The following is a 144,179-nucleotide window of genomic DNA, read 5'->3' as shown; positions in this document are numbered from 1 at the left end:
TGTATAAATTGACCATTAGGTGGTCTAGCCTGTCTCTCAGTGTTTGTGCTCAAATGTTATTTATGTAACCACATGAACCATCCCATCCCTATTCTGGGCATGTCATAATATACAAACATTTGGTGATCTACTTGTAGATCAGCTATTTTCTGTAAAGATATTTGATGTAGGTGGAAGAAAGGAGGGGGAAAATAGACCCCGTCAACTAGGTATAAAGGGTTTAAGTGGTTCCTTGTGGATTTGTTTCAATACATTGATGATGCTTGGGAAACAACGTGTTTACAATAATCTCTCTCTCTCTCTCTTTGACTCTTCAGGGGAATGGACTGCATAGGAAGGCGCAATGGTGAATTTGCTGTGGCTCTCATCACCCTCCCCGAGGCATTTCAGCTCAAGCATTTTCATTTGCACCTGTTGACTGTAATTTCCTGGGTTCCCTAAGCTGGTCCTAAGAGGAACCGTCAGCCCCGACACATTACAGAGGCAAAATGGAGGGGGAGGGCGACAGTAAATACCTTCTATTGATGGGTTATCCTTGTTCCAATTGCGAGGCAGACAGTATAGTGCCTCATTTGGAAGTCAAACCATGGTGTGGAGCCACGGATTTGCTAGAGAACAATGGCTTTTTGCAATGGTCGCCATTTAGCCACAGCGGACTTTGAACTCATCCCCTGCTTGACAGACTGTCACAAATGAAAAGCGATGACGCTGACGGTGCAGATTGGTTGCATCGGGAGTGTTTTTCAGCCTGTATGCAGTGTGTACTATACGCATGCATGGGAGCATGCTACCGCACACGCACACGCACGCGCACACACACACACACACACACACACACACACACACACACACACACACACACACACAGTCACAGACATACATACACACACACACATACAGTATGTAGCCCTTTATTCCCAAGCTCAACACACTGTAAACAAATGTTTATTGTTGTTGCTAACGTCAACCTCGTATGAGGACAAGTGGACTGTGAGGAGCAGCAGGTGCCGAGCGTCAGGGGCGTCACAAGGGCGGGGAAAGTGGGACTGAGTTACTAGGGCCCAAGGTGGAGGGGCCTGGAATTATTTTATACTTTAGCTATTGAAAAATAGCAGATATACAAGCTCACAGCGTGAGTGCCACGCTGCGAGCTTGTAGATCTTGGGGCCAGATCCAAGCCCATATGGGGATGATCTTGTCATATGGACTTTTTTGTTTGACAGGATTTATGTTGGTTGAAATCAGGTGATATTCTAGGCCAGATAAATAAATATAACTAGTTTAGGTATGTCCCAGAATATAACCTTATATGCTCATATTTCAACTAACATTACAAACAATAACAATAATCCTGTCAAACAAAAAAGTCCATATGACGTCCTAAGATCATCCCCATATGGGCTGTGATCTGGCCCCAATCGAAACATCACTGATTGGTCCTTGCTGGGTAAAGTACCCAAGGCCCAGAATTTGGTGCGACACCCCTGCCAAGCAACAAGCTGTACCGATCCTAATCCTAGAGGTGACACGAGCGGTGGAACATTCCATACTTGGAACATCTTACCCCAAAGAGCATGCATGTCTACAGTATGTAGGGCTGGACAAGTACAACAATATTATGAACACAGGTATCTTGATATAATTTATGAGACGCTATATATTGTTTGAGATTTTTCGTTTTTCCTTGTTTGAATCACTTAAACCATTGAGGTTTAAGTGATACATTTTCTAAGAAAATCAGAAATGGACGATTTACAAGCTCATGTGTTGTGAGCGTGTAGATCTGATTTTTTAGAGTAATCTTTTCTTCCAGAAGAAAAAAAAAAGATAATTGTTACAATACCATATTGTCATCACAATATCGACATGGAGGTACCGGTATTTGTTGATATAATGATATTTGTCCATCGCCCAGCCCTACGTCTATGCCATCCACACTGCTGAATCCCAAGTATTAATTTTTCTTTGAAAGTGTGAGAAAGGGACACAGGAAGATTTGACTTTTTCTTTTCTTTTTTGAGGGGGGGAAGGGGGGGGGGGGCATCACAGGGATGTCACCAGTAATCTACCGGTATATACACACATGTATAGTGTGATAGATTCTGTAATGCATAAATGTACAGTAGGTGTCAAATTTTGTTTTGTGCCCAGACTGATTCATTTGTAGCACACATCAGAATACAACTTGGGTTTGTAATTTTGAGTAAATATGTTGTCAATGTTTCAGTGGTTGTATGGAAGAATTTGATGAATATGTATGTAATCACAGCTGTTTTATAGCACTTCTCCCCTATTTTATTTATTCCAATCAAGGCGGTGCAGTCATGATGCTTTCAATAATTGTTGAGCTACAAAAAATAAAAACTGTTTTATTGCACAGTACTGTGCCAGCAGCAGCCACTGAAGTTCCAAATATTTTGTTTTTGATCCAAATAAATATGTGCCTGTGTAATTATAAATGTGCTGTTGTGTCCCTGTCACAGGCTCCTAGAAAGCCCACGTTTGGTTACCTGGTCAAGAGCACAATACATACCTCACTGTTCATGTATCCATGACATGTGTTACATCCAGAGATTTAAAGGTGCTACTTTGGGTCAAACAAACAACAAAAATAATCACTGACTGACAGTCCAGGTACACTTTGATATGGACAGCAATAGCTTTGCTGGATAGGCTGATGAACAAATAGTTCTATTTCCATTCTTTGAATTTTCTGTTTTCACTGTCAACTTTCTTCTTCAGACCAGGGCTCTTCAACGTTTTCAGGCCAAGGACCCCTTAGTTGAGAGAGAGAGGGAGCAGGGACCCCCACAACCTGTAGATTCCATATAGTTGCATTGTTTGACAGCACAATCATCAGTGTATTTTGGATTTATGTCAATTTGTGTTTTCAGATATGTAACCACTTGAACCGTCAATACTTGTATTAGTCTGCTCTTTTTCCCCTCTACACCAAAGCTCTTTGCGGAAAATAGACAATCTACAAGCCCACAACGCCTCGCAGCGCGTGTAGATCTGCTATTTCTGGCTAAAGTTCCCTGAATATGGACACTATATAGGGATTCAAGTGGTTAATATAAAAAAGGAGGAAAAAAAATTTCTATCGCACAAAGATTTGGAGGACCCCCTGTAGTAACTCTGAGGGGGTCCCGGACCCCCTGTTGAAGACCCCTGCTTTAGACTTTTGGATGAAAAACCTCTCTCACTTTAAAAGAAACCAAAGCTGTGTTTCACATGTTTCAAATTATGCATTGTTTCTCTCCATTCTAAGAGACCTTAAACCATGAAAGAGCTCTAGTTCGAAAAGGAGTACGACTATCTGTCTCCAGATAAAAATGTTCTTTTTAAACTTTTTGATGAACTAAACAATAATCCTCTAAGTGCCACATTCAAGGACAGCTGCAAATGATTATATACTGTAAGCCTTTCTGTAACATCTGATTCCACACGCATTTCTATCAATTGTTATACCACAACACGTCTCTATTTATTAACTTTTATAACGATAGTTATTATTGTAAGGTGGATTTTGTTGCAAGTTCCAGGTCCTAAGTAAATTATCCATTGACTTTTGTGTTCTGGGCCTACCATCTAATGGCTTAGAAAACGACTGGCCCGAGGCCAAACTTACTAGCGACCCCTGCCATAGATTGTTTGTTCAGTACAACAGGGGTCTGAAGCTGAAGACACAGGGAGACACCTGTTGCGTGACTGAACAAACACTCTCTACAGTAAAGCTTTAGATTGGCACCGGCCGGGGATTTCACTGTTTGCAATGCTATAAAGTTCATGTGAGGTCACCATGGTCAAGAGGTCGGTGGAAATGTGTGTAAAACTTAAAGTGGGGTCCTGGGACCCCAGGTGGTCCTTGAAAGGGTGCCCAGCAAAATTAGTTAATATAGCATAAAGGTCTGTTTGACCACTGTCAACCGGCTATTTGAAAGTAACCAAGCTACTGCAAGCAATTGGAGAGGACAATTTGGAATCATTTTAAACAAATTTCTTCTCTTATCAGGTCTTTATAAACCATTTTCAGATTAGGATCTGCGGCCAACTACATGTCAATGTAGGGGTCCTCCCTTTGACAGGGACATGAACATTTGACATGAGAACAAACCACTGGTGTAAAAGACTGTACGATGACGAGGGCAAGGGTACCGGTGCGAGGTGGGAGATAGCATCACACAGGGCAATTACTTTGGTAGGTGGAAACTGGCTCCATTCTCTCTTCCCATTGCATGGGTCATTTTCATACTCGCCTTTGATAAGATCACGCCGTGCTCCCCGCAGGGTCTTGGAGCGTCACACAGCGCTGGGCTGAGGTTATATAAGGTCACTGTTGCATAAGCCAGACAAAATGAAAAGTACAGGATCAGGGGTGTCACACAAAATTCTGGGCCCTGGGTACAAGGATTCACTGCAGCCCCCCCCCCCCATGAATGTTCTTCATAGTGGGAGGGGGTTTGGTATCGGCCGGGCCAGTCGTTTTCTAAGCCATTAGATGGTAGGTTTAACTCATTTAGACTGGGAACATTACACATGCTTTAACTAAAAAAATAGCAGATATACAAGCTCACAGCGCGGCACCGAGTGCCACGCTGCGAGCTTGTAGAGCTGCTATTTTTGAGAAATCGTGAAATCATCTTGAATATTTCAATTAATCTTTGAAAAACCTATGTTTCTATGTCAGTGGTGCTCAAACGTTTTCATGTGAAGGACCCCCAAAAATATTTAGTTCCAGGGACCCCCCCAGAAGCAAAACTTTAGTTACAAATGTTTGTTTAAAAAATACATATATTCAGAGATTTGCACACATTTTCATGACTTTTCAAAAATAGCTAAGTATAAAATAATTAAGGCTCCTCCACCTTGGGCCCTGGTAACTCAGTCCCACTCCCCCCCTTGTGACGCCCCTGATGCTGGGCAGGCCGTGAGGTGAACCGGTGACCTTCTGATCACCAGACAGCCTGTCTACACACTAAGCAACAGCTGTCACACTCATCCCATCATCCTCTCACTGTTTAGAGTTAACTAGCCCTTACCCGTTCAAAGATATGGGCTCCGAAATGATGTGCAGTGTGTGGGTTATGGGGTGTGTGCACACAGTATATGAGGGATGGAAAGTAACTTTAACTGGTGCTTGCATGATAATATGTAGGAGCATCAATGTAAGAAATACCTGTTTTGTTTAATGGCTACAGAGACACTGTGTACACCCCCCCCCCCCCCCCCCCCCCCCCCCCCCGCCCACACACACACACACACACACACACACACACACACACACACACACACACACACACAGAGAGAGAGAGCTGGTTAAACATGTTGCCTCATGCTAGATGCAGAATAGATAGTAGATACACCATAAAAATGCTAATATACAGCATGATTTGTGAAAGTGACAAACGGGCTTCACAGTTATGTCAGTGTGTTCATATGCTAATGGTGATGCGATTTCAGATCAATTGCTCCAGCCACTGAGGAGAAACACTGTGACAGACACTCACTCAGAGAGACAGACATTCGGAAAATGATTATGTTTGATTGTGAAAATAGCCAATCCACAAGCTCAGAACGTGTTTCATTGCAACCCGACATTTCCTGTGTGACACCGTCCTACGACGAAGTATGAAACAGGACTCTGTGGTTGGAGAAAATGTATTCAGGTTATCTACTGTACTTGGGGAAACTGTGTTGACGTTTTCCCTGCCATCCAACTCCTCACAATGTGCCCAACTGTTTACTGGGTAGAGGTTTCACTCTCTGGCTGTCGGCCTGTGTGTCTCGTCTTAGCTTAGACAGTGTCGGTTGCCAGCTCTCCCTGCCCAGGACGTTAAAGATAGAAACTGACTGGTAGCAGAGAGTGCTCCCTATGTAAGTTGGTATTACACACTTGCATTGATTTAACGATGGAACATGTCATAATAGGCGAATATTTGGAGAAAATAGGCAAACATTCACCAGAAATAGCAGCTGTACAAGCTCACGAGGTGTCACTATTCAATGCATTGTTAGCTTGTAGATCAGGGGTCTTCATTGATCTACAAGGTCTTCGTTTTCAGGCCAGAGACCCCTTTGTTGAGAGAGAGATGAAGCAGGGACCCCCCCACAACTTTCTCATAGATTCCATATACACTGTAGTTTCATCGTTTGACAGCACAATCATCAGTGTATTTTGGATTCATGTCAATGTGTGTTTTCTGATATGTTACCACTTGAGCAGTCATTACCTAATAAACTTGACCTTTCACTCTGTACTTAGTCTGCTCTTTTTCCCCTCTACACCAAACCTCTTTGCCAAAAATAGCCGATCGAGGCGTTGTGAGCTTGTAGATCTGCTATTCTTGGCTACAGTCCTGAGAATATGGACACTAGGGTTCACTTCAAGTTGTTCATAAATTAAGCATTGGAAGATTTGGAGGACCCCCTGTAGTAACTCTGAGGACCCCCTAGGGGTCCCGGACCCCTTGTTGAAGACCCCTGTTGTAGATGAACTCTTTTCGGCTTTGGTGTGGACCAAATATACAATAGATCCATGGGGGGCCCCGGTCATTAGGGTTTATTTAAGTGGTACCCGCTTGATTTTCCCAATCTACTGGTTTAAAACAGTGGTTCTCAACCTTTTCAGGCCGCGACCCCTAAATAACCCTCTAATAACTTTTGCGTCTCCTCTCCTGCTCATGTTTCAGCATGCCTCCATAACGTCCTACCACCTGAGTCTAGGCTGTTTACTTCTGCATCCGGTGGGAATAAACACACTGGTCGACTCAGGCTGGCTGCATCTGTGGTCAAGAGGCTGGCCTGTGATTTATAACCAATCCAACTGCTGTGGCCTGATAACCTCTCTGCCATAGCAGACAGAGATACAGTCCGGGTCCCAGTCTAATTTAGGCGGTCCAGGCCATGCTATCTTTGTGTGGAGGATTACATTGTGGTTTATCGGTGCCTGTCATGCAGCTTCATGTGATAGACGGAACAGCAGAAGGTTACGTGATACTAGTGCTGCAGGCTAGATAAGGGAAACATGACATATGATCCTTTGTCATTTTCACCTTTTATGTCCAATGGAAGGGGAAACAATGCATGATTTGTTTGTTATAATTGTTGAAGAAGGCACATCAAGACAAAGTGTGCTTCTGAAAACTCTGACCCCATTTTAAAATACAGTAGCTAGCTGCCTAGAATAGAAATCCTTTTGTTATGTAACACCGAGGAGGTCAAAATGGCAGATGTGACTGTGATACAATTAGTGTGTGTGTGTGTGTGTGTGTGTGTGTGTGTGTGTGTGTGTGTGTGTGTGTGTGTGTGTGTGTGTGTGTGTGTGTGTGTGTGTGTGTGTGTGTGCGTGCGTGCGTGCGTGCGTGCGTGCGTGCGTGCGTGTGTCATAGTGACGTGACTTACAGGATGGCTTCTGTTCGAACATTACTTACACTAACAAGTAATACAGGGTTAGTGTTCATAAACAAAAACATTAATTATGCATTTCTCTGTTTTATAGAAAGCATAAAATGGAAAATGGTATAGAGAATGTGACTGGGGGAAGTATTCAGTGTTTTATTGGAATTTGGAAGTAATGTGTTCATAGGGATAAAGGGATCACAAACACTGACCCTTCCTGAAAGACAAGTATAATTGATTATAGAACTGTGTCTGTGTCCTGTTGATAGTGTAGGCTACTGCACAGCTGTTTGTCCAGTGAGGTAGCCATACACACACTCACACAAGTGCATATACACACGTACACACGCACGCACGCACGCACGCACGCACGCACGCACGCACGCACGCACGCACGCACGCACACACACACACACACACACACACACACACACACACACACACACACACACACACACACACACACACACACACACACACACGCACACCTCACATTCTAGTTATTTTGTTTTGTTTGTGTGTGCAAGTTATCAAGCTAAGACACAAACCATGCTACTCTCTTATCTAGCGAGGTGGTCAAGTAAGGTCAACTCCATTTTATATAGCACATTTAATGCAGGCGCAAACTCATTGTGCTTCACTTTAAAATACAAGAAATACTAGCAAAATGCACCAAAGTAGCAAAAGATATAGAGCCCAGTGTATAGAACACTCATCCACTCTCACATGGTACATACAGCAGTAATGACGCCCCTACACACAAACAAACAACGAACGCATGAGCCCTGCAACACAGACCAGTGGTGGAAAGTAACTAAGTACATTTACTTTTATAAGTCTTGTAGTGGAGGCTCTGTTACAATACAGTACAGTATGTTGTGTCTGATGATTGCTATTTTATTTATTTTTTTGCCAAAAACACATATCCAGCAATGGACAATAATGTTATCCTACTAACTCTCCTCCCCAGACAAAACAACTTTCACAGACCGGACTGTCACTGCAATCAACGCAAATGTTCCTTCCTCAGTATTATCATTATAGTGTGGTTCTCTTCTCTGTTTATTTGAACTAGCCCTTACCCGTTCAAAGATATGAGCTCCAAAATGATGTGCAGTGTGTGGGTTATGGGATGTGCACTGTGCACACAGTATATGAGGGATGGAAAGTAACTTTAACTGGTGCTTGCATGATGTAGGAGCATCAATGTAAGAAACCCGTTTCTTTTAATGGCTACAGAGATACTGTCCCCCCCCCCCCCCCCCCCAGCCCGCCCGCCCGCCCACCCGCCTGCACACACACCCGCCTGCCTGCACACACACACACACACACACACACACACACACACACACACACACACACACACACACACACACACACACACACACAGAGCTGGTTAAACATTTTGCCTCAAGCTAGATGCAGAATAGATGTGCCTCATGCTAGATGCAGAATAGATAGTAGATACACCATAAAAATGCTAATATACAGCATACGATGTGTGAAAGTGACAAACGGGCTTCACAGTTATGTCAGGTGTGTTCATATGCTTATGGTGATGCGATTTCAGATCAATTGCTCCAGCCACTGAGGAGAAACGCTGGGACAGACAGACAGACAGACAGACAGACAGACAGACAGACAGACAGACAGACAGACATTTGCAAAATTATAGTATAGATGTGGGCTTTAGTCCCGTCAGCCTGTTGTTTGTCCAGTTAAGCCATGGGCTGATAAGGTTAGCCCAGTGTGATCTGTGACCCGGCATATGAGCTCTGGCAGTGCACAGCGCTGGTCAAAGCACTACTGTCCCCACAAAACAACTGCCTCACTCCTGTACCCCTCTGAGACAGCCCCAATGCCCGACCCCGACCTCCTGGCCAAAGGCCCCTGCAGTCCAAGCAATGCCACATGGGCCCCTGAGCAAACTGAAAAACAGCACAGAGGCCAGATCTAGCCAATGAGATCCTCCGTGTCGATTTACTGTAACTCTGAGAGTGTGCAAATGGATATGATATGAAATTGTACTCAATGGACACAAACAGAGTTAACATGTTGTTTTAGTCTTTATGTGATAGGTACAGTGGAAAGAAGAGTACATGTCCATTTCAGGAATCAAACCAGGGACTTACGCATAAAAGCCCATGATGTGGGAATATGCTATAATCAGTCAGCTTGGGTCGCAAGCAATAATAATTTCTCATTAGAAACCAAATACGTAAGTCACACATATCTTTTTGTTTTTCTTTCAGGACTTATCGCAGATGTGAAATGGATCTATTCATACTGGTAGCCTATTTAACTACCTTTGCAAATTCAAATCGGACCAAATGCCCAATGTTCAATGCCTTCATGTGCTTCACGTTAGAAGTCGTTCAGATTCCAATAGCCCAAAAAACCCTCTTTGTTTTACAAACGGGTTCACATCATACTGTAGCTCCTTTCTCCTGTAAGGCGCCAAAGGCCTGAACTGTGGTGGAAGTGTTAGGTGACGGAGGTGTTAACAGCCAGTGCCACCGATCGGTCAAATCCACTTACATGGTAGAAATATGCTGTGCACATAACTTAAGCTCCTTCAGTTGAAGTTACTCAACCAGTGTGTACAGCTGCAGCATATACATTCTCTGACCTTGTGGCCAATTTAAATAATGATTTACCAGCAGCCGACCTGATGACAGCACCGTGCAGGGCAAATAGAAAAAGACTTCCTTTGAGTCATGGTTTGATGGGCTTTTGATACATAAGTGTAGATCCGAAGATTCAGTGGAGAAGTGTAACATGAAAGGTGGAACTGTATTTGTTACATTTGAAAGGTGGAACCCTATTTGTTACACTTGTGTATAATTCCACTGTGCATTCAACAGGTTGGTGTGAGGATGTCATAGACACACACTGGGGTACAGTAAAGTTGTTCCTACACAGGGAATACCTACGTTTTAATTCAACACTGACAGTGTACATAATATGGAAGCAAATGTACCTGTAAAGGTCCATTTGGTTCCATTTGTATATATCTATAAATCTAACCTCTAGTAAACTTTGTTTAAATCCACACTGAGGATTTTACTACTGCGCACTATGCATGTGGTGAAATGAAAACCAGCTGAGAATCACAGTATATGAACGTTTGTGTATGCAGGCCTATAAAGAAAATACATTGACTGTATCCAAGGAAAATATACTGTATATCGCCGACCTTCCAGAGGGAACTTCAGGAGTGAACCCTGGACATTATACCGGATGCTTCTCTGAGAAACGTGTCTGTCTTTGCCTGAGAGAACTTCACCTGAGAGAATTACTCATTTGAGCTTAATTGGAGTGTTCTTGGTGACTCTGTCCCTTGTTTCCTCGTTATCTGCATGTCCTCTGAGGGAACCGGCTGTTGTACCGTGAGGGTCATTAGCATCATCGTCAACAGCCTCACACTAAAGAGGAGGTTGTGGGTTTATGACTAACATGGTATGTAACTTAAATCTTTTCTGCTGTCTTTTTCTTTGATCTCACCATGGACTCCATTCTTTCAGCTTGTAGATTCGCCAAATATTCGGCCCCCAGAATAGGGTCGCTAGGGTTCATGTGGTTAATGATAACACTCAGTACCATTTTACAGTGTGAAATGTTAGGATCTGAGGCAGTGGCTCTCAAACTGGGGTCCGGGTAACCCCAGGGGTCCTTGAGAGGGTTACAGGTGGTCCCCAGCAAAATGTGTTATAGCATCACAATCTCCCATCTTATCTCATTCCTGCACCACAAAATCTTTTCAGATCTTGGTCCTTAGCACAAATTATTTTCAGATGGGGATCAAATACATTTATTGACATAACAAAACAAAAAAAAGTTTCAGAACCACTGATCTGAGGTGTGTCATTTTGGGGCAGAGGCACGGCCGCCATGCGGTGCGTGGAACTGAACACTGTGGTCTTTGTGCATTCAGGACAAAGCTGGTGCTGTGAGTCAGTCTTGAAGACCTTGAGGAAGGACACCTGAGTACCAAAACACCTCTGCTCTACCCCCACTGTCTCTCCATATGGACACAGTCAAAATGTTAGCAGTGAAATAGATCAGCAGATCTACAAGCTCCCAACGCGTCACGATGCGAAGCGTTGTGAGCTTGTAGGTCTCCTCATTTCACAATTAAATAATTTACAATTTAGGCATTTAGCAGATGCTCTTAGTCCAGAGTGACTTACAATAATCAAGGACAGCACAAATAATGATGTCTTGAATGTCCCGTCACTATTGGGGACACTATTGCAATTGACTGGTTTATTTTTTATTTTATTTTTCCCAACCGTGATGGGTAAGCTATTTGCTATGTTACACTGACTAAATATAGCTAAACTTCACTACAAGCTATCCCCAGAGAAATGTAACAAATTTCTGTTACGTTACTTAGAAATGTAGTTAAGCATCACTGTCTAGGATCCCCCGTACGGTGTGTGTGTGTGTGTGTGTGTGTGTGTGTGTGTGTGTGTGTGTGTGTGTGTGTGTGTGTGTGTGTGTGTGTGTGTGTGTGTGTGTGTGTGTGTGTGTGTCAGTGCGTGCGTGCGTGCGTGCGTGCATGCGTGCGTGCGTGCGTGCGTGTGTCTGTGTGTGTATACCGTACGTGTGTGTGTGTGGGGGGGGGGGGGGGTACACTATAGCAGTGTACTACAGTGTTTAACCAAATTGGTGTTACTGTGAAGACTGGCTTCACTGGTGGGGATATATATTTTATCCCTGCCTCTGTAGAACTACAGTATGTATTTACAGTATTTATTTCAAACAAATTGAACTCTGATAATAGTTATAGTTGTCAATCATGCTTGGTTTGGGCAGCCCTGGCCACTACTTCTTATTTTGAGGGTGCTTGGGAGGACTTGTTTGCCCAGTTTGTTGACACAGCTGTAGAGACACCTTTTTTCTTACAGTCAGGCAAGCAATACATAGTCAAACTACAGTATCGTACATGTGTCTTTGCCAGTCAAAGTAGGAAAGATACAAATGTGACTTTTGCCTTCAGTTTGAGGATATTCTGAAACCGAAGAACATATAAAGCAGGGCTATTTCAAAATGAGCAAATATATTGTTCACATATAACCATCCCATATAAATGTGTTTCTTGACAACTTTTGTCTACCCTTAACACAAAATCACTCAGGCACCAGAAATGTATTTATTAGGGCTGGGATGCGATTAAACATTTGAATCGAATTAATTACAGGCTCTGTGATTAATTAATCGCAATTAATCGCATTTTAATCGCACATTGATATTTTTTGACCTGAGAAGCATTTTTTTTTTCAAGTAAAACACATTTTGTTGTACGAGTGAATCAACGAGTGAGTTTTTTAAATCTAAATTTCGCATCCTCTGGGCCAAGCAAAGCGCTCTGATCGGCTTCTTCTCCCTTTGCGTTTGTTGTCTCTTCTTGGTTGGTGCATCGATATGATCGGTATGCCTGAAACTGAAGGTTCTGTGGAGCAAAAACTAAGTGCGATTAAAATGCGTTCATTTCTTTAATCGCGGTAATTTCCTGTAATTAATTAATCGCAATTAATCAGTTAAAGTCCCAGCCTTAGTATTTATTTATTTATTTGACTTATTTCCATACATAATGGAGCAGTCTTGTTTTGTTTTGAACAGAATTCTTGGAATCAGAGTTCTAACAGAGTAACCGGCAGAGGTGTCGTCAAAAAGCTTACTAAAATGAATGTTATGCAGTATGGCTAAAGACTTAAGCTTAATCATGCTTAGTTGTACAATGGTGTTGTGCAGCAAGAATACCATGATCTACAAGCTCACGATGCATCCCATTGCGGCACATTGTGAACGTAGATCTGATATTTGCCTATAATGACAGGCCCGAAATAAGGACGACAGGGTTATATGATTAAACATATTCTCATACTGTACGTATATGCATTACAAAGCTGTTGTACAGAAGCAGGTTTTCTGTGTGGAGTTTGCATTTTCTCCCCGTATCTCCTAGGGTAGATACCTTCACAAAAACATGCAGTAATCCTGGTCTCTATAATGCATCCCCCTGGCCAGCCGGGGCGCCTGATGGAGGAGAAAGGAACTGGTTGGAATAACGTGTTCCTTCCAAACCGGGGAAATCCCAACTGTCAGGTGAAAAGAAGCAACTTGGACTCCTCATGCATAGAAGGAAGCATGAGGTCAGTCCGTTGTCTCCCCAGGCACGGCAGAGGGAGAGCAGAGCCCAAGATTACATAGGCAATTGGCACTGGCTGAAAAATGGGTTACAAAATCGTAGGATTAAAAAAAGAAGCAGGTTTTTAAGAGAAGAATGTGGCGTTGAAAATAGTTAGCTATCTCCTTCAATCTGCAGTGCAACAATCCGAGGAAATACCTGTCGGAGGCAGACTGAGGTTCCATGGGGATTTCCCCTGGGAATAGGAGCAGAGAGAAACCAAGAAACCTTATCCAGCAGTGGAACTGAGATGAGCCTGTCTCTAAAGCAGGGAGGGGTCTTCAACACCGGGACCCCTAGGGGGTCCTCAGAGTTACTACAGGGGGTCCTCCAAATATTTGTGCGATAGAAACTTTTTTTTCTCCTTTTTTATATTAACCACTTGAACCCTAACATCCATATTCTGAGAACTTTAGCCAAAAATAGCAGATACAAGCTCGCGAGCGCAAGACGTTGTGAGCTTGTAGATCGGCTATTTTCGGCAAAGAGGTTTGGTGTGGAGGGGAAAAAGAACAGACTAAGTACAGAGTGAAAGGTCAAGTTTATTAAGTATTGATGGTTCAAGTGGTTACATATCTGAAAAGACAAAATGACATGAATCCAAAATACACTGATGATTGTGCTATCAAACAATGAAACTATATGAATTCTATGAAAAGGTTGTGGGGGTCCCTGCTTCATCTCTCTCTCTCTCAACTAAGGGGTCCTTGGCCTGAAAACGTAGGAGACGGAGTAGCCTACTACTGGACATGTGACTGATGTGAGAGAAGAGGACCTCTCCTGTCCCTTACTGGACACATACCTGGCATAGCTACACATTCCCTGTGCTGCCCCACACAAGCTAGCTTCATAAGAACTGTGAAGAGCTTCTTGGCCATGGGCTGAAGGAGATTGTGTGTATAAAAGTAATGGACTCAAGGTTGAACTGTTTCACTGTTACATTACAACATAAAACATATGGGGAATGCATCTTGGTGGGCCGGATTGAGATGGTCAAAGGGCAGGGTCCGGCCCCTGGCCTTATGTTGCCCATGTGTGTACTAGACCGTCTGTCATATATAAGTGTACATTTTCATGATTCATATTTATTTTTTATAACATTTTTGCTATACACATTTATAATCTATATTCTATAATGTCACTTTCATTGGCTTTTTAACCACATGGACCCTATAGCGTCCCTATTCTGGGTACCGGTAGGCTATGTCATAATAGATGTCTATTTTATACGGCTATTTTTGATGAAGAGATTCAGAAAAGGAGGGGATAAAGTAGACCCGTGGGGGTCTGCGGTGAACAAAGTATAGGGTTTAAGTATAGATTGTTGTGTCTGAATTCCCACGATTGTGACTCGGATACATTTCCTGTTTTCAGCTCAAGACCCAAAATATACATTTGGTGTCTTGCCTCTCTCTCTCTCAGGACCCCAGAAATACATTACTAACCGTATTTCAAAAATAGTGAAAACTGCCAATCTACAAACTCAACATGCCATGGATGGTGAGCACGTAGATCTGCTATTTTCAGTACTATTTTCAGTAAAACGTGTCCATGACCCAAAAGTGGGTCCCGGCCCATTGTTTGGTAACTAAACAGTGGTCCAAGGCATGTGGGCGAGAGCTTTACAGTTACACACCCCATCACACACACATATCTCTTGTCTAGTCAAGCACCTGCTGTGTTTCCACCTAACGTCTCCATGGATGCGGCTTGCAAACATTACAGTCTGTAGGGACCTCAAGGCTCAAGCTCACTTTCACACACACTCCTCTCTCTCCTTCAGGTATTAGGCAATAGGCATATATGTTCACAGTAGTCTCACACACACACACACACACACACACACACGCACACGTGACACACACACACACGTGCGCTCGCACACACACATGCGCACACTAGGGCATTAACAAAAAAGTCGACAAGTCGACTCAGTCGACTTCATTACACAAGTCGACTCCCACCAGAGAAAGTCGAAAGTCGAATTTAAAAAATAAAAAATAAAAATAAAATATATTGTGAAAATAGCAGATCTACATGTTCACAACGCCTCGCGATGCGAGGCGATGCAGGGCGTTGTGAGCATGTAGATAGGCTATTTTCACAATTTATGCCTCTAATATTTGACAATTTGGCCTATGTTTAATTTGTCATTTTAGAGATATTAAAAAGTCCTTAAATTGTCACTTTAGAAATATGAAGATACCCTCTACTTAAACTTTATGTTGGATTGTTTACAGTTGAGTGAGAAAACAATGTTTCACATCATCTGGGGACCCCCCAAAATAAGTGGGGGGTCGTGTGTGATATGACGTCATCAAACGATATAGTCGACTTCAACTCAACTTTACTTTTTATACTGAGTTGAGTCGACTTGCAAAAATCACAAGTCATTAATGCCCTAGCCCTAGCGCACACACGCGCACGCACGCACGCACGCACGCACGCACGCACGCACGCACGCACACACACACACACACACACACACACACACGACACGACACGACACACCTCATGGATCAGTGAGTGTGTCAAATGTTAACAGAGTTGTGGGCCGTGGTATGGCTATAAGTGGAGGTGTAACGAGAACACCTAGGCCTACATCAAAGAGGTTTCCACACTTGAGGACAATGGAGACATTTCAGTCACTAATTCTGCTTTAGAATGATTCTAATGCCGTTTCAGAGGCAACCTGAGTTGTGCTTAAAACCAATAGCATAACGCCTTTGGTTATTGTTCAATAAAGTTGTGAATTTAATGGAACTTAGGGTCGAAATTAGAAGTACTTATCATGGTATTAACTACTCTGACATAAAAGAAAACACACTGGAATTGGAATTGGTTCAACATGTGCTGCTGAATGTGGTCTATAAGATGTGGTGCAGTTGAAATAAGCATCAACTAATGAAAACAACAGCAAAGTAAATCCTATGTTGTCAACTCTCAGAGTGTACAAACATAGACCAAAATGGACCGGCAATGGATCCTCTGGTTTAATTTGTACACTCTGAGAGTCCATGGTTTTTGTCAGTTAAAGGAGTAGTTCACTGTATTTTATTGATTACTCAATCCATGGAGTCTTAAAGGGATATTCCACTTTCAAAAAGACTTTTTGTCATTGTATGGTCTAATCAGGCTTGTATGAACACCCTGAACAGTTTTTAATTTTCTTCATTCAGTATTTAGATATTTGATGTAAATGTTACCAGGCCCTCCAGGCTCAGGGCCTCTCCCCACACACACTCATTGTAACTTCAAACTCCATTTTAACCATGATAGATTCATTAAAAACACCCATTATTTTTTCTGGTGACTCCTCCTGATACGTGAGCAGGCCGTGTTTTTTCCATAACGTTTTTCATGTATTTTTTATAATTTCTTTTTTGTATTTAATTTTTTCCATTTTCCCAAAGAATTATTAAAAATGTATGAAAAACGTTATGGAAAAAATACGGCCTGCTCACGTATTAAGAGGGTAGTATGAGTCACCCAAAAAATAATGGGTGTTTTGAATGAATCTATCATGGTTAAAATGGAGTTTGAAGTTACAACTAGAAGCAGTGCTCTTCCGAGCACAGGTCTCCACCAGGCCGTGTGTCCCGGTGGTGCTACTGTATAATAGGCCAATGTAAAAAGGGTGGCATGTGTTCTTCACCATAGATCTTTCATGGAAATCGGACGCTGCATGCATGATTTGAAGCATTGTGTTCCAAAAATGTGTTTTGCTAAACTCTACCTGCTGGTGGCGCTATAACAGGCCAATGTGAAAAAGGTAGCATTTGTTCCTTGATGTAGTGGGAATATGTGTGGCAAATTTCACGGTAATCGCAAGCTGCGTTGATGATTTGAAGCATTTTGTTCAAAAACGGAGCAATCCTGCAAACTTTGGAAGCTAATATTAGCCAATCAGGATGGAATATGAAATATCAGATGGATCGGACTTGATCACATGACTATAGAGATACTGTGTACCGATTTGCGTGATTTTTGGATAAAATCTCAAGGAGTAATATCCAAAAATGTGTTTTACATAAGTCTGCCCAAAGGTGGCGCTATAAAAGGCTGATGTGAAAAATGCAGGGCAAAGGTTTATCCTTAGCCTCTAGGGAGTGCGCTTACAAAGTTTGAAACTGATCGATGGAGTTATAGGTAAAACCACAAATCGGCCTGTTATAGCGCCACCATGAGGCTGATTTAAAAAAAATTAAGTGGCATTTCTTCCTCGGCCTAGTGGGAACATGTTTGCGTGATTTCATGATAATTGCACTTTGCGTTTGGGATTTGAGGCATTTTGTTCAAAACGGCTCAATCCTACAAACTTTGGAAGCCAATTTTAGCCAATCAGGAAGGAATATGCAAAATCGGACAGATCTGTGTCGATCACATGACTGTCGAGATACTGCCTACCGATTTGTAGGATTTTTGGACAAAATCTGTAAGAGTAGTGCACAGAAATGTCTTTTGCGAACATCGGCCACTAGGTGGCGCTAGAAAAGGCCCATTTGAAAAATTTAGGGCAGAGGTTCTAGATTGGCATCCAGGGAATGTGTGTGCTCACTTTGGCAGCGACCGGGCCAACGGCGACTGAGATTAGCTGCACACAAACTGCGAGGACACACGGACGGACGGACGGACGGACGGACGGACGGACGGACGGACGGACGGACGGACGCACGGACGGACGGACGGACGGACGGACGGACGAAGGGGAAAACATACTCTCCCCCAAGCCTTCGGCTGGTGGAGACAATGAGTGTGTGTGGGGAGAGACCCTGAGCCTGGAGGGCCTGGTAACATTTACATCAAATATCTAAATACTGAATGAAGAAAATTAAAAACTGTTCAGGGTGTTCATACAAGCCTGATTAGACCATACAATGACAAAAAGTTTTTTGAAAGTGGAATATCCCTTTAAGTTCAATAATATTCTTTCGTATTTGTCGCATTCCTTTATGTATTTGAGTAAATGTACCCCCATTGATCGGAATTAATGGGGGTACATTTATTGTAATCAAATTATTGTCTAAGGAATGCGTCAAAAAACAAAAAATATTATTGAACTCAAGTCTCCATGGCAAGAGTAATCAATAGGAAAAACAAAGTCATTTTGGGGGTGAACTATTTCTTTAAGAATGTAAGTTTCCTTTTATATGGAGTAAGAGAGCCTTAAGATAGTTAAAATGCTGACACCTGCTGGGCTCAAATCGAAATTACAGCCCGTCTTTTGTGGACCCGCCCTAAAAGCATTCCTTGGATTCATTTGGCTCACAGTTTGACAGCTGTTGATTTCATTGGTCACACTTTTTTTGTCTGCATGAGAATCTGTCCTCCTTTGACAGTGAAAGAAGTGAAAGAAATAAAGATGTATGATGATGGTGTGAACACACTGACATTGTTCAGTTTACAGCGTCAATACCTTGCTATACCTTGCATTGGCCACAGAGTGGCACTGCAGTACAGCTATTTTGTATTTCTTTCCACCTAGACAGTTGCAGTTCCTTTAATATTACTCTGAAACCTACAGTTAAAATACCTGTCTGGCCCTGTTAAACAATGATATTGGAATCCAATGCTCGATTGCGATGTATTCAATGTCAGACTGTGTAATATGACAAAACACGAAAGCAGGTGATGTGTAGCAGGACCATTGCGATGTCAAAGTCAAAGTAGAGACAGTTGTACTCACTACTCAGACTACGTAAACTACGCAAATTACGTAGTTCAAGGGGAAAGATGGAGGAACCTACATAACCCCTCAATGATTCAACCGATTATTGGCTGGGAAAAAAAGCCTGGAGGAAATATATTTTACCAACACTATAGAAAATGAAGTTTCGTACAAGATAGCAGACATACCTAGTCTGTTGTCATGTTGCACTTGGGTGCAAAGACCGTGAGGGCGTCGTTGTCTTTACAAAAGGTTGGTACTGTAGCTAAGTAGCTAAGCTAACAATAACAATATGTAGGGGAAATGTATGATATACAGCAAGCCATGATGTTCAATCTGCAAGAGTCAAGACTGAGCTAACGTCATTTTCTGAAACGTCCTTTTCAAAAATCTATTGAAATCTAATAGTCAAGAGCAGAGCTATTTGACAGCAATATGGGCACATTTTTCTGTTTCTTGTGGTAAAAATACATTTCATGTGAAAAGGATAATTCATAAATCAAACATTTCACGACTCGAGTCAGCTCAGCTCTCATTCATTTAATATGTAGGTCTATTATTTATATCATTTCAGTGAATGTAATATGTCCTGTCCATGATGTGTATCATCAGTGATCACATACTGTACAATAACCTCCTGAACCAGAGTTACACAACAAGCTTTGCCTGCCTGGTTCTTTGCCGGGAGGAAATACATTTAATTAGACTGTAAGTATAGTAAAAGGCATTTTATATTTTTACATTCTCTATTATGAGAAGAGTTATCCTTTAATGAAAAACCTCAGTGATAGGTTAGTGCTGTAATTGTAATTGGTTGTTTTGGCCGCAAGCAAATGTTTAAAAAAGCAAATGATATTGTGTTGCTACAGTATATAACCGAATGGGGTGGGTGTGTGACTGTGTGTGTGTGTGTGTACTGTTGGGGGAAATTGCTGCGTGATCTGACAGTCGCTTCTCGTCCTTGTGGCGTGTTACTTGTATTTATTGTTGTTGTTTCTTACTTGGCATTGGGTTGCTCTGGGTTCGGACTAGCTTATTATAACAGAAGGATTGGTCCATAACCGAGGGACTACCCTCTCTAATTGCCTCCAGCCACCCTATCCCCAATCTCAAGGTAACGCATACTGTACATAGCCTACTGTAACTACTAACTAACTTTTCTTTTTTTCACTTGTGCACCATTACCACAGATGAGGCAACAGTTCTGTTGCTGCTCTCAACAACCATGGCGAAGAGGCTTCCACAGTGGGACTATCTGCACAGGACCAGATCCACCTGCTTCTGAAGAACAAAACGCCGCTGCCAAGAACTCCTTGGCCAACTGGACACCTGACCAGGGACCCCCACCTTCTCCCACGCACTGCTGCATGAGCGGCTGTCATAACTGTGTGTGGATCACGCATGCGGAGCAGCTCCTGGCGTATTACAAAGACGGGGGAGACAGGGCGCTGTCTGCCATTGAGGAGAACGTCCTGGATGAGAACCTTAAAGCCTACCTCAAGATGGAGATACGACTACTGAAGAAGCCGTGACATACACGTTTATTGTCTGTGGCTTTGTGAATAGGACTGGAATTGTGTTCGATGGAATTAGGACACAGTCACAAAAATATACCTATCTACCTGTATGAGAGTGGATTCCGCCAATGCATTTCTTTTTATTAAAGATTTGCTTTTGGGCTTTTATGCCTTTATCTGATAGGAAATTTGGGGAGTGACATGCGGCAAAGGTCGTCTGGATCGGGAATCGAACCGGCGACGCCGTCAGGCATGCCTAGGTGCCAGCGCCGCCCCCCCCCGCCAATGCATTTCAATGGGAATGGCATGGATTTATGGTCTTGGGCTGCTTTCAGGCGTGCCACGCAGACCTTGCGTTTATGCTTGAAGCAGATTATTCTTGAGGCAGATTCAGTTTTTCCCCCTCGGCCCAATCGGGTGAGTCGAGGGCGGACCGTCCCAAGACTCGGTAAGCGACAACTAACCTCTCCACCAACCTTTCCACCTCGGAGCGACAACGGGTTGTAGCAATGTGTGTTGCGTGCTTTGGGAATGCACAGCACAGACTAGAGCAGGGGTCTTCAACAGGTGGTCCGGGACCCCTAGGGGGTCCTTAGAGTTACTACAGGGGGGCCGCCAAATCCATGTGTGATAGGATAATTCTTTTAAATGAACAACTTGAACCCTCGCATCCTTATTCCGAGGAGAACTTTAGACAAAAATAGCAGATCTACAAGCTCTCAACGCCAAAAGAAAACACTCTTTTCCCATTGAAAAGCATTGGCAGAATCCGCTGCATAGGCAGAATTCAAGTTTGGTGTGACTGCACCCTTTTGGGTCAGCACTTTTATAATGCATGACCTTCTAACTTTGTGGATGCACTTTATTGCATTGGCTCCAATGTGGATGTCATTGCTTTTGACAAACTTGTCAAGGGCTTTAAAATGTCATGTTGTCATGGTTAGGTTTGATCTCACTGATATCCACAGCAGTAGATAGCCATTAATAGTAAATATTTACTACTGACAATATTGTCCGTGGTAAGTAGGTATGACTATTTGGCCAACCAACTTGGCATCTATTTTGTATCATTGCTACCATAGGTCGCAGTTTACTATCAGAACCGTCACAGCTTGACCATATCCGCCCGTCCGTCCAGATGGGTAACACCTGACACTGTGGTTCCCCTGACACATCACTGTGACATGACATCACAGGTGACATCATAGTGATGTCAGATACTCAGCAGGGATCTCCTTATGTGGGCATAAACAGGTGACATCACAGCGATGTCAGATACTCAGAGCATGGATCTCCATATATGGTTATAAAAGGGATTCTGTTAGGGATCTCTAGCCTGACACTCAGCCTGAATTGACATTTCGTTTCACTCTATCGCCGAAACACATTTTTAAAGGGCGTGCATAGCGAATCAAGGTCTGTAACCAGGCTAAGGGATCTCCATATATGGGCATAAAAGGGTTTGTATCCCAAATGATGCCCTGTTGGGAAAACCACACTAAGAGAATCCATATATGGCCAAGACAGATGGCGCGACCTCACCCTTACTGATATTAACCATATATTTGATTTGAAATAGCAGATTGCTTAATAAAGGTTTTTAAAGGTTGTTGTTGATATTTTTTTCAACGTTTGGAAAGAATTATACAAACTCTGGCCTTTTTTTTTTACAAAAACAAAGCTACTGAATTTCTGTTTGAAATCACTCTGCCAGTGCCAAAACTTGTGTATTTTCTTTTAGTTCCACTTGAAAAGTGCTGGAGTTCAGTCAATCTTATGTATTTATTAATTATATTATAATTCAGTTCAATTCAAACTTTATTCCAGACACACAGGGGGCCCATATTGTATATACAATCAACCACATTCAAAAACAATAAAAACAAAACAAAAACATAAAGTCAGAAGGCTACCTCCAGTGTTTGCAGCCTGGACGAGAACCGGAGACATCTCTTCCCAGGATTGACTATATCCTCAATGATACCGTTCCGGGACTCATCCAGGCGAGACATGAAACCATACTTACATACATATTTACTAAATTTCTACCTCTAAATGATCAGATGAGATCTGCTATCCTGCCGTCCATAATCCCAGTAGTAAGCCAATTCAAATATCTTGGCATAGATATTTTCCCTTCTCTTCAGGCTATTGTTAAGAACAACTATGGTGACACTCTAAATAAGATTTGTCTTGATTTAGATAGATGGTCATCTTTGCCCAACTCTCTCCAAGCTCGAGTTTCAATCATAAAGATGAATGTTCTTCCTAGGGTTAACTGTGTAAGCTCTATGCTCCCTTTGCCACCACCGCCGCAATACTGGAATAAGCTTCACTCTTCGATATCTAAGTTTGTGTGGAAAGGGAAACGCCCTCGTCTTAAACTTTCTCTATTACAACGTGCTAGAGATGATGGCGGCCTTTCATTGCCCAACTTTAAATTTTATTATTGGGCCTTCACGCTCCGCCCCCTTTTAAATTGGTTTAACCCAGCAAATAAGGTTTCTTGGAGAGAGCTTGAGGAGAGTTTAGTGCAGCCTGTTGAATTGAGAGATCTTATCTATTCAAACATAACTACACATCAATGCAAAGTTCGCTTTGGACCTATCATTTCTCATTTAGTGGCAGTATGGAGGGCAGCTGAAAAGATGTGTAAGATTGATTGTAAATGGAACTTATTTTCCCCAGTGTTCAATAATCAAAGACTTTTAATAGAGGATCGCCCCATTCGCTTTCCAAGGTGGAGGGCTAAGGGGATTCGTACATTAGGGGATTTATTTGATAGAAATGGTTTACGACCTTTTCGAGATTTGTGTGACATCTTCAATCTGCCTGGAAATACCCTTTTTTTCTACTTCCAACTGAGAACGTCCATGAGGACCTATGGGGTCCCATGGCAAGCTCCCCTTAGATTGCACCCCTTCCATGAGTTTATCTGTGATGGTAACAGAACAAGAGGTTTGGTTTCCACCCTATATGGTTTTTTATTAGACTGTAGTTATGGGCCCCTATCTGTTGATACTGTTTGGAGGAATGATGTACCAAATTTGGACCCTGACTTTTGTTGGGACACAGTATGGTCTAACATTAGGCTATCTTCTAGAAATCCAGACCATCAACAAATTCATTTAAATTTTGTTCATCGGACTTATTTAACTCCTCGCAGACTATGTGCTATGAGGATTTTGAATAATCCCAACTGCACTCTCTGCGCCTCAAATAGTATTGGTACCTTCCTTCACATGGTTTGGGAATGCCCAAATGTGTCGTCATTCTGGAATATGGTTGCCTCAAAACTTTCAACTATTTTTAGTATCAATATCATATCTTCTCCTTCTTTATTTTTATTAAATGACGTCTCACAGTTGCAACTAAACAATATACGCAAGCGCATCTTCTTTGCTGGATTAACGGCGGCGAAGAAGATGGTAGCTACGCGGTGGAAGCTCCGTGAAGTCAGCTGCATTAGCGTTTCCGGCCTGAGAGATGGCTGCATTAAGCGAAGCTCCAGCCTTCAAAATAAAAGTCCACTAAATAATGTTTATTTAAAAGACACAAATGTATTTTAGAAATACGTGTATGATGTATGTCTCTATACTAGTGTACTTCTAATTGTCCTAACACATTTTCCAGGTTCTTTCAGATTGAAATTCGTGGTATGCGAGCCATTAAAGGCCACTTAACAAGTTAATTCCATTCTTTCTATTGTAATCCATAGAAGAGCTTCAATTGGTTGTTGAGTAGGCTACATCTAATGAGGTCCAGTTACTTAATTATCAATTTTACTTTATCTGTTTATTTAGATTGGGCAGATGTAATGTATGGTAGGCTACTATGGGCTTAATGTAAGTAATGAAAATACACCGTGTGTGCATGTACACCAGGGGTCTTCAACAGGGGGTCCAGGACCCCTATCGGGTCCTCAGAATTACTACAGGGAAAGGCACCAAATCTATGTGTGATAGGACCATTCTTTTAGAATAAATGGACAACCCTCTCATCCCTTTTCTGAGGAGAACTTTAGCCAAAAATAGAAGATCTACAAGCTTGTAGATCTGCTATATTTGGCAATAGGTTTGGTGTTGAAGTGAAAAAGCCGGAGACCAAGTACAGAGTGAAAGGTAAAATGTACTAAGTAAAAGATGGAACAAGGATGTAAGGAGTTCAATGTAAAAAAAAGAAAACGCCCCCAAAAGCTCTAGTGGGCACTAGACAGGCGTTGGCACTTTGAACACACGCAAAAAAGTGACATTTTCAAACTGTAGTTGGTGCTGGAGAGCAGACGACTCTTTGCGTCGGCACTTTGGAGACACGCACGCGTTCGGGGAGACCTCCTCTATCACTCCACACTCTCCGCTAAGCAGCAGAGGTGTAAAATCAATTTCTGTTGGCTGTCCAGTGCAGCCACTCGCTCAAAATAGTGACATTTTCAGGCATTTTCAAACTCTAGTTGGCGCTGGAGAGCAGACGGCTCTTTGCGTCGGCACTTTGGAGACACGCACGCGTTCGGGGAGACCTCCTCTATCACTCCACACTCTCCGCTAAGCAGGAGAGGTGTAAAATCAATTTCTGTTGGCTGTCCAGTGCAGCCACTCGCTCAAAATAGTGACATTTTCAGGCATTTTCAAACTCTAGTTGGCGCTGGAGAGCAGACGGCTCTTTGCGTCGGCACTTTGGAGACACGCACGCGTTCGGGGAGACCTCCTCTATCACTCCACACTCTCCGCTAAGCAGGAGAGGTGTAAAATCAATTTCTGTTGGCTGTCCAGTGCAGCCACTCGCTCAAAATAGTGAAATTTTCAAACTCTAGTTGGCGCTGGAGAGCAGACGGCTCTTTGCGTCGGCACTTTGGAGACACGCACACGTTCGGGGAGACCTCCTCTATCTCCACACTCTCCGCTAAGCAGGAGAGGTGTAAAATCAATTTCTGTTGGCTGTCCAGTGCAGCCACTCACTCAAAATAGTGACATTTTCAGGCATTTTCAAACTCTAGTTGGCGCTGGAGAGCAGACGGCTCTTTGCGTCGGCACTTTGGAGACACGCACGCGTTCGGGGAGACCTCCTCTATCACTCCACACTCTCCGCTAAGCAGGAGAGGTGTAAAATCAATTTCTGTTGGCTGTCCAGTGCAGCCACTCGCTCAAAATTTTGACATTTTCAGGCATTTTCAAACTCTAGTTGGCGCTGGAGAGCAGGCGGCTCTTTGCGTCGGCACTTTGGAGACACGCACGCGTTCGGGGAGACCTCCTCTATCACTCCACACTCTCCGCTAAGCAGGAGAGGTGTAAAATCAATTTCTGTTGGCTGTCCAGTGCAGCCACTCACTCAAAATAGTGACATTTTCAGGCATTTTCAAACTCTAGTTGGCGCTGGAGAGCAGACGGCTCTTTGCGTCGGCACTTTGGAGACACGCACGCGTTCGGGGAGACCTCCTCTATCACTCCACACTCTCCGCTAAGCAGGAGAGGTGTAAAATCAATTTCTGTTGGCTGTCCAGTGCAGCCACTCGCTCAAAATAGTGACATTTTCAGGCATTTTCAAACTCTAGTTGGCGCTGGAGAGCAGACGGCTCTTTGCGTCGGCACTTTGGAGACACGCACGCGTTTGGGGAGACCTCCTCTATCACTCCACACTCTCCGCTAAGCAGGAGAGGTGTAAAATCAATTTCTGTTGGCTGTCCAGTGCAGCCACTCGCTCAAAATAGTGACATTTTCAGGCATTTTCAGGCATGGTCCATACGACTGTTCTAGACAATTGCTGAGACACTAATGACACTGCATGCGTGTTGGCCACTTCAATTTTCTCAAGCGCATTTCTAAACATTTCTGACTGCTTGGCTGCTAACTGCTTGGCTGCTGACTGTTTTGCTGCTGCTTCAAGCCGTATGTGACCTGTTTGGAAAGCAGATGTCTGTTTTAAAAATGTTAGTAATGGTAATGGTATGGATTCACACATATTGGGATTTGCATTGCATAAAATCACATCCACATCTGTTGTCGTGAGAGCCGAATCAAAGCCAATATTTCCCACATTGTCCTCTATTGTGATGCATGCATTAAGTGGTGCGTCATTACATTTCACATAGAGATATATGCATCCATTTTCATCTGTCACTTTCTTGGCACTTTCTAGTGATGTGCTTTCTATTTTGCTATCATCTGCTATAATTACTTCATTGCCATGAAGCAAATGTGCCCAGAAGTGTCCAGATCGGGCCGTATTCCCCGTATGACAAATGATTGAGCTTAACTTATACTTCTTTTTACTGCCGTCATGAATGGGAACTTCGATTATATCAGATGGGACTATAGGGATGTGGAGTACAAACCCTTGATTATTAACACGGGACACAGAAATAGTAATGACATCAGGTGCTTCAATCCAACATGTTTGTCTCATCATTTCTGCACCACATCTACATCTCTTTACACCTTCCATGATTGATTGTTCGAAAAGAGAAGTGAGGGATTCATCTTTCTGTGGCAGCGGTAATGAAAATGTAGTCCTTTCAGAAGTGCGTGTGCTTTCATCTTTTGAGCCACATTTTTTACAGATGTCTGTATGTTCTGCATTAACAGTTACTTTGACAGAAATCCAACCAGGTTAATAGTTTTTGTATCAAATCTAGTGGATCATTGTGCCTTAACAAGGACAATGCTGAGATGCTCTTGACTAATTCTTCAGTGACACCATGGATTGTTGTAGCATCAAATGTGTGCCCTGGATCTTGTAAAAACTCCTGGATGAGAATTGCTAAATTGATGACATCTGAACCATAGAAGCAGCTGTCAAGTGTTTCAATTTATCTTGCACTACTTGCAGATGTAGGATGGATTGTAATGTAGCATTGAGCCAGCAGTTATTCTCATTATTTTCAAACCTGCATATTCTATTGCATATTTCATTGTTTGTGTCTCTGTTTTGTGCCTTTGATTTATCTGGCACACTTTCTGGGACATCATTTTGTGAGAACATCTTTGAACGTGAAAATGGCCGTACTTGAAAAGACTTTCTAAGTTGTTTCGGCACTTGTGCTGGTTTATCCCACCCCTCCTCAGGTGGTGGGGGAAGGACACGCTGTATCTGTGGTGGCCTGTGCCTTACTTTGTCACAGAAATCTATGGCTGACTGTTTGTATAATGTGCGAATCTTCTCTACACATTCATCAAGTTTCTGTTTCTCATTTCCTAAAAGCAAAACCTTTGTGTTTTTGAACATGGCCTCACTGATCGCTGTGCTTTTCTTACATTGGTTTATTTGAGCAGCATAGACTGCGGAGAATCTCTGCAAATCACCTGAGAGTAGATCTGACCATACTGGAATACTTGGGAGGAATGTGAACAGTTTGTTTAAAATAGTTTCTGCATGATAGTTATTTATACCTGTGTCATTGGTGTTTTTCATTGCTTGATTGGCTTTAGTCCTTAGTTGTTCAAAAGAGTCTTTGAAGGGAGATGCACTTAAAGGAATGTGCTCACAGTCAAATACATCATCGCCCTCAATGTCATGTGAACTGTCTGGTTGATCATGGTCTTCCTTCCCTCCCGGCATATTCTGCGTTTCAGACTGGATGCTGAGAAGATTAGCTTTCACCTCACTGGAGTTCCTTTTACTACCAAGTACAATACACACTGCTACTTGCTTGCTCTAGTGTTTTGGCATTAAGTAAAAGGCTAAAGATAAACATAGCCAATGTATACCTCTTATCTTTCTGTATGTACTGTTGTTTGCAAATGTGACTAGCCTGTTTCATCAAATGACTCTTACATGCCCTTATGGTACAGAATTTCAAATCTTTGCCATCTGCAATTCCGGTCACTATTTTCCAACAGCGTAACAAATACGCTGGCATGCTATCACCATTGAGTATATGCATACCAGCTTGCAAAAGCACTATGGACCTGTCACTATTGATCTGAACAGGTGTTGCATTGCAACCAAATATGTCCCTCTCTCTGGCCCTCAATTCCGTGAGGATCTCCTCCACAGCGTGCTGTGTATGAGTGTCGCTGATCATAAATGCTACAGGTGTTGAAGCGGATGATGAACTTACAACAAGCTCATAATACAAAATTTCCACTGGAAAGCCAACAGAAATTGATTTTACACCTCTCCTGCTTAACGGAGAGTGTGGTGTGATAGAGGAGGTCTCCCTGAACGCGTGCGTGTCTCCAAAGTGCCGACGCAAAGAGCCGTCTGCTCTCCAGCGCCAACTAGAGTTTGAAAATGTCTGAAAATGACACTATTTTGAGCGAGTGGCTGCACTGGACAGCCAACAGAAATTGATTTTACACCTCTCCTGCTTAGCGGAGAGTGTGGAGTGATAGAGGAGGTCTCCCTGAAAGCGTGCGTGTCTCCAAAGTGCCGACGCAAAGAGCCGTCTGCTCTCCAGCGCCAACTAGAGTTTGAAAATGTCTGAAAATGACACTATTTTGAGCGAGTGGCTGCACTGGACAGCCAACAGAAATTGATTTTACACCTCTCCTGCTTAGCGGAGAGTGTGGAGTGATAGAGGAGGTCTCCCCGAACGTGTGCGTGTCTCCAAAGTGCCGACGCAAAGAGCCGTCTGCTCTCCAGCGCCAACTAGAGTTTGAAAATGTCTGAAAATGACACTATTTTGAGCGAGTGGCTGCACTGGACAGCCAACAGAAATTGATTTTACACCTCTCCTGCTTAGCGGAGAGTGTGGAATGATAGAGGAGGTCTCCCCGAACGCGTGCGTGTCTCCAAAGTGCCGACGCAAAGAGCCGTCTGCTCTCCAGCGCCAACTAGAGTTTGAAAATGTCTGAAAATGACACTATTTTGAGCGAGTGGCTGCACTGGACAGCCAACAGAAATTGATTTTACACCTCTCCTGCTTAGCGGAGAGTGTGGAGTGATAGAGGAGGTCTCCCCGAACGCGTGCGTGTCTCCAAAGTGCCGACGCAAAGAGCCGTCTGCTCTCCAGCGCCAACTAGAGTTTGAAAATGCCTGAAAATGTCACTATTTTGAGCGAGTGGCTGCACTGGAAAGCCAACAGAAATTGATTTTACACCTCTCCTGCTTAGCGGAGAGTGTGGAGTGATAGAGGAGGTCTCCCCGAACGCGCGTGTGTCTCCAAAGTGCCGACGCAAAGAGCCGCCTCCTGTCCAGTGCCCAATTTGTAAAGGCTATGCACTCCAGTGAACTGCATTTATCCATTTATAATGTTTTTCTAATGTTAATAAAACTTTTTTTTTACCCAGAAACACAATTAGCATTTAGTGTGTTCGTTTTAATGCTTAATCTATATTTTGAATCTGCATATCATGGGACAATTACTCGTTTTTCAACATTTTTCAATTGCCTCAGGGGTACTCTTATTCTGAAGAGATCGGCACCGGAAGTCTTATTGCAGCTAACGCTAATGCAGCTGACTTCACATAGGCCGCGGTGGAAACCTCCTCATACGTTAACGTTTCGCCAGTGGGCCTTAACCTTTCTAGATATAGTATATTTAGAGCAGTCGATAGCAAGGTTACACGGAGCAAAAGAAGAAAACATTAATATGTGGTCGGACATTGCAGATAAGCTTAAGGCTATGATTCAAGAAATCACTATATAGTGGTAACAGCCTAGCACAGGCATGCACTATTGTACATTCCGTGTTGGTCCGGGGAAAGGGGGTGGGTGGGTCTTCTTTTCCTTTTCTTGTTTTGCTATTGTTTGTGTTGTTTGTATGTTAATTGCATTTTTCTTTTGATTATGGAAAATAAAAATAATTGATAACAAAAAAAAAAATATTTACTAAATTTCCCCCTTGGGATAATAAAGGTATCTATCTATCTATACGATACCACACATTCACACAATACAAAACAAGTGACTGGCAGTCACTATGCCATCTAGGGATCTTGAGTATCAATGTAGGCAACTTTAAGCCTTCTCCTACATAACAGTGAGATGATCATGACTTGATAACTAATTACCATACAAAAAAGTATTGACAAGCTGTCCTTTAACACATACGCACATATTATGGTACATACCGGTAGTTTTTTTTTGTTGTTTGAACTGAAGTGTATATAATGCAACGTTTTATTTGTGGAGAGTTGTATTTTATTTAAGTGAGTTAAGTTATAAATAAACAAAAAATAATTTGAGTGATTTCATTGTTGATTTTATGTTCAATCAACTTAAGAATTTCATATTTTATCAGGGGACAGTGTGTAATAAAGTGGTTTATGTTAAATTCAATTTTATTAAAATGCCAGATCACAACAGGTTCTTTCAAGACACACATATAGAGCAGTGACCCAACATTGTTGCAGTGTTTCTTTTGTGTATCCACAACTTTCCAAAGTCCCATTGTGCATTGCGCAGAATGTGCAGGCAGCTTCCGGCGCCACAGCCGAGTGTGATCTACAAGCTCACAGCGGCTGCATCTGTGACGCAACGTAAACTTGTATGTCTGCTGTTAACCGGAAGTGTCCCGCAAATAATGCTACAGTAAATTCTAGCGGAAACAGGTTGATAGATATTGGAGGCAATGCTAGAACAAATCATGGTCTAAAACGAATATTTCTCTGAAAAACTAAATGCAGGCTCTTTATAATCTTCAAGCTATTTCATACCATAGAAATGTAGTATAAACAACCATTATACCATGTTCACTAAATCCTTTTGAATGTACACTTTAAATGGCTTCCATTTCATCAGACAAGGTTCTCCAAAGCTGGGACAGTTCCATTAAATGCTTTACCACTGATATGGCACATCAGGAATAAATCTGATTAACCAATAGACAGGGGGCGGTGTTTGCCAGTCACCCATGGACTCATGGAGCAGCCATAGATATGAGGACTATCTCCCAGAGCAGAATTCGACATACATGCCACTCAAGTGAATGAATTTGGAAATGTACAGTATATGTTCATAACTTGTAGTGTTCCATTGATAGTGGAAATGCATTGAAGCACTTGGCGCCACATAGTCAGCGAGACTATGAACATAACTACATAACAGTTTACATAATTGTTATCAGTACCTTTTAATATACCACTAACCAACCCATAATATACATTATTATATACACTATTACAATACTGTAATAGAACAATTTAATCTTGGCCTGGTTCTATTTCTCTTGGCTGTCTTGTGATATTCGTCCCTCATTAATACCTTATACCTGTGCAGATGCCATCTGCATGGCTTATAGGGATGAATCAGTCATGACTAGACAGTTGCCCTTTGGACAGTAATGTCTCATCAACACGTGACAAGCAGTCCAGCAGCCAGTAAACCAGTTTTTGTTTGACAATGGACCCCCTGTATATCCTCCATTCCAGCTCACCCGCCCTCACCCCCGCACCACCCCGGCTGCCAAATCTTCCTCCCTGACAGCAATCAAAAACCGAATGGATGAAGTCACAAAAAAGCCATAGGCTTGTTTCTATTGGTGGACTATTTAAAACAATCAGAACCCAAGATACTAGACAAACAACAGTGCAGCAAACAGCAAACAACAATACAAGAATGTGAGTCACAGTGCCATCACCCTGCCACCCTACCACTGATGAGGTGGGGTTTAGTGTATATGGAAAAAAGAGCAGACCAACCAAGCCAAAGGTCAAGTTTACAAAGTATTGAGGGTTTAAGTAGTTAAATATCTGAAAACACATATTTAATATGAGTGCAATATGTAGTTTGGTTCAAGTGGTTAAATGACTAATGAAACACTGGAAAGGCTGCATGGTTCTGTCTCACCTCCGATTCCTGGTTAGGAGAGTACTGGACCCATTACCATTTTCCTACCAGGCGCACATAGAAGTGGATGACACTGTGACTGTACTCTACCGCCTACTCCCATTTAGAACAAACTCCCATCATTTACAGTATTCCGGAAAGAGGGGAAGAATAGAAATGGGAGGATAGAACAGGGAAAACAGGTCAGGTATTCCAAATATACATGATATGAGTAGACTAGAGTAACTATTTAATTTATACATAAGATGCATGGTTAGAAGAAATGGCAGTGGAATGAGGCAGTCAAATTAGCAGCAGGTATAGTAACATTTATAGAGGGTGCAGCAATAAAATAGCAGCAGATATTGAACATACTGTGTAGACCTTTGTGCATAGTCTGACATGCAGGTGAGACAAAGAACATCATTTTAGGATGAAGTACTTTGTTCTCATTTTCCAGTGAGTTCAACATCATACAGCCCGCATTGTTGGGTGGGAAGCTCTGGCTGATGCAGGTTGATGAATCATTACTCATTAAAGCTTGACTAAAATGTTAGGTGGAGAAGAGATCCAGTAGAACTAAAAGAAAAGTAATTTTATGTTTGCTTGCACTCTGGTGTTTCACCCTGAAAATAGCAGTTCTACAAACTCACAACACGTTGCAGTCTATTTTCAGCATGCAACCAAGTACATCAAGGCCCGCCAAAATCATTTTTTGTTGACTAAATCAACAGTAGATTTAGTCGAGTAAATGTCTTATGATATTAAGACTAAAACTAGACTAAAACTGAAACCTTTCAGATGACTAAAATATATATTACATTTTATTCAAAAGTATATGCCTAAAACTAGATTAAAATGTGTTGTCAAAATGAACACTATTGTGGACTATCTGACAGGCTGAGCACATTTTGACTTTCTGGAGGCAGTAGTTGAGCAATTAAAGCTACAGGCTATTATGGACAACAGCTCCCACCCTCAGCACGCCACTATGGCTAAACAGAGGAGAGATGTTAACAACAGACTGTGATCCTTCTGCAAACGACCTCAGGTATAGTCCAAGAACTTCCAAGAGGTAGTTCCAATAACTAATGTACCTGAGCTAGTTCTAATAACAAATGTATTAAGATTGTTCCAAGAACTACCTAAGGTATAGAAATAATTGGTTTCTGTTGGTAGCCATCAGGACTTAAATTAAATCTCCCCACTCACTGTCCTTCGCTAAGTTTTACAAAGTATTCCTATTTCCCATTTAATTGAATTGTGTTTTTGTATTTTATTTCTGATGCCTTATGTGCCCTGTTATATTTGTGTTGGTGCTTATACTATTCTGCTGCTGCTGCTGCTGCTGCTGCTGCAATTTCCCACAGGATAAACAAAGTTTTCTTTAAATTCTTTACAATACATGCAATATAATAGAACAACAATAGTAGTCCTGCTGCATATATTCTCTATATTATCAAAAAACTGTAATTGTGTAGCACTGAAGTAGTGAACTGTTGGAGTAGGCTAACTCTCGAAGGGACACAAAAGCCAGCAAAATCTACATTGTGAAAAACAATTATGTTTTAAAACATTGCACATGTTGCTTACCAATTTAAACTACTAAATTACATTACAGTGAACCTGACATACAATACAAAGAAATAATTTCTCACACATTATTGCGACAGTAGGTCGCAGTTTAGTGTGTGAACGGTCACAGCTTGATCGTATCTCTGTCTGTCTGTCTGTCTGTCTGTCTGTCTGTCTGTCTGTCTGTCTGTCTATAACGCCTGATACTGTGGTTCCCCTGACACATCATTGTGACATCATGCTCTGACATCACTGTGATGTCAGTCACAGAATCCCTTTTATGCCTAATATGGAGTTCCCTAATGTCATCAATATTAAACCCATATCTAACAGGACTTTGGGAATGCCCACATATGGAGGCCACATCGGCCACATACCACACTAACAGCTGGTTCTACAGACAGGGATCTCCATGTATGGGCATAAAAGGGCATGATGTCAGATGTCATAGACATCATAGGACTTTCACTTAACGAATAACTGAGTAAGCATGTTTGGGCTCTTACAGCATATCTCCATATATAGTACATGGATCTCCATATATGGGTACCGGGGGTCTCCATATATGGGTAACTGGTCCGATATACAACACTGGCCAGACGGCCAAGAATTGTTCTGAGGCGTCTTACTAGTTAATATTATTATTATTATTTCACATCGCTGAATAAGCTTGTTATGAACTACAGTGTTGAGGGTGGATCAGACTTGGTAGGCGGTGCATCCATAATCTGCACAGGCATATAAAGACCTGCTTAACGCTGCTTGAGCGTAGCACGCACATCTGCTAGAGAGAGAGCCTCCACTAGTCTGGCTGTTCTTCACCCAAACAGCTGGTGAGTACATTTACTTGTGCACTGAGGACTGGGGGTTTTACTGTGTATTCTATAGCCTACCAGGGGTGGACTAGAAAGTAACTAATTGCTATAGTGTACGGCTACTCTTGTAATTGACTCACATCTTCATGTTCTTTTTTTTTTTTTTTTTACTTTTTTTTTTTTTTTTTTGTATATAGTAAACAGGTCAACTTGGGCAGCAGAGATACAGAAAATAAAAAATTACAATGCAACAATTTTTAAACACTCATTATGTTACGGTTCATACAGTCCATGTGTGAGAGGTCTTATTCCATCACAACTTCAGTCCGTTATAAAGTCCTCATTCTGATCCTCCAGAAACTACAGATCTGGTGTGCCTGTTAACAGACTTTTCCAACGTCACATTCCCCGTCCCAGACCCCAGATTCCGGAGTACCATTCTGTACATATTTTCTTCTTGGAGTAATAAAGAATCTAATCATATTTTTCCATGAAAACTCTCTCCAAATGCCAGAGCTAGAGGTGGTGGACATTACATTACATATATTCAACCACATCTTCATGTTCTTGATGAAGTATTGTACTCAACTACTTTTGGAAAGTCAGAAATTACAGAGAGCCTTCAATTGTGCTGTTATAACACGATCAGGAGAATATTCCTTTTAAGTTGGCTTAAAATGCTGTATACTTGTATCAGTGTGATCAAATTATAGATGAAACAGATTTGTATTAGAATGGTATCCTGCACATAAGCTATTAACATAGTTTGACCACACATGTGGTTATGACTCATTCCTTGCATGCATCCCAAACAACTATTGTTGGTCCATTTCTATGTACATGAATGTCATTGTGAGAGGACGAGGTGCATGAGAGGATTGATCAATTAGTCTCTCAGTGCATAGTCAGCATATATATTGTATTGTACAAGATTAGCCTTGATACAAGAGGGGAGGGGGGCTTATTATAGAAGGGTATTATGGAAATTGGGTCATCCTCAAGGAACACTGTCCAAGGCAGTCCATCTCACGTATTAAATCTGAAATATGAAAGTAAATCCTGCCTAACACTCAGTAAGAGGATTTAAAATGTGTACTGATAGACATACCTGTAGGTGAAAGAGACTGCATGCTACCTGTTACATCAAAATTAAAGGTACAGTTAGTTATATTTTTGTTGTTAAAATAACTGTTAAATAGGGTAGCTCTATACTCTGCGATATAGAGCTATAGAGATATCATTGCTATAGAGTGTTTATTTAGCAACAGGGATCTCCCTGTCTCTCGCTCTCTCCAGCTCTTTGGTAAGCAGAACATTCATTTTCAGGTCGGGAATGCAATCAGGAGAGAGAGCCGGATACAGGAGCACATAAATGGCTACTCTCTGCTGATTGTTTGAAATCGAAAACCTGAAAATGTGTTTTTGTTTATTAAAGAGCTGGACAGAGACAGACAGAGAGACCCCTGTTATTGAACAAACACACTTTAGCAATGATTAGCTTTAGATTTTAAATAAAACTCTTTTAACCAACTAACCAAAGAATATCACTACACTACCTTTAATGTTCAGATTGATGTATGCTATGTCACCAGATTCCTTTTCTCAGCTATGGCTTGTTGTGCATTAATGAATTAATTCGATAAATTAATTCGTTAATTAATGAATTGGTTTGTTATTTAATTAGTTAATTAATTAATTAAATGTTTATGTCTCTCTTTGCCAAATGGAAAGATATTATTGGGACGACTCCAGAGGATAACAACAATTAAAAATGGCGGAAGACGAAGAGAAAGATGTTAAATCAGAGATCACAAGAGATTACAAGTCAGCCACCCGTATCTCCGGAGGCCCGGCCACCCCACGCAAGGGAGCAGCCAAGTTCAAGCAGAGGCAGACTCGTCAGTTCAAAAGCAAGCCGCCAAAGAAAGGTGTCTCGGGGTAAGACTAACCTGTCATATTAGTCCATATTTTTGCTGTATTTTTGCATATTTGCTGCTTTGCTCAGAGAATCAGAGTCTTCATGTTCATTTAGCTATCTTTCTGGGTAATGGCAATTCATGATGAGTATTTTTTCTATCCTATGTATTTCTTAGCTTTGGTGATGATATCCCAGGAATGGAGGGCTTGGGCACAGGTGAGTATGCTGTTTGGATATATTTCATCATAAACTGCTGTGATGATCTACTGCAGTGTTTCTCAAACTTTCACATTTCAAGGTCTCCCCTTAACTCTGACAGTGTACAAATGGAACCAAATCATTTGGTTCCATATGTACACTTTCAGAGTTACAGACTTGTATGGGTCAATTTAGACCCCCCTAAAGGAACCCATGGAGTCCCTGGAATCCACTTTGAGAACCACTGATCTACTGAAACCTGTTGACTGACAACGCATCAATCTCTCCTTTTTCTCTGCAGACATCACCGTCATTTGCCCCTGGGAGGCGTTCAATCACCTGGAGCTGGACGAGTTGTCCAAGTATGGTATCATCTGAGCCTTCCTTCGCTTCAGCACATCCAGGCCACTTCCATGCCCTTCGAAAAAACACCTGCCCCAGGCCATGTCATCTGGGTTCAACTGGGACTCCATCAAACACACAAACCTGCCACAAAATGAAATACAAAATCTGATTTCAGAACAGATGGGACACCAGCTAGCCAGGGTTGAACGACACATTTCAGTGTGACAATGAAGACAATGTTAGTCACCCCTCACCCATCAATCCCAATATTTTTCTGTTTCTTACAATCTTTTACTGGTACATGTTCCCAATTTCAACAGGATACAATGGTCTTTTTCACGCTTTCTTCTTTATCAAATTAGTCTGTCTCTCTATTTTTTTAATTGATGAAATATGGATTCATGTATCTTGTATTCTCAGGGATAGAGGCTTTTAATGTTTGATCCACAGGCAGTTTGGCCATTCACTTTACTGCTCTCATAAAGAAATGTATAGCCTATATTATACCATTTGAATACTACCTAATGCTAAACTAATGCTGAAAAGAAAGAATCACAAATCAGATTTCCAGTCTACATGTGAATATGCTGCATCAGGTCGCTGTGATTGTGCAGTTATAGTTCATCTTGTACTGTGTTGTATTTAATCAATTTGACTAAAATGACCCATTCTGATAATACCTGTGTTATGTGTGTCATGTCATTTTTACACAATATTATTCAGCCATAATATTAACTTTTATTAATATATAATATTGATGTATTATGATTACCATTTGCATGTACATGGAAATACAGATGATACTGCACGGTTGTTTTAACTTTAAGTTCTTCAAACATCTTGTATTTAAAGGATTTTAGCAAGAGGTGACAGAGGGACAAAATGCGTAATGGAGCTTTGTCCTCTACAGAATGAGATGGAAAACATAAAACTAAAAAAAAGAAAACTGCGCTTGATTTTTCTCATATATGTTGTTCATTGGACAAATAAGTAGGCCTATATAATTGCAAGTAATGCAAATTGTCATGAGTACATGTAGGCCTAAATAGCATTCGATATCTAATAGAGAAGAGAGGTGTACATATCAAAGTAGCCATGCAGTATCAGGTCACTTCTCCTTAATGATTTTAATCTAATTTAGGGTGTAACAACTGCAACAATGTATCGATTTTGAATTCCAACAACATCGATAAAACGAAATATCTCACAGATCTCACCATTGATTGATTGATTGAAGAATTTATTAGAAGTTTGCAATAGAAAAAAGTACAGTTTCATGACAGTACAAATCACTGGTACAAGGTCAACTAAAAGGAGATCCTAGAAAGCCGAGGCTTATTTCCACAGGAACCACACTTTAAGTATCTCATATAACATTGAAAGACAGACGGATAGAACATAGTACTTTATCTAGGATAATATCAGTTTCAAAGGCATAACATCAAAAACAAAAAAAAGAGAAAAGGGGGGGGGGGGGAGCATGGGGGCTTAGTCTATTTACAAGTCACGGGTAGCAGCTGTCTGAAGGTGACTTTTCATACCAATTTTGAAGGAGGCTAGGGATTTGCTCTCCTTTAGGGCTTGTGGAAGGGCGTTCCACATGTTGATGGTGTAGCAGGAGAACGAGTTAGAGCCTTGTTTAGTGTTAAATCTACGTTGATGATGATTAGTGGAGCATCCTATTGATGGCTGTGTGTGATCTTAATAAAAAAAAAATGATATAAAAACGTTATTAAAAATAATTTGTCTTGGCTGAATACAGGCCTGGAATCCCTTTTAACAAAGACTTTTAACATGCAGGCCCACCAAAAATACGAAAAAGCAGATATATGAGCTTATAGATCGGGGACTCTAATTCAATTCAATTCAATTCAATTTTATTAAAGTGTAAAATCATAACAAGTTATGATTTTACATATGATTTTATTTTACATACCTCATGGTAAGAGAAGTATTAGGCTTATAGTCAATTTACCCCCATTGATTCTAAATGGGGACCCAAAATGCATGGGCCTGGATGGGGACCCAAATACAAGGCCCTGGGTGAGAATCAATGGGGGTAGGCCTACATTTACTTGATCCTTCACCCTAAATTCACCCCCATTGATTCTGACCATAGAGTTATTCTGACCCAAATGCATTTGGGTCCCCATCCAGGGCCTTATTATTTGGGTCCCCAACTCCCCATTCAGGGCCATGCATTTGTGTCCCCATCCAGAATCAATGGAGGCAAATTTACTATAATATTTTTTTTTTTGTCTTAGGAATGCGACGAATACCAAAAAATATCAAAAAGTCTCCATGGTGTGACTAATCAATAGAGGGGGGGGGGGGTATCATTTTGGGAGTGAACTACTCCTTTAATGTCAATGCTAATGTTAATAAATAGTAGGAACAAAAGCGGTTTGCTATAATAACAACGAGTGTTTCAGCCGTGGACGGTTCCGCGTGGGACCACGGCCGGGACACGGGAGAGGACGGACGGCGATGCGTGCAACACCCGGTGTTTGAGTTTGTGGGATGGAGTTTCGTTGACACTATCCACACAGTAACGTTAACGTTCAATTCATAACAGCACCGACATATAGTTCTCTGTTTTGTTAACACAACGACACATATCGGGGAACAACTGCCCGACAGACATGGCGGACAACATCGTAAGTACGGCAGGTTGTTGCTAGTGTGGATTTGGGAGCCAAGCTAATGTGAGATAGCTTATTAGCCTGAAGTCTGGAGTGATGAGGCAGCAGAATTAGCTTTCTTGCTAACGTTAGCTTCCATCGTTAGCTGTAGAATGACTGAGGCCTGTGCTTACATTAGCTTTTGTAGTTCTGGAAAAAGAAGAGTGTTATATTTACGTCTCACGCACACACACAATGCTGTGTCACTGTCCGCATACTACTAGTTAACCTGCATTCTCTGTTGGGATTCTGTATTGTTTATTTATCTTTAATTTTTTATGAAGAAGCGTATTTATTGTGTGGTAGTGTGTTGAAATAGAGGCTAGTATTTTCTACTGTCTTTGAATAACCCGTAACGTAGACACTCTGTTGACGTTCGCTGATTTTTAATTCTTTAAACAAACCCAAGCGGCGTGAAGCTGAGAGCAGAACGCTCAATGGTTTTGCACTGTCATCCCTGTCGCACTGTTGACACCTCTGTCAAACTAGACAGGACTCAGGACAGTTGACAGTATGACTGGCAGGTGTCCCTCTGTCAAAAATAAATGAATGGAGTTTGTTTGACTGATAAGTGTGTGTCAAACCTGTAACCACGTATAGTCTTAAAGGACCACTTCACCTCTGGGACAACCAGATCTTATTTTATTGTTGTTTGGGACACGATCAACACAATCCAATCCTGAGTTATTTTTTTGTTCAATCTGTGTTTTTAGATATTTTAGTATTTCAGCATGCAACAACTGGTCATGCATCATATGACCAGAGGTGAAGTGGTCCTTTAATAGTCTAGTACAGTGGTTCTCAAACCCAAGTTGGGTCCCCAAATGATTTGGTGGGGTCCCCAGATGATTAGTTTAATGTAACCCCCCCCCCCTCACTCAATGGTAAACAAACTAGCACACAGTACAAGTGTATACAGGGTATCTGCACATTTATAAAGGAGTTAAGGAGTTTCAAGACGGTTTTAATACCAAACTGACCAAACTGTCAAATATTAAAACTGACCAAACTGTCAAATATTAAGTAAGCAAGAGGCGAACATTGTGAAAATCGCAACCTTTATCTGTGGAACCGAGTCACATCAAATGTAATACTTAGAATTCCATTCCAAGAATGCTTGTCAGGGTGGGGGTCCCGAGTTCAAATATGTCACAGCCTAAAAAGGTTTGAGAACCCCTGGTCTAGTTCACTTTGACAGCGTATCCTGTGGGACTTGCCTTGAATCCTTTATTTGCTTGAAAGCAATACTGCACTTTATGCACAAGTTACTTTGGTTATAATTCTGTATTGCCATTAAAAAACACGCTGTTAAATTATATAGATACACTTACAATTTAGGACTTTTCTTGTATGTATGTTTTTATGTTTTGTATACTAATGTAAGGTACTCTCTTGTTTGCCTGTTTTTTGGGGACTGCGGATGAAAATTAGCATCTTTGCTAAATCCGATGTATTTACATTGCATTTACTGGTGGTCTAGGCGCATACTACATACTAGGCTATGATGCCTGCTGGCGTCGCCGGTTCGATTCCTGATCCGGACGACCTTTGCCGCATGTCATTCCTCATCTCTCTCCCCGTTTCCTGTCAGTCTACTGTATCCTATCAAATAAAGGCATAAAAGCCCCAAAACAAATATTAAAAAAATATATATATTATGCACTCTCCCGTCTAAATAAACAAATAAAGTAAAGTAAAGTAAACTAAATAGTTGATTGTTTGACTGGAAGGTGTCTGTCAAATTAAGTAGTAGACAGGTGTTGCTTGACTGTAACAACTTGTATGTCAAACTAAGGAGTTTGTAGTTGAGTTGATAGTTGACAAGCAGTTGTCTGTCGAACTAAGTAGTTGATATTTTGAGTTTTGACTCAAACTGGCAGGTGTCCGTCAAATTACTACGTAGGAGTTGTTTGAGTGCCAGTTGTATGTCAAACCAAGTAGGAGTTGATAACTGCTGAACTGGCTGGTGTTAAAGATGTTAGTCAGGTTTTTTTCATCGAGAATGTTTGACTATTCATCTCATTGAGTGCCAATCCCGAACTAGTTCGGCTTTATTATCGTATCGCAGAGTGCCGATCCCGAACAAGTTCGGCTTTAAAAAAAAAAAAAAAAAAAAATTGAATTTTTTTTTTTAGATTTTTTTTTTTTTTTTTTGGACCCCATCAAATCTGGTGAACATGATTTCAATCGCGATTTTGCATGTTCCACCCCATACAACCCCATCTAACATACAGGGCAGCCATGTTTGTTTACATAACATGTAAAACATAATGGCGATTATCTCAAGAATGCCTGAACGGATTTCCAATCAGATTTTTTTGTTTGAAAGCTGTGAACAAACTGCACAAATCCACTCCAATGCAATCCAGGATTGCATTGGATTTTTTAGAGCTCATTCTTCTCTGTTTTTTTCCCATGCATGAGGTGTGCAAGGTTTAATCATGGCTAAGTTGACGAAAATAAGGCTTCTAAAATGCTTGGTAGCCAATAGCTAACTTCAAGCTAACTTCATCCTCTTCCTGTACATGCACAAAGGAAAGTGTTCAGGCAAGTCATGGCTGCAGGGCTTCTGCATATACCAGCATATCTCTATGGGATTTTCTATGGCCACTGGGCGCCCTCTAGTGGTGAAAGGGGTGGCACTAAATGAGTTAATCTTTAGTCCCCTCTGAGACCTCGCCCACTGCTGTAGCTTGGTACTCGCATAGCGTTGCCATTCAGGACTTGGGGTGCCAGGCAAATGAATAAATAAATATTTCTGACCCATTTTCTAATTTTTTTTGACATTTCAAAGCTATTGATATGGTCGTACTCGTAAACTCGGGTCGTGGCAGTCAATGAGTTAAAAACCAGGTGGCAATTTGGCAAATTGATATTTCACTATGAAACATTTTAAATTGGGGTTTTGACAGCTGGTAAATAATTTCAGCACAGAAGTGTAAGGAAATTCTGAACAGGCTGTCAAAAACATGGTTTAAACAGTTTTTTCTGCAGAATATTATTTTCTCACCCAATGTCAGAAAATAGCAAAAAATTTAACTCGGAGGATGTCAAAACAAATGTGCGATACGACGCTGGAAAATGGGTCAGACATACCCCTATTTGCCCGGTACCCCCAATCCTGGATGGAAACGCCATTTGATTGAGTAGCTATTGTTTGAGCCCTCAGATCCTACTAGCCCTGGGCGTCCTACAGCTACTGATGGACCACAGAGTAATTTGTTGGTGATGTAATTCTTGTTTTGTTTTTGTTTTTTCTCACTCAGATCATCCGGATACAGTCTCCTGATGGAATGAAGAAAATTCCCTCCACTAAGAGGGAGACTGCAGCTGCTTTCTTAAAGAAGGTACTGTGTGGGGAAATGTAGCAGTTTGGCAACTGCTCACGAATACGATCACATCTAATGGCATTGTCATAAGTTAAACACATTAACTGCATTTCAGTCTTATAAGTCATGTATTTGCAACATTCACGTTTGTGCTTGTGGTACTAGCTGGATATTGCTGTAAACTATGGGTCTTCAACAGGGGGTCCGGGACCCCTAGGGGGTCCTCAGAGTTACTACAGGGGGTCCTCCAAATCTTTGTGATAGAAGCTTTTTTTCTCCTTTTTTATATGAACTACTTGAACTCTAGCGTCCATATTCAAAGAACTTAAGCCAAAAATAGCAGATCTACAAGTAGCGAGGCGTTGTGAGCTCGTAGATCGGCTATTTCGGCAAAAAGCTTTGGTGTAGAGGGGAAAAAGAGCAGACTAAGTACGGAGTGAAAGGTCAAGTTTTTTATGTATTGACAGTTCAAGTGGTTAAATATCTGAAAACACAAATTGACATGATTCCAAAATACACTGATGATTGTGCTGTCAAACAATGACACTATGGAATCTATGAACAGGTTGTGGGGGTCCCTGCTTCAACTCTCTCTAAACTAAGGGGTCCTTGGCCTGAAAACGTTGAAGACCCCTGCTGTAAACAATGACTCAGGATGTAGAGCGGTTGGTTCGATCCCTCATCCTGGAATCATGTCACAGTGTCCTTGAGCAAGACACTGAACCCCAAACAGTTAGGTGTTCAGTGTCTTGCTCAAGGACCTAACTGCTACCTCAAGGACCTAACCTGATTGCTCCTGACGAGCCTTGTTGCCTCCGCTGTTGTTGTGTGAATGTGTTTGTTAATGTAATGCATCATTTTGCCCTTGCTGTCTGCAGTGCAATTCAGTTGTCTAGATCCGGTGTTACAATTTAGACTTATTTATTATGTCTGTGTTTTGCCAGTGTTACTCAGTGTTAATGTATGCATGAAGTGCTGCAGGAGAGACCCAGTAGTGCTGCAGTGCTCCCCTATGGCCCACTGTCATACAGGAGGCATCCACTGTGAGACCCAGTAGTGCTGCAGTGCTCCCCTATGGCCCACTGTCATACAGGAGGCATCCACTGTGAATGCATGGCTTGACGGGGAGCTTTGTGCTTAGAAAGACAGCACTGCTTTGGACATGGTTAAATATAGTCCCACCGCAGCTGCTTGCCTTGTAGTGGTTGGTATAATCCTCAGCACCAACCCCACTGCAGCCATGGAAGTATATTCCTGTTGCTTGTTTGTAATACAATTGCATTGCGTTTTGCAGCCCCATCCTTGCTAATCAGATTTTACTTAGATATGAATGTATGAATAATGTATGTATAAGTAATTGGCCTGGCTCGGGTTTGGTGTGCGTTGAAAACGAAGAGTCCTAAAAAAATAATGATGTAAAAGGAAGTTGGATTCCCTCATCATTGGATGTTCAACTTGAAATCCTAAAATAGAATTACTTAGGAACCACCAGACTGCGAAGAGTGGAATATTGCAGCAGCACCTTATAAAAAATGCATGTATCCTGGTTAAAGCAGGGCTGTGCTGCCTGCTGATCAATGGAGTATTCTCTTTCCCCACTGAGGAGGCCCATGGTGAGCAGAGAGTATGAGTTACAAGAAGTGCAAAGTGAGACTTTCTGTGAGCCCTGCAGGCTGCGTTTCTGCAACCCAGACTGAAAATGGGAGGAATTGACAATAATGCTCCACCATCATGTCATGAAACCCCATAGTGTTAACTAAGAGTTAAATTAACACAAGATGTTAAGGTTACATTTTAGCATTTCTTGCGTTCGTGTACTATAACTTTAATCTATCAAGAAATGCTAAAAATGGGATAAACAATTACATAATTTACATTTACCCAGACAGCAATTACTCCACGTGTACAGTAGTTACATACTGTAGTTGCATCCTCATAACTCTCATAACTTTTCTTTTAGACCTTATGTAAAGAAATGTTTCAGAATCATAGCAAATATTTTGGGAGTGCAGTGCACATTTAAAAAAGCTCTAACAGTACATGGTACAGTAATTTGTCATTTGTCAGATGGCCTTAGACTAGCTGTTGAAGATTGACTATTGTCAATTGTCACAACTCTTGTGACATTGTATTGGCCTTTTCACCCACCGGTGATGCCATCATGAATACACATGTTGATAATACATCACCTTGCACTTATGTGATGTGATATGACATTAGATCTAAAATAGAATCCACTGAGGGTCTTCAAAGTAATTACACCCCCGATGGTAAATTGTAGACTGATAATGTTTTACATCAGAATGATTTCCTGTCTGATAGGAGATGTGATGATGAAGTGGCAAGTGCCATGGGATACTCTTGTGGCTGGCCAGCACTTAGGTCTTTTAATAGCTCTTAGATTGTCTCGCTCCTTAATGACCTTATGAGCTGTTCTCACCAGCCTGCCATCTCTGGTGCCAAGCTGTGGCTTGATGAGATGCTTGGACAAGTTAATTGGCACCCACTGAGAATTGCATGGCCAATTACTCACATAAATCACAACACACTTTATGATTTCTCTTTGTTTTTTTCTTGGTGCACATTCAAAGAAGTTGGGGTTCTAAGTTCTTACCCGTTTAACCACTTGAAGTTGAACCCTATATAGATGGATAGGTAGACGTTTTTTGATTGTGTCCTGCACCACAAGATACCAGTCCGCACAGGCTTACAAGACACTCACAAAAATTAACATACACCAAGATGTCCACAAGCAGGTCCAGGCTACATCGTTTTCCAGTGTAACTTCCATGCCGTCTCTATGAATTGTCCTAAAACAAAAACATTCTTCTTACTAGTGAACAGCCAACTTGGCATACAACATTCAGACATCCAAAACAAATCTGGATTCTTATCCTGGATCTTTTCAAATAAATAAAGAGTCATTGTACTGTGGACAGTGAAAAGCTAAATGAAACTCATCCTCTACAACTCCCAGGTCCCAAAGAACATGCAATCGCTGCTCCTCAGGAATGTCAGTATATCTACCCTACCCACCTAAACTGCCAGAGGCCACCAGATTTTAGCTGGGTGTAGAGGGACCAAATCTCTTCACCGAAAATGGGTGATCTACAAGCTCACAGTGCATCGCAATGTGTTGTAAGCTTGTAGATTGTGGACGTTAGGGTTCAGGTGGTTAAATCAATTTCAAGAAAACAAAATACTGTATGAGAAGGCATTTCTGCCTTCATAGCCAGCTTTACCTGACTGGCAACATTCCTTTTGTTGACCCGTTAACATTAGATGTATTAGATTGCATTCCGAGTAGAATGGCATTTTCTTTTGTAGACAACTGTGTGCCTGTCACTGAATAGCTCATTGCGCTCTCTTCTCTCAGGTGGGCAAAGAGTTCGGCTTCAATTCCAACGGATTCTCCATTTACCTGAACCGGAACAAGACCGGCGAGATCCAATCCCAGAGCAAAACCCTCAGTCTTCTTAAGATTAAGTAAGTAGGCACAGACCTGTCAGAATTGACTGTTGACATGTGATATACGATCAGCATAGTTATATGAGGAATTATAGACCTATTTTTCAGAGCAGCCAAACTGCGCTTTCAAGCGGCACCGCTTCGCACAGTGACACCGCAGCTACACAGCAGCACTCTGGAAAAAGCTCTATATATTATCTACACATACTGTCTCTAACAGCATTTTATATTTGAATTAATTGTCTAAGAGGACATTTTTCAGATCAGGAGATGATTGGGCTCCAGGGTACTCATAACCTTCTTATCTCTGCGCGCTCTCTTTCTCGCCCCTTTGCAGGCATGGCGATATGCTTTACCTTTACCCCTCGGGTTCCCCGGGGGTTTCTGGAGAGGTCATGGACACGGCAACTCCTCACTCCTCTTCATCGCTACCCTCCACCTCCTCATCTGCCTCCTCCTCCTCTTCCTCCTCCTCCCTGATTCCTCGTTCCCACTCGGCGCCCCAGCAGATCCAGGAAGATGAAATCGATCAGTATCTGGCCAAGCAGGATGGCAAGATCTACCGCAACAAAGATCCACAGCTGTAAGACGGATATATACACTTCCATTAACCACTTTAACCCTGATTTCTCTATTTTGGGCCTTTCATTATGGCTGAAACTCAAAAAATATAATGTTTCTTCCTCACATAGAGAAAATGACAGATCAAGCCTGGCTATTGTTGCTGTCGTCGTACGATATAGGGGCTTAAGTGGTGGTAATTCATTACTTGTTGCAAGGTTGTTGGCTGACAAAAAAGCATTTTCTGTTGAAAGTGCTTTTCTTTTGTCGGCTGATAATGTGTACGCGTACGGACTCTTATTATGCGATAAAATATTCTTTCTTGTAGGGATCACAATGACTTTAGCAGTCGTTTATATGTATGAATAGATCGAACAGCTAATATCTGCTCATGCGATGTGAGCAGGAACATGACATGGATCTTTTGTATTAAATGGATTTGTTGGTTTTTGTGGTTTCAGGTGTCGACACGGTGCTCTCGGAAAGTGTGTACACTGTGTACCATTAGAGGTAAGTGTATCGACCTGCTTATTTTTATTGTTCCCTGCTTGACAAACCACTGTGTCAGTACCAATTCCACTTGAAGACGAGACTTTGTGTCCTTTGCCGTTCTCTAATTTGCCTTCTCTGGCCAGCCTTTCGACGAGGACTATTTGAACCATCTGGACCCTCCAGTCAAGCACATGTCATTCCATGCCTACATCCGCAAGATAACTGGTGGATCTGACAAGTGAGTTGCACCGTTTATCATTGTTTGTGTTCCTGCAGTACAAATCATCTCACATCCTATATAAAGTTATACACGTATACTCTTTCACACACAGAGGGAAGTTTGCTGCTCTAGAGAACATCACCTGTAAGATCAGGTCAGGCTGTGAAGGCCATCCTCCATGGCCAGAGGGGATCTGCACCAAGTGCCAGCCCAGTGCCATCACCCTCAACAGACAAGTATGTGCCCATAAAGCTGTGGGTGCCACTCCCACACAGTCGGTTGGCTTTCTGTGCTTCCATGAAAAAAGAACATGACTCGTTTGAGCCTTGCAATCCATAGTTGTCAGTGTTTTGACTGTGAGCAAGAACACAGAAGCAGAGAAATATACTGTTCAAAGAGATTAAGGGAACAAAATGTTCCCTTAATTCTTTGAGCAGTACTACAATATACTATACTCAAATACATTAAGGGAACATGTTCCCTTAATTTCTTTGAGCTGTTGTAGAAGATTCTGTGAACATTTTCAAATTTAAATTTAAACCGATTCCAATTCTTTTACAACCAGCTGGTCGCTAACTTGTGAAAAATGCAAATACCCCAAAATTACGAGAATCTTGTCTTTGGCAGTGTGGAGTCTGTGAACCTATAGGAAGAAATGATGAGATTTCTCGTCTTTGGCAAGAGTTGAAGGATGCCTGACAATCTCTGAAATATACACCTGAGGCAGAAAAACACAGCACTGCACAGTTTTAAGTTTAGCTTTTGCAGTAAAACATTGACAAGGCAGGCTCGCCGTCAGAAGCAGGCTTGAGTCCCGTGAGGCTTTCCTGAGCGGTGAAAAGTGCCAAATTGGCGAGCAATGTGAAGCCTGCTTCTGCCGACTCTGCACCGTTCCAGTTGCATTATAGAATAGTAAATGATCAATATAGCGTCAACATGGAACGCAAAAGGGCACCCAAAACAGTCAGATTTGACTAAGGAACAAAATAAGATTGCTTGCGGTAATAATGCATCGCTACAGTTCATTTGCTAGAAAACAAACATAAATTGTCATTATGTACAAAAATAAATAACTGTATATATTTATAAAGGTCTGTTTAAATTGTGACACTCTGGAAGATGATTAGACACATATCAAATTAAGAGTGTCATTACATTTTTGGTCTCCTATAATCTTGTCAGAAATACAGACATGTGGACAACATCATGTTTGAGAACCACACCATCGCTGATCGCTTCCTGGACTTCTGGAGGAAGACCGGGAGCCAGAGGATGGGATATTTGTACGGCAGGTACACAGAGCACAAAGACATCCCTCTGGGCATCAGAGCAGAAGTGGCTGCAATCTACGAGCCTCCACAGGTGAGCGTTACTCGCTCAGTATAAACCTATGTCCTAACAGCGGGCGACAGACCGGTGACTCTGGGCAATGTCGTCCAAAAGATGCAATGTTTTCATGTTTTTGGGTGACGTTTCCAACTCTCGCCTCATCGCCTGCTATCGCTAGTACAGTAGTTGCCGGGTCCCATTGACAAATGGCGCACTTCCGGAAACTACGGCCGGCCAGCGCCCGTTGTTGCACCGTCAAGGTTAAGCCTGAGCTACTTTGTTGCACGGACGGGTGTTGCGCTCTGAAAATAGCCTCTCTACAAGCTTGTGACTGTGATACGTTGTGAGCATGTAGATTGTCTATTTTCAGTGAGTGACACCGGCATGCAACCAAGTAATAAATTGGGCATTACTTTCCCCTCATGGTCAAAAGGTTTTTTAAATTGTCATAAAGCAGGCACTTGATATCCAAAAGCACTGCTACTGCTGTAAAGTTGTAGTGAATGTATTTAGCCACACTGGGGCAGTATATCGTTTCTAGCAAATATTTCACACAAACTAAGCAGTTTGTTTCCAATATCATTCATTTATGTTTTGTATAGTTGCAGGTATTGCAATAATGTGTGGTTGTCAAAAATCACAAGGCACCCCAGGGAACCACTGATATATCAGTTTTAGGCATATGTCGCATCAATCAACATCTGAAATTGTTGTCCTCTAATAACCTTTTCAACTTGATGTTCAGTATAGACTATTCTTTTTACTGATTTAAGTTTGTTCGGTTTCAGCACTTTTACTCTCTCATTGGCTGTTTTTCAGAATGGCACTCAGAACACCCTTGAATTGCTAGAGGACCCCAAGGCTGCAGCTGTGGAGGAGATCGCTGCCAAGCTGGGCCTCTGCAAGGTTGGACTGCCCTTCCTGCTGACACTATCGCCTAGGCCTAGGGCTTAGTGATATTATTGACACAATAAAATATCCCAATATTTTTGTAGAAAATTATATCCTTAGTGCAGTGCACCCTTTAACCCATTAAGATCTAAGGTACATAATACAGTACAGTTATAAATGGCTGTCAATGATCATCAAAATAAAAAATAAATAAAAAAAGGCCCATTCTACAACATCTTCTTGTCAAGACCCCCAAAATGATATGTATTTGACTGCAGACAACCACATCTGAAAATGTATTGTGCCCAGGGACCCTTGCAGAAGAGAAGTGACGTACTGTGAGCTTGTAGATCTGCTATTTTTGGGAACCATTATTATAAATCCTAAGAGTTTTCTGAAAAACTAGCTGTGTAGCTGTTAGTTTCTTGCCTGTTGGTCAGAGACATTCAGCATCTCTCTTCTGGACTTCTGGTGCGTTAAGCCTTCATCAATTTGTAGACATTCTCTGAATTCCTCAGACTTTACACAGTTGTGGTTGTTAAGATCTTCCATATGTTCTGTAGGCAACGTAAGTCTCAAGCTCATAATATGATTCAAGTGTGTGACCCCCCCCCCCCCCCCCACCTACACAGACTGTGCAATTTTGTAATACAGAAGAAAGGTTTTTAATTTATTTATTAAGAACTTCTGCATACAGAACTATCTATGTATGCAGAATGACATCATGGCATCCAGCACGATGGGTTTTGTTTTGAGTGTGTGAAATAAAGTGCAATAGATTTACAATTCCTGTGTTGTTTGCCTTCCTGTAGGTGGGGTGGATTTTCTCTGACCTGATCTCAGAGGATACCAGGATAGGCACTGTCCGCTACAGTAGAAACCAGGTGAGCATGGATACTACTCCAACTAAATAGCACACACATTATCTTTGCATAAAACACACGGTGAGACATGCTTGTTGTCCATCCTGTGGGTAGGACTCTTACTACCTAAGTGCAGAGGAGTGCATCACGGCTGGATACTTCCAGAATCAACAGTCGAACCCCTGCAGGCTCTCCAGAGATGGGCATTTCGGCTCTAAATTCGTTACAGTGTTGGCAACCGGTAAGTTGATCTTTGTAACCTCTTGTCCTCCTGTTCTTACACCAGCCCAACCTTCTCTGATACTCTCTGACCACAGTGGCATTTATTTTCTGTGCATTATGTATCTAACGGGACCTACTTGCTGTTGGTCTCTGTAATGTGGGTGATCTACTGTAGGAATTGAGGTGATTCTGTGAAATTCGGTCACTCTGAGTTGCTTTCAATTATCATAAAAGATTCTTTTTTGTTTCTGTTTACTTATCGGTGTTAAAATTGCAATTTAACAGCTCCAGTTCCAGCCAAGCTTTTTGACTGAATCGAAACCTACAGGCACCATAAATTGATAACTAACAGAACATGTGCCTAGACTGCCTACACCTAATTGTCACCGTTTCATGTAATATTACTTAATTAGTACATTTCTCAACCGTTCTGTCCTGTCTGCAGGCGGTCCAGACAACCAGGTGCACTTTGAAGGCTACCAGGTGTCCAACCAGTGCATGGCTCTGGTGAGAGATGAATGTTTACTGCCCTGCAGAGACGCTCCAGAGCTCGGTTACGCTAAAGAGTCCAGTCCTGAGCAGTATGTACCAGATGTCTTCTTCAAGGTAATCATGAATCATAATACACTATAAGCTGGCTTGATGGCTGGTTATAGCAGTCAGTTCCACAGAGGACCCCCGTAGTCACCCCTGAATGAACTACTTAAGCCCTATATACTTCTTCATATGACAAATGGCTAAATAGCCCATCTGCAAGATCAAATTGTGTGACTTTGTGGCGTGTTGTGAGCTTGTAGAGAATTAGTAAACCTTTAAACCAGTTTTATACTGACAGTATAAATAGACCTCCCATCAACATGTATTTATTTATGCATATGCAGTTAACCCCTTTTTTCTTTTTTGCTCCACCCAACAGGACAAAGACAAGTTTGGAAATGATGTCACTTTTCTTGCTCGGCCTCTTCCTGTGGAGTATCTTATTATAGATGTGAGTATGAGATGACTTCTGACTGTGCTTGCCTCGGAGGAAGATTTAATTCCTTTTTATTTTATAATAGTTTTGTGCATGGTAAGCACAGCTAGAGTTAAGTGTTTTGTGATTGAGTGTTCAGAGGAAGATTTTATTTCATAGTGTTTTTATGCAGAGCAAGCACCGCTTGAGGTTAGATTACAGAGATTAGATACAGCAAGTGTGGTTTGTTTCCTTTGTTGTAACAGCGATACAGGGCTATACATTATTTGGTTTATCTACAATCTGCACAGCAGATCTCTTCAAATAGCAAAAGTGTGTATAAATTAGTTTCAGACAGGAGCATTCCTTCCTTGATGATTTGTTACGGGTGTCTGCAATGCACTTCATGCTTCGTTGTCGCTTAAGCCCGATTAATACTTTGTTACATGATGTGTTGCGTTTCGTGTAGATAAGCCATTTCCGTGCGCAACACTAGTGCAAAACTAAGTATAAATCAGTCTTTACTGTACTAACGATTAACCAGATTTTCTCTTCTGCCACAGATTACCACCACTTTCCCCAAGGACCCACAGTTCACCTTCTCCTCCACACAACGCTTCCCCATTGAGAACCGCGACATCCTGGGAGAGACACAAGTAACCAAGTTACACACACAGACACACACACACACACACAAACAGAAATGTGCTTTACCGGAACCATAGAACTTCACCTATTTTACAGCACACCCTTAAAGATTCGCACACAATATGACAATGTGGAAGACGTAAGCAATTTACCCCGAGTGAGAGGACATTATGCTCTGATAATGTCCTGTGTTAGGGGGTGATCGGACGAGGCGAAGCCGAGTCCGATAACCCCCTAACACAGGACATTATCAGAGCATAATGTCCGACCCCGAGTGGTAAATAGCTTTTCTACCACTTTTTCCCATATACATGAAAGAAAACACATAGTTGTAACTTGCAAGGATCTTAAGTTACAATCATTATTGCCTATAAAACTTCCGCCATAACAACAAATAGTGCCACAAACAACATCTTCTACTCACCACCAGATGGCGCCAACTCCATGCTGAGACAGATGTCGCCTTACGCGACCGAGTATTTCCCGGTGAATCTGTGCGCAAAGGTGGGGGCCGATGGGCAAGGAGGGTTGCGAGCTTATGAGAAACAACTAAAATAAGACCTTAAAACCTGGCGAAAACAGTTGCGTGCATTAGCGCAAATGGAAAACATTCAATTAACTTCTGAAAAGCCTACACGGCCTTTAAACAGCGTGCATACGGTGCATTAGATGAGGATAAATGAAATCATTAAATGGAAATCATTAAATTAACTTCTGAAAAGGCTTCTTCTAAGCCTACACTATATAGCCTACTAAAAACGAGTGAATCTTGCCACACGTGAATAATTGTGGTTCAGTGGTTGTAAACAATAACACAGACAATATAAAATCCTTAGTCTAGTTGTGGGAAGAAAAGGATATCATCATCATCATGGCCCCAAATAACTTTTAAATATCTTGCAATTGGAGACGAGTCTCTTACTAAATCGGCAAGAGTGCCTCTCATTTTCAATACATAAAGGCTAAGCTATAGAACCTCTCCATCATCAGCAATAGTCAGTGGTGGTGCGTGTCCCCCAGACCCCCACACTCCCAAGCCCCCACCTTTGCGCACAGATTCACCGGGAAATACTCGGTCGCCTAGCTTACAGCTAAGCTAACGTCAGTTAAAAGCACCGTTCCGGCCGTAAATAGAGGCTGTTCGCTTCCAGAAAGGCATAGGTTCAGAGAAAAGGGGCTTTAAAGTTGGCGGATTGCATTGGATCCAAATAAATCGGCGACGATAGTACGCACGTTGGTAAACATAGGACCGCTGCGACCGTCATTTGTTGGTGGGGGGAAAGGTGTTCCGACCATAGCGTTCCGACTCCCTCCTGAAGTCCCCGGATGCGTTCATCGCGTATTGATCTCGGAAATGTGCCTCATTTGCATGTACATCCGGGCATTTCACACATTCCGGCTATTGTGGCCTCATTTACTACTGTTTTAAGCCAATCACAATCCAGTATTTGAACACGTGACTAGAAAAAGTGGTAGAAATCTTGTTTTATCATTCTTAGATTGTCCCCGTCGGACTTTAGATCGGGCCAGCGGAAACGATCCCATATTGACCATGTTCTGTGTGCGTGTGTCTGTCTCTACATTTATACAGGATTTCCACAGTTTAGCCACATACCTGTCCCAGTGCTCCTCCTCCGTATTCCTGAATATCGTCTCCGACTTCCATCTGCTTCTCTTCTTGGTCACCAATGAGGTCATGCCTCTGAGTGTAAGTATAACAACAACAGTGCCTCACAGCCACATGCACAGACTGGGTTGACACCCGCTGTTTCTCGTTGTTTCGTTGGTCATGCCGGTCGAGGATTAGATCATGGACACATATTTCTCCAATCTGGAAATGGTTACCAGGGGAGAGTTGTCAAGATGGTTTTCCTCAGTCGCTATGCGTGCACTGATTATGTTTCAGATTTGCCTTTGACCCGCCTTCCAAGAGTATCAAAAACCTCTGTCGTTGCATCAAGCTCTTTTAATGTTATTTTCTGTGTTTGACTTTGTTTCCCTGCCATGGCTATAAAGGTTCTGCCGCACATTTATCATGATGTAATCTTTTTTTCTTTCCTTGGCCTTAAAGTTGTAAAACTAACGGTGTATTTACTGCATGTCTTAATTACTACAATATGTTATTTTAACAGTCACAGAATGAGTTGCAAGTGGTGTTATTTATCTAACAGTCATGCCTCAAAAGGAAAGGAAAGTTAATACAGTATATTATTGGTGCTAGTAATGAGGGCGAGGTTTAGCATGGTCTCAACTCTTCAACCTGTGTTAACATATTAACCACTTAAACCTCTATACTTGGTAAACTGGACATGAGTTTCCTCTGTACTTCTGCGCTTTCCTTCCAAAATATCTCATGACGTGTTGTGAGCTCATAGATCGACCATTTTTGGCAAATGTGGATGTTGGATGATGTTGAAACATCACTTGTGCGTGTTTGTTTACAGGACAGTATTGGTCTGCTGCTGGATGCAGTGAAGACCTCCAACGAGGAACTCGCCCAGACTTGGAAGAAGTCTGAGCAGTGGGCCACCATCGAGCAGCTGTGCAGTAAGTCCACACTTCCATGAAGCCTCTTTTATAGTCTGCCACTTGCCACATTCTTTATGACTGATTTCTTAGTGATGCAGGGCCATGCAATGGGTCACGTTTGAGAACCAGAATACTGGAAATGTGATCGCTTGTAACCTTAGACCATTTTTGTTTTCGAATATTCAGATTTGCCACTGCCTCCTATTCACCTGTGTGAATTAGTGCATTTTCCCCACAACTAAAACAATGTACAGTTGTACATGCATTGTTGGATTGTGTAAATATCGCCTGGAGTTTGATTGTGTTTTGCCTTCACTGCGGCGCGATACCTGCTGATCCAAGCGTGAACGCTATGTCAACATAGATTAAACAGGTGCTGCTTGCATTGACATTGCTAAGACTGATCTCGATTAACAATGACTCGTTTTGATGTAAAGTGCTGATCTGCCGAAGTGCTGATCAATGACTCGTTTTGATATAAAGTGCTGATCTGCAGATACCCTGGTACTAATGCAGGTACTGTACTTGCTGTCTTGTCTTCTCAGGCACGGTAGGTGGACAGCCATCAAGCTCTCTGGAGTACGGAGCCATGGGTGGCCCGTCTGTCCCCGCCTCCTCCTCGGCCATGTGGTCCTGCCTCCACTGCACCTTTATGAATCAGCCTGGCACAGAGCATTGCGAAATGTGCAGCCTGCCCCGCGGTTAAAGCCCCCGTGAACCCCTCTCCACCCTGCTTCCGAAGCCCCTCCTTCGTCCCTCCGATCGTATCGAGCACTGCCCCGGCCCTACTCTTCTCACACCATCGAATCGGGACCAGCTGTGAGATTTGGATGTCGTTTCCTCCCTTTCTGCCCCTGTCCCATCCATCACTCAGCCTCTCTGTCCTTTCCATCTCACTGACTGATTTCGGGGGTATAAAAAGAAGCGCAAAAGGATGCACTCGTTTACACCAAATTCTATGACGTAAAACTGATGACTGTGTGCTTGTGTTCCTCTCTCCAGTGGTTCCCGAGAGTGGTGGGGTACGTTTTAGGTAAAGCACTTTGGCTATGGCTCCTTTCCCTCTTCCACACCCTCCAACCCCGCCTTCCCAAAAGAAAAAGAATAATCACTCATGGCTCAAATAAATGTTGCTGTGACTCAGGATTAACAGCAAAGACTTAAGTGTTTGGATGTTCTCTCTCTCACACCAGTGCCCCTCTTTCACAATGTATTCTGGAAACCTGTTGTGTAAATAATACATTTGAGGAATGATACTGTTATTTAATTAAGATTTTTTTTTATCCAATTGTAGCGATAGTTTGGATTTTTTTGATCTTCAGTGTGGGGTTTGCTCAGTCGTTTATTTTTTTCTTTTTTTTTAATAGAACTCGTCTCCTTTCGCAGTCCTTCACGACCGATGCTCAATCCCTAATTTTGAAAGAAAAAGAATATGAAAATGGTAAAAGTTCAAATCCCAGACTTGATGGATGTTGAAAGCAACATTCACCGAAATTTAAATTATCTGAGATTGACCTGGTTTTGATGGATTTGTAGCTTTTTGGATTTGTTGAACTGAGACGGTTTTGAGATGTAGCCTACTTTTATTAGCTTTATTTATTTTGCTAATGATATAGGCACCACACACATTGCCCTGCCCTTCCAGACTCACTGTTTCAGCTACGAGAAATAACTGGTGCTCCTCTGGTGCCACTCTGTCCCCCTCTTGTCCCCCTCTGTAGCTGTGCTTCTTCTGACTCTCTTTGCAGGCTGCAGTCCAAGGGGGCCAAGCCATAGTAAATGGGGCCCTATGGGATTCCATCACTCAGCCTTCAAAGACATTGACACTCAGAATGTTGGGTCACAGGTCATCCATGGGGAGAGAGAGATAACTGAACATTGCACATTTCTCATCGTTACAGTGTGTTGTAGACCCGGAGGAGGATAGTTGGTGTGATTTGTGATGATGTGGGTTTAAATATCAGCAGATTCAGATGAGAATTGGCTTTGTTTGGCTTGCGGATAACTACTCCTGATACACTAAAACGAGGACCCGAGCTCATTCCGGTGGGAGTTATCTAATCTTTTCACTCTGGCTCAATTATGAATGGTTTTCACCAGTTCCATCAAGCTAAAGTTGTCATTGTTCCACTTGGAATGGGTTCTAATAACTCTAGGGCTATAGTTCACCCAAGTACAATCAGCATTAAACATCTGGAGAGTGGAAATTGTTTTGAAGAGTATTTTTGATAAGTATGCTTGTTTTTGGATATTTTGGTTGCATTCTTTTAATTTGTTTCCATGTGTGATGTCTGTTTTGGTTGCACACCTCCAACAATAAGAAAGTTACTTGATATGGGATGAGTAAACACATAGTCTATGAGTCCATCAAACATCTGCAAGCCCATTGAGATGCAAAATTGTGTTTAGGCCGATGCAACATATCTCAAATACCTATATCAGCAGGTTTGTAATATAGGTAGGTCACATTACATAGTAATTGTATTGACCCCAACTCCCAACATCCAAAATACGATCCAAAATACGTGAACTAATTTTCAAAGGCAAACCATTTTAATTCATTGCCCTGATACATGCTACAAAGAACAGATGAATTTTACATAGAGCTGGTTTGGGCAAAAAAAAATAAAAACAAAGAATCTTGAGTGTTTTTGAAAGTTGGTTCCAAGTTTCTGCATAATGAGTACCTCAAGAACTTTCACAAAATATTTAGAGGTGGTTTGTGCAAAACCTGTTCCAAATTCTTTAGGGGATTGAACGTGTACATTAGAAGGTTACTGTGGAACTCTTCTTCAGAGTAGTCATGGGCTGCAATTTAGACTGATTTCTGAGATGAGATGTGTGCTTTTTTCCCTAAAGAGCTTAACTAATTCCATTGAAGTGAGTATATATTTTCAGTTATAGATTCATTTGACAGTTTTTGTTTCCATCATTCTCCCCCCGTGTGAGGTGTTGAGAGCGATTTATCTGATGTCATGCAAAAGGTTGACGGTGGTTCTTTTTTTGTTTTAACTATTTATCCAGGAACAGTTTGCTGAGCATGCGTGCTCTTGGAATGAACGTCCTCACCATCCACTGAGCTAACTGGGGACCCTGAAACTTGTATGCTGTAGACCTGGATTTGAAATAAAATTTAAAAATAATTCTTATAATTGAGAAATATTGCCTCATTTGTTGCTTGTGATTGATTGATTTACTGGTGCACAGAGATGCTGGGACTCCAGTAACTGCTGATATGCTGCCCTTTTGCAAGATATACATTTGAAGTTGTCTGGGTCTGCATTGAAATTTGTTCAACCTGGTTTTCAACAAGCTCAAATGGTTTACATTTGGTGGAGTTTTCCCCCCCTTGTTCTTCACCTGGCAATCGTGTGGAAAGGACCGACAGCTAATATGTTCATCTGTCCGAAGTTCAGATGGCTATACTGTAGTCTATGATTGTACTGCCTTGTAAAAATGACAATGAGATCCATCCAGCCGGAACTTCACAGGTTCCATCCTGTGCTTTTATGTTAACCTACTTTAAAGCTTCCTCCTTTACCATGGGGTCAGAGTGGGGTGAGGAGACAATTGTGAGACTTATTGCTACAGACACCAGACCTTCTCACCAGGACTACAGATGGACAACAGATGAAGGCCAGGAATGCTGAAGGGGAGGTGAGTGTTCAACATCAAACCAGTTTCATAGGGCCCCATAGGAGAGTCAAATGGTAACATTATCTGCTCTCTATTTCATCTGTACTTATTTGTCATGCTCTTAAGCTTTCATCCACTCTTCGAATGTGGTCTAGGTTTACTGTAGGTGTTGGCTGTCTGTGTTTGTTAAGCAAAGCATTCATTTTACTCAGACAACAAGGACTCAAAACATGAAGTTAATGGGGACCACATGATACAAACGTCATTAAGGGGTGGTAACAATTTATTTCATGAATTGATCATTATAAACCGGTCAGGGTGAGTATTTTCTGATTGAAGTCATGCCGTCTGGTGTGCATTTTGTGTGTGCACTCAGATGGGTGTGGAGATCGTAAGGAGGACACACCCCTTTGGTCAAGAGGGTAGATAATACTCAACTGGGAGGGGGGTTCAGAATTGTGGGACATTTGTAGGACAGCATCCTCAGCTTGCTCAGGTACAGTATGTCTTCTGATGGCTTTTGTTCAACTGATACATTGATAATGATGAAATTAGGGGTGCAACTAATTCTGTTTTTAACATCTGGAGGAGACTCCCATCCAGGACTGGCTTCAGACACGTCTCCTGCAGAAGAATTGGCTCAGATCTGAACCCATTTATATAAATACTACAGAAAATAGTCTGTTTTAACTGTATGATGAAGTATAGAATAGGGCTTACGTGTTGATCAGACTAATAAAATTTGTAGGCTATACACAATTAGATTTTCTCCTCTCTGAAAACTCTGTTGATATATACAAATATATATTATTTTATATATGATTTAATATTATTTAAAACAAACGTGCTTCTCGATTATTCAATGAATCCAAAAATAAATCAATAGAATAATCACTAGGGAAGTAAATGCCTGGATCCCGGGACTTCTAGCGAAGTGATCGATATATGGTAGTTGCAGCCCTAGATGAAATTAAGTTTCAAGCAGTGTTAAAACCTCTGGCTTTGGGTTTGAGATGACAACTCATTGCTTATACAGTTATGTGAATGTAATATGTTCTTTAAGGATGAAGATTGCCCTTTCTCTGACACTCCTGCTGGTGGCTCTGTGTGCAGCTCAGAAACAGAGAAGACAGCAAAACTCTGAATGGGACTACAGGACTGAAGGTGACTACTTCACATAAAGTCATAGTTACAGCATTGTCGGGTGGAAACCTTGTGTGTCAAAAAACAATATGCCTTTTTATTCTTCTTTTTTTTAAATTAAAGTGGTGAAAATAACTGATTTGCAAACAACATGAATTTGAAACATGTTCATGAAGATATGGGGTTTCTGCCTGACAGCAAGGATATGTATGGTGGAATACTGTATTATGTATGGTTACTTTTTTTCCTGCCTCTGTAGCTGAGAAGGTGAACACCAGAGGATGTGCCAACCTCACCCTGGTGTTGGACAACTGGAAATATGCCATAATGACCCAGGTTAAAGACCTGCTCCTCCATGATCATAACACTGTGCTGCCTGACTACGGAAGGTTAGTGCATGTCCTCTGTTATTGCTTAATCAACAATTGTTTTTGTTTTTATTATTTAAAATATATATATTGTTTCACTGAACATTACATTTTTGGTTTCATCATTTAACGCACATTTGTTATTTTAATTTAGAATTGAATGGTCCACTAGAGGTTTTTTCATTGGTGAAAATTATAATTCTGAGAAATTGCAAGTGTGGTTGCCTATTTATATTATATATTGGTGGTGTTGCGGGAAGCTTGATCCAATCCTCAAATCCATGATATTGTTCAATCAAAAAAGGGATTAATAATTAAACATTCTGTGCTTATTTGTTTTCTTTCCTTGTGCTGATCCCACATGCCAGGATTCAGCCGCTATCGGATGCCCTGGGAGACCTGTACAAGGAGTTCAACGCACTGAAGGAGCGCCTTGGCGAGCTGACCACCAAGTTTGATGGGGTGGAGGCCTTCGTGGATGACGTGAGGGCCGGTAGGAGCCCTGCGCCCCCCAAAGCTGAACCGAGACCCCCAGGGCTGCTACCAGGGGAGGAGAATGCTACACCTACTGATGAGGGACACAGACCACAGGGAAGGAGGAATAGGGTCGTAGTCCGTCGGATCAAGAAACCGGGAGGCTCTCAAGCTTGAGACATGACCTCGAGTTGATATTGTCTCATCTCTGATAACAGAAGTGACACTCAAACTGAATCACTTTGTCTGAATTCACAATTACTAAAACTATAACATTCTTTAAAATTATAGTTATAGTGCTCAGTGTGAACAGCCTTTTACTTTGTCACTCAAATAATGATGAGGTACTATTGTATTGATATTATCTTCTTCAGCAGGGTAGGGTATGTTGTAAATATATATTTTTTTTTTGGCTTGAATACCTTATTTCATACTGTAGTGTAATGTATCTCATGTTACATTTCTCAATAGAATATGTCAATGTAGGCTACAGACAGTGTACAGTATTGTCAAATGATGGGACAGAATGGAGGCTGTGGAAATGTATCTTGTCTTTTGACGCTTGTCTACCACTAGATGGCTCCCTTGCATATACAATTATGTAAAACAAAAGTTTGAACTTGATACCTGGAAATGCCTCTGCCATGATATTGATGGTAATGTCGGTTATGTATTTGACAATAACATGTATGAGAAATGAAAGTGATAATAAATATTGTTTTCTGTGGTTCCCCTGTAATCGTGAAGTTAATTGGTTAGCCTATATACATGTATACTGTAGCATGTATTTTCACTATATTGTGTTTTATCACACATTAACTGGCTACTGCTAACCTTCCGTCTCAGACTCATCTAGATCCTGATCATTTTGAAAGATGGCTCAGGGTAGTTAAACAGAGTAGGCTAGGCTTAGGCCCTACACATCATCTTCAATGGGCCTGCCCTGGTGTACAAGATACCTCAATGTAAACAAGCCATGCCATGCCTTTCTTGGGTTTAAAATCCTACTTGTAGGCCTATCTGAACTGTAGCCTACTGTCCTGTGCTTTTCCTATGCGAACTGCTAATAAAGTAAAATAACAATAAATAATACACATCTATAGATCAAATCATGAAAATGAAATAAACAACATAGTAAGCATATTTAGCTTCCAAGGACCAAGAATTCGTCCGCTCAGAGAGTGGGCGCGTCTATGGGCTGGAGCCAGGCAAGAGTTCATGTAAGGACATGGTGTCATGGCATGGTGTGGAAGTTATAAGTTTCTTGTTTGATGAGATGCGGAGAGAAATGAAACTGAAAGAAAGTGGGCGTCTTGTTTAGGGATCCTCTCAAAACTATCTACAAAATCCGGAAATGAACTTTCATTATTGGTCGCGCTTTAAATCGCAAATAATTTGCCAGGTGTAGAATATCATTGGTTAATAAAAACACTTATCATAGTTATTAAATTACAGACATTTTATGTGTGGGTTTAAAGCGGCGCTGCAAGCTGCTCACTACAGCTGGCTAAGCTAACAGTGCAGTGGTGTTGTCGACGTTCCCTTGGAATTCACAACTGGATACAACAACATAACAGTCATGATATTTGCTTCAGAATCAGAAACCTATGAAGCGCCTGTGATAGTGGTTGATGCCAGCTGTCAGCGTCGTGTATCCTGCATGAGAAACATTACGACCGTCCTGTTTCAGGGCTAATTACGAAGGTACTTTTTTATCATTATCACTGTTTAATTATTTTCAACTGTTTCTCTCCAGTCTATATAGCTATTATTGTTGTACCATTCGGCCTATTATGTATAAGCTGTTCTCTACAGTGAATCAGGCACGTTAGCTAATTCATAATTACTACTGTTTATAACTAATTTATAAGCAATGTATAACTATTTCAGGCCTAGCATATAGCATTTTTAAATTCTTCACAAACACCTGAAAATGGTTTTGCAGGGAAACTTGCTCTGGTCCATAGCATTAGAAGGACTTCTAGGCTATGGACCAGAGCTAGAGAAACTTAAACATGACTTAAACAGTTAGCTCCCCTTCAACAAGGTGTGTGTGGTACAGTTCTGCAGAGTAGCATATTTAAATGCCTGTGAAATGGTGATGTTTAATATGCTGTTAGCTATCTGTGAACCTCAGCCTGGACAGGGCACAAGTGTTAATTTTAAACTCTTCCATGAATTGAGTACAAAGGACCCCAATGGAAACAAGCCATAGGCATTCTTGGGAAGAAAAGAAAAAGAAGAAAAAAAATCACCCCTTGTATTGTACTTCCCTGCACCTGTCTCACTCTCTGCAAACTGTTAATAAAGTATTAAATCAATCAATCAATCAAAACAGTTGTATGTGCACAGATATAAGGTGGAGGACAGGGGACCAGGAACTCCCCACCCACAGAGACACCTGATGGACCAGGGGACTGAGGAGGATAGTGTTGTCCACAGTGCCCATGGATCCCAGAAAGGTGCAATACATAAGGAGGATGTCGCAACCAAAAGACCCAGGACAAGGAGAAAGATGGAGGTAAGCGTATAAACGATTATAGTAAACGGTTTATATTGGTAAATTTTTTTATAATGTAAAAATTTTAACTATTACAAATGTGTATTGTAATATTGTTAGACCTGTATGTATTCTTTTCCATTCACAAGACAAGTACAATGTGTTAACATTACTCTGTATCAGTGAAGATTAAGTTGTTACATTATTCTTCAGTGGTGGAAAGAAACTAGTACATTTAGTTTACTGGAGTATTTCCAGTTTTCAGTACTTTAATTCTACTCCACTAGATCTCATCTCAGAGGCAAATATTATACTTTTACTCAACTACAATTATTTATTTGACATAGACTTTGAAGTTATAGACTTTGATTATTATTACAAAACATATATTAACCACTTCAGCTCTGTATACATTTCAGCCATTTGAAAATATTCGATCTACAAGCTCACAATGCGTCGCATGATCTCGCATCGTAGATCTGCTATTTTCAATTTGACGTACATTTTGATACCAATACTTTTATACTTTAAATTAAGTACATTTTGATTACCGGACTTTAACTTTCAGGGTATTTCTAAGATGCAGTATTGATACTTTTACTTGTAACACATTTGAGTACTTTTCCCACAATGTACATCTCTTTCAGGGACAAGAACAAGGTCATCTCTCCAGTAAAGTTCAAGATGTGAAAAAGAAGAGGCAACGCAACAGAAAGAAAAAGAAAGGCTTGAGCTGCCAGGGAGACAGGGATTTCCAAAGCCTTCCCGCACCTCAAAACACAGAACAGGCCAACATGGCAACCCAAATACATCAAACCCAAGACTCTATGGGAGTAGAACCGCAACAGGATGACCGCCAAGATGAAACCAGTCAACCCCAGTCTCCAAATAAAGAACAACATTCCATCGAACATTTAAAAAACGACTCTCATCGTAAAGATCTAGAAATGGTGCAAGCCCAGACGCAAACAAGGAAGTGTAAAGGCAGAAACAGAGCCACACAGACCCCCAAAATGGTTCAGAGCACGCAGGAGACCCAGACAGAACCTGCTGACCTCTCTAGGCCACACGAGGAGGCCACTGAAAATACTCAGCCTTGCCAACATCATGAACTATCTGACCAAAATCAACCACAGCAACCTGACAACACTATCAAGACTCAGCCAATGGAACATGACCACAAGGATGATATGCAGCCAAGTGACCAGTCTCATTCCTCCCGGCCCAAATGTGATGCTTCTCCAGGTATTAAAGGGGCAGAATCTGATTCCGCCGTGGAGGAGAACGCAAACCTCAAGGAGGAGAAGAGTAAAGAGGCTGATCCCTCTGTTGAAATTCCAGGCAGTGCCACAGAGCCGCAGTTAAAGGAAGGTGCCAAAACGATGTCATACGCCAACGTAGTGAGTGGAAATAGAGAAGATGGTGAGTCAGGGTCAAGGAAGTCAGCCAGCAGCAAAACGGATCAAAGCACTAAGACATCGCAGAGCCGGGTTAATCGGTAAATGTTGATCATTATATCCCATAATATGACTATCTTTAGATTTACCATAACATTTCATTGTACAGTGTGAACTTTTTGTTTTTCTCTCCATAGTGATCAGACACCAGTGAGAAGTCCGCCTGGAGTTCCCATGTTCACCTTTCACATCTACGCTGTGTTAGACAAAAAGTTTAGATTCGACCAAGTACATGACAATCTGATGCTGTGTCAGGAATATGGATCTTTACCACTTGAAATTACACATTTTGTGTGAGTTGATGTTTGCCTTTAGTTCAAGATAACCAAACCAGTCATATACTAAACAAACTAACATAGATATTCTCCATCTAATATTAACCTACACAGTGGCTTCCATCAACAAGCCTATTTGATAGAAGCAAGACTTTCCGTTGAAGAAAGATCCCTAGAAAGAGGAGGACAGTGGCTCTATGGATATGCTGTCCAACAACGACAGAAAGAGATTCCAGAGATTGCCACAAGGCGAATTACAATTCCACTGGATTCTCAAATTACTGGTAAGAATACAAATAATATAGCCACACTTGTGCATTCACAACACAGGCAGAATGTCTTTGACCTTTTCTGATGATCTACTGTTCATAACTAATATGGTAATTTCTCCAAGGAATCTCAATATGGGTTTTAGTTCCATAATCTTAGATTAGTGGAGTCCCTGAGCCTAAGGGCGGCTTGCACCAACACGGTTTAAGCCTTAAACTGGTTTAAATCAAGGTTTATCTTTTAATCACCTTGCACCAAACCTTAAACCTAGTTTTCATTAATCAGGTTTAGTTTTAAACCATCCTTTTAATCTTCGTTTGAATCTTCACTGTAAACCTGGATTACTGTTAATCCTGTTGCACCACTACTTTAAACTTTGATTTAAACATCAGTAAGGGATTCATTTTAAACCTGCTGTAGAGGTGGTTTAAATGCAAACATGCCATTGACATGAATGGGGGTCCCCCTCCTGTGAGGGAAGCCTCACAGCAGGCTTGCAACTAACTGCAAGCTGCAGACAGCGTTTCACAGCTGAAAACAAACATCTCATCATATTGTTGTCTTCACTACATCCTTGTAGTACTGTACATCGGCTATTTTGAATTAGCGAACAATTAGCGGGACATAATACAGACATTTCCCACTTCCCAAGCAACATGGAGACGATTTAATTTTCGAAATCGCTTCATAATTGACTCAAATGTGAATATGATCAAAACTGTGGTCTTTTCTTGCTTCCTAGATAGCCGCGCATCGCATCGCAGGCTCAAGAGAATAGCATATTTCAGTTTGTTTACATGAAATCCAAGATGGAGGACATTTAATCCATGAATTAATCACAGTTTATGGTTTTAATCACAGGTTAAGGGTTTAATCACAGTTTTGTTAAGCAATGCTTAAATTTAAGTGGTGCAACGCACCTCGATTTAAATTAAAACCTTGATCAACAAACCCTTGATTAACCCTAAACTAAGATTTATTTAATCCCTCTTGGTGCAAGCCGCCCTGAGAGTTCGAAATGTAGATCAGATTTGGATTTTGGGTGTTAAAGATATTATTTGATTCAAATGTATATTTCTGATCGACATAATGTTTGCTGAGGTAAATCAAAAGGAATAAAAAAACAGACTCAGCTTTTGAAGAAGGCCTATGACCAAAAGCCTGCATTACAAATTACAATTTGAGTGTGTAGATGCTTCTTTTTCATTCATGCTCTGCAGGTTGAAATCCCATCATTGTTTTGAGTTCCCTATCTTTATTTCTATTTAGATGCATTTTTATGCCTTACGTAAAGTAGCTTTCACCTTTCTTCTATCTAGAGCTTCACCTTTATGAAGGCTACATTGGTCGTGCTGAATATGGGTCTGTGTTCGGTTGGTTTGGATCCATGATTGGCTGGAACAAACCAAAGGAGATTTCAAACGCTTGGCAAAGGTCAGCCAGTGACTTGCTGAACAGAATCTTCCAGAATTGGCCCCCATCCAACAAAGATAACACTGTGGCCTTGGGCCAGAAACTGACACATTTCATGAACAGCTTCAGCTCTGCTCCTCAAATGGTGTTTTACCCTGATAGTTCACAGCCACCAATGATCAAGGTTAGTATAACAGCCTCAAAGGTATTATTGGATATGACTTACTAATACTAATACTAATATAGCACTCAATATTCAGTCAACAGTCCTGGTTTTCATTCATATACCATTTTATTTGACAGGTGTCAGACCTGATTTCAGAGCATTTACTACACATCTTAAAAGGAGACACTCAGGATAAAACATCAAGAAACTGGATCAGAGCCAATCCGGTTGTGTTGGGCTTGTCGGTGTTTATATTGACCAGACAGTGCAAAATAGATCTTGGAGAGAAGGGCTGGGCTGGGCTTTGTCATCTTCTGTCATCAGACACTGCACTGGACAACAACCTGGAAGGGTTACGCAATGACTTCCCCAATCCACAGTTGTATGTTTTGCAAAAGCATTACATTATTTTATTCATAATAGTACTACTGCTACTACTAATATTACTTAATAATAACTAATGGTAAAATACTAATACTTATTATAATGATACATCAGAAATACTCACACAAAATGTTCTTTCTTCAGCAATGTGCTTGGCCTGATAAACCACTGTGCACAGCAACGAGTACCAGAGCTTGTCCTGCTCATTCCCCTGCTGCACAAACTCCGACAACCAGGTGCGGATGCTGCTAGAGTTGGTCCAACTGTGGAGGAGGAGAACTGGTCAGGACTGGACAATGTCAAATTTATTAACTTTAGAGAGGATATCCGAAGCTATTCTGACAAAAGAAAGTGAGTCCATCTCACCTTTTTAGCTTTCATTTCCTGAAATGTTGGTCTAGACTTGATTTCATGGATGTTACTTTTTATTCATTTCTTCCTTTCTTTTTCCTTTTTTTTACAGGACAATGCTGGTGTCGATCCAGAAACACATATCCGTGGTTAAAGAGATGCCCCTGGTTCTGGACAGTTGGTTGTCCCTCGTAGCATTTGAGGACATTCCAGAATTCTCCTCTCTGACTGGGATACATCCAGGACACTTGATCCAGAGTCTGCTATATAGGCTCCGAAACTACGAGTCTATGAATAGCAACAGAATGCAACAAAACGGGGAGGTAAGTCATATTCAAATACCAGTTGTTTCACTTTTTAAAACATATTGTATATATAACATGTTCACCAGCAACAATTTGTTTCCCAACATATAGCTTACTGAGAAGATTCTGAGCCATATAATTGCGAGCATAGAAAAACACAAAAAAAGGTAATCATTTCTGAAATATTTGGTAATTATTACTGATGTTATCATAATGACAATTTTGCACTCAATCTATACGACGTCTATAGGATGATAGAATCTGCAAACTTGGAATCGGTGTTCTTGAGTAGCATCGGTGTGGCCAGGAGCACATGCAGACTGGTGAAACTTGTCCCAGGGTACAAGACTGTTGTGCTGTCCTACCAGGTAGTGCTAACATTGGTGGATATGCTCAATGTTGCACTCAGCAAAGAGGTATGAAACTCGTGCTTTGTGTGAGGTAACTAACATTAGTTTGAGTTTATTATGACCCTGGAACTTCATTTCACTGCGTTTTGTTTGTGCTCAACAGCCCAGGGATGGGGATGATAAGATCTCCAAGCGACTGTTAGATGAGGTGGTAGCGCTGCAACAGCTGATAAGTGAATGGAGAGATAGGCTGTTCCACAAGCCACTTCAAATCAAGTGCAACTCATTAAGCTACCCCAAAGAAATTGAGGTATGGTCCACTCCATACCTTTTTTGCTTATTTTATTTTGTCTTATTAGTGTGGTTTCCCACAGGGCAACACACTATTGTTCTTGACGTTTCTACTCATCATCTGATGTAACTTCTTTCTCTAAGGGTTTTCCCATAGAAGTACTTGTCCGAGGTACTCATCATCTGATGTAACCATTCACCCAATCAGACATCACGATAACTTGATATTGTGATGTCATCCCTTCTGATTGGTTGTGGTTGCCAATTAGAGAGTGAGATCATTATATCAAGGCATATATATGGTCGGACTGTATATATTTTAGTGATTTTTAGTGATTTGATTTTAGTGATGCACTGATCGGTTGGCACTTTTAATTTAGTTGTATATGTTACAATGACTATAAAGATCTATTCTAGTTGCTAACTGCTCTCTACGGTTGCAACAAAGCTTGAGTCAAGGGCAACCACACTTGCAATAAATAAATAAACTCACGATAATTTGCAAGTCATTCAAATTCTGCTTTCTTCTTGTATTGCTACTGTAGTTATGGGATTCACTGCTGAAGGTGGAGTGTTCTGTTCAGGAGGTACTGGTCCAGTGGAGACAAGATGTGCAGAAGGATCTGAGGAAAAGGATTTCCATGGTATGGACAGCAGTCATGTATTAATGGACACATGCACACGCACGCACGTACGCACTCTCACACACCCACACACACACACACACACACACACACACGCACACACACACACACGCACACACGTGTACTTGAGTTTTCTGGTTTTCTTTACAGACCACTGACGTGGATAAAGTCATGGTGTGTTGCCATGAGTCGTCCATGGGGGCCATAAAGAAAAGCCATGATATCTTACAGACGTGCTTCCATGAGCTCTGTCAGACTGCTATCAAGGACATCTGCCAGGTAAAGGGTTTATAGAATATACATGGTTAACCTGCCAATCGCTAGAATGTTTGAGAGAATAAAAATATTATTGTGTGCTGTGTTCAGCACAATCATAGCCTAGTCATGCATTTAGCAGATCCACTTGGATTAATGCAAGTGTTAATGCCTTTCTTGAGTGTTAATGCCTTGGTTTCTTGCAACTAGATGTTCCTTTCGATATCTGGCTATTGTGTGCACTGTTCAGCACAAGCATAGCCTAGTCGTGCATTTAGAATACCTCTCGATATTTGGCTTTGTACTGATGACTGTAGTCATAAGGCTGTGCTTGTGATTGGTCAACATTAATAGGACTGATCTTTCTGATTACTTGTATGTGTTTTCAGAGAGGGGAGGAGGGAGACCTGATGCGAGTACTGTCCTCTAAAGTGAAGGATCCTCCCTGCGCGATCATATCATCCATCGTGGTCGAGTCGGCAGCACGGTTTGAAAACAACCTTGTGTGCCTGCTGCTTAAACCACAGTCTGCCATCAGCCACCTTCTTTCTCATGGTTTGTTACTGTAGTTACTATTTATTGTCTCCACCAGCCGAAGGCTGAGGGAGAGTATGTTTTCCCCTCCGTCCGTGTGTCCGTCCGTGCGTCCGTCCGTGCGTGCGTGCGTCCTCGCAGTTTGTGAGCGCCAAATCTCAGTCGCCGTTGGCCCGGTCGCTGCCAAAGTGAGCACACACATTCCCTGGATGCCAATCTAGAACCTCTGCCCTAAGTTTTTCAAATGGGCCTTTTCTAGCGCCACCTAGTGGCCGATGTTTCGCCTCCGTGCGTCCTCGCAGTTTGTGAGCAGCTAATCTCAGTCGCCGTTGGCCCGGTCGCTGCCAAAGTGAGCACACACATTCCCTGGATGCCAATCTAGAACCTCTGCCCTAAATTTTTCAAATGGGCCTTTTCTAGCGCCACCTAGTGGCCGATGTTTGCAAAACACATTTCTGTGCACTATTCTTACAGATTTTGTCCAAAAATCCTACAAATCGGTAGGCAGTATCTCGACAGTCATGTGATCGACACGGATCTGTCCGATTTTGCATATTCCATCCTGATTGGCTAAGATTGGCTTCCAAAGTTTGTAGGATTGTGTGCGTCCTCGCAGTTTGTGAGCAGCTAATCTCAGTCGCCGTTGGCCCGGTCGCTGCCAAAGTGAGCACACACATTCCCTGGATGCCAATCTAGAACCTCTGCCCTAAATTTTTCAAATGGGCCTTTTCTAGCGCCACCTAGTGGCCGATGTTTGCAAAACACATTTCTGTGCACTATTCTTACAGATTTTGTCCAAAAATCCTACAAATCGGTAGGCAGTATCTCGACAGTCATGTGATCGACACGGATCTGTCCGATTTTGCATATTCCATCCTGATTGGCTAAGATTGGCTTCCAAAGTTTGTAGGATTGAGCCGTTTTGAACAAAATGCCTCAAATCACAAACGCAAAGTGCAATTATCATGAAATCGCGCACACATGTTCCCACTAGGCCGAGGAAGAAATGCCACGTATTTTTTTTAAAAATCAGCCTCATGGTGGCGCTATAACAGGCCGATTTGTGGTTTTACCTATAACTCCACCGATCAGTTCACCAGGACGCACGGTCTGGTGGAGACCTGTGCTCGGAAGAGCAACGCACTCCCTAGAGGCTAAGGATAAACCATTCCCCTGCATTTTTCACATCAGCCTCTTATAGCGCCACCTTTGGGCCGACTTATGTAAAACACATTTTTGGATATTACTCCTTGAGATTTTATCCAAAAATCATGCAAATCGGTACACAGTATCTCTATAGTCATGTGATCAAGTCCGATCCGTCTGATATTTCATATTCCATCCTGATTGGCTAACATTGGCTTCCAAAGTTTGCAGGATTGCTCCGTTTTTGAACAAAATGCCTCAAATCATCAACGCAGCTTGCGATTACCGTGACATTTGCCACACATATTCCCACTAGGTCAAGGAACAAATGCTACCTTTTTAACATTGGCCTGTTATAGTGCCATCAGCAGGTAGACTTTACCAAAACACATTTTTGGAACACAATGCTTCAAATCATGCATGCAGCGTCCGATTGCCATGAAAGATCTAAGGTGAAGAACATATGCCACCCTTTTTACATTGGCCTATTATACAGTAGCACCACCAGGAGGCACAGCCTGGTGGAGACCTGTGCTCGGAAGAGCACTGCTTCTAGTTTATTGTCGGTTTTCTTTTGTTTTCCAATGATAATGATTTATGGCTTCTCCCGGTGCAGTGGATTGGAAGGAACTGCAGTTGGATGATGCAGCTCTACAGGTGGTCCAAGACTGTCAAAGGACACTGGGATGCCTGGTGGAGTCACTAATTCAAGGACATGTACCACTGGGACATCTGCAGACCACACTGGACTGCAAAGAACAGTTTAAGAAACTTTACAGGCAGTGTAAGAAACCTTTTTAAATGATGATAATGACGATATATTAACTGTTAAATAGACATTATAAAAAGAAGGGGAAAGAATACTTCATTATTAATATTGTTTAATATTTCTATTGTTTAAATGATTAGTTTGATGATGAGTTTTTTGTAATGTCCTCTTCAGATAGGAAACATAATAAGATGGAGGCCATCCCTGTTGATGCTGATGGTATTCTGGCTCAAAGAGAAACCGATTTAAAAGCTTTCAATCAACAAAAGCAACACATGGACACACTGATCAAGATGATAAGGAAGGTCACAGACAGCCTCACAGGTGAGGTCAATCCTTGGTAGTTTCCTAAACAATGTCTGAAATCACATTAAACAGAATGTTTGCAAAGTGCTGACTTCAGTATTGATACAGGCTTATAGTTGTGTTCTTGTAACATTGTTCTTGTATCACCAGTTGCTGAGATGTCCACTCTTGAGGACCAACACAGACACGATCTACAGTCAGTACATTTGAACAAACTGGTGGCTGTTCAAACATTTGTTAACCCAGACACATTACCTGGGACAACTCCTGGACAGATCCTCTGGTACGACACAGATCAGCAGGTTCTGGAAATGGCCAATGGAATGCATATGCTGGGTCACAGCAACTTGATTCTCAATTTATGGGTCAAGGGTGCAATGGAGGCAGCTTTGATAATGCAACCCAGCACGGTACCTGTTCCAGTAACCTTAAAATGGGTCTATGACTCAATCTGGGAACCACTACTGAGAGAGTACTATGAGCTCGGACAGAAGATTGCCATTGCACACATCACCTTCAAGGAGCTCGATCAGGTTTTGGTGGAAATAGGGGACCAGGGAGATGGGACACTGATAAAGAAAGAGCTTGATCTAATGGCTGAGTGTTGTGAGCAGACAAGCCTTGAAGACAACTGGGTCCAGTTGAGGAACCGTCAAATCCAGAATTATCGGCAGCTCCATGAGGCAGCAGCCTCAGCAAGTGCAGTGTTAAGAATTCAAGCCGAAATGAAGCTTTCTGGGGACTTCAGGGAAATCTGCATACTTGCTCAACTGGTAATAGTGGTGTACTTTGCTTGTCAATCCATTCATGATAATAATTATTTTACTTGTTAGGCATATAGTTTTCTCACAAAACGATTTGCTAATTTAACAGAAAGAAGACAGATTCAAGCAGAGGACTCTCGGGTCCCTCACCCGTGACTTTATCCGTGCCAAGGAACAGCTGTCCACCGTCACAATGGAAAACACTGCATGTCTAGAAGAATTCCTAAAGAGTCAAACTCTTGTCAGCTGGGTCAAAAATAACCTTAAGAGTAAGATATTTATGAATATATGTATACACGTTATCTTTATTTTTATGTCACATTTTAATCGTTTACACTGTCATGTGGCAAATAGCAAAAATAACGTGTTTCAATTTGACACATCGGCTAAAAAAAAAGATTTTGCTTATCATGCTCAAAATAGGGATGCCAAGGTTAATGTTGTAAAAGTAAAACAACCTATTTCTAACCATATCTCCATTATTGGTCCTCAGAATGCTTGCTATAATATAGTATGGTGTAACATAGTGAACATTATAGTGAGCATTATTGATGCCCACTCTGTGTCTCAGAAGTGGGCTGTAGATTGTTCTGAAAATGGATGACATCACTGACATCATACACGAGGATTTCAAACTAGATTTCAAAAATGCAATGCAATCTAAAGGAGATGCCTGCCTGCTCTGTCAGTTACTGTATATTTTTTCATCAGATATGGGAGATGTGAAGGTTTTCGTTGAGCTGGCCTCCATATCTGCTGGAGAGAATGACACCGAGATAGACCAAGTGGCCTGCTTCCATGATGCAGTGATGGGCTTCAGCCCCCTTCTCTACTCTCTCTCCCCCACTGCTGGTTTTAATGAGTTCATGACCTGTGCCAGGCAGGTGTGGGACACACAACGCAGGGATGAGAAACTAGCAGACAAATTGGTATGTATTTCTTAATTTTTGTTTCCAGTCCAAAGTGCTGATGCTGTGGAGGGGTGACACAAAACGTGTTGTTTCGCACTTCATTTCGAGCTTGTGGATCTGCTACTTTTGAGTGACACCATAGTATGATAAAGTAGGGCATTAATTTACGAAAAAACAAAGTTCAAATATGCTACGTGATACGTGGTTAGCTTATAGAGCTGTTATTTTTGTCACGTGACATCTTCACTCGAGTCTGTCTTGGTGCATTGACAACACACTGGTTTAAGAGTCTCATTATTGCACTGTATGATTGCTATAGGACTGGAAACGGGGAAAGCTATGGAAAGGTTTTTAAATGTTATTGTTAGAAATGTGTAAGAACCCTGTGTTTTGCTATCCAGAGGGACTCTACTCGTTTGCTGAGCTGGTTGAAGGGCCTGAAGGAGATGCATGGTTCTGTGGAGCAGTCCTCTCTCTCCCTGGCTTCTGACATTAATGCCCAAGGGGTCTACCACATAAGAAATTCTGAGGGAAAAGTAAAGAAGGTACAGTATATCACAATGAGGAAAATCTTCGGTCAGCATGGTCTGAGTAAGCCATTTATATCTGGCTTTACAGTTGTGATACAAATATATTTGTTAAGTCAAGTTAGAATCTACCCAAATCAAGAAATACAAATTCTCCGGCAGTCCGGCAGATTTTATGATGAATTGTGTTAACTGCATCTTTGCAGAGATCTCTGCAGAGCCTCCTTCTGGTCACAGTGGAAAAAGCCCACGAGCAGAAGAGCTACAGACTTGCTGACCTGTTAGAGCTACGGAACAAACTCATGCTTATGTCATCTAAAGGAGAACACGGCAAAGAGCAAGTCAATAGGTTCACACAGGTCAGTGACATTCCATCATGTACCGGTAGGTTTCATCACAACAGCACTAATGTGAGGTTTTCACTGTGTATGTTCTGAATGATAAATTGTATGAATCTCCCTTTTTTGATTCTAGGTCTTTGAAGGAATTCAGAGACTGGGCACTATCCTTCTTCAGATGCAGTCATCAGGAAACATGCTTTTTAGGGACTGGCACGCTCAGGTCCAGTGTTGCCCAGAGCAGCAGCCATGTATCCAAGTTACTTTCCCCTCCCTGCAGGGTAAAACCATGTCATACTGTGGGGAGGTGACGGAACAACTACAGGAGCTATGTCGTTCCATGGAGACCTGCCATAAAGAATGGTGTTCATTTGTAAATGAGAAGAGGGCTCTCTATCATGTGCTGAACCACTACACCTCAGAGCAGATGGTGTATCTGTGCCACTGCATATTCAAAGTGTGCCAGTGGCAGGCTCCGGTCCCTCAACAGTTGTGGCATTTACTTCATCCCATAAAGCCCCAGTGCACGCTTTCTGATCTTAGAAAGGCCTTTGCTAAAGCAACAGGAAAGCCTTCAAGGCCACAGTCTCTGAACGAGTTGGATGGTGGTGAAGATGATCTTTCTGTCTACTCTGAATCAACTGCAGCAAGGGAACGTGACAATGACATTGAAGAATATCTGATTGAATCCTCCTCCGAAGATGAAGACGTCATCTATGAAGATGCTGCAGACGTATCATCCACAGGAGCTGGGGAATGTGATGGTGAAGATTTGATTGCATTTTCCTCAGAAGATGAAGATGTCATGGATAATGATGAAGATGCTGCAGATGTCTCACCTTTGACTGAGGATGGAATCATGGAGGAGGATGCTGAGGAAAGTCTCGAGGACCTCTGGAGCCGATTCAACAGAGACATGCCACTATATCTCCACCAGCAGCTTGACATCTCCACTCTGGCTCAGATCCTCTCATCCATCTCTGACACAAACCAGCAGCATGTATCAAGGAAGCTACCTCCTGCTCTTCAAGAGGGAAAGCCCAATCTGGTTCTTTGCCCAACCACAGAGGTTTTCTCTACCACACTGTCCTTTTACATGGAGAGCCCGGACCAACCACTGCCATCTTCTGACGAGGTGCTGATCTGTGTAGAGGAGACCACAGAGGAGGAGGTGGAGATCTTCCTTCGTCGAGCTCTGGGTCAAAGCTCCAAAGGCAGCTGCAAGAGGATCTATTCTCTAGTCAACCCTGGCGTGCTGAGCTATGATGTCAGCATGGCACTGGGGGAGCTCTTTGAGCACCTTGAAAGAAATGCGGACCCTCGTTATCGTTTGGTGATGGTCAGCCCTGTTCAGCACCAGCACAGATATGTGCCCTCTTTCTTCAGCAACCACAAAGTGCAGGCAGGAGTGGGTATAACCACAGAGACCGCAAGGAAATACCTACGCCACCATTTCATGGCCCCAGTCCTACATAGCTCTGTCTCGCAGATCTATCCAGAGCAACTGTCGGTCTGGATGGTGTCATCTGCACGCCCTGCAGTTGGTAAGCTAAATACTGTACCTGTTTTTTTTCTGTGTCATGTGCCTTACAGCTGTGTTTTATAATAAAATGATATGACAATATTTCATAACTATTAACTTTATTTTTTACCTACCATAGGGAAATCTCTTTATGTGGATCGTTTGTTTGAGAAGTTCCAGAAGAGAGTTCCCAACACCCGACATGTCAGGATAAGATTGATTGAACCACAGGTTGAGGTAGACACCTTCATTCAGACTCTGTCTGATAGACTATCACCACTCAGAGAACAAGACCCCGTACTCCTTCACATCGACACGGCTGCAGTGAGTCTATTGCCGTTGTTTGAGAAACATTTTCTCTCTATGTTCATTGCTGGTCCAATTATTGTGAACTTGACATTTCCTATTTTCTTCATTATCAGGTTTATTCTGGCCTGGAGGAGCTTCTTTTCCGCCTGTTAGTTCTGGGCTGTTTGAATGACAGTCAGGGAATGCTGTGGAGAAGAAATGCAGCTCACTTGATCACTGTTGAGGTCCTGAGGCCACGTACACCACACAGTAACCAACCAATGGAGGTACAAATGTTATTTTCACACAGTGTTTTGATCTCTATTAAGAACCCTAGCTAGCATGCTATTTATCATCTTCAAACACAAAATGCGTCCCATTGCGATGCATTGTAAGCTTGTAGGTTGACTATTTTTGCAAATATATTTAGAGTAGAGACAAAACAAAAGGGGCTGAGCATGGGAGGATTTAAGTGCTTAAACTGCGTACAAGCTGAAGTACAACATTATTTATTGGTGACTTCTTATACATTTATTTGTATGTGCTATTTTGGCCTCACAGATGAAACTTGGACTTCTTGACGTTCTGCCTACCATTACCTGTCGGCCTCCAAAGGAGGTGAAAGAGCTGTTGTTGAATAATCGAAGGCTGCCAACGAGGAAGACCTTGGATCCACTCATGGATGAGCAAGAATTTGCCAGTGAAGCAATTCAGAGACCTTATCAATTCTTAAAACTCTTCAATAGGAATCAGGACCTGGATCCATTTAAGTACCAGGCAGGGTCCAAGGTGGGGGATGCCATCGACTGTCTGCACCACTTCCTTTCAAACTGTGGAATGCTAGATCCATCTTGGGCAGAATTGAAGAACTTCTCGTGGTTCCTCAATGTGCAGCTAAAAGACTGTGAGAACTCAATTTTCTGTGATCCAGACTTTCTTGCCGACCAGCTGCCTGGTTTCAAGGGCTTCATTGTGAAATTCATGATCCTGATGGCACGGGACTTTGCGTCACCATCTATGGACCCCTCTGATCAAAGCCCCCTGCCACATGTACTTGACAACGCAGAGGATGACCTCATAGCCCGTCTGACCATTCGCAAGAGTTGGGAAAGTGAGCCTCACCCATACATTTTCTTCAATGCAGACCGAAACTCAATGTCTTTCCTTGGTTTCCATGTGAAGAGCAGTGAAAGGGGACACACCCTCAATGCAGTTGTTCCTCACGGAAGTAAGGTGCTAATCGGAGATGTGATGACACTCAAACTTTTTGAAGGTTTGGAGCGGCAAAATATCTGTCTCACTGAAGACTTTGACCAGCTGCCTCGACGAGACAAAATCAAGAGGATTTCATGTGTTGTTGGTGCCGAGAAGGGAATGAGTGGAGGTTTTGATCCAGACCCAACATATGAGCTCACGGCTGACAATGTAATGAAGATGTTAGCCATTCACATGAGATTTCGGTGTGGAATTCCAGTTATTATCATGGGAGAGACAGGCTGTGGCAAGACTAGGTTAGTCCGTTTCCTTTGTGATCTTCAGAGGGAGGGAAGAAGTGCAGTTGAGAACATGAAACTTGTCAAAGTTCATGGAGGAACCACAGCTGAGATGATCTACAGAAAGGTGGACGAAGCTGAGACACTTGCTAGGAGCAACCGCAGAACCCATAAACTTGACACCATTTTATTCTTCGACGAGGCAAACACCACAGAGGCCATTTTTGCGATCAAAGAAATTCTATGTGACCAAACCGTTCAAGGGCGTCCTCTGAGGGCAGACAGCGGCTTGAAAATAATAGCTGCTTGCAATCCTTACCGAAAGCATTCACCTGAAATGGTGGAACGCTTGGAGCGTGCTGGTTTAGGATACAGAGTGAAGGCAGCAGAAACTGAAGACCGTCTTGGCAAAGTTCCTCTTAGGCAGCTGGTGTACAGAGTTCATCCCCTGCCTCCAAGCATGGCTTCCTTGGTGTGGGATTTTGGTCAGCTAAGTGATGCAACCGAGCTCTCCTACATCAAGCAGATAGTTCAGAAGCAAGTCGAAGACCACGATCTGCCAGCAGTTTGCAAAAGCATCATTTCGAATGTGCTGGCGGCCTCTCAAAGGTACATGCGTCGTCGAAAGGACGAGTGCAGCTTTGTAAGCCTAAGAGACGTGGAGAGGTCCATGAAAGTGCTCATTTGGTTTTACCAGCATGGCTCTGTCCTGTTACCCAGTTGCAAGGGCATCAGCACTGCTCTTATGACACTGAAGTGCTTGGCTCTTGCAATAGGAGTGAGTTACTACCCATCTCTCGTGTCCAAGGAAGGGTATCTTTCTGCAATCTGTCAATACTTTCCTGACCCCCTCTGCACCGTGGGCGCATTGCAACAAGAAATTTCATCTTGCCAAGACTTCTTCCTTCAGAACATAGAGACGAGGGAGACAATAGCCAAGAATGTAGCCCTCAAAGAGAATGTTTTCCTCATGGTGGTTTGCATTGAGCTGAGAATACCCCTTTTCCTGGTTGGCAAGCCAGGGAGCTCGAAGTCCCTTGCCAAGACGGTGGTTGCTGATGCCATGCAGGGTCAAAACTCCCATTGTGAACTATTCAAGAACCTCAAGCAAGTTCATATGGTCTCCTTCCAATGCAGTCCCCACTCAAGTCCTGAGGGCATCATAGGGACATTCAGGAACTGCGCCCGTTTTCAGAAGGATAAGAACATGGATGAGTATGTTTCCGTGGTGGTGCTTGATGAGATCGGTCTCGCAGAAGATTCACCACAAATGCCCTTGAAGACCCTCCATCCACTCTTGGAGGATGGTTGCATTGACAACGACAAGCCAGATCCACACATGAAGGTTGGGTTTGTTGGCATCTCCAACTGGGCTCTTGATCCAGCAAAGATGAACAGAGGGATATTTGTGTCCAGATGGGATCCCAGTGAGAATGAACTGGTAGAAACTGCCAAAGGGATTTGTTCATCCTCCAACCAGATTTGTCTCAAAATCAAACACCTCTTCTTACCTTTGGCAAGGGCCTTCTTGAGAATCTGTGCTGTGACAGCAAAGAATCAGTTCTTTGGTCTCAGGGATTACTACAGCCTAGTCAAAATGCTCTTTTCTACAGTCAAATCCTCACAACAAGAGCCAGATGACAGCCAGTTGCTAGAGGCAATTTTGCGCAACTTCAGTGGACAGCCTGAAGGATTTGACCCAGTCATATTCTTCCAAGAGGTTTCCCAAAACGTCACACAAATTCCAAGGCCATGCACCCTGCAAATGGTTGAAAGGAATCTTGATCCTTACAATGACCAAGAATGCAGATACCTGCTTTTGCTCACCACTAACAATGCAGCTCTCCACATCCTTCAGCAACAGATCTTTGCCAAAGGAGACCACACTAGCCCAGAGATTGTGTTTGGCTCCGGATTTCCCAAGGACCAGGAATATGCCCAAGTCTGCCGGAATGTGAACCGGGTGAAGACTTGCATGGAGACCGGGCGTACCGTCATCCTCCTCAACATGCAGAATCTTTACGAGAGCCTCTACGATGCCTTAAATCAATACTATGTTTACCTGAGTACGCAACAGTACGTCGATTTGGGACTGGGTTCCCACAGAGTCAAGTGTCGTGTCCACAAAAACTTCCGGCTGGTGGTAGTGGAGGACCAGAAGAAGGTCTATGAACACTTCCCAGTGCCCCTCATCAACAGGCTTGAAAAGCACAGGGTAGACAGAAGCACTGATCTGACCCCTTGGCAGCGCAGGGTTCTGGACAAACTACAGGAGTGGGTGAAAGAGTTCGCCGGTGAGGACTCGGAGGATTTCAGACTGTCAGACGTATTTGTCGGCTTTCAAGGTGATGCCTGCGCAAGCGCTCTGTTACAGGCACTGGAGAGGATCGTGCAAAAGCCAGGGGACCATGCTGTGGGACAACAGTCAGCGACTGAAAGAAACAAATCACCGGAGGACATTGAAGCAAACAAAACAGTGGAGTCAGCAACTGACAAACAACAAGTAGAGGTTAACCAGGTGGTTGATGCAATGGATATAGATCACAGTGGCAAGGAGCAAAAGAACGAGTCAGTGGAAACGGCAGATGACATTGTCATGGAGGTGTTGCATCATGGGAATGAGGACAACACCGAAATGGAGACAGAACACAATCTAGTGTCTGTTGAGACAAATGTGGAAGACGAGGTCTTTCAATCAGCCAAGCGCTTCCTGTTGAACTGTGCAACTCCCGACTCTGTGCTGAGGCTGAAGTATTCAGGCTTAGCCAATCAGGAGAAGGAGCAGCTTCAGATGATTTACTTCCAGCAGCAGCATCATCATTCGCTCCGAGATTTCCTGGAATTTCACCTGAACAAGCTTCATGACTCCAGCAAGTTTGTTGAGGTAGGCAATTTACCATTTTCACACGACGGCCACTTTGGTCTCACTTCATACTCACTTCATACGGTCCATAAACCACATCTCAAACAGTTGGCTATTTTGGTCTTTCTTACACATTCTGAGGTGCCTTCAGTGTCTTGTTTCTGTATTTCCCAAGGTCACAACATTCTCCAGTTTACTAACCAGAGCGGATATGAGAGTAATGGCTCAAACTCTTGGCCTGCACACAGAGAGCATCCTCCTGCTCTCCCTCCATCAGTTTGACACTGAGGTGTCCTTCTGCAGCAAGATACAGTATGTTACCATACAGAAAGGTTTTATAGGAAATAAGAAAGGATTCTTCTATGTATTATATGAAGATTATAAGTCATACATTATATATTAACAATTTCTCTGTATCCCTCCTATTAACTGCCCAGGAGTTTTATACATGCCAATGGCCCTTCCCTCCACATCCTGCTTGTTCAGATGGACATAGAGGAATCCCACTGCAGTGATGAGCTTATAGCATCCGCAAAGTAAGTTCTCTTATATAAATAAAATAAGCATTTAGTTTTATGATTTACTTCAAGTATTATTTGTTAATGATTTCATTCATGTCTAGATACTGCACCATGAATTACCTGATGCCACTAAAAGATCAGGCTTATTGCGTGGTGTTCGTTGCCAAGCTCTCCAGGATCCCTAGTCAATCTCAATACATTGGATTCCAAGGAGGTCAGTATTAATTGTATTTGCGAAGTGCTACCGTACCTACTCTTGTCTAATAACGTACTTGCATTTGATCAAAACATTAAATATTGTTTTTGTCATTTGTCAAAGGAGCCTGGCACTCAGTGCACATTGATGACCTCAGGGATTCAGAGGACATGAGTTTGAACCTGTCTGTTTTCTGTGGTACTCTAATTAGCAAGCTGCTCCACCCTGCGCTGTCAGGTAAAAATGGTAAATTATCTGAGCCATGACTTCATCACTACACAATGTATTTTTATATGTCCACTTTCCTAAATGTAACCAAAGTGTAATTTCCCGGTCTGGTCTCAGTTGAACAAATGGAGACAGAGAATGAAACAGAAAACTCAGAAAGACACTCTGAAAAGGATGTGAGCACAAACTCCACAAAGGTAGATAAACATAGCACTGCACTGTGTCTATTGCATACGGTACTCTAATGTAACACAACACTGACAGCTTACACCATGGAAATGTCTTCACAGATGGAGACAGCTCACCTCCACAGTCTGTCATTGGTGAGGTCTTGCATCCAGAAAGCTGTGAGTTTGCTGAGAGACCCCAGTGACGTGAAATCGAGGAGCATACAACGGATGTGCCAACTCCTGAATCTTCTGGGAATCGATCAAGGACATATAGGAGGTAAACAGATAATCATCTAGATTTACTGTATATCTAGCATTCATAGATACGTATACAAAAATGAATTCCTTATAACAAATGTTGCCAACATACACCATTCAGTAACACGATCAACCTTGTTCAAGCTCGCTTCCAGGAGGTGTTACTTGATAGACTGGCAGGGGCCTTGGCGCAGAGGGAAGAGATGATGCCCACTCCTGGGGAGTGGGTGAACAGGGAAGCCAAGAAACGCCAAGCTCTACAGGAAGGGGGGACTCTAAGGTAAACCCCTGAAAAACATCTTATAATGTTTGTAGAGAATGTATGTGTACAAATGTACTGTGCAGACACTAATTTACTTTTCACATTTTCTTTATTTTTTATAATGTGCCAGACATACACTCTGGCGCTGTCTTCAGTCTACCCTGACTCCCATTTTGGCTGGTTTGGTGGAAGTGCTGGACAGATATGCCAACCTGGACTTGCTCTTAAGTGCTGGCATCAGTCAAGGTCTCAAACAGTTGTGGTTGGACATTCTGGCAGACACACAGATCTTAGACCAGGCGCCTCCTCAAAACTCAAGGTACTGAATATTACCTATATGCATATGTAGGACGATGATACACGAAAGAAGAAGATGTACATTACCAAACTTAAGTATTCATTGTCATTGTAAATCCATTTTCTAGTGGGGCAGACAAGGAGGTTTTGGTGCAACATTTTCTGGCATTGGATGGCGAAGAACAATCCTGTTCTGCTCCATTCAGCTGGATCTTCAGAATGCAGGTCCAGAGCTTGTGGGATGAATCTGAATTCATACCAGGTCAGTCACGGATCAAATATTAGTTACATTCGGTGACTGCATGTATGTACTAATGATGAGATCACATACCACAGTCTGGTCAACTGTTTAATGTTCTGTGTACATCTCTCAGTGACAACAGAAGACAACAACACACAGAGGATTCTTCAGTTTGTGAGTACCTTCAACAATAGCCGACTGGGAAGTTACTTACAGAAGCTCTCAGACCAGGAGCGACTGGAGTATGGTCACCGTTACCTACAAGACTTCCTGCTTCTCTCTTTGAAGATCAACTCGAAAGATGAGCTTACGGTACAGAACAAATATTTTAAATTAAGGTTAATGTATACTTCATCACATGACGCATATGTTATTTCTTCTGCAAAATGAAGAAATGTTCATGCAGTGTTTGACGTCAACATGCAGACATTTCCGAATTTTCTGAGAAATACACTGAATACATACGGTATCTTTTGCCACACTATATAAGTTCTAATGTTCTTCTCACATCAGAACATTGTGATTTAGATTCAAAATCGGTTTAAAGTGTCCCTTTTATAGTTTAGCCCATTTATACCGTGAAAGCGTGTCATTTTAGACTTTTGCGTTGGCTATACAGTATATACAAGTCAAGATATACAAGCTCACAGCACGACACTTCGTGCCGCACTGCAAACTTGTACTGCTGCTATTTTTGAACATCTATGAAAAATCTTGAAAGTACGAGAACTACGGAAATAGACGGCATTTGTAGAATCAAACTCTCAGGTCTTAATGGCTTAAAACCAGTGTATAAATGTAATTGCTTCAATTCCCTCCTCATTGGTCCTACACAGGTGTTCACCAAGGCAATGTTAGGTTGCGTCTCTGAGCTTGGCCTGTCCATGGGTACAGCCCCTGACCTTTCTCCAGCTTGGGTCATGGCTGCTGCCAGACATTATGCCTCCAGACTGGACACTCTTTCCCACGTTCTGATGCTCCAGCCGCAGCTGGCCCGAGATGTCTCTCAGCAGTTATCACAGAGGGAACCCACGGAAATGGTGAGAAAAATGTACTATAACACTTTGAGCAGTGTTGGGATGAGGGGTTATCAGCCAGTGAGACCAAAGACATATTGGTAATGGTAGTACTGAATGCTGATACGACTGCATATTTAAAAACTTACATTTAGCAGTTGTATACACTACAGTATATAGGCTAGAAAAATAACAGCTCTTATTATAAAATTATGTCATAATGTGTAACATAACATATGTTGCTGTCATGTCTATTGTAAGTAGGGGGGTGTACAGTATAGAGCTGTGGTTCATTTGTTTATGTGTGTTATTTTGTCAGGCCGAAGACATTTTAGCTCTAGGTGTCTGCGTTGAGAACACCAAACTGCTTACTGTGACTTCCCTGCAAGAATGTGAGTCTTTTGTGCGGCGAGTAGAGCTCCTGCAGCCATGTCTGGATAGAGCCTTAGGCCAGAAGTACAGCTCCCTCTGCAGCCCTGGCTGTCTCCAACATCTGAACTCCATCAGGTCTGTTAGATAAATGTTTTTTTTTTTCTTTTTTTTTTTCCTTCGTCTTTAGTTTTTTATATTAGCCAGTTTTGGGGTTTTGAAGACTTTGTGTAAAGTTAGAAAGGGAGAGAGAGAATGTTTACATTTTTTGTCCATACAGGTCGATATGGCAGGGATTGCTGGTTGTGTCAGCATTCATCCAGCAGGTCATATTTGAGGTCAAACAAAGAGACTCTGGAATGAAGGACCTGTCTTTAAAACACTGCAGCCTGCTTCTAAATGTGAGTAAAATGCAATGGTTAAGAATTGAATTGAATGTGCATGTAACTGGCGCTCTCATCAAGATTACGGTGCAAGTAGAAAATGTCCATGTCTCTGTGAATCCTTGTTTTGAACCAGCAAATGTAACAGCCAAGAGTACATTACAGGTAGATTACCAAATAGTACACTAGGAACCGTAAAGATTAAGTGAGAGAAGGATGTTTGGATTGTTATGTTGACCAAATGTTCTCCTTTCATATATATTTTTTTAAATCTCTCTCCGACAGCTGATGCAAGACTCCCCTGATCTAAGTAGTGTGGACACCTTGCAGCAGCTCATCCGTATCCTCAACTCATATCACGCTGAGTGTATCAGCAAGGATCTAAGGTTAGACCAATCACTGCTGTTATTGATCGATTTCATATAAATATTCATACGTAAATATTTGTTTTCTGGTTAGCTGTTATTAGTCAAACTTGTACATGGTCAGTGGAATATCGACATCAGGAAGGCCACATCTAGGTTCACAATACTGGGAATTTCTGCACCGACTTAACGATTAACACCAATTCATTAATTCCACTTACAGCATAATTTACAGTCTATCTGTTCACAAGGTTACTCAATAAACACTGCAATTCATCTTTCTTTTTCGCAAAGGTATGGCATTAATTGCCCAGTTTGCCTCATGGAGCTCCAGGAGCCCTCTGCCCTGCCCTGTGCGCATGTCTTCTGTTTGCCCTGCCTCCAGAAAAGCATTCAAGCAGAGAGACAGTTCTGTCCTAAATGCAGGACAGACGTGCCACCCGACTTCAAGCCAACTGTGTCTCACACCATCAAGTGAGTCAAACAGTGAACACATTTTCATCGCTTTAACAATTATAATAATTAATAATTAGCTACTAAATACTACTACAAACTTATAAACGACTGTTTTAGTAAAACAATAGTTCACTTCTGAATTGCTTACTTGTCATACTGTACCACAGGGTGGCTCTGCAGCAGCACAAAGAGATTCGGGACTGCTGTAACTCTTTCTTCCTGGAGGTGGTGTCCAGGTTCTGTCTCTATGAGGGAGACAGACCCAGAGAAGGACTGGTGGAGCTTCTCTTCTCTCTCATCATCTATGCTCACGGTCAGTGGAGTTAAATTAACACTCCTGATGCTGTGTGCATGTGGGATATTGCACTGAAAGCGCATGCCAGGCTTTAAAAAGTGCACCTGATGGAGTGCATTGCTTTGACTTGCAGGTGTTTACTCATTGATTGTGTGTTGTGTGACGTACTGTATAGGAGAGGTGTACAGGACCAGAGAGCTCTCTCCCTTCTTGGAGTGTGTGGACAACAGTCCTGTCGTCCGCTCCGTGCTGCCCAAACTCCTGTTGCAGTACAGGTACGTGCAAGAATCACACTAGATTCTAAACACAACTAAAACAGCTAGAAGCACCTACTGTAAACACACATTCTAGGGCGTATAGAGGGTATGCACGTGACATCATCATCACACCCGGAAGTAATGCGGGAACGCCTACTGAGTGGCAAAAAAAAACGTTCTGACCTTGACAGCCCATACATCCAAACAGAAACGTCCTATCTGATTGCATTAAACAATGTTAAATTACATTAAACTCACTTTGTCACTCACTTTGCCACTTGATTTGCCACTTTATGCATGTGCATACCCTCTATTACATGCTTGTATACACTTCAGTTTTGAACAGGTGAAGTCCCACATCCAGAACTACCTAAAGAAGCTGGAGGAGAACATTCTGGCTAGAGAAGACCGCACCGAGCTATACTTGCTCTTTGTCAATTGCTTCCAGGTAACGACCACCTTCTTCTAAGTTTCTATCACTTGCATTATCAACTTTGAAACTCCAATCTCTGTTATCATCATCATCATCATTGTCATCACACTTTGCATTCGGTTCTGGTTTCAGGACTCTCTGCTGTGCTCGGAGGTGAGCAAGCGGGAGGACAGCAGAGAGCAGCAGAGGAGACTCCAGCTGGAGACCAGGTTCCTGGGCAGGCTGGCCCGGAGGCAGACAGCCAACAGACAGCAGAACCCAGTCGAGTTTCTGCTCAACACGGCCAGACTACGGCTGTGTCTGACCACCGCTGCGCGACTGCTCCAGAGAGCCATAGCCAATGGTGTTTGCTGTTCAGTTTTTATAGCTGTTATTATCATCTCTATTAAGCTTTTCTAGTTAAGCTGAGTAAGCCAAATAAAGATATTGATAACATTCATTTGTAGACAAAAAGAATATTAACCTATCCACAGAGCTTTCAGAAAGGTCCATATGTTGTGTATCCTCCACCCACTTATTACGAAATAGTTGTTTTAATAATTTTGGTGGATCCAAAATGAATGTTTTGCTAAGCTGGCAGTGGCCCTTTCCATGTTACTTCTGTTTACATTAGGGAAGGTATTTTCTTCCATAAAGGGACACTTGCAGGCAACTGCCACATTACAACACTGCATGTGAATACTTCCTTTTAGACAAGAAATAAAGAACCCCATGCAACAGGGGTGTAGTGTGACATCTAGTGGCTGAATCTTATCTATAGCAACTTCAACTATTGATAAATAATTGAAGTTAGATATATCCAGTATTGGGAAATGAAGAATTTGAACTATGGAACTGAATATCTATTGCCATGTGTTTTTCTTCAGCACCTGTTGATGGGTGTGTGGACTCTGCAGAGATGGAGTATCTTCAGCAAGTGAAGGCTGTGTGTGAGTACGGTTGTAATGACTGGTACAGGGTGTACCTGCTTAGAGCGCTCCACAGACTGGCTGGCAGGGATTGTGTACTGGCCCTGATGAACAGCCCCCACTGGAGCTGGGTCTTCCCAGCGGAGGTCCTCAGACGTCAGGTAAACGTTTCTTCAGTGAATATACTGTGTATCATATACTGTATGCTGTGTTAGGAAGTGTGGTGTATCAGAGAATGTCAGGCAGTATTTCATCAGGCAGTATTTCCTAGTGCCATTACTTAAATAACCATTCAAACTAGTAAAGGTGGTTGGTATGGTTCATTTGTCACGTTATTCCATGCCAAACCTCAACCTTGAAAGTTTAGAACTGTTTGGAAACAGAGATGGCTAACTCTGAAAATGTTGCTCCCAAAGAGGATGATTCCAGCCGAGGTGGATCCATTCCTGTGCTGTGGACCATCTTACCAGACCCTGAGAGACGCTGTGGCTCTGGTGCTGCTGGAGAACAGAACGGAACCTCTCACTACACAACTACAGGTCAGACATATTAACAGTAAAATACATATCGTCACTGTCGGGCAGAAACCTTGTACTGTATCTCCAAGTTTCAAGTTTTTTTTTCACCAAGTAAAGCCCTACTTCATCATACAAGGCTGTCGCACAAAAGTAGTGAAAACAGACGATCTACAAGCACACACACACTTGCAAAATCAGTTATTTTTATTACATAGTAATTGAGTAACTGGACATTGTATTGTACTGTGCTTTGATATGTTCTCTCTCTGTAGAACATGAGATGTTCTAAGACTACTGCATCTGTCCTGCTGGCCTTGGCCTTGTTTCGGCAAGTCACCTGCCGCTCCGTGTCATCCGACCCCAACACACGGCCCTCTCCACAGGTCACAATATTTTGTCTTGATCCCATTATGTCATAAAGTTCAAATGTGTTCAAAAGTGTCTTTGACTTCAACTTTTAATTATGTTCTTTTTACAGGAGACCAAAACCCTGGAAGACCTGCTGAAAAATATCACAACGGAGAAATTCAGGGAGTTTTGCGTGGCGATGTTATCCAATCAGATAGGCGGCCCACGCTCCCCTCTCAACATCAACCAGCGTCTCCCTGCTTACAGGCGCACCCTTTTAGAGCTGCTGGTTCACATGGACGCTGTGCTCCTCAGTGGCACCACCCTACTGGTTCCTCTTCACCAGATCGCCTTCCAACCTCAGAATGCTACAGTAAGACTTGTGTTTCTTTTCTGGTGGCTGGTTTTATATTTTCACGCCACATTCTGTATCCTTAAACTCCACTCCACGTGCTGTGGAAGTAGCACATGATAAGCAAGGGATGACCGGCCCGGGTAGTTTCCTGCCCACCAGCGTAGAGACTAGGGGTTTGAATTCTCTGCTGTGCATCCAGCTTGGACAGGCGCTCCAATGAACACATTATAGGCCATATTCGTGTGTGTGACGCAGCCGGACCGGCAGAGCACGATGATCTTTGTCGCTGCACTAGAAACTTCTGCATGTTGGTTAAGGTGTTACTGTCAGATGATACAAAGCAGACTGGCGAGGAACTGGAATTGCTATAACAACAAAATTGAGTGTAAAACAAAGAAAATAAATATATAATATATAACATAAATGCAATCTCTCCTCCAAGCGCTTCTTCCTGCCAACTATGCCGGATGACCACACAAACGAAGCAAGACAGTGGTTGAGCCGAGAGAAATTACAACAGTATGGTGAGTGAGTCTCTCAAGTGGTCTGAAAATGTTACACAATGATGTATGTTAAAGCAATATGACCTGTTGATGAGCATCGATTTTACATTGTCTTTTTCCTCATTTGCAGTCTGTGCCAATGGCCATCTGTGCTTCGTCGGAGAGGTACTTGTTTTATTACCATTCTTTGTATTATTCTTTGATTCATTCTTGTCAAAGAAAGAATTGTACTCAAATAAATTGAATTCACATTTCTTGTGCATCCATGTTGTCCATTGTTTCATCCTTGTAGTGTGGCAGACCAGTGGCTGTGTCAAAATGCCCAGACTGTGGAATACCAGTTGGTGGGCAAAAAAATCACACTCCAGTCGCTGGATTCACGCGTGCACAAAACAGGTAATAAGCTTTCATCAGCCCATGGTCAATACATAATATAAATACAAAGTACTGAAGTCATATCTTTAGCTACTGACTTGAAGTATGCAGCCCATTTTGGTTTGTCTTGTATGTTTTTTTGTCTTGTTTTTTCCTTTGGTATTTGTTTATTTGGTGGTTCTGTTTGTCTTGCTGAATAATTGTCTTCAATAAAACTTTAGTTTAAAAAAACAACAACAAAAACACCAGCCAACTCTGTGACATTATCATAATCCTGCTGGATGTGTTCTTATGTTTATGAAGTGTTGGAGATCAAACACGGACAGGGCACATATTAGGCGATGCTTATCGAAGGTCTGAAGCCCCAGAAAGACAGATGACACCTGCCCAGTCCTGTATCCTTCGGCTGCTTACTCACCTCGCCATGCTACAGGGTGCTGTAAGCCAATACCAGGTGAGATTTTAACAAAATCAACAGATAGCCAAAATAGTTGATCTGCGAGCTGATGTGAAAAAAAGTTCAAGCTGAAATCTTAACACTGTGTTGTCTGTGTGTGTTGAAGGGGGTGAGTGACATGATCCACCCCAACACGCGTGACGTTCTGGGTTTCCTGTGGGATCATCTCGAGAGGGACATGGAGACACTTGGCCGCATACTGGATCAGAACATGGATGACACTGCTGTTACAGTTCACCTGATTCTACACACCTTCATGGAGTCTTCTACAGCTGGTGAAATAACCTTCTAATCTAGACGATCCGCTTTCTGGATCTTTCTTTGTTTAACAGTGTATATGACCCTGCTCCTTTGAATTACAGGTTCTCGCCACTCAAGGGCCGACCTGTCCTCAAGGCGGGGACGAGAGGAGTGGGAGAAGCTAGTCTGTAGTTCTGCTATTGATCCAGTAGTTACGGTAAGGAGTACTACTCCCCCCCATTGGTAACTTTTTAATTATGATATCTTGGCCAGGTCCCCCTAAAAGAGAGCATTGATCTTAACGGGACTAACCATAAAAGAAAAAGTTCCCCCCCTTCTGTGTTGCCTAGACTGGAGGATTGATTTTGGGGTTTGTATTGCAAAGTACACCGGTGTGATATCATCACGGTGTACTTTGCAATACAAGCCCCCAATTCAATCCTCCAGTTCTGAGCAACACAGAAGGGGGGGAACTTTTTTTTTTAAATTTCCACACAACTCCTCTACGGTATATTAATGACAGTTCAATATTGAAAATGGGTGGTTTTCCCCTTTAATAAACAAAAAAATAATAAAAATGCTTTTTCCTCCCCTGAAAATGTTTTACTATTGGCTTTGATTTGTTTAGTTTTTTACTCCTTGACCACATTGATGCTATAGTGAGAATTATAGTCCACTCATCCCAAGAAAAAAACACATGAGAAATGAAAAAGATCACCTCTTTGGTGGTGGATTATTTTGCCTAGTGAATGTATTAACATGTTTAGCTAAAATGTGGATACATTTCATTATCAAGACATTATATAGTTTAGTTTTAATAATTTATTTTGGTCATAGTCATATACATTTATGACAACATTCCATTCATAAAAACAAAAACATTTCATACAATCAAAACAAAAAACAGCTAAATAGAAAACGTACTGCTATACAAAGGTCATGTTTTTGGCATGGTATCATCATCTTGGCCTGCTTGGAAAACCTCTTCATACCCGTCTGTGCCTAGTTTTCGGCCACAGCCAGAATGTAACCTGACCGGATCTTGGTGAAGTCTGGCTGTAATTGGTTGATCTTGGGCTCCACGATGACAGTGCGCTTCCTTCCATTGATGCTGCACTGGATGGGACTGGTTATGTTCACCAGCAGCTTGCTCCCTTCACTCTTGAAGTGGCTGAGTAGGATGCCGACCAGCTCCCCAATGCGGTTGTCGGTGGCGGGCACCATGCCCTGCAGGCACACCACCAGGTCCCTGTTGTCCTTCGTGTGGAATACAACCAGCTGGTCCTTCCCTGGGGATATGCTCAACCCCGTCACGTTGTTGAGGGGGATGCTCTTCATGGTCTTGTACTTCTTGAGGGGGTCCATTTTGTACAGGTGGCGGTCGGTGATCAGCACTGTGCGGTCCGTTGCCTTGTTGAAACCATTGATCTTGCGTACGTTGCAGGAGAACAGAACTCTTGTGAACTTGTCCTTCCGTTGCAGTTCGCTGGATACCAGTGTAAAGAAGGAAGCTGTTTCAGGGCTGTCTCGCTTCAGATAGTTCCCCTCCCAGGCTCTCTGCAGGCCCAGGTCTGACCGTTGACCCTTCAGAGCCTCAAAGGTGGCAACCTTGGCCCTCACCTGCAGGGCCTCCTCTGGAGCCAGCCCTTTGATCAGTGTCCACGCCCACCACTTGTTATAGAGGCTCTTGAGGGCCTCCTCAAACCTGCAGAGGACTTTGGGTGGTGTAGGCCACTTGACAAGCCTGCCATAGTCTTTCATGTAGCGCACGTTTTTGAAGCGCCGGTTGACCTCACGGATATAGGACTTGACTTTGTAGTGGCGGTAAGCCCGCTGGATGATGAGGGCAGCACACATCCGTCTGTAGCGCATTCTGGCTATGGCGCCGCGCCACACCTTCTGAAGAATGACAACCAGCTTTTGGACCATGCCAGTGCGCTGCTCCTCAAGGCTGAAGAGGGTGCGTGGTGTACGGACGAAGACCTTGGTCTTGCCATAGACTACCTCATGGTCGAAGCCACGGTCCTGTATAAGCCTACTCACTGCTTCCTTGTCCGACTGTAGTTTATGATTGGGCCACGTGAACTCTGAGATCATCTTATACCTCTGTAGGAAGCGGGGATAAGTCTCTCGGTAAGCGAAGCCAGCACGACGAACTCTGACATTCTCCAGCAGCCCCAGGTACTCCACCTGGTGTTTGCAGCGCTCACTATCAAACAGCATCGGGGACTTGATGTCATTGGGCTTGATGCAGCGCACGTAGTAGGGTTCTTTGCCAGCCAGGTTCTCCACCAATGAGATCATGGAGTTCTTGAACAGGGTGCCAGCAGTCAGGGGGCGCTTGGTAACCTCAGTGATGCTCAGCTTGCCTTCCGGCCACATTGCCTTCAGCACAGGGTTGGAACTGTTGTACAGCAGCCTCTTGGAATCCTGGAAGAGAGTGTCTTTGTTCTTATCAATAAAACCCACCACAGAGTACACCACATCTCCTGCATAATGACTTATACGGAAGTCTCTGTCAAACTCCAACCTCTTGTCAGTGGGTGAGAGCTTGCGGCTGGTGTAATGTGCATGTTTTACCAGCTTGCTGTCGAGTCCCTGTAGCAGGATCTCGTCAGTAACTTTGCCCACATTCATGCAAGCCTCGTCCAGCACAGAGAAGATTCCTTTGTGCTGCTGTTCCACAAGATCTACGATGATCTGATTGTTGAAGTAGTCAATCTGTTTCCAGGGGATACCTTCTCTCTGGTACTCCTCCTGTTCCTGTTTCAGAACCAGCTGGATGAAGAGCTGCTGCAGTTTCTCGTTGCAGTAGTTGATGCAGAACTGCTCAAAGCTGTTGTTCTTGAAGATCTCAAAGCCATAGATGTCCAGCACTCCAATGACTGTGTTATTCCCGTGGACTCTGGCATCGTAGTCTTTTACGTCGATGATGTCATTGATACGACCCACGATCCAGGAAAACAAGTGCTCATACATGGCCTTGGCTAATGCATCTCTTCCATAGCTAGCCTCCTGGATTGTGTGCTGTTTGTCAATGACGTCTTTGCCCGATGCAATGGTGCGGCAAAGCAGAGCCTTCTCCACGTTCTCCACCTTGGTAGATAGTAGCTCCCCAATCACGGACAGCACCTTGGAGTTCTTAATCAGTACCCCGTCTCTGCTCACCCCGAACTGCACGTTCCCCAGATGGAGAATGGCAGCCAGGATCTTGTAAACGGTCTGGATCTCATCTCCTGTGAAGCCAATCCCTTTCATGGCGTCGGCCACCGCTTTGAATTCCGCACCATCATTAATGCAAGACTTGATGCTACCTCCCACTTTGATGTAGTTGTAGGTTGTTGGATCCTTCTTGATGTGCAGAGAACGTAGGAGGGACTCCGGACCTCCCCTCAGCAGCTGGTAAAAGGAGTGAAAGTTTCTCTCTCCCTCCTGCTGGACAACAACCCTAGACTTCTCCAGCAGGTAGTTGCTGATGTGACCACCAATGGGATCTCCCTTGAAGTCAAAGTTGATATCCATGTACTTTCCGAATCGGCTGGAATTGTCATTGCGGTTGGTTTTGGCGTTTCCAAAGGCCTCCAGGACGCAGTTGGATTTGAGCAGCATATTCTTCACTCTTTCAACTTCAGCCCTCTGATTGGGGTTGGTGATATCAGCAATGTATTGCATTATGTACTTGCTGGCTTCCGTCTTCCCTGCCCCACTCTCTCCTGAGATGACAATGCAGGTGTCTTTGTTTTGTCTCTTCATGGCTTTGTAGGCGGCATCAGCAATGGCAAACAGGTGGGGCGGCCTCTCGTACAACTCCCGGCCCTTGTACTGTTCAATGGTGTCGCGCCCATAGAGGTTCATTGCACGGTATGGATTGACGGCAACCAACACCTCTCCGATGTAGGAGTAGATTCTCCCCTTCTGAAACCTAAGTTTGAGGTTGGCCAAGAATTCTTCCATAGAAACGTTGTCCAGAAGAACAAAGTCAGCCTTACCAAACTCCAGACTCTCTTGTTCTGCCATAGCTGAAAATGTGTTTAAAAATTACTCAAAAGAAAAATGGACTGGTTGTCTAGGACCAGAACGGTGCAAGATGTCCAATAAGTGATGTCTGACTAGCTGTGAGTGAGCGGTGCAGCTAGTTACGAGTGTGACTCTGACACTGCAGACGGTTGCTTATAAACTGTCTGGGTAGTGATGATGTCACGATGAGTCATCCATGCCCATATATGGAATTTCAGGTCAGGTGTGACCAAATATGGAGTTCATGATGTCACATTCAGTCTCTGTGTATTCTGACTATCAACATTGGTAACCATAACAACCTGGACTCACTCAGACATATTTAGTGACCATGGAAACCTAATGTAAACAAACCTGGATGACCTATTGTCAGAGTAACTCTTATACTGGAGGCAGGTCTATGATCTCTAAGTATGATGTCATATTGATGACGATATTGATGTCTTGGCCATCTGGCCAGTGATGTATATCGATGACATCATTAGGGATCTCCATATATGGGCATAAAAGGGATTTGTTCCCCTGGCATCACAGGGATCTCCATATCTCCATATATGGGCATAAAAGGGATTTGTTCCCCCTGGCACCACAGGGATCTCTCTAACAGGGCATCATCTTGGATACAATCCCTTTTATGCCCATATATGGAGATCAGTGAAGTGGACATTAGGGATCTCCATATATGGGCATAAAAGGGATTGTTCCCCCTGGCATCACAGGGATCTCTCTAACAGGGCATCATCTGGGATACAATCCCTTTTATGCCCATATATGGAGATCCAGACTGACAGATACAGAATTCTCCATATATTGACATAAAAGGGACAGACAAACGGGTAAAACGGGTACTCTGACAACGGGTATCTTATATCGGGTACATCGGGTGTTATTGCGACCGTAAGGTCGCAGTTTAGTTGCGACCGTAAGGTCGCAGTTTAGTATGAAAACCTCCACCGGCCGTCCGTCGGTCACACGGGCGGTCGACCGCACGTCACACGTGCGGTCGACGTGTGATGAGGTCACGATGAGTCATCTATGCCCAAATATAGATTTCTAGGTCAGATGGCCCATAGAGTTTGTGATGTCAAACCTAGCAACCCAATATAAACAAACCTGATGTCAGACCTGAAGTATCCTTTTATACCCATATATGGAGATACAGAGATCTCCATATATGGGCATATTAGAAAGCCCATATATGGGCATATACGGATGACATCAGGGATATCCATATATGGGCATAAAAGGGACAAGGGCTTACAGTTAAGAGATCTCCATATATGGGCATATCAGAAAGCCCATATATGTTCATATACTGATGACATCAGGAATATCCATATATGGGCATAAAAGGGACAAGGACTTACAGTTAAGAGATCTCCATATATGGGCATAAAGGGACAAGGACTGTTACAGTAGATATAGAGATGTCCATATATGGGCATAAATGAACAAGGACTGACAAACACTGAGATCTCCATATAACCTATGGGAATATAAGGGACGAGGACTGTCAGCTTGTAGACCTATTTTCTAAATATTGTTGTACATTAAAAACTTGAAATGGGTCGTTCTGCATAGTACTTGGGATTTGTTGATGTAAATGTTCACATAGAGTGTAATAATTGGTAAAACAAACTTTTGGCCTATTTGTGGAGATAAGCGACCAACGGTCGCTTATCTCCCGATTAGGGAGTCTTACTGGTATATCTGGGTAGGGGGGCGGGAGGACGGACGGACGGACGGACGGACGGACGGACGGACGGACCACAGCCACGTCATCATGACTCAGTCAGACATAGCCATAAACAAACCTGACACGCCCATATACAGGCAGGATCATGGCCATCATTATGATACAACATATAGGCACTTAGGCAGGACCACCACCAAGTCACTATGACTCAGACATAACCATAAACAAGCCTGATATGCCCATATATAGGCATATATGGAGATCCTATTGTCCATAGCCATAGATACGACCGCTATGCCCATATATGGTCATACGCATATAAGGGACTGACCAACTTCAAACTTGACGCACGCAGTGGCAAGTACATGTTGGAGTTCATGCAGATATGCAGTTGTCTAGAACCGCCAATCCGATCAATATGCCCATATAGTCATATGGATATCCAGTTGTCCACAACAGCCGATCAAACCAATATGCCCATTATGAGCATACCGGTATACTGATGACATCGGGGATCTCCATATATGGGCATAAAAGGGACAGGGACCCAAAGATGTAGAGATCTCCATATATGGGCATAAAAGGGGCACAGGTAGACTGAGCATCCAGGTACAACAGGTACTCTGACAAAGTGCTATGCTGCCTTCACACCCAAGCCAACCGATATACCCATATATGGAGATCTCTGTGTGTGTCAGGCCATGTCCCTTTTATGCATACATAATATCGGCATTAAATTATGAAGATCCCTGGTGTCATCAGTATGTGCCCATATATGGGCATTCGCCCTTTTGTGACCATATATGGAGCTGACTGATTTGTTTACACCTGATGCCATGACGACACATTGAGTTTAAACAACACACTCCATATTTGGGCGTAGCTGCGGTTTTCTACTCTGCAAGGTGCCTTGGTAGGTGTCGTTCTTCTCCTTACGTCATCTGAGTATCTGTTCTTTTCCTTTCCACAGGTTCCAGGTAGGTTTCACTAACTTCCAGGTAAGTTAGGTAGGGTTTTCTCTTCCCTCTTTCCAGGGTTCTGGTGAGTATTGCTCTGTGTCGTCATTTAGGTGATGTTCCCACTATATTGCCTATGATAGAACAAAGTTCAAGGTCAATTTGATGTTCAAGAAGCGCTTAAATATGTCTGGGAAATGAGTGGGGTCTCTTACCGCCGTCTGCCCATGTCCACTGAATGGGGGAGAGCGAGCTGCTGGTATTGAGGTCTTCTGTATGTATATGTATATATGTATATGTACGGTATGTATATATTATATATTATATCCACTATTACATCCACTGCCACATTTCTTTCTTCCTGAATGTGAATCAGAAAAGAAAATACGGTGTGTGCTCTATTGGTGAGCGAGGATTTACTGGCAGTTTTGTCATTGTTCTGGGCTCTGACAGCCTGAGGGGAAAAGCTCTTCCTTTGTAGTAGCATTGTGACAGCACAGGCATTTTGCCTGTCCACAGTGGCACAAACAGTCCATTGCTGGGACGATATGGTTCTTTAAAGATCCTTTTAGCTCTGCTCAAACAAAAATACATTCGGAACATCAACAACATACAACTTGCTCAGTAATTGTTCAGTAACACTTTTAATTTCATAACAACTTTGTTCTCAGCATCTGAGGAAAAAGCTCACTGAGGCCCAGGAGAGAATCAGTGCTGATGATAAGCTTGACGGAGGAAGCCCCCTGATGAAGCTCCTCTATGGGGACCCTGCTCCCATGTTGTCCCTCACCTCTGACTGTCCCACACACCGCTCCTCTTTCTGGAGTCTACCTGAGACACTGACCGTGGAGCGCTTCTCTCAGCTGGTTGGACAGGCCCAGGAAAATGCCTCTGTACCCCTGCTTGCCCTGTTCCTCAAGAAGGTACCTACTTTACACCTTGTTGACTGGAGCATGTATCTGCATACAGCAAGAATACATAAAACTGCCAAAAATACATATTTAAGTTCCGTTCAGTGTTCATGTTTTCAAATATGTAGCACTGTGGCCACTTTCTGTATTGTAATTATTTTCTGAAATGCGCGTAGTATATATTTTTGTACTGGTTAGCAAGGGTTATATTCATATCTGTAGAATGAAAGTAAACCTATTGATCAGTAAAGCGTCATACTTCCGTGTTCCATCTTTGCATCTATCCTAGATCCAGTGTGTGAGACAGTTGCATCATCTGCCTGAGCTGGCTGCATTACAGTCAGACCTTCTGCGGGCATTTCCCCTGGTATCAGAACACACACCCCAGAGTATCGCACAGATGTTACAACAGATACCAACAGGTATAGCATGCTCCACCATTGATATAAGTGATTGTCACCATCACATGTACGTGCCGTGCGCACACGCACGCACGCACACACGCACGCACGCACGCACGCGCACGCGCGCGCGCACACACACACACACACACACACACACACACACACACACACACACACACACACACACACACACACACACACACACACACACACACACACATACACACATACAATCTGACCAGACCACTGTCATCCTTTGTAGGATGCCAGAGGAAGATGCTGCTTGATAGGATAACAAGATTCATTGGGGTCTGGAATTGCCTCAGACTGGAGGTGGCCAACAACTGTAAGCACATACTCTAAAACACTCCTCCACCACTTACCCTTTGGTTGCAACCTTTGGTTGCATAGCACTGAGTTTGACCTTGCACATTACAAGTCTAAATACCCAGCTTGCAACTGCCCGCAGCAATGCATGGCAGGGTAGTATTGTAATCGCTCCTGTATGTGGGTCTGTCTCTCTTCCTTTGAACAAAATAAGTTGAGAACAGATGGGCGGAAATTTCCTGAAACTTGTTGGGAAGGATCAGTTAACTGCCCCAAAGAGATGATTAACTTTAGGGTAAAAAAAAGTCAAAGGTCAGGATCTCAATCAAGGTCAAGGTTAAAATTGAGAACAGATGGCCGGGCGGCTTTTCCATGATTCAAGCTCACAAGCTTCTGAGCTTGTACTGTAGATCAGCTATTTTTGGTAAAGGGATTTGGTGTTAAAAAAAGAGTTAAATCAGGTCTATTTTACTAACTGATGTCCACAGCAGCAGACCTGGGAGTGGAGGTGCAGTTGTGTGAGATGGAGATGACGATGGACAGCTCTGGGGAGTTCCTGGTACCGTGTCGACGTGGACCTGGCTCATGCCTTCGAATCCTGGTAGACTTCCTGTCAGAGACTCACAACTCCTTAGTGAGAGAGGCCAGGAAACTGAGCCACCAAGTTGACAGGTCAGTTCACTTTCACCAACGTTTTATTTACGGTATCACTGTATCACTCATTTGTTATGCCTCATTCACACTACAGATATATAGTTGAACGTTTAGCTTGGTAATTCAATGTAATCTCAATGGAAACCAGCTTTAAAGCTTTTAAAGCTTTGTTCTGAGCATCTCCTGCATCTTTAAAGCTGGTTTCCATTGAGATTACATTGAATTACCAAGCAAAACGTTCAACTATATATCTGTAGTGTGAATGAGGCATTAGTCTGAGTGGAAATTGAATATTGAATGTCTTCCCAGTGACTACAGTATTCTGTTGGAGGGGGCCTCGGAGACACAGCTGACCCTCTGCCACCCAGAGAGAGAGCTGCTCCCTCTGGTGTTAGCCAACTGCCACTACACCCTGAGGAAAGGCAGGGAGACGGACAGCAGTTACAACCTGCCAGGAATCCAAACCCAGCTGGCTCGCCGCTTTCTGGCTGGGAAACCACTCATACAAGGGGTGAGAATGGATTAGAGTCGTAGTAAATGCATTCATACCTAATGCCAATCATTCTAACCGGAACACGTTACATTAATACCTGTCTTACTATTATCAGGACACGTCGAGGTACTTGAACAGGCACCTTCAGGACTTCTCTGTGGTTCTAGCAGAGGTCAGAGACAGGATTCATCAGGTGAGTGCAGTATAAATGTGACTTCCTAACTTTCATGCTGCCACACAAAACACTGACAGAATATATGATCGCTTTCAGGCAGTATGACCAAAGCCCTTACTTTTCAGGGAACTCAGGGGGTAAACCTGTGTTTTAATGTATCCAATGTAGTTTGTATTTAGTCACAAGTTCTTGTTAATACAATAAAACCCACAGAATGACTTATCCACTTTCAACCTTCTGACCCTATTTTGGACATGTCATTTCAAAGTATTTAGTGTTTCACATTTTCAAGAATGAAATAACAAGCAAAAAAAGCTGTGAGCTTGTAGATCTGCTATCTTCTGTACTTTTGTGTGACACTGCCATACAACGTAGTTTAGTTAGGGCATTGATTTATGAAAAAAATAAAATAAATAAAAAACATAAAAAGATGATACTTTGGGATATACAAGGTTTCCGCTCGACTGTGACGATAAGCCCAAGAATATACACAGTAGTTCCCCCTATGGGATTTGCAGAGGCCTCATTGTTGCAGGTCACATTCCTTCACCCAGACTTATTTCTGTTTCCATTCACCGGGAGAGCATCCCACCCCCACCCTGCTCAGCGCCACTCAGTTGCCTGCTGAGTTACTCTGTGCTCTTATGTCTGTTGCACACCCTGCAGGAGCCGTTGAAGGGCTCGGTGAGTGGTGCCGTGAAGACGGTGCTGCGTTCATACACCGATGTTTGTGACGCCGTGTTTGTGGTGGAGATCGCCTTGCGCTTCCTGGGGAAGACTGGCGGGGATTCCCAACATCACCTTCTGTCCTTCCTTACTGATTCGCTGCAGATGGGCCCACAGATTTCCAACGCTGTGGCCAAGGTATAAACATCAGGGCCATTTCCTTTAATTGACTGCAGTGGTTGTGAGATTCAACTATCTTGTTGCTGGTCTCTCCTAATATACAGTAATGGTAGTATTTCCCTCAGCAGATTGCTCCACTTTACTGATGTGTACATTGCAAATCAGTGGTATACAACATTTTCTCCTGCTACTCTCTGACCAAGTATAATTGAAATTGAAACTCATTTAAACATAAGCAACTTACATTTATTCTTTATTGCAGGCCCTTGGTGATAGTAAATTGAAGCATAGCATCTTTACCTGGCAGCTCCTTACCTGCTGGAAATCTGAGCTGATGCTGAACCGCATGCAGGTTAGACATTTTAACCTCTGTTTAAATTCTGGATAAGGCAATGCCTTCACCCGTGCATCATCCAAACCACTCGCGGACAAAGCTCAAAAGCCATGCATGAAACGACCCCTTGCTGCTGCCCACACACTTTGCTTTGGAGTGAAGCTTTTCAGTCATGTGACCCTTGTTCACTGCCAGGGACTGACCTCAAAGACCACAGAGGGATAAACTCTCTGGGCTGTAAATCCATGGAAAGTGTGGCGTCTGACATGGCTGGCGCTCAGTGTTTGACCCTAACAATAAAATGTATTATTTGAATTCCTTCTCTAATTTCCGCCATTAAGGGGAAGATTTTAAATTTTTAACCACTTAACAACTGCACTGAGCCACTTTATTCTGAATTATTTCGAATATAGCTAATTTATAAGCTTACAACGCATCACAGCGCTACACATTGTGAGCTTGTAGATCTGCTATTTTCAAACAAAAAATTATTAACAATTAATGTTGAAAGTGTTTGAATTCTTTTCACCTATAAAGACATGCCTAAAATTGGGATTGATGCATGCAGTCTATCGTTTAACATCCAGGCTGGGAAGATGTAAACTGGGTTTTGATTTTGAATGCCATTGACTGTCATTGTGTTGTTGCAGGATCCATTTCAGAGACTGCCCGCAGAATTCCAGCAGAGTCTGTCTGAGGAGGAGAGGAGAGAGATGAAGGCTTTCCTTGCTGTCACAGATACTGACACTTTTTCTCTGGAGTTGCATGAAATTCTTCTTCTGAAGACCAGCAACTCCATGCCAGACGAGGCCTACCCACCACACTGGGAGTAAGCAATCTAGAGCAGTGGTTTTCAACCCTTTTCATATGAAGGTCCATTATTTATTTGGTATTTGAGCCATGGACCACCATTTGATGAGATTTTGCCCCTCAGACCCAAGACATAGAATATTTTGTTGTCGTTGGATAAAGTTTTGTCCACTTTTGCAATCCAAATAACAATTCTTCTACATTCTCTAATTGTGTAGACTTGTTGTGAATTAATTAATGCAGATGAATAACAATTTTAAAAAATGTTACGGGTCCATTTGGTTTCATTTTACACTCAAGAGTTAAAGATCTATAAGGGTCCATTTGGTTACGAACTCTCATTTAGCTGGTTGAGAAAGACTGGTCTAGTATCAACACAGTATTTGTATTCCCTCCTCCATATGATATCTGTATAATTGATATACCCACAACTAAAGACATGCTGACCATTTGACAAGTGGAAGGGAACGCAGTACATGAAGTATAATGTGTTTACAAAGCAGTCAAATATTTTGCTGTCTGGAATGTTTATTCTCCCCAGTTTGCTAGAAATGGATTTGCTGGGGATAAGACATCTTCTTGATCTCATAAAAGCTAGAAGTGTGCCCATTGTCTACCCAGGGATTAGCACTGTGTTACCAAAGAATCCATTGAACGTGGACACTCTCAATCACATTGTGGGGGTCTCACCCTGGGATGCCCCTTACAATTCTGGGCCTTTTGACTGCTAGGGACCAGAGAGCGTGTGTGTGTGTGTGTGTGTGTGCAGGGGCGTCACAAGGGGTAGGAAAGTTGGACTGAGTTACTGGGGCCCAAGGTGGAGGGGCCCTAATAACTTTATCTTTTGAAAAATAGCAGATATACAAGCTCACAGCGCGGCACCGAGTGCCGCGCTGAGAGACAATCTTTGAATCTTTGAATATATGTATTTCTTAAGCGAACATTTCTAACTCAAATTTTGCTTCTGGGGGTCCCTGGAACTAAATATTTTGAGATCGGGGGCCCATGGCCAAATACATATCATCTTGGGGGTCCTTGACATAGGTTTCTTGCACACATTTTCCACGACTTTTCAAAAATAGCAGATATACAAGCTCGCAGCGCGGCACTCGGTGCCGCGCTGTGAGCTTGTATATCTGCTATTTTTCAATAGTTAACATTCATGGGGGGCCCGCAGTGAATCCTTGTACCCAGGGCCCAGAATTTGGTGTGACGCCCCTGTGTGTGTGCGTGTGTGTGACCCCTCCAGGCGACCATCTGTCTGGGCGAAAAGGGGCTTAAGTTATACGCACTCTGCCGGCCCAGGTCAGCTCTATACTGAGGCCAGCAGCTGGACACAGGGAAGTGAATATAGGAATGCACGTGGAGAAAACAATGGGTGCAATGCTAACTGTTGCTCCCTCCTTCCACCCTCTGTCCCTAATGTCTCCAGCATCAGGTCCACACTGGAGAACCATTTGGAGCAGAAGAATCTTCCACCTCTGCCTGGGCTTGAGTCTTTACCAGACGACATCACTCTGGAAAAAGGAGCTGATGCGTGGAAGATGGCTGTAGAGTTCAAGAAAAGATAGATTATTTTCACAGGCAGCCATACATCATTCCAAGATTGTTGCTTGCTAAAATATTTCAAAAATATATATTGTCTAATGAACCACTTTCGTTTTTTCTACAAACTCACAATGCATCTGCTAATATAGAAGGATGCATGAATAATGTAATAATTTTAACGAAAGGCGTAGAAAGTAGAACATCATATCAATCAAATGTGCCTAAATGTTATGAATCTTTATATTTTCAAATTGTGTTCCCAACTGTGGATCATACAAACGTATAGATATACTGTATATAATAATATTATACTGAGTATGACATGTATGTAGGCCTATTACATATCAATAATATGTAATAGAGAGAGCTACACATTCTGTGGAATAAAAATGTATCAATACTGTATTGTATTCATCTGAACTATAGAGATAAATATATTTACCTCTTCTGAAACTTGAATGAATGTACAACGACTTGACTTGAGCCAATATCATTTAGAACAGTGGTTCTCAACCATTTCAGGCCGCGACCCCCAAACAAAAGAATCATATTTTAACTCCCCCCCACCACCCTGACAAGTTCTATTGTGAAAATAGCCAATCTTGTTGCGAGGCGTTGTGAGCATGTAGATCGGCTATTTTCAAAATGTCTACCTCTAATATATACCTCTAATATATACCAGTAAGACTCCCTAATCGGCCAAAAGTTTGTTTTACCAATTATTACACTCTATGTGAACATTTACATCAACAAATCCCAAGTACTATGCAGAACGACCCATTTCAAGTTTTTAATGTACAACAATATTTAGAAAATAGGTCTACAAGCTGACAGTCCTCGTCCCTTATATTCCCATAGGTTATATGGAGATCTCAGTGTTTGTCAGTCCTTGTTCATTTATGCCCATATATGGACATCTCTATATCTACTGTAACAGTCCTTGTCCCTTTATGCCCATATATGGAGATCTCTTAACTGTAAGTCCTTGTCCCTTTTATGCCCATATATGGATATTCCTGATGTCATCAGTATATGAACATATATGGGCTTTCTGATATGCCCATATATGGAGATCTCTTAACTGTAAGCCCTTGTTCCTTTTATGCCCATATATGGATATCCCTGATGTCATCCGTATATGCCCATATATGGGCTTTCTAATATGCCCATATATGGAGATCTCTGTATCACCATATATGGGTATAAAAGGATACTTCAGGTCTGACATCAGGTTTGTTTATATTGGGTTGCTAGGTTTGACATCACAAACTCTATGGGCCATCTGACCTAGAAATCTATATTTGGGCATAGATGACTCATCGTGACCTCATCACACGTCGACCGCACGTGTGACGTGCGGTCGACCGCACGTGTGACCGACGGACGGCCGGTGGAGGTTTTCATACCAGTAAGACTCCCTAATCGGGAGATAAGCGACCGTTGGTCGCTTATCTCCACAAATAGGCCAAAAGTTTGTTTTACCAATTATTACACTCTATGTGAACATTTACATCAACAAATCCCAAGTACTATGCAGAACGACCCATTTCAAGTTTTTAATGTACAACAATATTTAGAAAATAGGTCTACAAGCTGACAGTCCTCGTCCCTTATATTCCCATAGGTTATATGGAGATCTCAGTGTTTGTCAGTCCTTGTTCATTTATGCCCATATATGGACATCTCTATATCTACTGTAACAGTCCTTGTCCCTTTATGCCCATATATGGAGATCTCTTAACTGTAAGTCCTTGTCCCTTTTATGCCCATATATGGATATTCCTGATGTCATCAGTATATGAACATATATGGGCTTTCTGATATGCCCATATATGGAGATCTCTTAACTGTAAGCCCTTGTCCCTTTTATGCCCATATATGGATATCCCTGATGTCATCCGTATATGCCCATATATGGGCTTTCTAATATGCCCATATATGGAGATCTCTGTATCTCCATATATGGGTATAAAAGGATACTTCAGGTCTGACATCAGGTTTGTTTATATTGGGTTGCTAGGTTTGACATCACAAACTCTATGGGCCATCTGACCTAGAAATCTATATTTGGGCATAGATGACTCATCGTGACCTCATCACACGTCGACCGCACGTGTGACGTGCGGTCGACCGCACGTGTGACCGACGGACGGCCGGTGGAGGTTTTCATACTAAACTGCGACCTTACGGTCGCAACTAAACTGCGACCTTACGGTCGCAATCACTTTAAAAATATATATCACTTTAGAAATGTGCAGATACCCTCTAGAATAGTATGCACTTAAACTTTATGTTGGTTTGTTTACTGTTGAGTGAGAAAACAATCATCTGGGGACCCCCCGGCCCCAAAATAATTTGGGGTCCCGACCCAGAAGTTGAGAACCACTGATAGAATGTATGCTTTTTTTGAAAAGCCCTCCTTTCAGTTACAGTCATCACGCCCATAGATCACGCCTCCCTCTCTCTGTGTCTGCAAAGTCAACCAAACGTTCTATGGAGGCCACGCCCCGTTGCACGTCCCCACGGTAAACTGACACCTCTTAGCATCCAATCAGACGCCCACGTGAACCGGACAATGTGCGATGGCGGCCAATCACGGTCGTCGATGGGTGGAGCTCTGGTGTTTTGTTGCCACAGAGAGAAGATGTTGCGCGTTTCGTTCCTATAATGTTTTCTGTTGATGGAGGAGTAAACGGAATACTACTTTCCCTGCCTGGACCAATTTAACACGATTGCTTTCACCGTTGTTCGAGTGGCGTGAGCGAATAAACACCAATGGTGATATCCAGTTATTGACTGTAAGTACAGTGTACATGTATGTTCGTTTTCTGGACATAATATGGGGGGAAAAGGGGAGATATATTTTGACTTTGGCATGAGGAGGATGGTCTCTGTTTGAAATTAAAACCCCAGTCAGCACCTTTTGTATTTACCAGCATCGTCCAGTTTAGGAATAATATGGGACGTTTCAAGCCTTTGCTTTAATTAATATGCCAAATCATTGTGTCAAATCAGTGTTTTCCTCTTAATTTTAGTGCATCCATAAATTTGGATCAGATCTGCAAGAATAATATGCTGACTTGTGCAGATATTAACGAATAACAGAAGTGCTATATTATTGCGCAGTAATTAACAACAGCGTGGATCTGGTTTGTTGAGATTAGCACGTGTTTCTGTTATAAACAGTTTACTTCCTTGTCATCACTTTTTCTCAGCTGGTCTTGATTTTCCAATTATTGGAGATGATAACTCCCAACATATTACACACCTGCTACACTAACACACTGTGCACACATGTTTTGCCCGTTGTAGCCTACTTGGCGTTAACTGTTGGCTATCCACGTATCTAGACAATTATCCGGTTTGAAAATAACTTACGCTGTTTTACAGTATTTAACATTTGGGCTGTCTGTCGTGAGTGACATTGTTTAATAGCCTCTACAGTGTTGATTCAACACTACATCTAGATAAAGGCGAGCCTTGTCAAAACCAAAACGTTGTGCTAATTGATGGGCACGCTACGCAATTTGAATACTTTTGACATTTCAGATATTCAATCCACCAATCATCTGCATACATTTATCAGTGATCTATACCACTGTCTTTCTCTTGGCACCTCCTGGGCATGCCATCTCAGTCACACATAGTGAAGGCTGTTGAGTGATTTTGTTGTTGCATGGTTGCTCTGGGAAACCAACAGTGGTGGTAGAGGTACTCTTGATTATTTTACTCAAGTTAAAGTATCAATACCACAATCAATGTAGAAATAGCCTACTGTTACATGTATAAAAAAAATACATTTTCTGAGTAAATGTAAAAAGATTGTAAATCGTCTTATTTACGAATAGCTGAAGTCTAAAATGGGATTTTGATTAAAGAAATCTACTTGTAACTGTAGTATTCAAATAATTCATTGTTGTGGAGTAAAACAAGTACAATATTTGCTTCTGAGTAACATAGTGGAGTAGAAGAATAAGGTATACAAAAAAATACTCCAGTAAAGTAAACCATTTTGTTTTCAAATTGTACTTAAGCACAGTACATGAGGAAATGCACAGTTACTTTCCACCACTGGAAACAAACCAGCCTCTGTGAGATGACTGTTATCGTGGCCTATTGGCATCGCCTTCTGCTGAAATCCACAAACCCATTGTGGCTTACCGAGCATCATGGTCATAACAAATAACCTCCCCTGCCCAGTTTCTCAGGCCTGGAGAGGATGCATCCGACCCGAAGCCCTTCGTCCATCGCGGCAGGCGGTCCAGGAGATGCCTTGGACCTCAGCCTGACAGGTTCCCAGCTCTCCGTGTCCAAAAGGCCCAGCAGTGCGTCACCTGGAAAATACTTCTCTCGCTCTGTGTCCGTGTCAGTGACCAGTGACGGCAAAGGGAAACGCAACACATTGGTGAGTTGAAGGGTTGCGACACAGGTGCCCTGCGATGTTTATGGCAGTAATGGATTTTGTATGTGTAATAAACTAGATCAGCGGGTCCGGGACCCCTAGGTGGTCCTCAAAGTTACTACAGGGGGGCCGCCGAATCTTTGTGTGATAGGAACTTTTGTTTTACACTAACCGACCACTTGAACCCTAGCATAGCATCCCTATTCTGAGGGGAACATTAGCCGAAAAGAGCCGATCTACAAGCTTGTGAGCTTGTAGATCGGCAAGAGGTTTGGTGTAATGGGGGAGAGCATGTGTACCTTAAGGGTTTAAGTGGTTAACTGTCTGAAAATACACTTTAACATGAATACAACAACAAGTCTGTGTAGCTTTCTATGAAATCTAAAAGGTTTAATCTGCAACACAATTTAGTACAATACGTAGTGGAGGCCACTGCTTCATCTCTCTCTCTCTCTCTCTGTCTCTCTCTCTCTCTCTCTCTCTCTCTCTCTCTCTCTCTCTCTCTCAGCTAAGGGGTCCTTGGCCTGAAAAACGTTGAAGACCCCTGAACTAGATACAATATACTACTGTATAATAAACTATCAAATGCTACATACGGTTTGCACTGCAGTCACATGCATGGTGGTTCATTTCTGTGTCTGTGCATTCCACAGAGTGATACTGGCTTCGGCGGCTCACGCTCTATCAAGAACCTTCGGCGCTCCAACAGTACCACTCAGGTCTACCAGCAGGCCAACATCAGTTTAAGGTACACACGCTCAACACACACATCTAGTCCAATACTATATATCGTTGTTGTCTGGTGGAAACCTTGTACGGTATGTCCAAAACCATTCATTTTTATCATTTAAAAAAAATGAACTAAACTCGTGAAAACAGCCGATCTACAAGCACACAACACCTCGCACCGCGAGGCGTTTTCACTACTTTTGTGCGACTGCCTTGTCTGATGAAGCAGGGCTTTACTTCGCAAAAAAACATAGAAATGTGAAACTTGGAGATGCAAGGTTTCTACCCGACAGTGACGATATACTATATTACTATAAAATGTTGCTTGTATCTGTGCGGTTTCTGCAGTTTTGAAAGTGGCTTTTCCTCTCGGTTTGGGTTGCTATATAGATTACAGTTGTTTTCTTCTTGTATAATGGTATGTGCCGCTACATGCACACTGCAAGGCTTCAGGCAAGCATGTCTTTTTGAATTAATCAAATGTCCGTCCGACACTGTAACTGAGCTCACTTGCCGTTGAACCTGTGAGCTGTTCCGTGTTTTAAATGCCAACACACACACACACATCAAACAACAACGCTGTGTACCGCGGTCAGCCCACTGTCATCAGTCATCAACCCGGGCTTTACGTAAGTTACCAAAGAAGTGACTGACTGCAGGAACAATTACCATAGATTGAACCGGTTCGCCTCGAGCCTTGCACCTTTTAAAGCAGCACGCTTCCCTTCAGTGAGCAACAGCTGGCTCCCCCGAAGCTTCATCAGGGGGACAATGGGCATTGTGGCACGGCGGCTGCTAGCATGATAAAGAGTTTGGGGATGCCGTTGCATGGAGGGGGGGCAGCAGGCCCTGCTTTGTCCCAGGTTAGAGGGGGAGGGCTGGGTCCTTGGGGTCAGGTTACCCCCCTACCCCTCCCACCACCAGGAGCCAATGAAAGGAAAAGTGTGTGCACACGCACTGATTCTATTGTCCGGCAGCTGCCGCCAGCCAGCCCTCTTCCCCTCTTCCCCTCTCTGCCTCCTAGGATGCAGTAGAGGGGCTTTAAATTTAAAGAGATTCTAAATGCCCCCTCCCTGTACCCTCCAACTACTCTTTGAGTCGCCACTCCCCACCACCACCTCCTCCTTTTCCTCTTCGCCACCATCGTCTCTCTTGTAAAAGGAAACATGCAGCAGAATGTGCTGCGTGAATCCATGTTGTCAGATTGCTTTTCATTGGGCCAGCTGGCTTTTTCCTCCCCTCTACCCCCCTTAAGCACACACACACACGCGCACACACACATTGGATGGTCCCAGACAGTGACACCCCTGCACGGTGCAGGCAGGCAGGCTCCGGCACAGATGCCAGTGCAGGCCCAGCCAGACTGGAGGTCGTCCTACATCTGTGCCTAATGGGGAGGGCTGGCGGGTCTGTGTGTTGTTATGGGGGAGTGTAAGGCTATTTGAAGGATGAGTGTCAGGCCACTGGGATCAACATATGCATGCATGCATTTGCATGGAATCCGTGAAGGAATTCCCCCTGCCTGGCAGAGGGTCCGCTGCTACGCACAGAATTCCAGCACTTGTCGGGATGGGGCGGGGGGGGGGGGGGGGGGGGGGTCTACGCAGCTGTTATGACAATATGTAATCCCAAAATCTGCCACCGAAGGCCACACTTAAAGCTCCTTGCTTTGTGTCAAGAGTTGCTTAATTTTGAATTGTGAGCAGTGCTAAGCCCTAAGAAAAGAAGGCTTTTGGTCTTTTCACTTAAAAGGGTAGCACCACAGCTAGGAATATCTTTGTTTGGTTTTACAAACAAAACCAGCCTTTCTCTTTAAACCCTTTTGTTACCCACACACACACACACACACACACACACACACACACACACACACACACACACACACACACACACACACACAGTCCATACAGTCCATACAGTAAGTAGCACTTTGCGATTCGCAAGAATGTAAAGTGAGTTATAAATAAAATGCATTATTATTATTATTATTATTATACAGAGGAAATGACGCTCCCAATCTTCACACTGCCCTGTGCATTCCAGCTTCACATGTGTTTTCACTCTCCACACCATCAGTGGCGGTTACACAGACCGCTCATACATAATATTGTCACATGCACGCACGCACGCACACTCTAAAATAGAAACCTTGGCTGTAGGACTTTAGAGCCCTAACTGTGGCTGCGTTGTGTGTGTTTCACAGTGAGGACCAAAATGATGACTTCCTCGCCCTGTTTGACAGCAGCTCAAATGGACGCAGGAAGCTGGCCAGCCTCAGCAAGACCTCCCCAGACAGAACCACCTGGAATATCTTGGTACTTCTACTTGTCATAACCCTAGTTTAAATCAACCATGGTTAAATGACTTACTTAATTACAATTTGCAAGGATCACAACGTGGTGAGCTTGTATATCGTCTTTTTACCGTAAGCCTAACACCTTCGGATGAATATGATGATGATAATATTATCATTAGTGTTGACGTGTAACCAAGGTGATGCCAGTTGTTGTTGACTCGCTGTGGCGTGAGCTTGGTTAAAAGTTATGTTTAGTTATGCATACTCTGCTCTCATGCCAGATTGTGACTCTTATGAGTGCAACACGATTAAAACAAAAAACCTGTGATGTTATTGCCGTAAGGTGATTTTGTTTTGTGATAGTGCCATCATTGGACAAATGTCAGCTTTGCGTCTTGCCCAGACATGTCCTCCCATACTGTAGATACATTTCCTCCCTCTCCTTCTCCCTTATAGTGACGCACGGTTTGTTTTACTTTTGAAGACACGATTAAAGGCAGTCAACCATGTTAACTAAACAGTTACTTTTGTGTTTTTGGGAATATGACACCAGTCATTTACTGGAATATGTCGCAATGAAAAAACAGGTTTTAATAAATATAGATATATGTTTGGAAACATCACCCAGAACCCTCTAGGTAAACCGTTGCATCTCTAGTATCTCTAGTATTGCACATAAGACATTTTCCCACTGATGGCTGCTGTATTTTGTTTGTGTAAAATGTTTTAAAAGATTCAAAGTAAAAAACATTCCTTTTTTATCCCTCGATTTTTTTTAACCCATTTTCTCACGTGGTGTCAATTATCTAATGTAATCCTGGGCGCTACAGTCCCTCTGCCAACCTGGCAACCTTCTATGCATGAGGAGTCCAAGCCGCTTCTTTTCACCTGACAGGGGGGAGTTACCCCAGTTGGACGTAGCGCATGGAAGGAACCAGTTCCTTTCCCCTCCACCAGGCACCCCGGCTGGCCAGGGGAGACCATGATTATTGCATGTTTTTGTGAGGTTATCTACCCAAGGGGGCACGGGGAGAACATGCAAACTACACTCAGAAAGGCCCTTTTGCCAACCCCACCTAAGGTATGGGCGCTGATGGGTGCCTGGGTTGTACCAGATTGGGTTGTACCAGATTGTTGTAGCTCCCTCTTGTATTGTGGCTGTGGGTGTAGTTAGTCAGATATGAGGGTATTGAGGGTACTGCCCCTTTGACTACCCTAAATACTAATCCCATATGTATTTGCTGTGTGTGTGCTTCCCTGACAATCACAACAAACAAACCACAATATGCTTTGGAAAATGGTGTGCAGTAATGTCAGGCTAAACATGCCCGACCACCAGTACGGTCCTTTAAGTTCCCAACATCATAATTTTAGCTCTTGATCAAGTCATCAACTCTGGCCTAACCACAATGTTTTATACTTTCTAAAAAAAAGTGACTTCATATTGTTCTCCCACAGTCATAAATTAGGAAAGCCACTTTTTAAGTGACAATTATTTAGCCCAGCTCTATTCTCTTGGGTCCCAACAGGCATAACAAGGCTTTCTCCTCCTTGTCTTTTAGGACGACCAGCCCAGACTATTCCCTCTGCCCTCCAGCTCACGAAGCACAGGCAGCGTGGACTCGCCCACCGCTCTGAAGAAGAGAGAGTCTGGCATCGCATTGGCTGCCAACTTCACTGCCAACAACAGGTGGGAAGCGTCTTTGACACACACACGCACGCACACACTCACAGGCTCAGCTAGGGAATAGGCTTAAACTGAGCTGTGGCAGGCCTCTCCCTAGCCTAGAGACTACTTGCACTGCCACATTCTGTACTTGTATATCAGCCTCTCGTGTTTCATACCTGTTGATGATGGCAGCTGATACGGCCCTCAGGCCATTATAGTTCACACACATTCTTCCTACTTTCCGAGGATTATTTCTCCCTGAAAGGTTCACGGCAGGCTTCAGGTGGTTATGGTAATAATCTTTGTCAGAAATCTGTTTTGTAGAGGTTTCAGCCCTGACAGAGATCTATTAAAAAGTAGAGCTGTCAACAAAGATTGTGCAGTAGTAACCTTTGGCTGGGGGGAAGAGGGGGGATGGGCCCCCCCAGCACCACAGTTAGGAATATTGTTGTTTTACTTCTTTAAAGGAATTTGTGTTGGGGCACGCAACTCAAGACTGTATGGCCTTGAGGGTGGCGCAGTAAAAGAGGCTGGAGCAGCGTGCTGTCAGTTCCTCTGTCTCGTAGATGCTGACAGAGGAACTTCTCAGCCCATTTGTCAGTCAGAGCTGTCTATTAGAACGTGGTCACATTTTCATGTTTTTTTACAGCGTGGCGCCGAAGGGGCCTAGCCGTCTAGAACAGGGTTCGTCTGTACTTCTGTTTCTGTATTTCGGTCTGTCGCTTTCTATGTATCTATCTCTGTCCCCACAAAAGTAGACCAATCACAGCTCAGCTCACACTTCGACGTACATACGGCGAACCACAAGGCCAAGCTCCGTAGTTCAAGATAATTTATATCCATATCAATATAGCCCAATATAAAAGGATAAATTAAAGCAATCCTCCCACTACAGTAAGACTAAATTAAAGAATACATGTTTTCAGTCTACATTTTCTATTATACTGTATGTATGTTGGGGGACTCAAGCAAGTTCGCCAGATAACTCATCATTAATTTAGCTGTCTGAAAGCCTTTTCAATTGCACAGGGGATGCCGTGCTGTTATTAGACGTGTCTTGTGTGTCTTGTGTGGGTTGCATTAGGAGCAACAAGGGAGCTGTGGGGAATTCAGTCACAACCATCTTACACAACAACTACTCTGAAAAGCCGCTCACACCCAAGAGTTCCAACCAGAAGCCATCCTTCAAGTGAGTCTGAAAATACGCTCAGTTTGTTTACTCAGCATAGCCATTATAATCCTGTGTTCTGGAAAAGCACTGGCCCAAATAACGCTTTAACTGTCTTGTTTTCGTTGGTGCTTTCAGTAACATCCTCAAGGCCACAGGGAGCGATGAAGTGTCACCGGAGAACGGTTCCCTGACCAAGTCTGGGAAGAACTTCTCCTCTGGGTCTTCGACATCCAACAACAAGACGTCGCCCTCTGCCCAGCGTGGCAGCCCCACCCCACACAGCAGGAGGGAGGTCACAGAGGAGGAGGCTGAAAGGTACTGTATCTACAAGCTCACAACGCAGTAGACTGCATTATAGTTTGGCTGTTTTGGGGTGAAGAAGTAGTTAAACATTCACAACTGAAATTCATAATGACATCTTCATACATACAATATGTACATACAGGGGTGTCTCACCAAATCCTGGGCCCTGGGTACAATGATTCACTGCGGGCCCCCCATGAATGTTCTTCATAGGGGGAGGGGGTTTATTCCATTTAGACTGGGAACGCATTATTACGCATTATTTTGAGCTTTAACTATTGAAAAATAGCAGATATACAAGCTCACAGCGCGGCACTGAGTGCCGCGATACGAGCTTGTAGATCTGCTATTTTTGAAAAATCATGAAAATGTCAGTTACAAATGTTCGCTTAAAAAATTGATATATTCAAAGATTTGCACACATTTTCACGACTTTTCAAAAATCTGTGAGCTTGTATATTTGCTATTTTTCAATAGCTAAAGTATAATATAATTAAGACCCCTCCACCTTGGGCCCTAGTAACTCAGTCCCACTTTTCCCCCCCTTGATGCCCCTGTGTACATAATAACTCCCAGACCATACATTTCACAGGCCTATGAATAGAAACCCCATTTTGTCTGTGTTTACATTACTATTATATTAATTGCGACCGTCAGGTCGCATTTACTACCAAAACCTCCACCGGCTGTCTGTCAGTCTGTCCGTCATGTCACACTTTTCCCCAACTCATATCTCCGCCACCGTTGCCCCAAGACATGCCAACCTCACACTTTTCCCCAACTCATATCTCCGCCACCGTTGCCCCAAGACATGCCAAACTTTGCACACACACTCCTTGCCTGCCAATCCACAACCTCCACCTCTCACGTCATACGGGCAGCCATAGTTACACCTGGAATGTTGAATCTCCATATATGGAGATAACCTACGCATCACACAAAGTCTGACCTCACCAGCCCATACTTGGGCATGGACGACTTATATCTCCATATACGGAGATGGCCATATATGGAGATACGATGACATCACAGAGTCCACAGCTGATGATGTGGCGTGATGTCATACAATACACAAACAAGCCCTATATAAAGGGGCAATTCTCACCAGGGAAGAGAGCATTCCCCACTAGCTGAGTATCTTAAGATGGTTGGATGTGATGATAAGCTATAAGCTTAGTTGATCCTGGCGATAAGGTCTGAGTCGAGGAATGCTCTCTTCCCTGGTGAGAATTGCCCCTTTATATAGGGCTTGTTTGTGTATTGTATGACATCACGCCACATCATCAGCTGTGGACTCTGTGATGTCATCGTATCTCCATATATGGCCATCTCCGTATATGGAGATATAAGTCGTCCATGCCCAAGTATGGGCTGGTGAGGTCAGACTTTGTGTGATGCGTAGGTTATCTCCATATATGGAGATTCAACATTCCAGGTGTAACTATGGCTGCCCGTATGACGTGAGAGGTGGAGGTTGTGATATTTGTGGAGATAAGCGACCGTTGGTCGCTTATCTCCCGATTAGGGAGTCTTACTGGTATTATTCAACTGTTATCTATGTATTGTCAGGTTCATTCAGCAGGTGAACCAGGCAGCAGTGACCATCCAGCGCTGGTACAAACGCCACTCCAGGAGACGACATAGCAGCCAGGCAGTGCTCAAACGCATCCTCGATACCAAGAAAAAGGTTCCTATCCCACTTCCACCTTCCTCATGTCTCACATCAAACCTAGTTTCAACAACCAAATACCTTGTTTTTTTCAGTGGAAAAGACAAAATGTTTGTCGTATATACTGTACGTGTTCCCTTGTTGCATCTTCATCTTGATTTTTTCTCTGTCTCTTCTCTGTCTCTCCTTGAAGGAACGGGAGCAGAGAGCAGCGGAGGAAGGATGCCTAGAGCAGCAACAGAAAAAGAAGAAGAAAGAGGAGGACAGGAAGCAGGTCCGCGAAGAGAAGGCTCGCCTGGCCCGCCAAGCTGCCATCCAGGTAGTCACTACTCTACTATCATTCTGTCCAGAAGCTGGAAATGATGTAACTCAGTGACTCTTTCATTTTGACAGTTTGGCATGCTATTAGTCCAGGGACCAACATTTGATACCTTTTTTTCTCTGGGATCCCAATCTATTTTGTAAAATTGGTTAATTGGTGTTGGTGTTCATTTGACTCTCAAGAGTGTACAAATGGAACCAAATGGACCCTTACTTGTCCATTTGGTTTCATTTGTACACTCTCAGAGTTACAGACCCAAAAGGGTCTAATTGGACCACCCCCTGTTCAGAAACAGTGATGTAACTTATCCTCACATATCCAAAATGTTCCTCAATGCTGCTGCAGTGCTGCATCTTAGCAAAAATGACTCAGGTAAATTAACAGCCGGCTGTCTCCCTCTGGTGGCGTGTTGTAGGAGCTGCAGCAGAAGAGAGCCCAGAGAGCTGCAGAGGTCCAGCAAATAGCTGATGAGGAGCTGGAGAGGCACCGGCAGAGCGGCAAGGTGGGCCGCAGGAAACCACCCAAGATCTCCCCCTCCAACCAAAGCCCAGACTCCCCGAGCAAGAACGGCCCTCCATCTCCCACCGATGTCAAAGCTAAGAACACAGGTCCGTATTGCTTTTCTTCAAGTAGATGCAGATTTACTACGATCGAGTGATGCTTAAAGACGATTGCAGATGAGAGTGGCTGCAATACATGTGTTCACCGGATGTGTTTCTTTCTCTCCCGCAGACACTAATGTGAATGTTGTTGCAGATCTGGGTGAAGTAACCAGCTTTAGAGCCGCTTCTCCAGCCCTGTCCAATCGCAGAGGTTCACAGTGCTCCCAGGTAGCTATTAATAGAAAACGTCTATCTCCAATTGTTTTCAAGTACTGCCAAAGGTTAATTTTCCGTCCCGAACCTCAAAGGCTAGTGGGCCAGTAAATACTGACCCGTCCCATCAAACCTTTCTCTTGAATACAAGTTAACAACAAAGCTTGCCTTATAGTTAGGGCTGTCACGATTATGACTTTTTACATGATGATTAATTGTCACTCAAATAATTGCGATTAACAATTTAATTGTGTTTTTGTCGTTGACAATTAGATTTCTGTTTGGCTGTTTGTAGGCTTTGCAGTTGCACATGGCAGATATATGACACGTAATCTAAATATACAAAGAAATTACTGACATATTTGACAACTTTATACTTAAAAAAGAACATTGATAGTGGAAATAGCCAATCTACAAGCTCACAACCGGCTATTTCCACTATTTTTTTAAATGTTTGAAAATATATGAAAATGTTTCAACATGGAAACGATTGTGACGATTATGACTAAATAATTGCGATTATGTCAAATAATTGCGATTAGACGATTATGTGATAAGTGTGACAGGCCCACTTATAGTATGTCTGCAATTTAGCCAGGAAAGGTTTCAAGAAATTACTGTTAATCCGCTGATGGGAAAATGATGATGATGGGCCCTTCTCAATTTACACTGACTCTATGAATGGGTTTGTCATCCGTGTCCGCTAGGAGATCCTCCAGAGGTCAGTGAGTGTAGAGGACCAGCGGCAGGGTGCTCTGTCCAGCAGGGCCCAGTCTAAGACCACCCTTAACGACCTGCTGGACACCCTGAAGCTCCTGGAAGAGGAACCGGAGAGGCTGTCTGAGCCCAAGTGCTACCGCAAGGACAAGTATGCCTGGATCGATGAGGTTCGTCTTCTTGCTGAAATAGGCTCAATGAGCTCTATTTTCATCCGCTGCCTTAACCAAAGTTATCCCTGAACTCTTTTGGCATTTTGTATTACTTTGACAAACATTTTTATAAAAAAGAAATAGTAAAAAATGGCAAAAGGATAAGGGATAAGGCATAGACCAAAATATAGATCAATGTACCTGGAAGTCAGTCTATGAAATCAATTAACTATGACGTCAGGCATCTCCATTTTGGACTCCAGTGTAAAATTAAAGCTTTTAAAAGTGAAATATAAATTCATTGATTGTGGGATTTTAGCTATCAAGATTTAAAATAATGTGCTTAACAATTCATTGTCGACAGTGAGGATGAAACCTATAGACTATAGAGAGAAGCTGCACTTGCTGACTGTCTACTTTTCTCTCCCTTCCTCTGGTCAAGGATGGAGACTCGACCTCCCTGACCACAGACAACTTGGAGCGCCACGGCCAGCTGGTTCACAACCCCGCCCTACCGGAGCGCCACGACCAGCTGGTTCACCACCCTGCCCTGCCGGATGGAGGCGCGCTGCTGTCCGAGGCCAAGCTGCAGAGCATCATGAGCTTCCTGGACGAGATGGAGAAGTCTGAACAGGAGCGGCCGCGCTCCGTCACCTCGGGATCGCACAGAGAGGTGAGGATCTCCGAGAGAGAGGAGCAAGATTTGTGTTACAAAGGTTTGCTTTGAGAAATATCCCAGCAAGCCAAATGATGTCATGATGACGTTATGATAACGTCCTCCGGTGACTCCGGTGACGTTCAGAACAAGGCCAGATCACAGACCATATGGGGATGATCTTGACGTCATTACCAGGACGTCATATGGACTTTTTTGTTTGACAGGATTATTGTTATTGTTTGTAATGTTAGTTGAAATATGAGCATGTAAGGTTATATTCTGGGACATATCTGACAGGTTATGATATTTACCTGGCCTCGATCGGACCCTCTCTGATTAATCCAGGTCCGTTTTTGTGGGCAGGATTTATGTTGGTTGAAATCAGGTGATATTATAGGCCAGATCTGACTAGTCATGGTTTGATTTAATCTGGCCCCAATCTAGAGGTCACTGATTGGTCCAGGTCCTGACCGTGCTTGCAAGGATATATTCAAAGATTGCACAAATGTTTATGATTTTTCAAAAATAGCAGATCTACAAGCTCATAGTGCAGCACTCAGTGCTGCGCTATGAGCTTGTATATCTGCAAACTTTCCAATAGCCAAAGTATAAAATAATGTTTAAAGTGGTTAAAAGGTTCCAGGTCTTAATGCTTCCCTCTCCATGGTCAGATGGTGTTGTCTGAGGAGGAGCTGACAGGTGTGGAGCAGGCCTCAGCCACCGCTGCTGAGGTCACCGGCTCCATGATGAGACTCAAGCTGGAGCTGGAGGAGAAGAGACGTACTGTCAACATGCTGCAGACAGCACTGGTAGGACACATACAAACACAGTGTCACCTACAGTCACCCCACTGGTTATAGGGATGGGACGATATGAAAATGTCAAGTCATGATTATTGTGACCAAAGAAATTGCGATTTACGATATTATCGCGATAATCAAAATATCCCCAACATCCATTATCCTGGGGTGGAACATTTTCCAAAAATAGCCGACCTACAAGCTCACAACGCGTGTGTGCTTGTAGATCGTCTATTTTTGGCCAAAGAGTGAAAAAAGAGTGAAAAAAGACTGAAGTAATAAAAGTGAATTGATCCCAGTGCATGGCGGAGGATAATTTCACGATAAATGAAGCTTCAGCGTTAGTTTATGCAGGACATGGGAGTCAAGTCGCTGCTCAGCTGTAGTCAGATGTCAGTCAGCTCTGTTCTCATACCTCATTAACATATCTACTGGTCATTATGTCACATGACTGCCATACTCCAATCAAAGCTCTCAATCAGTAGGGAAGGCTCCTTTAAATACGGCTTGCTTTCTCTACCAATGCTTGGTTTCCGAAGCTTCTGAATCATTTGCTGCTTGCTGTCTCCTCCACCCCAGCCTCCACCTTTGCACGATCAGTCTGGCTAAACTCAAATACTTGATTGTCTGATTAAGTTACACATCAATGTGGTTAAGCTCAAATACTGTGATTTTGACTAAGTTCATGTCAATGTTGTTAAGCTCAATACTGTGATTTTTACTATGTTACATGTCAAGGTTAAGCTCAAATACAGTGATTTTGACTAAGTTACACGTCAATGTATTGCTATTATTCTGCTATTGTATCCCTATGGGGGTATTGCTTTGCTTCCCTGATTTTGCATAGCATGCTCAGAAAAGCTTGCACAACATTTCAGGGAGCATCTCCTATCGCGGAGCCCTTTAAACGCCAAGATTAACTGTATTCCATTTATGCTATAAATGGTTAAATCTGCTTGTTGTGTATTCCATTTTGCAATAAATGGTTAAATGACTTGACATGAATGTTCCTGACTAAAATCCCCATTAGCTGATGTCTAACATCAGCTTATCTTCCTGGGGTTCACATGTGACATACAAACATGACAACAGACAAGACCTTTACAGAAGATTGGTGTACATGCAAGCACATTGTGTTGTACAGTCACAGCTCACTGGGTAGTTTGTTTTAGTGCAGTTAATTTGCTTTGTTGTCAGGTGAAATAGATGCATATGGGTTGAGGACATATCATGTTTTAATGCCTCTCCTCTCCTCTCAGGCCCAGCAGAGGGAGCTGACAGTGAGACATGTGAAGGAGACAGAGAGGGAGCTGAGCAGGAACTTCACGCTCCAGAAGGAGCAGTATGAAGGCACGATCCAGAGACACCTGACCTTCATCGACCAGGTAGAAACACACGCAAGATCACATGACCTTCATCCACCAGGTAGAAACACACGCATGCAGCTGCATGATCACATGCAGCTCTATTGATCCACAAAGGCAATTTGGAATGTATTAGTATCTGATATAGCGTCAAGTCAATGTTCACAGATCACTGTTCACAAATCACTGTCAGATTAGACCATAATGTACCTCCAAATGTTAGCTCAGGGTTTCCCAAAGTGGGTGCTGTGGAATTGAAATTCATCAATATCACTTCACTATGCTTATTAAAACAGTCCTGATTTGCACTGTACTTTAGTTCTTTTTTCATCTACGGCCAACTATCTTCACCAAAAATAACAGATCTAGAAGGCACAAGACTTGTAGATGTGAGGTTGTACATTGGCTATTTCTTGTGATTTTTCCCCTCAACGCTTGTCCCCATTCTCTCTCCAGCTGATTGATGATAAGAAGGCTCTGACGGAGCGCTGTGAGAGCGTGGTTGCAGAACTGAAGCAGGTGGATCAGAAGTACAACAAAAGGATGGCCCAGATGCAGGAGCAGCATGAACTGGTAGGCCTGTTTTTGGCCACAAGGGGGCATACTTGAGTCACTGAATGACCTAAAAGTGTTTGAAGAGAGCAGAGATTGTGTTTGCGTGTGCATGTGCGTATGTGCGTATGTGTGTGTGTGTGTGTGTGTGTGTGTGTGTGTGTGTGTGTGTGTGTGTGTGTGTGTGTGTGTGTGTGTGTGTGTGTGTGTGTGTGTGTGTGTGTGTGTGTGTGTGTGTGTGTGTGTGTGTGTGTGTGTGTGTGTGTGTGTGTGTGTGTATGCGTGTCTGTCATGTGTGTGTCGTGTGTTCTGTGAGTGGTTAAGAGCTAATTCTGCAAATAACTTGTCTGCTTATACTTATACTGCTCACGTGACTGTATTGGCCCTCTTGCAGTTCTGACTTTGTTTAACTTCTCTCTCGTCCTTTCTCTCTGTTACCTCTCTTTCTGTCTATATCTCTTTCTTTTCCTCCCTGTGCTTGTCTGTTGCGCCTCGTGTTCTCTCGCTTTAGGTGTGGCAAATTCTGGGTCCCTTGTGCGAGGTAACATTTTTTACCCCCCCCCCCTTAACCCACCCGTCCCCATCATCAGCCTCACTCTCATTCCACCTTTGCTTTTCTCTTCCGTGCTTGTTATTTTCACACGTCATGTCTTCTGTTGGACAGTCTGTTTGCACGTGAGTGTCCTCAGCCTTGTGTGTAGTATTGGTCTGATTAGTTTGTAGTTTTGGTTTCACAGTGCTTTCACCTTGCCCTAGCTTATGGCTAACTGTGTAGTAAGTTCACCCCTGTTCTCCCTGATGCCTTTTGCTGCACTAGTCTTGGAATAGGGCTGGGCAATAGTATCGATATTGGTATTTTGAAATGAGACTATTTTAATGATTTTCCTGGTTTTAATCACTCAAGCTCTATTCTATCATATGTAAAAAAGAAAATAGTTAAATGATAGTGTTAATAGCCGATGTGACAAGTGATGTGATGAGTTGTGAGCTTGTAGGTAGGCTATTTTAGAACATGGACAACATATAAATATTAGGGCTGGGATGCGATTAAAATTTTTAATCTAATTAATTACAGGCTCTGTGATTAATTAATCGCAATTAATCACATTTTAATCGTACATCGATATTTGACCTGAGAAGCTTTTTTTTTCAAGTAAAACACATTTTGTTGTACAATTGAATCAACAAGTGAGTTTTTTAAATCAAAATTTCGCATCCACTGGGCCAAGCAAAGCGCTCTGATCAGCTACTTCTCCCTTTACGATTGTTGTCTCTTCTTGTTTGGTGCATCGCTATGATCGGTAAGGCCGAAACTGAAGGTTCTGTGGTGCAAAAACTAAGTGCGATTAAAATGCGTTAATTTTTTTAATCGCGTTAATTTTCTGTAATTAATTAATCGCAATTAATCAGTTAAAGTCCCAGCCTTAATAAATATTTATATTATCGTCACAATAAGGTTTTATTGACATAATATTATTATACTTTTAACTTTGAGTGCTTGGATCTCCCATTTTTGATCTGAGTTTTATTAACTGATTGATAGTTATTTTCTAAAAAATATCATGATATTAGATTTTGTGCATATCGCCCAGCCCTGTCTTGGACAATGTAAACTAGCACAGCAGCATTAGTACATGTCATAGTCTATTCACAGCTTCAGCCATGTCCTCACTAACACTAATTTCCTTGTTTTTAGATTCAGCTTTTGTTTACATTTTCTTTAAAGCCCTTAAAAGGTTACCGAACTTGCCTGAATAATTTATCAGTATTGGCAACACATAATTGCATTGTTAATAAGTCATGGACGTTGGAATGTTGTTAATAAGACAAACCTTTCTCCAGGGACTTTTCACAGCTAGACTAGATGCATTAAACCAACCATAATGTAACCTTTCACCCCCAAAATAGAAATAGATTTTTCATAATCTACTAAATTAATTGGTCTAATTAACCACTCATTAAGCCATACTTTACTCTTCGATCTTCGTATATAGTATAACAGTCTTGCACAAAAATACATATAAAACATTGTGAGCAGGGTTCATCAACATGTCCTACAGGCCACAGACATGTAACCTCTGATAAAGATGTTTGCATAACACTATTGGGACACTCCGGTCATGCCCTTCATTAATCACTCATCATCATGTACAAGTTTCTTGGCATACTTAAGACTTCCTCACCAGACTTTCTAATGTTTTGTTTGTCTAAAACCAAGGACCACAATGAATGGAATTAATAACGCACTGACTTTATGTTTTGATCCTCGACATTTCTCTGAGAAGCATGTAACGTGTTTTTCTTTAATCATAACATCTAATAAATCAAACCAAATCAAACATAGATTACCTGTTCACCGTAATAGAAACCAAAACTAATGAAGCTACCTTGCTAAACAAACAAAACATGGTTTAGCTGGTAGAACCTGATCTCCTCCTGTTCTCAAGTAATGTTCCATGCTTAGTTCTCAGGATAAAACACGAGGAAGTCTGATGATGAAGTCAAAGATATGACTGTGAAACAATGGAAAAAACTAATTTGAGAGTTGTGTACTTGTCATGAGTGATTAATGAAGGGTATGACAGGATTTCATTGAATACAGTGTCACAATAGTTTTATGCAAAGGAGCCTTTGGTGAGAAAGCGTTTGGGTTGGAGGTCTGATGGTGATTGTGGGTGATTTGTTATTGTCATTATTGGACACTTTTAAACACTTCCAGTTCTGCCCTAATTTACCTAATCTTTTCAAAATAAAAGAATGTGCGACGGACATGGACACATCTTGCCACACGTTTGTCTGTGACATGTTGATGACCCCTTTGTGAGCTTGTAGATAATCTATTTTTGGTATTTTGGAAAGAAATTAAACATTTCACCTATAATGACATCCCCAAGATGTAAAATATACTTTCCTTTCGGAACATAGGCCAGTGATGAATAAATAGTTTCCACCCAATATGAAAAACAGAAGATAAAAAATAAAGAATGATTTTTATTATGATACTGTTTTATAATTGATTAATTAGATTAACTGTTGCACCCAAATGTACAGTATGTTCTGCATATACCTTTGTTTCTCCCATAGGAGGAGACCAATAAGGCTGTTATTTTATGGATAGTCTTCATCAATCTAGTGCAGTGGTTCTCAGACTTGGGTTCGGGCCCCCAAATGGGGTCCCCAAATTATTTTGTGGGGTCCCCAGATGATTAGCTTAATGTAAAAAAAAAAAGAAATCTCACTCAACGGTAAACAAACCTACATAAGTGTATACAGGGTATCTGCACATTTATAAAGTGACAATTTAAGGACTTTCAAGACCGTTTTAATATACCAAACTGGCCAAACTGTCAAATATGAAGTAAGCAAGAGGCGAACATTGTGAAAATAGCAGATCTACATGCTCACAACACCTCGCAACGCGAGGCGTTGTGAGCATGTAGATCTGTTATTTTCACAATATTCATCTGTGGAACCGAGTCACATTAAATGTAATACCTACAATTCCAAGTGCTTGTCAGGGTGGGGGTCCCCAGTTCATGTTATGTTTATTTTGGGGGGTCACGGCCTAAGAAAGTTTGAGAACCCCTGATCTGGTGTCACTTCCCAGTAGTTTGTCCTTCTGTGTCAACAAACCTCAACCCTAACCTGTCCCCTTCTTCTCTCCCTTGCTTCCTTCCCTTGGCTCCATCTCTCCACAGGAGATCAAGAAGTTGAAGGAACTAATGAGCGCCACAGAGAAAGTCCGCCGGGAGAAATGGATTGACGAGAAGACGAAGAAGATCAAAGAGATCACTGTCAAAGGTATCGCTTTGAAAAAACATGTTTTTGGACTCAGTTTTGCATTGTTGGAAAGAGCTCTAGTTTAAGGCCTGCAGCTGTTTCCAGAGCTCTCTAGCCTTCCATTTTACACTATCAGCAGCTCAAAACATGTGCTGTCACAAGACGTACAGTATTCTGTCTGTCTCTCAAAGCATGTGCTGTCTCAAGTACAGTATTTATGTATTGTGTGTGTGTGTGTGTGTGTGTGTGTGTGTGTGTGTGTGTGTGTGTGTGTGTGTGTGTGTGTGTGTGTGTGTGTGTGTGTGTGTGTGTGTGTGTGTGTGTGTGTGTGTGTGTGTGTGTGTGTGTGTGTGTGTGTGTGTGCGTGCGTGCGTGCGTGCGTGCGTGCGTGCGTGCGTGCGTGCGTGCGTGCGTGCGTGCGTGCGTGCGTGCGTGCGTGCGTGCGTGCGTGCGTGCGTGCGTGCGTGCGTGCGCGCGCGCGTGCGTGCGTGACATGGTTTAATATTGCCACCCTAAAAACACAGTGTTTGCGGATATCCGTGGTTAACCTTGGCATCAATGTTGTCAGTTACTAAGAATGGAATTTCCTGGTTGAGTCATAATTATTAGGAAATGTGCCCATATAATTGCATGTTACTGCTCATACAGTAAGTTACAATCAGCATATGAGTTAACATTAGTTTGATATAGAAGGTTAAGAGACCTGGACTAGCATATTCCAGTTAAATAATGACTGTTAAGGCCAGAGCATGATTTAATTCTATCGTGCAACAAATTAAATCCAGCCCTTAACTGTCATTATTTAATTTCAAGCTTTTTCCCCCCACACTACGCCCATATCGCCTTCCAACACAACAGTGGTCCCCAGGTTCACTCTTATTAGTCAGGTTGGTGGTTGTTGGTTCATAATCAGTGGTTAGCACAGTGGTTCTCAACCTTTTCAGGCCGCGACTACCCTGACAAGCACTAAGAGTTGAGGAATTACATTTTGTATAACACAGTTCTATTGTGAAAATAGCAGGCGTTGTGAGCATGTAGTTCGGCTATTTTCCCCAGTTTCTGCCTCTAATATTTGACAATTTGGCCAATGTTTAATTTGTCATTTTAGAGGTATTAAAAAGTCCTTCGATTGTCACTTTAGAAGTGTGCATATTTACCCTCTATACACTTAAACTCTATGTTGGTTTGTTCACTGTTGCGTGAGAAAACAATGTTGCACTTTAAGTTAATCATGTGGAGACCCCTCCAAAATAATTTGGGGTCCCCCCTTGGGGTCCTGACCCACAGGTTGAGAACCACTGTTTAGAACATACTGTACAAGGTTTCCACCCGACAATGAAGATACAGCATACTTTATGAAGTGCAACTGGCGTCAGTTCTCAAGCGCAGTAAACGAAGCCAACTGTCTAATTAGAGACATCGTCCAAATAAAGTTAAACATCATCTGTCTTTCTGGAAATATTTTCCTCTTGCTTTCCTTTTTGTCTCTTTTATCAGCTAAAGGTTTAGAGCAAAGCCTTTCGTTTGTTTTAAAAGCCAACCCATTTCAGCAGTTCATCTCCAAAAATCATACGGCGGACGGTCAGACATTCGCTAAATTAATAGTTAGATATACAAAGCCGTAAGATAGTTTAGTTACATTTTACCTTAATGTGCCTCAAGTTTTTAAATGGATTTCGTGGTGGCCGCCGGTGACATTGGATATTTAATCATGTTAACGTTTGTTGTGCCAAATTGGCATATTTTGCCAATTTACTAATTTGTTTTGCATTAATTAGTCTGAGCACTAAGCCATTCCCAATAGGTCACTGGAATGATAACAGGACAATAAATCACTCAAATCATCTGTTACAAGGTCACCAGGACTAATTGGACTTAAGCCGTGTCAAATGTTGGGTTTCTACTATATTGATATTTGTAATTAGTAGGTGATAAAACATGGTAGGTTGGTAGAAAGAATGTCTAATTCTCAGTTGCTTCTCAGAGAACACCGAATGCAGGAAGCAAAATACATAACTCGTTCATGAAATCTGCATGAAGTCCTGAAATGCTTCCGTCCGCAGTCATGCTTCTCAATATCGTCGTTGTCGGGTGTAAACCTTGTATGTCCAAAACTGTTCGTTTTTATCATTTAAAAAAAGTTATCTAAACTAATGAAAACAGCCGATCTACAAGCACACAACGCCTCGCACCGCAAGGCGTTGTGTGCTTGTAGATCTGCTGTTGTGCGACGGCCTTGTCTGATGAAGCAGGGCTTTACTTCGCAAAAAAACATACAAATTTGAAACTTGGAGATACAAGGTTTCTGCTCAACAGTGACGATATGCATGTAGTCTGTTGTGTTGTGGGGACTTATTTAATTCATGGAAGAGCTTGGTTCACACATTGTTCCTTTGATCAGTGATCTGAAACCACTGAACGGAGATAGAGAAGTTACACATTTGTGACGCTTTTACCAAATCGGACAAAACATGAACAAGAAATAAATCTGTGTATCGTAGCAGGGAGAACCTTTGAGGTGTGCTGGTGTGTGTAGATACGGTAAATGTTCAGCTGCCTCTAGGGGCTGATACATAAGCAGAGGAATGCAATCCAGAGCAAATACCTTACCATATGGGACTATATGATTACTGATTCATGCCTCACTGGTGACTTGACTTCCTGCAGCGAGTGCAGATGCTAAGCAACCACTGCCGGTACGGGGGGGGGGGGGGGTGTATGGTGTCCTCCAGTTTGAAGGTTGTGAATGTTCATGTTTATTGGCAGCATAATTTGTGGTTTTGCAATATTTGCAAAATATATCGATTATATTGATAACACAATGTAAGACTAGATATTGACTGGGTTGTTGTGATTTCCTGGTTTTAATCACTTAAAGGAGTAGTCATGGAGACTTGAGTTCAATAATATTTTTTTCTATTCGTCGCATTCCTAAGACAAAAAAAATGATTATTATAGTAACTTTACCTCCATTGATTCTGGATGGGGACCCAAATACATGGGCCTGGATGGGGACCCAAAGGGCCCTGGGTGGGGACCCAAATGCATTTGGGTCAGAATCAATGGGGGTAAATTTAGGGTCAAGGGGCAAGTAAATTTACCCCCATTGATGCATTACCCACTTCAGCCCTACTGTATATACTGTGTATATATTAGAAAATAGCCAATCTAAAACCACACAATGCGACACATTGTGAGCTTACTTTTACTCAAGTACATTTTTAATTCTGGACTTTTACGGAGTATTCATTGCTGTATTGATACTTTTACTGAGTACCTTTTCCCCACCACTGCCCACAGGTCTGGAGCCAGAGATTCAGAAGCTGATCTCCAAGCACAAGCAGGAGCTGAAGAAGCTGCGGACGCTCCACGAGGTGGAGGTGCAGCAGGCGGATGAGCGGGCGGCGCAGCGCTACGTCCGCCAGACAGAGGAGCTCCGCCAGCAGCTGGACAGAGACAGGGAGGAGCAGTGCCAGAGGGAGAGGGAACTGGCCAAGCAGAGGTAAGCACACAGTCAAGCACATTGGCCTGTTTCACACATTTGTTTCAAGGACCAGCATGTTTGATTATGCAATAGGCCAGTGTTTCTCAACCTGTGGGGGGTCCCCAAATTATGTTGGGGGGTCCCCAGATGTTTAGCTAAATGTAAAAAAAAAAAGAAGAAAAAAGAAAAGAAAATTGACCCGAGCCATAAAGGTCCATTTGGTTCCATTTGTACACTCAAGAGTTACAGAGTGTTGAGAACAGTGGCCTGGCCTATATCATATTAAGTGCGTGCACACACACACACACACACACACACACACACACACACACACACACACACACAAGCAGGCATGTGTCCAGCATGCACTGATAAGCAGAGGGTCAGAGGCACGCCAGCCATATGAATGTAACACATGCACCCAAACGGCTGAGCCTAAAGCTGAAATGCAGAGTGCTTTGAAGTGAAAGACCAATCTCCCTGCAGAAGCTCCCAGGTCTATCTAAACCGCTCTTTGTAAACCAAACTGTGCTTTAGAGCAGTGGTTCCAAAAGGTTTTTGCTCGAGACCCAAAATTTAAAATAGAAGTTTGCCCTTGACCCAAACTGTGAAAATTGCAGATCTATAAGCTCATAACGCGTTATCTCCCGATTAGGGAGTCTTACTGGTTTTCTTCAATTTACAAAATTTCTTACATGTGATTGATTGTTTGTTTATTTAAAAATGTATAAAACGATGTTTTGGGGAGGGGACAATCCTTTAAATATGTATATGAATTTCTTAAATGTAGGAAAATAAAATGGGATTTTTACTTGAGCCGTGACCCATAAAAATTGGTCTGTGACCACAAATGGGTCTCTCTGTCTCTCTGTCCCTCTCTGTCTCTCTGTCTCTCTCTCTGCAACAGCTTTTCATGGCTATTTTTGGAGGCACTGGCTGCAGTCATGCGGCCAGTCCTGTGATGAGAGCTTGAGAGGGAGAGAGAGACAGACAGACAGACAGACAGACAGAGAGAGAGACAAACCAGCCAACCGAGAAACAAAGAGGGAGAGGCAGAGGCAAAAGCAGAACAGAAACATATTGGCCCTGCTGCCTCCAGTGCAGATGGACTGGTGACCTGGTTAAGGCCAAATCTCTAACCTGACACATATTCAGAAACCCTCGGGAAGCTCTCACCAAGCGCTGGAATCAAACACACACAACGAGCAAAACCTCGGCAAGCAAAGCCCTGATCTTGCTGCAGATCGGGTGTTTTGTCGGCGAGTGCCAAAAATGGTCGGCCACAGCATAATCAGAGAAAATAAGCTTAAGGCCATGTCACACCAATGCAACTCCTTGCAACTGCCAATGGGGATAAGTAGTGCAAGGAGTTGCATACAACGGTTTCGTTACAAGGAGTTGCAAACTTGCAACTAGTGGCATTGGTGGGGACTGGCCTTAAAGCCTTCAGGTCTTGTGCATAGATGGGAGAATGATGCTTTGATAGGCAAGTTCATATAATGTCGTCATTATTTTTGAGTGCACACATGTACTGTATGACCGGTACCTTCACGATATGTTTGAGTGTGCACATGCATGTGTGTGTGTGTGTGTGTGTGTGTGTGTGTGTGTGTGTGTGTGTGTGTGTGTGTGTGTGTGTGTGTGTGTGTGTGTGTGTGTGTGTGTGTGTGTGTGTGTGTGTGTGTGTGTGTGTGTGTGTGTGTGTGTGTGTGTGTGTGTGTGTGTGTGTGTGTGTGTGCTCATCACATGCATGACGGTGCTCTGGTGGTGTGTGTGCTCCTCTCAGGTATGAGAAGCAGCTCCAGGAGGAGGAGCTCTCCTTGCAGCAGCAGAGGAGGAGACTCTACAAGGAGGTGCAGGAGGAGAAGGAGAGGCTGGCCCAGCTGGCTGCCAGGTGAGGAGCAAACACTGACTCACAGCAACACGCACACCAGCAGTGTGTGACACTTGTTTCTCAGCGGTACATAGCTTACCGGTTACCACCGGTATGTTCGTAACTCTGTGAGTGTGCACCCTTGCAGGTCCATTTGGTTCCATTTGAGTTTTGTCTCTTGACATGTTTGGCACAGGTATGATACATTAGGCAAGTGATGACACCCTGAACCCTTGTATACTGTCACATTACTGAAGAATGTCTTTGACCGAAAGCTTGCAATAAGAAATACAAATGAAAAATCTGATATTTGCAGATTATTTTAGTTCATTTTTTTTTTCAACGTATAGGTGGCACCAGGTCTAAATGGGTTAAATGGAAAAAAGTGTAGAATCAGTGGTGTGTGATGTACTAAGACCTGGCCTCCTCCTGCATAGGCAGCGGGCAGAGCTGGAGGAGCTGCGCAGGCAGCTGGAGGACAACAGCTCTGTGGCCGGCAGAGCCCTGAGGGAGGAGCTGGACAGGAGCAGAGAGGAGCAGGAGAGAAGACACCAGGTAACATAGAGCTTGATATAGAGCTGAACATCACCAAGACATGCTTATTGATATAGAGCAGAAGACATCACCAAGACATGCTTATTGATATAGAGCAGAACACCACCAAGACATGCTTATTGATATAGAGCAGAAGACATCACCAAGACATGCTTATTGATATAGAGCAGAACACCACCAAGACATGCTTATTGATATAGAGCAGAAGACACCACCAAGACATGCTTATTGATATAGAGCAGAAGACATCACCAAGACATGCTTATTGATATAGAGCAGAACACCACCAAGACATGCTTATTGATATAGAGCACAAGACATCACCAAGACATGCTTATTGATATAGAGCACAAGACATCACCAAGACATGCTTATTGATATAGAGCACAAGACATCACCAAGACTTGCCTTATTGATATAGAGCACAAGACATCACCAAGACTTGCCTTATTGATATAGAGCACAAGACATCACCAAGACTTGCCTTATTGATATAGTGAAGACACCAAGTAACACTGAACAACACCAAGATACTGTATGCCTTATTGATATAGTGAAATGGAGCAAAAGTACGCTGTTTCCTTTAGATTTGTCTTCTTCTCTTTTTACTTTCTCTGTATTCTATAAAATGTATTTGTTGCCAATTCCTCGTGTGTACTGTGGTCTATAGCAGTGGTTCCCAAACTTTTTAGCCCGTGACCCACAAGAGAAATTAAACCCGAACTTGTGAAAATAGCAGATCAACAAGCTCACAAGTCACAACGCGTCGCGAGATGTTTTTGAAATACAAATAATTAAAAACAAATTGTAAGAAACAAAAAATAAAGGGACCCATAAAAAAAACCCTGCAAACCTCTCAGCCCCACGTTGAGAATCAGTGGTGTGTAGACAACCACGTATCCTCCAATACACCTGCATGCTCCAGTCGCTTCTGTTCACCTGATATCGAGGCATTTCACCGGGAGAGAGGAATGCATGCTGGTCCCTTTGAGTGTCACACTGCCACTCATTGTGAGCTTGTAAATAGGCTATTGTCTGCGCACAGCACTGTCGTTCGACAAATAATAAGGCTTATTATGGCTGTGCAAGAATAAGTGGGGGATCAGATGCTTGGTTTAGAGGGCAGTAGAACTCTTTTAGACTAATTGATTATATTTTATCTGTGACCAGGTGGAGATGAAAGCATTACGAGAACGGCTGGAGATTGAAAAACAAACCTGGGAGGAAAACTACATGAAGAAAGAGGTTTGTGCATGTGTGATGTGCCATGTCAATTTGTTTGCGTGAACTTGGCCTGTCATTTACATCCAGAAACCATTCATTGATTTAAATGTACAATTTCTATTATTGTACAGTGTTGTAAGCAGTGCTGTGTTCTACCTGTCATGCGGGTATACGCACTACCACTATGCTGTGAAGACATTAAAAAAAGAGTATGCCCTTGTGAACCTTTCAAAGTAGCGTATCTGATGTGCACTGGCGTATGCGCTGGCCACACAAATAGCCGCGGATCATAGATTATAGTATGCCCTCAAAGAAAGTCTAGAACACACCACTGGTTAGAAGGTTTATATTTGCTACGTGAGCCACATAGTGGGTGGTGATCATTATTTTGAAGTTGATTCTGTGTTTTACTGGGAGCCAGTGAAGGTCATGGAGGACTGGGGTGATGTGGTCTCTGGACCGGGTTTTGTGATGTGGTGAGGATGCGGGCTGCAGAGTTTTGCACATATTGACGTTTTTTGAGAACTTTGGAGATGGCACCGTAAAGGAGGCTATTGCAGTAGTCGAGTCTGGATGTGATGAAGGCATGGATGAGTGTCTCTGCAGCAGTTTGAGATAGTGTGGGACGACGCGACGGAGGCTGTATTTGATATATTAATTGGTTGATTCAGATGCATTGTCTCCATCAGTTTTCCATTATGACTGATTATGACAATTATTCATCATTGCAGTGTTATTGACCAATCAGAATCAATTATCAACCAAGCTGTTAATGAAAGCACAGATCATTATTAACATATCATGTAATTGTAATAGGTCACGGCACCCATATTGACATAAATAGTTGAGTACTGACTGACTGACTGTCTGTCTTACCAATGACATTAAAAGTGGTTTCATTTAGTGTAGCAGAGCTTTTCTAGTGAGCCATATTGCACAATGGCAGCACCCTGACTTTGACCAGTTTGACCAGAATGAAACACATCATCTGCCCTCCGGCCTGGCAGAGATAATTATTATCACTGGGAAGGAAGTAACATTACACTATTCATGTCAATAATACCTGCCGTGGAAACATTCTATTCAGTAGAATTACAACCCTCTGCGTGCACAGTGCAGATCTCTCTTCCCTCACACTGTCAGATGACTCTAAGCATTCAGGCACGTGCACACATACAGTAGACATCAAAGGGGGCTTGAGCCCCTGCCCTTTTATCTGTCTGTAAAAAGTGCCCTCTCCAGACCATGAAGGCAGTTTTTACTATGGTGAAAGAAATGCAAATGCCCTCTTTCTTTCCATGCCATACCTGAAGGCAGCATTCAAGAGAATTGCCTTGTCCAAACTATCCTGAACTTGAATGCAGCATCTTATGTTGAAAGAATAAGAATTGCCCTCTCTGTGTAGAAATCCATCACATTCAGTGTCGTATCAAGCACCGAAAATAGCCGACCTCTGAGCTTGGAGGTCGGCTATTTTCAGCAAAAGTGCCCTTTTAGAAATTTCAATTCTCTGCATGTCCATGTAAGCATTTCGAGTTTTCAAATGTATAGAAATCTTGGGGACCCCCCCAATCATTTGGGGGGGTCCCCAAATGATTTTGGGGGGTCCCCAGATGATTAAACTTAATGTGCAACACTGTTTTCTCACTCAACAGTAAACAACCCAACATAATAATTTAAATACATTTAAGTTCATAGCATAGCACATTTTTCTAAAGTGACAATTTAAGGACTTTTTAATGCCTCTGAAATGGCAAATTAAACATTGGCCAAATTGTCAAATATTAGAGGCAAAAATTGCGAAAATTGACGATCTACATGTTCACAAGGTCTCGCGTAGCGAGGCGTTGTGAGCATGTAGATCTGCTATTTTCACAATAGAACCGTGCTATACAAAATGTAATTCCTCAACTCTTAGTGCTGGTCAGGGTGGGGGGTCCCCAGTTCCCCAACATGATTATTTTGGGGGTCGCGACCTGAAAAGGTTGAGGACAACTGAACTAGCTTATAGTGGCCTAAAGCTACATCTTGCTCCAAGGAAAGCTAAACAATTAGAGCTTGGTAAATAATTAGACCTAAGGAAAGAAAGGAAGTGGAAACTCCTTGATTGTAGAAACATAGTTGAATCCTACAGTACAAAAATAACCTTTATTGTACCATTTAAACAGCTGTAATCATACAGTTAGTACATGCAACACATACGCAACACGTATTGAAGTAGTTCTTCCTCAGGCATCATTCAAATGCCGGTTGGGCCGGTTTAGAAGCCAACTGTTCTTTTCATTATGTCCCAATCCCTGCATACATTCAGAATTGCTTACTTCGTAGGTGAGATTCAAAACATAATAATTATTACATATTAATAGATTGAGCATATTGACATATAGTGTTGATGCATCACAAATGATTCTTTAGGGTACAGCTACTTGATAACTCCTACATTTCCTTTTTATTCCTGTTCATTCCCATGTATTCCCTTTAATTCCCATATACATTTTCTATCTTAAAATACTTTACAAATCTTGCAACCCTAATTATCTTGCTCAGTCCATTTACTTGTGGCCCGCAGCAGCGAAAAACATAAAGTATAACATTAAATTGGCAAGCACAAAAGGCTAGTTCCAAACTGAGGGCGAATCAGCTTTCCCCCATTGGCAGGGATTGGGATGAGGAGTCGATGGGGTTGGGCTGTTTAATGTTGTTATGAATTGTGTTTACAAGCCTCAGAATGGAAATTACCCAGTTAGACCTGTTAGCAGGGGTAATCAATATGTCGGTACACGGACAAATGTGTCTGTGGCAACTGGCAAGACTTCACCTTGTGCGTGGCAAATTCTAGATTTAGTTTTTTTGCGCACCATTATAATGTTCTTATTTTGATCATAAGACCCAATTACTGAATGTCAAGTCTCCAGATTTTCTTCAGAATATGTATGACGCTAGTAGTAGTGGGACCTCTGAGAGTGTACAACTGGATTACGGGTCCATTTGGTTCCGTTTGTACACTCTCAGAGTTACAGACCTGTTATGTTTCTGGTAATATTGTCTTCTTATTCTGTATGTCTGTAGCCAAAAGAATTATTTGAGAAAAATGTCCACCACCACAAGGCAAGCCAACATAGCGATGACCCCTGGCACATAGTTGTCGCTAGGCCCGTTGTCGTTAGTTCCCCTCCCTTTTTGGCTACAGCCTGCCATCCTTCAGTACTCCCTTTCCCTCATTGCAGTTTGCACAATAGTGCTCTTGATTAAGACACTCTTAATCAAGAGTGACTTACGATAAGTAGATAATACATCAATACAATGGGCAAGGTAAAACATCAATACATCAACATCACAAGCAATATCAATCTAGAAAATAAATTAAAAAATAATGTAAGTAGACCAAGCACCTAATCAATAAAGCTTTGTGTAAAACCTAAAAAATGCTATCTAGTTTGAAATTTTCATTTCTGGTCATTTAGGGTAGGCAAGGGTAGGATGCTGGACACACCCTGGACCTCCTCAACTTGATCTAAAGTTATGTGAAAACAGGGTTAAAAGGCTGATTTGAATGCCATGTCTTTCGACAGTGTATGTAATGTTAGGTTTCACACACACCCATTTTGTATGTCCGTGGCAAACATTGTGTGTGCCAGTTGGTGTGCTGTGGACACCAAATGTATATATGCATTTTATGCATATATACTTTATGCATAAAATGGGTTTGTGTACATGCACATTATTGAGTAAGCATGTTGTGTGTACTGCATTTCATCCCCTTTTTGTGTACATGGCCACTGGCCAGCTCTCACTGCTGTTCTCGATGCAAACCACTAAACACACTGTAAATGTGAATTGTCAACCCTATACCCTATAGGATGGACCCTTTTAGCCTTTTGCTAGGCGCCGCTCGGTAAACTGTGAAACCCAGGGTTGTAACTTGTCCTTGTGCCACTGCGTTTCAAATTGAAGAGTAATGCTTGCAAAGTGCCTCATAAAGAACAGAAACAGGCCTTTTTTTCTTCCTTCCAAATGGATTCCATTGTGTTTAGCGACAGGCGTTGTGCCAACTCTCTGCCAGCCCTCTGCAGTCCATGCAGTAAAGTCAGGTCAACACACTCTACACCTCCCATTCTCCTCCTAAATGTCATGCAAACAATACCCACAGTGGGCAAGGGCATTGGAATGAGGAAGGGATGGCGTATAGCTCTCAAAGGACAACTTTGTTTTTTTACAACAAGGGTTCATATTTTAGATTGTAATTAGAGAAAATAAAAGATGAGTGTTAAAAAAAAAATGTTTACTGCTTTCTATTGTTTTAGCAATTTTCGTATATTGATTTCAGTGGGGCATGAGTACAAGAGGCTAAATATGTCTTTTTAGACACAATAAGCTGGCAATTTCTTTGTTACTATTTACACCAGCCCCCATAAGTCACATGTAGTGGGAGTCGCTCTCCATTCCGACATGTTGCCACTCCGAAATTGACTTCTAATTGTCGGAGTGGCGACACTCCCATAGGGGTTAAGTTTAGGGTTAGGGTTAGAGATAGGGTTAGTGTCGGAATGGAGACATGTCGGAAAGGTGGGGTGTAACCACATCTGCCCATAGATAGATAGATACCTTTTTTATCCCAAGGGGGAAACTCAGTGAAGGATTGCGGTGCATCTTGGGAATGGGCTTATTGTGTCTAAAAAGACACGTTTAGCCACTTGCCTATGCAAATCAAATCGTTAAAATCACTAAAACGATAGAAATAGGTAAATGAAAACATTTTAACACATCTTTTCTTTTCTCTAATGATCATCTAAAATATGAACCCTTGTTGTAAGAAAACAAAGTTGTCCTTTAATTCGTATAGAAAAATAATCTCACACTGACACTGCCCCACACGTTCGCACAGGGTTGTGGTTACTGATTGATGAGCTATTCAGAAAGCACTTGGGACTGGTGTAATAATCTGCACGTAGGTGTATTTTCATTAGAATGTTGTGCCAACATGTGAAAGCATCTCTGCCATGGGTTATCTTTCTGAACGTTACATTTGGCAGGAGTCACAGTACATGTCTTTCCACGTTCCACAGGAAGCATGGCTGCTGAGCCGAGAGCGAGAGCTCAAAGAGGAAGTTCGTCAGGGACGGGATAAGGAGATTGAGCTGGCCATCCAGAGGTTGGAGGAAGAGACCAGCACTGCCAGGGAAGAGTGTGAGAGGGCAGCAGACAACCGGTGGGTTTTGCTTGATGACTTTTGCGTGAGTGCACGTGTGCGTGTAAAGGCCTGTCACAATGGGACCGTACCTAAGTTCCCCAGATGGAACCTTACCTATGTTCCCCAGGTTCCATGTTCCCCACTTACCACCTAATCCTGACCTTAACCCTAACCCTAACCTCAGTAAAACTAACACGGGTGAATGCTAACCTGGTGAAATGCTAAACTGCCGACGCTGGTGAATGCTAACATGGTGAATGTTAACCTGTGGGGAACATAGAATCTGGGGAACATAGGGAGGACCCCGTCAAATTGCAATTATTTGTCATGATCGCAATTATTTTGTCATAATCGTCATAATCGTAACATTACTGCACCTATAATATTTGCGTCCCTGTTTGACCCCTGTTATTATTAAATTAATTAAATGAAATCACTTACCCTACCTTTAAATGAACACTGAGGACTTTTTACGGTGTACTGACCGACAGTGTGTGTTCCGTGGTTCCCCTCCCAGGGTGAAGCGCGTCAGGGAGAAGTATGAGGCAGAGCTGATGGAGCTGGAGCACTCGGAGAGGGCTGCCGTGGACAAACAGCAGGAGCTGAAGAAGAGGCAGATGGACGTGGAGGGAGAGCTGATCCGAGTCCAGGCCCTCCTCCGCCAGAGGGAGCAGGAAGTGGAGGACATCACACAGGTACGGTACCGCTATTATTGTATCCGTAGGAGCAGGGGTCTTCAACAGGGGGTCCGGGACACCTAGGGGGTCCTCAGAGTTACTACAGGGGGTCCTCCGAATCTTTTTTTTATATTAACCTCTTGAATCCTAGCGTCCATATTCTGAGAACTTTAGCCAAAAATAGCAGATCTACAAGCTCACGATGCCTCGCGCTGCGTTTGGTTTGGTGTAGAGGGGAAAAAAGAGCACACTAAGTACAGAGTGAAAGGTCAAGTTTATTAAGTATTGACAGCTCAAGTGGTTAAATATCTGAAAACACACATTAAAATGAATCCAGAAATACACTGATGATTGTGCTGTCAAACAATGAAACTATATGACACTGATGATTGTGCTGTCAAACGATGAAACTATATGGAATCTACGAAAAGGTTGTGGGGGTCCCTGCTTCATCTCTCTCTCAACTAAGGGGTCCTTGGCCTGAAAACATTGAAGACCCCTGCCGTAGGAGATGTCTTGTAAAGGAGCGCTTGTTTTCGGTGGAGACGACAGAGGCACGCCGTCTCAAGCGGACTTGATCCACGTGAGACACCGCCGAGCGAGCTAAAGCAAGCAAGTGTCGAGCGTTGCCAAGTCCGCTTGCACCGACTCAGTTATGTCACGATAGGGAATGAATCGTAAATCTTCATCCCCTAGGGGTATAACGATACATTTACTAGCGATACGATACACATGGTTGACGATACGATACATGGACGATATTGGTTCATTCATGGTGATACGATACCATTTGATTCTATGATTTAAAATCAATATAGTAACTATTTAGCAAAGACATTAAATATGTGTTTAACGTTATATAGTGCAGGTTTTTTAAGGGAAAATCTGTTATGGATATCAAGTGTAAAATCAGCCATTACGAATACGAAGCCATTAAGCCACCACGAAAATATCTTCTTGCCGACAAAATCAACTGTAGATCTAGTCGACTAAAAACATGATATTTAGTTGATGAAAAATAAAACTTGACTGACTTGATCAGATGACTAAAATATGACAGAAACTGAATGACTTTTTTATTCAAAAGACTGACTAAACTAAATCAAAATGTCCTGTCAAAATCAACACTGTACAGTACAGCTGGCAGTTCTGCAACTTTTTCTTTTCAGGGACGCCCCCCCCCCAGACTGGTTGCATGCATACGTTGCATTAGAGAGAGGAAGGGAAGCATGCATGGGAGAGAGAGAGAGGGAGAGCTCTATCAGCTTGAGAGGGAGAGGGATCTTATTTCACCCGCACAATAACCTGGCCAACGCTGCAAAATGAATTAAGAACAGATTCTTATTAGGGTTAAAAGACATCAACATACTAACTGGAACATGCTGACAGCGCATCGCTTCTCGGCTCTTTGTCAGCACAAAAATAAGATCTTGCACGTACAGTATACAGTATATATATATATATATATATATATATATATATATATACATATACGTACACATACGTATACTGTACATATACAGTATAATGAACTCTTTGTGGTCTCTCAGTCCAGGGACAAGCTGGCAGAGGAGCGCCGCAGGCTGGCGGAGGTGATCAGGGAGGAGTTTGCCGAGCGCCTGGTGGTGACCGAGGAGGAGAACCGCAGGATGAAGACGGAGGTGTCGGAGGTGCGGGCGCGACTCCGGCTGGAGGTGGAGCGGGTGACCAGGGAGAAGGAGGAGGAGCTGGCGGAGGTGCACCAACGGTAAGCGGTGGCGGGCAAGGAGATGAGCGGATGGGAACTGAGGTGCAGACCCTCGTAGGCATGCATGCGTGGATAGATACATGCAGGGGCGTCACAAGGGGGGGGGGGAGTGGGACTGAGTTACTAGGGCCCAAGGTGGAGGGGCCTTAATTATTTTATATTTTAGCTATTGAAAAATAGCAGATCTACAAGCTCACGGCCGCGCTGCGAGCTTGTAGATCTGCTTGATCTGCTATTTTTGAAAAGTCATGAAAATGTGTGCAAATCTTTGAATTTATGTATTTTTCTTCAGGGGGGTCCCTGGAACTAAATATTTTGAGATGGGGGTTCGTGGCCAAATACGACTGAGTTTGTAGTTCAGGTAGATCTATAAGCTCACAGGTGATTTGATATAGAGGGAGAAAAGGTCAAACCTGAGGCAACTCTTACACTGGAGCTAGCGGAAAAGAGACTTATCGGCGTGGTCGACCATTCTCTCACAGGAGGAACGCTGCATTTTTTCATTCTTGCTGTCAGATTCGGTTCAAGATAATATAATTTAAATATCTTTAGGATTGATTTTTTCATTTCCATTTGGGCCTAGCAGCACATTATACTATATAGGCTTCGACTAATCTATTTAGAGTAGTATATACGTGACTGAAAACACAAAACATCCACTTTATTTTCTTTTCAGTGCTGCTGTGCTACGAAGTACAGACTGTTAGGCAGAAGCATTTGAAAATTGTGTGAACCAACAATCTTCCTGGAGAGACTAACATCTGATCAAAATCTTCCTCCTGATTTGACAGAGTGAAGTCGGCCATCTTGAAGAAGGAAGAGACTGTCAGTAGCCTTCGGAAGCAGCACGAGGTGAGGGTCTTGTTGTGCAGTCATGGCTAAAGCCTGTATCTTTCTGTAAAAAAAATAAAAAAACAGTGCGGTCACTGAGTAAACATCGCCGTAGAGGTGATTGACAGCATGAATAAACACCACTCTCTCCTCCAATAGGCTGCGTTGAAGAGGGCGGATCACCTGGAGGCCCTGTTGGAACAGCAGAGGAAACAGCTGTTGGAGAAATGACTGACAGGGTGGGCGGGTCTCGGCTTGCCAGAGCGCCTCTCCACCCACCCACCCCCCACCTCCAAACCTCTCCCTCTCTCTCTCTCGCGCTCCCCTCAACGCTCTGTCTGATGTGCCACTTGGGGGCCCCTACCTGTTTTTCTTTGGTGGAGAGTGTTCTGCTGAGTGAGATGGGAGCTTGTAGAACTTGAGAGGGAACACAAAGTGAACTGAGAACAGAGACTGTCCTACCTCGTTGGGAATATACAAAAAAAAAAGAAGAACAGGGACGGAAGGGGCTTCATTGTACAGGCAGGAAACGGGACGTTGTTTTGTGGAACAGATGGCTCTGTTGTTGGACAGCGACATCCCCGCTGGAGCCAGCGGAAAGAGACTTATCGGCGTAGTCGACCATTCTCCTCATGCCACAGGAGGAACGCTGCATTTTTTCCATCTTATCTGACTGTGCCACCGCAGCCCCCCACCCCCACCCCCACCCCTGTGGGGTAAGCCCCCGTCACGTTCCTCCACTGAGGCCGGCTGCCACAGAGAGCAGTTCCAGATGTTTCTCAGAGCCAGCCCAGGCCTGTGCTGCTGGTGTAAAGTTTTTACAGAATGCAAAATGAGAGGGGAGAAGGGGGGGGGGGGGGGTTCTTTCTGAAAGCCCCCCGCCTCACCCCTGGAGTCCAGATCACTTGGTCGTCACAACGTGTCGAGTTAAGACCGAGTTATACGTAGTCGCACGCGCACGTTATGAGCGTGTGTAGATCGGCTATTCCCGGTGCACGGCACCCGTGCGCAACAATGTTTAACCCTGGCTTTTTGCTTGTGTGCAGTCCAGGCACTCAGTTCCCCCTTTTGTGTGTGAGTTACAGATGCCTTTTGTCCCCGTGCCCCCTCGGGTTAGTGCTAATTACAGGCTCTAGCCTCGCTACAGCCCAACCACCCCGTCCCACAGGCCCCACGATCAGCCCAGTATAGCTCTGAATCCGAGTATGTGGTATTAGTCTTGAGCTAAAAAGATTCAATCTGACAAAGAGAGGTCAGAAGCTGTCCACTAATATTGGTTTTTGATTATAGTTATGAAAATGTGTTCTAGAAACGTCGCTGGAACTAAATGGGAATGAGGCGAGGAGCAGCGGGGAAAGGAAAAGAAAGTCGAGAGTTTGTGCAGCGTGTTTGAGGTCAAAGCGCTGAGGAGCCATGATTGCAGGCGGAGTGGTTTTGAAAGTTTGGTGAATGTGGGACAGAAAGAAGAAGAGGAGAAGGGAGTGGGGGAGGAGGAAGAGGAATGTGCATAGAAAGTGTTTATAGGATTAGGAAAGCAGAGTCTGGGACGGAGTGTGGTAGTGGCGGGGTTGAGAGGGTGCACAAGGCCCGACAGACGGTTTCATGTGACCCGGCCTGCGCTAAAAGCCCGATGGGTTTCGCCACAGCGGATTCAGAGGGCGCACTGTGACAAAAAAACATCGTACTCTGAATGGGGTGAAAGTGATGCCTTGACCACGCTCAAATTCACACACAAAAGTACATTATACAGTACTCCCTCCTCAATCCATAATACTCAAAGGAACCGGCCCACCCCACAGCTCTTGGCTTTGCATGCATGTTTCTTTTATCATTATGTTTTTCGAATTTCTTAGGCCATGAAAAGTAAACATATGAAGATGTTTGGAAGTGCCACTTGGACACAAAAAAAGGACAACTGTGGTAAGTTGGTTGGTGGTGGGGGGGAGTTTAACAAGAGTTTTCCACTGCAGTAGGCAAACTCTAAACCAGGAGGTCAGCCTGTTCTTTAGGTGCAACATAATGTGACAGACAGACCACACAGCTGTGTGAAACTCATAGCTTTGTGGCCATCCCACTTTTAGTCTTTGTATCGTAAGATGTTTTTATTTTATTTATTTCTTCTTTTTTTCTTTTCTTTATTTTTATTTATTTATGAACCCATTTAATGCTCTCGCATTGTGATTATATGGTTTTTTAATGTCAATTAATCCTAAGGACAAGTTTATGATTTTGAAGTAATCATTTCACAAATCAAGCAGACCATGCCACATTGTTTGCATTACTTTTGCAAAATGAGAACAAGGCCAAATGCTTGGTAGAGCCAATGCAGTTAATGTTACTTTGTAATCACGCCATTTGTTTATGGTCCGAGTACAGTATGTCAGGTTTTGCTGATATGGAATGTAGGGGTGTCCGAGCCACGATATAATGAAGTATATTCTAGTAATAGCTAGTTTGGTGGTTTATGTAGTGCAGGGTTATGCAACATAATGCATTTTCTGACCTCAGACAGCCGGATATGGCAGTGATGTCATGTCTTCCGTCGTCTTGTGTTGAGAGTAGGCTGGTCAAAAAACCACAAACACAAAGAAACACAAGAAAATGTGAATTTGCGACTTTCGGCTCGCATAGCCTTAATGAAAATGAAAAATCCCCCCTTTTAAGCTAGGTGGTCTTCAGTGAGAGACGGAGAAATGACTCATTTGGTTCTCGCTTGGACTAAAAACACGCATCACACACTTATTAGTCTGGGTTTCACATAATAAGCAGCTGAGACGGGACGTGACTCATGGTGACCGCGCATCTGAGCTCCCTACGGTCGGAATAATTCCTCTTAGCCTTTCATTCCACTGCTGCTTTTGGCACTGCAGACGTGGGCTGTTCGCCTCACACCCGACAGGGTGGCAACATGGTTGGCATTTCTCGCCCATGCCCGTCCCACATGTGCCACTGAGTCTGGCCTTTGTGTGTGTTCCGCTGCACTGTTGGTCCATTCCTTTCTTTGTGACCTGGGGTGACTCTGACAGTGCAAATGCTAGACAAATCACGCATGCGCACACACATACTGATGATTTACACAAAATACCCTGGCTGGGTTGAATTAGAAATTTCACTCGTATGTAAAACCACTCCAGTTGTCATTTATTTTTGTTTTGTCTTCACTGTTTCCATTGTTTTGTATATTGTTGACAATATAACGCTCATGTGCCCAAAACGTGCAGTTCTTCAGCCAGTCATTTACTTGTGTTGTTTTATACTGATCGCTCTTCATGGTGATGGTTCAAAACTGTGAAAAAGGGTATTGGCTCTTAACGT

At 42.7% G+C, this 144,179-nt stretch overlaps 6 protein-coding genes across 8 annotated transcripts in view; 5 read left to right on the top strand and 1 right to left on the bottom strand.

Moving 5' to 3' along the window:
* The window catches only part of gprc5c (G protein-coupled receptor, class C, group 5, member C), a 12,520-nt gene extending 10,079 nt beyond the window's left edge, over positions 1 to 2,441 (top strand). For all 3 annotated transcript variants that reach the window (XM_080747108.1, XM_080747106.1, XM_080747107.1), the window contains one exon: positions 318 to 2,441. In XM_080747108.1, coding sequence (XP_080603234.1) covers positions 318 to 350 — 33 coding nt within the window. In that variant the 3' untranslated portion in view covers positions 351 to 2,441. The remainder of the gene's footprint in view (positions 1 to 317) is intronic.
* Positions 2,442 to 36,643: 34,202 nt separating this feature from the next.
* pde6gb (phosphodiesterase 6G, cGMP-specific, rod, gamma, paralog b) lies at positions 36,644 to 37,366 on the top strand (the record flags this gene model as incomplete). Its single annotated transcript, XM_080747268.1, has 3 exons — positions 36,644 to 36,810; positions 36,966 to 37,006; positions 37,290 to 37,366. 3 exons carry the CDS (start codon positions 36,644 to 36,646, stop codon positions 37,364 to 37,366), a joined length of 285 nt encoding a protein of 94 aa, XP_080603394.1.
* A 2,484-nt stretch (positions 37,367 to 39,850) lies between these two features.
* Positions 39,851 to 58,670, top strand: nploc4 (NPL4 homolog, ubiquitin recognition factor). Its single transcript, XM_080747066.1, has 17 exons — positions 39,851 to 39,990; positions 43,281 to 43,361; positions 46,720 to 46,829; positions 47,149 to 47,394; positions 47,834 to 47,882; positions 48,008 to 48,102; positions 48,197 to 48,320; positions 49,267 to 49,446; positions 50,233 to 50,319; positions 51,117 to 51,188; positions 51,282 to 51,408; positions 51,835 to 51,995; positions 52,306 to 52,377; positions 52,905 to 52,997; positions 54,581 to 54,697; positions 55,434 to 55,536; positions 56,064 to 58,670. The coding sequence occupies exons 1-17, from the start codon at positions 39,976 to 39,978 to the stop codon at positions 56,222 to 56,224; spliced, it is 1,893 nt and encodes a 630-aa protein (XP_080603192.1). The 5' UTR covers positions 39,851 to 39,975; the 3' UTR covers positions 56,225 to 58,670.
* Positions 58,671 to 62,772: 4,102 nt separating this feature from the next.
* Positions 62,773 to 104,284, top strand: rnf213b (ring finger protein 213b). Its single transcript, XM_080747267.1, has 65 exons — positions 62,773 to 62,843; positions 63,492 to 63,660; positions 64,287 to 65,137; positions 65,234 to 65,389; positions 65,486 to 65,655; positions 66,961 to 67,238; positions 67,358 to 67,602; positions 67,749 to 67,955; positions 68,068 to 68,278; positions 68,372 to 68,427; positions 68,511 to 68,676; positions 68,774 to 68,920; positions 69,447 to 69,545; positions 69,696 to 69,824; positions 70,190 to 70,355; positions 72,097 to 72,264; positions 72,424 to 72,573; positions 72,706 to 73,328; positions 73,429 to 73,588; positions 74,031 to 74,248; positions 74,632 to 74,775; positions 74,964 to 75,116; positions 75,232 to 76,639; positions 76,757 to 76,941; positions 77,040 to 77,192; positions 77,467 to 81,282; positions 81,437 to 81,573; positions 81,699 to 81,797; positions 81,884 to 81,996; positions 82,102 to 82,215; positions 82,324 to 82,403; positions 82,497 to 82,653; positions 82,779 to 82,914; positions 83,027 to 83,215; positions 83,322 to 83,455; positions 83,568 to 83,746; positions 84,271 to 84,474; positions 84,770 to 84,957; positions 85,100 to 85,220; positions 85,488 to 85,588; positions 85,862 to 86,041; positions 86,191 to 86,336; positions 86,494 to 86,593; positions 86,912 to 87,023; positions 87,141 to 87,351; positions 87,875 to 88,077; positions 88,333 to 88,455; positions 88,707 to 88,817; positions 88,913 to 89,155; positions 89,580 to 89,661; positions 89,771 to 89,805; positions 89,933 to 90,036; positions 90,319 to 90,469; positions 90,579 to 90,747; positions 90,835 to 90,929; positions 98,053 to 98,304; positions 98,582 to 98,714; positions 98,959 to 99,042; positions 99,512 to 99,695; positions 99,987 to 100,188; positions 100,286 to 100,363; positions 101,012 to 101,209; positions 101,454 to 101,543; positions 102,176 to 102,354; positions 103,768 to 104,284. The coding sequence occupies exons 2-65, from the start codon at positions 63,544 to 63,546 to the stop codon at positions 103,904 to 103,906; spliced, it is 15,732 nt and encodes a 5,243-aa protein (XP_080603393.1). The 5' UTR covers positions 62,773 to 62,843; positions 63,492 to 63,543; the 3' UTR covers positions 103,907 to 104,284.
* Positions 91,715 to 94,729, bottom strand: LOC308303570 (unconventional myosin-Id-like; the record flags this gene model as incomplete). Its single annotated transcript, XM_080747971.1, has 1 exon — positions 91,715 to 94,729. The coding sequence occupies one exon, from the start codon at positions 94,727 to 94,729 to the stop codon at positions 91,715 to 91,717; it is 3,015 nt and encodes a 1,004-aa protein (XP_080604097.1).
* Positions 104,285 to 108,102: 3,818 nt separating the features above from the next.
* cep131 (centrosomal protein 131) lies at positions 108,103 to 141,095 on the top strand (the record flags this gene model as incomplete). Its single annotated transcript, XM_080747067.1, has 26 exons — positions 108,103 to 108,288; positions 108,939 to 109,033; positions 111,218 to 111,329; positions 112,873 to 113,000; positions 114,064 to 114,168; positions 114,286 to 114,465; positions 116,023 to 116,140; positions 116,316 to 116,441; positions 116,860 to 117,052; positions 117,177 to 117,274; positions 117,967 to 118,146; positions 118,571 to 118,801; positions 119,458 to 119,595; positions 120,846 to 120,971; positions 121,407 to 121,523; positions 122,014 to 122,043; positions 125,201 to 125,303; positions 128,583 to 128,784; positions 130,553 to 130,660; positions 131,077 to 131,194; positions 132,365 to 132,439; positions 137,485 to 137,627; positions 138,127 to 138,304; positions 139,837 to 140,033; positions 140,825 to 140,885; positions 141,024 to 141,095. The coding sequence occupies 26 exons, from the start codon at positions 108,103 to 108,105 to the stop codon at positions 141,093 to 141,095; spliced, it is 3,420 nt and encodes a 1,139-aa protein (XP_080603193.1).
* Between the last annotated feature and the right edge of the window lie 3,084 nt (positions 141,096 to 144,179).

This window comes from Nannobrachium achirus (genome assembly GCF_963921795.1).
Source record: "Nannobrachium achirus genome assembly, chromosome: 18".
Taxonomy (NCBI): domain Eukaryota; kingdom Metazoa; phylum Chordata; class Actinopteri; order Myctophiformes; family Myctophidae; genus Nannobrachium; species Nannobrachium achirus.
Note: the sequence above shows the minus strand (reverse complement) of the source record. Positions and strands in the feature narration are given on the sequence as shown.

Excerpts from the sequence above, each read along its gene's own strand:
- rnf213b (XM_080747267.1), top strand. The coding sequence starts at position 63,544 with ATGGACCAGGGGACTGAGGAGGATAGTGTTGTCCACAGTGCCCATGGA. Across the intron at positions 83,456-83,567 it reads TGAATCTGAATTCATACCAG|TGACAACAGAAGACAACAAC; the intron begins GTCAGTCACGGA and ends TACATCTCTCAG. Across the intron at positions 90,748-90,834 it reads CATGGAGTCTTCTACAGCTG|GTTCTCGCCACTCAAGGGCC; the intron begins GTGAAATAACCT and ends TTTGAATTACAG.
- nploc4 (XM_080747066.1), top strand. Across the intron at positions 48,321-49,266 it reads CCATCACCCTCAACAGACAA|AAATACAGACATGTGGACAA; the intron begins GTATGTGCCCAT and ends TAATCTTGTCAG. Across the intron at positions 51,189-51,281 it reads TCCGCTACAGTAGAAACCAG|GACTCTTACTACCTAAGTGC; the intron begins GTGAGCATGGAT and ends TCCTGTGGGTAG.